At 42.0% G+C, this 144,179-nt stretch overlaps 1 protein-coding gene across 2 annotated transcripts; it reads right to left on the bottom strand.

Annotated features, from left to right (window-relative positions):
- Nucleotides 1–96,566: 96,566 nt before the first annotated feature.
- On the bottom strand, nt 96,567–116,580 carry hdac11 (histone deacetylase 11). 2 transcript variants are annotated; one of them, XM_079157027.1, is made up of 11 exons: nt 116,207–116,580; nt 115,720–115,779; nt 115,445–115,593; nt 113,751–113,851; nt 112,790–112,906; nt 110,962–111,004; nt 109,915–109,991; nt 108,381–108,443; nt 103,841–103,937; nt 101,577–101,755; nt 96,567–98,434 (listed from the first exon to the last, which is right to left on the bottom strand). In XM_079157027.1, exons 2-11 carry the CDS (start codon nt 115,752–115,754, stop codon nt 98,186–98,188), a joined length of 1,110 nt encoding a protein of 369 aa, XP_079013153.1. In that variant the 5' UTR covers nt 115,755–115,779; nt 116,207–116,580; the 3' UTR covers nt 96,567–98,185. The 2 variants fall into 2 exon arrangements, with proteins under 2 accessions (XP_079013153.1, XP_079013154.1); XM_079157028.1 differs by lacking the exon at nt 116,207–116,580 and adding an exon at nt 115,924–115,956.
- Nucleotides 116,581–144,179: the final 27,599 nt, after the last annotated feature.

The raw sequence follows: 144,179 nt of genomic DNA, 5'->3' as shown, positions 1-144,179 counted from the left end.
CAGATAATGGATAAATCACTGAAGAGATTCTCCCACAAGGACAGAAATATAACTGATCTGTGTTGATTTTCTGCCTTCTACTTCAACTCACGAATCAATACATCTGGTCGTAATGAACCAAACAAACAAAATAAAAAGAATGCTGATGAGAAATGAATGCTTGCAGAAAAGCTGCAGCTACAGAATAGTCTGGCAAATGTGCCTACCTGACAATCAACTGGGCTCCAGCAGCTGTCAGTCCAATCATGGCAGGGATTAGTATAATTAACATTTTTCTAGACCCCCAGAGTTTTTCAATCAAGTGTAAAGTTTTAATAATCACAGATTATGCGTCACATTTGTTCAAGCGCTCCTCCGCGGCGCCTTAACCTTCCATCTGGAAACACACTTCATCCGGGTGAAAATGACCTACAGTCTATTCTCTGCTGATTTCAGGCTATAATAAAAATGGAATTCAAACCCCAAAAAAAACAACGAAGTCACACACTCGTGGAGATTTCCCAGTAGCTGCATAGGGAACGGCAAGAATCTTGGATAGCAATGTGGGCAAGAAAGGCACGCTGTAATGAAGTGGCAGGGGGCTGCAGCCAAGCCAATTAAATGATACGAGCCTGACAGTAAGTGGGTTTCATTACATGACCCCAAGAAATCCACTGCAACCAAATTGAATCATCTCACAATGCACTGGTTATAAGAAACCTTCATGCCTTGACACTTAAAAAAAACAAAACTTCAACTTGAAATTCAAAGAGCTGAGGTGTAAGAACTAAAGTGCCATCTCAAATCCTTGTGTGCACAAAGACGGGACTAGGAGGATGCAGTTTTGCTTGGAAAAATGTGAAAAGATGATAAATGCGATTGCTCTCCTATTTCATTGCTGTTAAAGTAATGTTTCTCTCTTCTGTTGCAAGTCACTTTGGGAGCAGTGAAAAGAAGCTTTTACTGGCCACAGTAAGGCAGGTTGTCTTGCAGCCAAGGATTTCATTTTCTTCTCCATTCCTGCGTCAATTACACTTGTAGTTGTCTGACCAAACAGGGTAATGAAATGAACCTTTTTCACATCCTGAGCAATACATTACAGCCAAAGGAGACAAGCACGATTGGGAGGGTCCGCTCTCTGCAGCGGCCATGGACGCCCATAGGCTGCAGACCCACCCCACACATTGTCAATTGATTTCATAAACTTGATTGACATTTTATTTGGAACAGCTGTGCTCTGATAATCAACTTGGCCGAGCTACTGTCTACTGCACCATTCATCATTCACAATACCCAACTGACATTTATCGTTTACAGCAAGCAATATGCGTTACTTCCGCCAAACATGTCAATCAAAAACTATGCCAACTGACGAACTGATGGAGTACTGAATTTACTCGTTCTATATTTCTTACTGGAAGAATCCCTCCTCACATTTATGTTTTAGCCTCAGGTAGGTTCAAACCGGAATCCATAGTTGCTGATTTTCAACTGCAAGCTAGGGGAAGGGTACATTCTTGTACAACCCGGCAATCAACCGTTCGTTGGTTGGTTGTTACACAGCTACAAGGCCATGATCCCTCACTGGCTTCCCACTCACATACAACTACTAATTGTTCTTGATGGAGCACTTGAACAAGCTGGAGGAGCCTGCAAGTAAAGTTTCAGTGGTGCCATCAGTACCGACATACCGCACACACCCCATGGGGAATGTACTAAAGCTACTTATATAGTCTGTGTATGATGCTTCTAAATGTATGGCTAATGATGCATACTCATATAAGCCCTGAACCCGTCCATGTATTTTTCATGGGCCAGGTATTGTGATAATTGGCATTTCTGCATTGTGAATGCAGAACATGAAAGCAAACAAGAAACATCTCTTCTGCTTTTGTCATTTTTCAGGAATAAAAAAAGCACAAACTGATGACCTTTGTTACTGCAAAGAGGAGATCTGAAATGGTGATACGGTAGTGTAGTTATACCAGCACACGCAATACCTGGATACGCACACACATAATTGAATGTCAGTGTTTTTCACAAGATATAAATACAAACCACAGAACTTCTATAGAATGTGAATTCTTCACTGCCTATCATTCAACAACATCTATTCTACAGAGAAGAGACACGGCAGATTCTTAAACACAAACAGAAATCATTTCCAAAATGACACATGAAATGAACCTGAAATTAAATTACTTGTGAAAGACAATGACTGCTGGTGGAGGAAGACTGATAAGGAGCAGAAGTAAATAGTGCATTTAGTGGTGGGCAATGTACAATATTAGTCCCACACTGGCCTCAATTTGCCATGCACATGATGGAATGAAAATGAGCCCTCAGTCTTATTGGAAGATACTATCATTCCCCCTGTGAGCAGACTACCAAACAGCAATATGGGCAGTCTGCCAGCAGGTAGCGTAGGTGTGTGTGTGTGTGTGTGTGTGTGTGTGTGTGTGTGTGTGTGTGTGTGTGTGTGTGTGTGTGTGTGTGTGTGTGTGTGTCAGGGGAGGTGGGGGAATGAAAGCCAGGGTTGAGGAGAAAGTTACGTGAAGAGGTTGCACTCAAGCCGAACTCTGTGGCTTACACACTCTGGACTACTTGAGGTGCACTCCGGCCGGCCCGGTCTCATTCCCAGGGAGTCAGATACAGACGCCCTCTGCGTCTTTATACCAATGCAAAAGGCACCCATCGGCGTCAGTCATTTTTTTATTTGACCTATTTAACCAGAATAAGTCAATTGAGAACCAGTTTTCATTTACAATAACGACCTGGCCAAAAAGGCAGCAACAGTTACTAAACAATATAAAACACAGATACGTCTCAAAGAATCTCCACATCACAATACGTACAATATATAAAAAACAAAGTGTTCCTGGAGAAGCAAATAAGCAGGAGCAGTGATCAGGTCATTTGTAATGAGGGTGTGGACTTTTAGTAGTAAATTATCATTTTAATTGAACTGGATTGAATGCATATTAATTGCAAATAGAAGATCGGCCACAATCCTAACAGCTTCACAGTAACAGTATAATTAATATTAAGCCACACAGTAACAGGGTTCAATGAAAACTAATCACTTTATTTGTATAGGCGATGGTTCTCGCTACTCCTGCTATCTTTGTTTTTATATGACTAAAACTTCTAAAGGTTAATAATAATAGAGCTGAAATACTGAGTAATAACTGAATAATAAATTAGTTTTTTGCTTAAAGTAAATGTCTTATCACTTAATCTTCTTCTCAGAGTTCACCAGAATGCTACATTTTAAAGCTCATATTTAAAATAAAATGCTCCTGATATGTGTGAGCATATGGCTCACACATATCTGCACCCGTGTTGTTTTGTTTTGCACAGGTTGCACTTTATTGTTATTATCTTGAAAAGATATTCACAATAAGCTGTTTTCTATTTAGATAGAACTTTTTGCACAGATAGAACTTTATTTGCATTGTTCTAACAAAGTGATTGGTCTGATGGAGCAATCTGGTTTACTTGAAAGTGATTGCAATTTTCTTTATTCTATTACTTGAAAAAGCACAGATGAGTCACAACATGTTGCTGTTTCAATAATAGTTCAACACGGACCATTTTGTTACCATTTTGTTGGGGCGGTGGGGCATGAACATTTTTCTTCCTCCAAAGCGGGCCGTGACAGAAAAAGTTTGAGAACCGCTGGGGTAGAGTATCCAGCCCAGCTGAAATATGAGGATCCAGTTTGAGCTCCCTGAGCACCTCAATCTCCCGTACTGAGTGGAAGGAGAAGTGGAGGTTACTTGGAGGCAGCGGATCAATGCTTGGCACTGATTCAGCAGGGTTGACGGTCGGAGAAGGCGTAGCAGCTACAAAGGCTTGACCAGCCGCAACAAAAATGTTTGTTGAAATAGTCTACCATTCTGGCTTTATCTGAAGTAATATTGACAAAAGGTAAATGAGGACATATTTTTATTTTCCATGATTTTAACAGTTTTCCAAAACTGTTTAGGGTCAGCTGTTAAAGAATTCTTGTTTATAATAATTCGATTTTGCTTTTCTGACCGATTGGGTGCATTTGTTCCTTATAGTCCTGAAGGATAGCCTGTCCGATGTGCTCTTGGATGCCTTTGCTTTACGCCAGAGAAGTTGTTTTTGGCGGATCAGCTCAGACAGTTCAGTGCTGAACCGAGGGCTGAAGCGGTTCTTGATTCAGATTTTTTTGGAAGGTTTATTCAAAATGGAAATGAATGAGCATTTGAAATATGACCAAGCATCCTCAACAGTAGGGATAAGGCCAATGATGTGCCATTGTAAAATTGCCATGGCATGTAAGGCCTGCTCATTAAAGTTGTGTAGCAGACATTTATAGATGACCAAGGGAGGGTGTTTCGCAATTGCACACTTACGTACACAAGCAATACTACAATGGTCACTAAGGCCTTGGCAAAAAAAACTTGCGGATGTGTAGGCTACTTGGTTGGTCTATTGGTGAGAATAATATCAATTAGTGTTCCATTTTCCATGGACTTAGTGTTGATTCTGGTGGGAGCCTGCGCAATCTGGGAGAGATTTAAAGCATCCAACTGAAGTTGCACAGGAGGGGGAGGATTACGCATTTCCCAATTTAGGTCACCTAGTAACAAATAAATCAGATGAAGTGTGAGGGGCAATTAGTTCACTAAGAGCAGGCAAGGTGGTCCGTAACAGCCAGCATCAGTGAAAGAGAAGTTATTTGATCGATTCATCTTTAGAAGCAGCAACTCAAACTGTTTGACCACATATGTAGATATAATGGCAGAGCATTGCAAGCTGTCCTTACAGTACATTGTTATATATATATATTATATATTATTATATACAAATTATTTTACCATACTTTGTTAAAAGAGTTTGCCGTCTTGATTCATACAATGCACCCTCTGAGTTATTATAGTATTACTTCATAAGAATAGGCACAACTCATAACCCTCGGCTACGGTACCTGATTGTCTCTCCTCTGCTTTGTCGTCGAGACCCGGATTATCGGCAAGAGCACCTGTATTTGCAGTGTACAGAACAGTACAGACAAACGCGCTCACTATGCCTGCAGTGAATGGAAGCAATACAGTTCTTATTGTCGTCCTTAAAGAGAAGTGCTAATATAATGGGGTATTTTACAGTTTTAACGGCAGGGTAAAGGCTTTTCTAGCATTGGTATACCGTGCAACACTAACCGAACCAAGTAGTTTTGTTTACCAAACCTAAGTGACACCAAGAGGTACGCAGTGTGTTAAATAGTGAGGCCAATGGGTTCTGACCAAGCGTTCATATGCGTTCTATGTATAGCTGGAGCTCAGATGGTTCTGACAGTAGCTAAGTTGCATACCGAGGTGCAGGCAGAGGCAGACCGGCAGGGTTAACGAATGTCATCTTGTGGATTTCTATTGGTTCCTTGGCATATGACAAACAGCTGGGAGAAGAAATTCAATCTGCATTTAAACACTACACTAAAAGTCCCACAATGTGTTTGCACACATTCCCACATTTTTTTTAAAACTTTTTCTTTACTTCTTTCTCACTTTTTCTTTTCCTTTGAATTTACTGTTTAAATTCATAATGTTTTTTGGTTTTCCTTGAGATACTGTTCTCATCAGTAACGTGGAACGTGGTGCTCACCTCATTGAAAATGTACAGAAAGTTCACCAGAAATGTCTATTTCTATGTTACTCCTGTAGCGGTTAACAACAACTTTCTACAAAGCTCTATTCACTGCCAATATCTTGCAGCGTTGGCAGAAAACTCAAACCCTGGACAAATAAAACCAAATAATGTGCACCTTTGACCACATAAGTAAAAGAAAACTTATTTTAAGGTCTACTTAGGTCCAGAGCTTTCCATCACATATCATGCTTCAACAAGGAAGACTGTAAGTACGAGTCTAAGCAAACTCAGTCCTCTGAGCAACGACATGAGATGAGCTTAAAAGCTTGGGAAAAATGCAATTTTGTCAAACTACTTGGTAGTGAGGTCCAGAATAAGCTTACATGCTCAAGAAATATCTGCATATCAAAGTGAGAAAGGTTTGCTTTTGGAATAACCATTTTAAATTATTTAATTTCCTTCTCATTCAAGAATAATTTAATAATTTCATTCCATTTTATGTGGTTCTTTTAAATGTACAGTACGTGTAAGCCATACAGCGAGTGCAAGGAGCCATGTCTAATCTGTAGTACACTGGGACATGTATTATGATCGCAGTCACGCTAATACTTGGATAATAACTGCATTATCACTACACACAGTGAGTAGTGTTTTCTCTGGAGGAATATTGGTCCATCATCTCTGTGCTTTGCATTGTGGGTTGTCAGGAGTAGCAGCAGTTCCCAGCTGCACAGCAGTACATCAGGGTAAAACAATACAGTGGCTGACATCAGTTACTCTCCCTTATGGCTTTTTTCAAATCAACTCAAACTTCACACAGAGTCAAAATGGGGAAAGGTGTTGTAGCTAGCTGTGTTTCACCGTCCAGTTTTAAACGTATGTCCTATATCTAGTCTCCTTTTAAATGTAAAACAGAAGGAATATGAATCCATCATAGCTAAACGTCTATTACCATTCCAGGCAAAATGTAGTAAAGGGAAAAAAGAAAGATTTTTATTCTCGCCTGGTGTAAAATTTAATTTTTTGTGGCAATACCACCATTATAATCCAGGTCTGGTAGAAAATAATGGAATTGAATGTCTTCTCCTATTCTTTGACTTCAACTGTAACTATACATTTGATAAAAAATAAACTACAACATTTATGATACAATTTATGAGGATATACTATATTGGGACGGCCGTCAATATGGCAGAGCAGAACAACTTCCGGTTCAAGCGAGGAGATGACAATTAAGAGACTTGGGATGTACCCTCAGATGAATTTCAATGTGCCACTTTCAGGTGTGATCAGACAGTGAAAATATGACTTTCACATCATATCACAAGCCTCTCACAGACAGCTCATAATGTATTGTCTATTATTCATATGCCTGATGGAAAATGAAGATGGTCTGGTTTAGGTGTATTGTCTGCAACTAGTCCACCCTCCACAGCAGCATTTTAAGCAAAATGTTAAATTATAAAACAAGTTATATTTTTATAAAACAACAGATCAACAGAGTAGAATCAGTGAATGGTAGACCTTCACCCTGCAGCAAGAGACATTTCAAGAGAAAGGTAAACAAACAAAGCATATTCAAAATAATAAATTGTCAACATTCGTTCATGTGAGTCATGGAGCAGGAGGGAATGAGCACTCAATTTGTTTCGTATTGAGATAAATCAAATGAAACCTGCTGATATTTCCATAACTGAACTGATTGGGGCATATTTCTTCATAGATGAAAGTATTTTCTGCTGTGTATCTTTTTATTTACAATACTAATGTCTGCATATGTGTGTGTGTGTGTGTGTGGGGGGCGTGTTTTACCTGTCTTCTGGGGACATACATCTGATTAAACAGTCACATGGGGACTCTTTTCGGGGACAAAATGACAAAATGAAGACAGTTGCATGTCCCCATAACATAAATCATTACATTTTAGGGTAAGGACTTGGTTTATGGTTAGGATAAGGTTAGGGTTAGGTTAAGGTTAGGCTAAGGGTTAGGCTAAGGGTTAGCATTAGGCTGGTAGCGTTTATAAATATGGTTAGGGGAATTCTCCAAGAAATGAATCAATATCATTTCTTAAAAATCTGCACATATTCAGTAACAGACTAACCAAGTATGGTGGTTTTATATTTGAATCAACATATGTGGGTTACATTTTGTCCCCATCTTTTGTCATTGACAAATCACTAGGCCTAAAAAGGCCTGACTAAAAAAGCTAAAAAGCTGACTGTTAGCCACCATTAAGACTGCTTTGTGGGTCTCTGACTCGCCTGGTCTCCTAGATATCACATTCCCATACAACTAAACCACATTGTAAATTACGTTTCAAGAAAAACACATTTTCTCCAGGATTACGTTTGTTTTTGACACATCACATACTTCACATATACTTTCACCAAGGTGACTCATTTTAACATTGCGCGAAACGTTTATCGTTACGTACGTAACTGAAGTTACATAACAAACATACTTATTTCCAGCCACACCATGATATTTGACTAAACCTAACACAGTAGTGTTGTTGCATTTTTGTTGACCAAACTGTTTAAAACTGAGACCGTAATCTGGGAGAAAAGCTGATTAGTTGTATGGGAACACAATTTATTAGGAGACAGGGTTGCTGTGACTGACTATTAATTGTAGTTTTTTTTAGTGTCTGGCACCACTGGCAATAAACTCTTGCCAGCATTCGTTCAACCAGACCAGCATGTTGAATGTGAATCGCCATTGGAGACAACCCGTGAGACAGATCTGTCTGGCTGCTCAGCCTCGCAAAATCAGTGATTCCAACCTTTCAGTGCAGCTTTTCTTCATGTTTCACCTTCACATTGCTTTCTTCTCTTCTCCCATAATCAAAGCTAACGCTGACAAAGTCTGTGCAAACCCAAACTTTACAAAACTAGCTGCAACTTTCATCAAACACATTCACACGCATATAACAAGGTTATTCAAAAAGGATAGTTTTGAGGGTTTCTTTTGTTAGAAATACAGAATACAGATAGAGTAGAACACTAGTATACACTGTATATACTACATTACTGAGAATGATCAAGGACAAGCTATGATGTTGTACTCTGAGCACAATGAGAACTGATAAGTCACTTAATAACGTATCAATTGCTTTAGCGTTTTCATTTTCTGTGGTATAATAAAAGCCCGGAGGCAGAATTTCCACAGCTACATTGTGTACATGATTTGAGGTGTGAACACTAATGCCTCGGAGCCCTCAGCAGAGTATTTAATATGTGCCAGCATACTGCACAGATATTATTCCTCATTACATCTGTGACCACGGGGAAGTCAGAACCACATGGAAGAAAAAGAAGAAAAAAGAGAGATGTGCGCCGCTAACGGCTGCTGCATTAAAGAACACGGATTATGAAAGAGGACGGCTGATCTCAATCTATCATCGCTGTAGCCCCACACACACGGATGACGGCATCAAACGCATCAGCATCAGTCTGCCAGCGTAATGGCGGCAGCTTCGCAGAGAGGAATGCGCACGAGACATCCATTATCTTCTGGGTCTATTTTGGGGTGCTTAGTGAAAAGAGGCCAGTGACGTTGCCGTGTTTGCATCGGCTGCATTTTTCGTTGTTGATGTTTGTGTTGTTGTCTTTTTTGCCGTGCGTCACGTTGCCACGCTTCCCCCTTTCACTCCCTCTGAATATGTCAGCGGCAAGATATTCACACCAGAAATGCTCATGCATCTGAGAGAATACTTAGCGGACATTATACACATGCCAGCCTACATTCCTAGCTTTACTTTCTTGAAAGTCTAACACGGCCCCTCACTCACTGCAGGGTGCTTCAAATCAGATGGGCTCATCATGTCTGTGCAATCAGCATTCTTTCCAGCAGAAACAGGAAAGTGAAGTCAATACGAAATTACCATACATCTGGGAATATTCCATTAATTGGACAGCCCAACAGTGGGGTAGTACATTTACCTTGATGCCTGTATATTGCATACTCTTGTTCAACATGGACAAATACACTACTATACATCAGCGGGATGTCCAATGCCAGTATGTTTTTTTTTTTAGATAGAACAATAGTTCAGACAAACTGTTTAAAGAGGGACGTGTGGAGCATTTTGGCATCAATAAATCACTTGGAGAAATTAGTGTAATTAGCAGAAACAAATGACACCACCACTGAGAGAGAGGGGGGGGGGCCTGGCAGCCTCTCTGCATCTCTGCTTTTGTGCACCAGCGCATGGAATTTGGCTAGAAATCTGTTGGATTGCTTTCCAGCACAGAAGCAGGACGTGTGGGTCTGCCGTAGCACCGGTGCAGATGGAGCGAAAGCTGGCAGGTGCAGATGGTGGAAGGAGTGAATGGCAAACGGGGAGAATGACTTCCAACATCTCCAGTGGGAGCAGGAGCAACGGGGTCTCACCCTCATTCTACCAACATGTTTAACATACAAGGACTAAGAATAAACTGCTGTAAGACACAGCCATCATGGCAAATATGTTCAACCTATTCCCTCTCAAAACATTAGTAGTTTTGTAATTTATGTCATTTGGAAGAAAAAGAACCAATATTATTATTTTAGCAACGTTACAGTTCATTTTTCCTTTTGAGTGTAAAACTAAAACACAGTGCACAATGAGGAAATCTGTGTCCGTCCCCTTCAAAAGGCCTCTGGGGGTTTTCTCAAAGTCATAGAAGGGTCCGTCAACGGCTGAATTTCATGCTTCGTCATCAAATCCAATGTCTAGGATCCTTGGAATTCTACCACGGACCCTTTGTTCAGAAGTACGCACCCTAAAACACCCATGATCCTACTAGCATGGTGCACTTCCTGTCCCCAGATTTGGAAACGGGGGAAATAAGTTCGTAAACTTTAAGTTATTTCACCTCAGCAGTTCGCTCAAATCTGTTTCTGAACAAATTTTGAGGTGAGAAATAGGCAATCCAGTTGCTGAATCTGCACACACATTAGATCTACAAGGCCTAACGTTATTTCAACCACGCTAGAGTTTGCATTTGTTGGAAGTGGAGGGATAACCCATGACAGTTTTGATGAGTTTTGTATTGTTTGTTGAGTTTGAATAAATCATGTTTTCACATCTAACTCGTGAATTACTGCTTTAACTCCAACCAGAGTTTGTGATTTTTGGAACAGTGGAAAGAGCGAACCAACACTTGAATGAGTTTCATTTAGTTTCGGTTGAGTTTGAATAAAGTGTCTTTTACAACTGAAGAGGTCAAATTGCTGTGTTGTTCAATGGTGTCTGGTTTTGAGGAGATATTTTATGCTTTGTACGTTAATAAATTATAATAATCGTTGTTGTTCTTATTCGGCCTATATGTTTTGAGTATGCAAAATCAATTTTCCTATTATATATAGGAATATATTGTAATGTATGTGTAGAGTTAACACTTCTTAATTACTTCTGATGTCAATCACCCAGCACTTAACAGTAGAGCAACAGCAGAGCAGCAGTACAGAAGGTCATAAAGTCAGCTAACAATCAGCTATCCATCTAAAGTGTGCTAACATTAGCTTGTCATAGTGGTCATTCCTGACCAAGTAAAGCTATAGCGACAAAACTCTTTCATTCAAAACCCCCCATGGGTATAGAATTGAGCGAGATTACGATTTGTCGCGAAGAAATTAAACTTTTTCCTGAAATGTAATTAAACTCAATCATTTTGTGGCAAATACGTGATGAAACACTGGACCGATAACAGACTCATTAAGTCAGTTACACGGTCGTGGCTATCTAACATTAGCCACTATAAGCTACTGGTCACACTGGCCTCTTCACTACAGACACCAGTGTGTCAAATAAAACATTGGAATGTGATGTTTGGTGATACATTGGGTTGAGTACTCAGATGGATGCATGCGTAGGCATGCGTATCCTGTTTACACACACTGGAGTAACACCTATGTTCATGGATAAAGACGTGGAGAGGTAACACTTCATAATTACTTCCGTTTTCTCTTGCATGTCTAGAAACACAGCACCTGGCAACAGCAGAGCACTGAAAACCCCTCATGAGAAGTTTTTGGCATTCGCCGGCGTCATCACCGAGGTCTGGCTTCCATTTCTTCTGCCACTGCCCATCAAAAGCAGCGCTCGACTGATCCAGGGCTTCTGGGCTCATTCCTCTCATTCTCTGGTCATGTGGGAGCTAATATGAACAACAAAGACATTTTTATATCTGACAGCAACGGATGAAACAAACGATGGGCAGTGTCCTGCTCATTGGTGTTAATTACGGACATGAGGGAGGAGGAGAGTAGAGCTGTGAAGTTCAAACTGATCCAAAAGAGGAGTGACGCCTACACCCCTTCAAGTTCGCCCGTCAGCTCCGGCGTTTTCTGCATTTCAATTCCCACCGCGCGGCTCTCCGTCCAAACAAACGTATTTATTAAAAGTCAGACGCTTGCTGTGCTGCGTATAATGCTTTGTGGTTTCTAGCTGAGCTCACGCAGCACACTCACCTGAGGGAATTTCTAAAACATTTTCCCGTCACAATGCCGGCAGACGGGACAGTACCAAAGAATCAAAGTCGAGGAGAAAGAAGCGGGGACATTTAGAATACTGAAAAGTTGCAAAACTAACACACTTATGTCTCCGAAGTGGATTTGTATTTTTGCAGCTACATCTCTTCAGTATACTGCGAGTGTCCGCAAGTAGTGCAAGTAGCCCAGCGCTGTGAGAGACCGCCGGCAAATATAGTCCTGTTATTAGAAACCAGAGGACTGCTTAATAATGTATGAACGGTCTGATTCCTTTGGAGAATGTCATTCAGAGACCCTCGACTCTCTCTCTCCCCCCCAAGCCTCCCCATGCGAGTCAGAGTTGAGGCAGGGAGTTTTTCAAAGCAGTGTCTTCCTGTTTGCCTTATCTCCGTGTCCTCTCCCTTCCTGTCATTCAGACCCCTTCCAGAGCCACGCTGCCACTCTGACCTCACTTCCTCGGCCATTTCCTGGCCTTCTGCTTGAACCCCAGCTGACTCTGGGCCGGCACAGATGGACTTGTACTACATTATTGTACAAAAAGCTTTTTATTTTTTTTTGCTTCTTTTTTTTTCCAAGTCCTGCGGCTGAGTTACAATGTCCGCCCGACAAAAGCACTCCGACAAATGTGTTCACTGGCTATGTCCATCTGTGTGACATCGTATTAACTTAGTGTTGTATTGAGGTTCTCAAATGTTTTTGTGTCACACTCACAAAATGGGACCTCCACTTAATAGGGTTTTGTCTCGATAAGCTCTTTGTGGGGGGGAGTATTCTGTTACATGTTACAACATAGGACTATAACTTAACACATCATGTGGGAGCATGCCGGCAAATATTGTGATACTATATGGATGTTGATGACTAATTACGCCCACACTGAAAGTGTGCATACATATGAAATATAAAAGAACCTAATTATTGCCTGTGACTGCTCGTTTTGTAAGGCTTAAAGCGTCTGAACTCATAAATCTCTTTCCAAAGCGCCCTTAAAGTGGTTGCTTACGATGTCATATCAATTTGTCTAAATCATCAAAATTGCCCCATTGGCTGTCCTTACTGTATAGTGGCATTTTTTTAGGTTCATACTTGTATGTAAGGCTTTTACTAGAACATGTTTAAAACTGTAATGTAAAAAAACAACTTATTTGTCTCATATTGCCTGTGTGAACATAACTTGATGTACCTCTATCTGAAACACTCTGGTTTTTAGCCTAATATTAGCTTTTTACTTAAATGCTCATTACATTTATGCTTCAAAAATCATAATAGTTGTGTACATTTGTGAAGATCATCTTGCTGAACAAAATGTGTAAGTATCAGGAAGGTTCGATTGCCACAGCGCAATAATCCAAATTCCAACGGCAAAATCCTATTGGCTGTTGGTCGAGGGAACCAGCGCGATGCTTACTCATCATCCCTGCAGCACTCTGTCGTGAATATATAAAACATATCGATCCTTACTGGATAGAAGCAGTCGGGATGAAGGAAATACTAATGCTTACACTTCTCTTATTGGAATCATTCGGAGAAAATCGCAGTGTTTTTAAAGGGAAGTGAATGTGCTTGTGTTGGGAGTGATGCCCGCCTGCCTAAATGCATCTGTGCATGTTAATGTGCCGCCACCAAAGCCAGGGGTTGCGCTCGCAGGCGCTCTGTTGTGTGGCTGGGGGGGGGGGGGGGGGTTTAGACTGTGCACAGTCATTAGCAGGTATTCCAAGCGGACAGACAATCCCAGCTTGAAGCTTTCCCTGGAAGCATCAGATGAAATGGCACAAATAATGAGGTACATTATCAATCACAGTGTACATTTGCTACACACACTCTCTCTCTCTCTGTCTCCATCTCTGACATATGTATGGTATATATATATATACCATACACACACGCACACACAGCTTGCTGCAGTGGAGCAGACGAAAGGCGCAGCAGCTTGAGTGTTGCAACCACACTGTGTTCACCCAGGATTAAATAAAAAAAATAGGAAAAGGTCAATGTCACAATTGACAAAACAAAGCAGGGTCGCAATGTAATGAGGTAAACAAAGAAAACCTAAAATACAAGGTTTCTTTTTCAAGACGCAGTCATTTATTGACACCCATCTATCTATAACCACAGATGAGCAGGACAAAGGATCAAAATGTGCCTCCACATTCCTTAAAGTATGGACCTCCAACAGTCTGAGACGTCCTTCAGCGGCTCCTATAGCCAGTTACAAAGAGTGAAGCAGACGCAGGAGGAGCAGCAGGGATGCTGTTGTTTCTTGAGCTCCTTTCTCCAAGAAGCAGCTTCAAGAGGGGTATACACATCCAAACCGGTGTTGAGACAGAAGTTGCGGTCTTGCTCTTATCTTTAAGTCTACATAAAACAGCCCGACTGTCCGCATTGTTCCAATATTTGAACAGCTGGCTGAAGATTTTCCTCCCCCGAAGAGATCTATATTTTCCGGCTTCCACGCCTGTCAATCACAGCCAGAACTGTCATACTGAGTTACATCATCTCCTCTGTGTTGCACTGGACTTTTGGTTTGAACTTAAATACTTCTGTTGAAGCGTCATTTTTTCCTACAATTTCCTTTTCATATTACCTAAAGCAATTGATCTTTTGTTTCACCTTATAAAGCTATTACGGCGGACATGTTGGCAAAAAAAGATGATGCTTGGTGCTCACAAACAGTCAAAGTTGATGGACAATGTTTTTACCTCATGTTGAACTTTGAATGGGAAGATGTTGGCAATATTATCTGCCCGGAGAATTGTTTTTTGTTGCTACTGTTTACATTCCTTACGATGCAAATTAAAAAAATGCACTACAGAAATGTACTACAGTTTTGTTTTGTCTGTCATGTGTTTGTTGTGTTACAAATTTGCCACAGCTGAATTCCGTTGTGCACCCCTGTGTTGCATAATGACAATGATTCTTGAATCCTTGAAAAAATAGCTGATTCACACATTAAGGGGAGGCAAAACAACATAAGCATTTTGTCTCACCATTTGGAGTTATGTTTCCCTCCACCCAGCAACTGTTGGTCCAATATTCCCCCTCTTTTAGCTCGGATTTGGACTCCACCAACATCTGAGAAAAAAAATCTCTTTAGCTGCTAAATGTTTCACTAGGCTCACAAGCTGACTTCTTTTTTACATTGACAACATCTGCCGAAATGGCGGGAAAACCTTGGGTCGATGAGAGCGGTGAGACTCAACCAAAACAGTAAAGCCAAAACAAAGACCTGAAAGACGATGTCGAGGTGAGGAGAAATGCAGCGTTGGGTGATAATTATCTGTGGGTTCATCACTACAAGCAATACCTTCATTTTCATAAAGTAAATTAATCCATTAATAATATAAAATTATTAATGGGTGCAGCTTTAACTTTGGAATGGACCTGAACATATACTGGTGTGCTATCTCAGTAAACAATGTCCATTTTGCTCAAAACAAAGCATACTGTAACCAAGAAAAAAAATACAAGAGTGATGAAAATTGTAATTTCTGAGCTGGCCTTGGCATTCTAAGAACAACAGCACAGTATTATGCAACTGGAGCCGTAGGTGCTGCCATAATCCCTTCCCTCTGACAGCTAGTGCCTAAATCTAGAGCAGCGGCCTGGAATTATAAGTTCACTCCAGTTCAGAGTGGCCGAAGCAGGCCGCCCGTGGTGTGGCGTGGGAACCTGTGCGGTTGAAGCCGCAGAGATCACACCAGCTACAATGGCCGGGCCACACATCTGTGACCGAAGGTCAACAGAACGGCTGGGGATTAAATAACACGCCTCTTCATGACGTCAGGATGTGCCAACGGATCATAGGAAAATGTCATGTCTTTCATTTCCTCTGCGGTGTATATGATATCCTTTGCAGTCTGGCTGCGGCTGTGATATAAAAGATGTGCAGGCTCTGCACTATGACATTTAGAGTTATACAATTAAATGTATATACTCTATGGGACATAAGTTGTGGCCAGAAAGCAAACTCCAAATGAATGGTTGCTCCATGCCTGCGAGATGTGTAAATAGACAACTGGTCATCAACACATCAAAACGCCTTTTACATTCAGTATGTGTTAACAGCTGTTTACAGCAATGTTCAGAACTACATTCTTGGGTGCAGAGAGTGCATGAGATTGACAGTCACAGATATGACTTATTTTAAACGGTTTATTATTCCCTGTTACAATCATTAAAAAGCAAAAGCAGCACGTGTTTACATTCAGTATACCTTATAGCGTAGCATACAACTGCTAAAGCTAGTTAATGAATACACTCTGCTAATGTTAGCTCCATGGGTTTTTAAAGTAGAAATGTAACGTTTTAGAAATGTATGTCAGATGCTACGCCATGACTGCGTTCAAGGGTGGGACTTGGCAAAGCATCAACCTTGCAACCACCTACCACCTTCCAGTGGAACCTTCTGAAGCGTTCTACTACTATCCTATCTAAACAACACATCTAAAACAGCATACCGGGGCCTTCAGTGTGCTGGTTTTGTGTGGCGTAGCATTGGTAAATGACCGTTTTGCAATAAAACAGAATGTTAAATAATCAATGAGTCAGCGTATTATGCTGTAAGCAGCTTGCTAACATTTTAGTGTCTGATGCTAACTAGCAAGTTAGCCTGAGGTTACAGTACCCATAGAAGAGTTGGAGGCAAATGATTAACAATAGAGCAGAGAACTGACCTGACTCACCTTCAAATAATTGATCAAATTGAAATTAGGTCTTCATGTCATTTTTTCCGCAACAAATTGATAGTGAACAAGCAATATGGGTCGTCAGATCTCCCTTGATAGCCTGAGTCTGACCTGTTACCAAATGAGACTCATTAATCAAAGGCGAATTACACAATGGCACAAACAGCAATGCAGAAAATGTCCAGGATGTTGGGAGGCTAGCCTTTTCACTATTCCACTTGTCCTGGGCTCAGATCCATCATTGGACAGCCTCCAGGGACAAGCTTTGATCGCATGGCTCCTTGACCTTTGGCTTAAAGAGGCTGTCACTGGTGCAGCTCATCCCTGCCAGATAAATTAACCAGCTGAGGTGGGAACAGACAAGTCGCAACATAAGGGGAACTCATTCCATGTAAGTGTAGGTAAGTATTTATTCTTTGTTTAAGCTTTGTTATAACAATGTTGAAGTGAAACGCTCCAATACACTAATGGCTTGCTAAGGGACACATTTCTGAAGCTGCTTTTCAGTCAGGTAGAACTAGGAATCTTCATTACTTTCAACCATTTTCCTGGACAAAGGTCTTCAATTTCACAAGGGCAGTGATGGCCATGGCCTCAGTTTGGCCTTATGACCCCTTAATAAACGATACCACTTTGGCCTTGATGCAACCCCGCACTGACCCAGCTGAGTTTGCCGTTTCCTCCTCTGCCTCTTTCCTGTCAATATAGTTTTTAGACACCAGCGCCTTTTCTTTTGATTCAGAATTCTTATTGGGCTATTTAGGAAATTGAATGGCACTCATCCTGATGTGACAAGGCAGCGAAGCTGTGACTTAGTGAACTCCTCTGAAGAGGTCAACAGAGCTGAGGTAAAAAAGCTTGGTAAATTAGTAAACAAATAAGATAAGGATCTCAGCAAAATGTTACACGTTGCCCGTGTATCGCTAACATTGACTTAGCTGGCTCAGTGGCCTTGTTACGAGCCAGACGAGTATTTATTTATTTTAACGTTTGTAACGTTAATGCTAAAAAACGTGACGTTAGCGAACGTCGAATCAGTGTTATATTTTTGATGTTAGGTAGGCTAACACTGGCAGCTGGCTTTCATTACATAAGTACTGTTACTTTCATCTTTTGGGATGCAGCTTAAAAATTGTAACACAAACCAAATCCCCCCTGATCTTAAAATGAGTCCAGTAAATCTTTTGACTCAGTAATTTGCACAAATAATTGTTAAGTACTAATTATTTTTTCTGTGAAATAATCAGCTTTATTTTTAAAAATGTATTTATTGTCCTGAAAGTTCTTCAATGTATTGAAAATAATATCATCCTTAACTCTAAAGTTAAATGCTTTATTGCAATGGACTTATTTGATGGCCTTGCTGCCCTGGCATTTGGCCCTTTGTGCCCTTAAAAAAAATGATGAAATTCCAGGCCTGCCAGCAAAAGAGAACATCAGCTGTGTGTGAACACGGATCAAAACCACTCATTGCATCGGTAGAGAGGGGATCAAAGGTCATCCACCGAGAGTCCGCAGACCGCTGAGAGAGATCAATGGAAAGAACATTCACATCCAATGACAGAGACCATATTTGAACCAAGGCAAGGGTTACAATATCCCATCTATGTACTACTACCTACTGTACAGGTATTCATGTGAATATTAGGATATGGCGTTGCCCAAGACACATATTCTACCTAACTAACTTCAATTATGGGATATAACATGGAATTTACAGTTGGCTGTTTATACAGTATGTCAAGGTAATCAGCTTGCATCTTTATCATGTGTATATACGTAATTTCCATGTAAATGCGGCTGATTAGAAAGTAAAGTGTGCCCATTATAGTCACAGGTATTAACCGCGGCTCTTTCATCACTGAGATTTAATTAGGAGCGAGGCGGCCGAAAAAAGCAAAAGGGGAGATGAGTCACAGCGATCCGGCAGCCAATGGCGTTCATCTGTTAGCCGGAAAAAAAATGTAAAGAGCCCATCGCCAATAAGCGGTATTCATTATCCTGAGGAACCCACTTCAAGACCTCTTCACCTACAAAGAAGTCGGGGGGGAGGGAAGAAATCCGGGCTCTTCTCTCACTCAGGGAGGTAAGGGTGCAGCTGCAAGAGGCAGGACCCCCAGAAGCGAGCGAAAAGGTTGACGTTCAAGCTGCAGATGTTTGCTATAATAACGCCTCCGTCACTGACTGCTTTAGGAGACGCCAATTATAACTCTTTAGAGAATGAAAACAAGCGTTCTGTCGTCAGTCGCTGTTTAGCATTCGACTGAAGAATTTTTGGAAAGGGCTATAAATGCGGCTCGACTTTGTTAAGCAAAATAGATACTGCTTGATCTATTTCAGATATTTCCGGCAGTCTTGAGAGAGAAGCAGACAATCCAGAGATGGCTGATCAATGAGAGCGTCCTTGGACTCATGCGGAGTGTTCAGCTGGCTGCCTGCATGTTCCACCGGTATAGATGGCTATTACCTTCGTGCAGGGCAAGAGCAGGTCACTATTCTAGCTAATTAGCTTGCAGGGAAGCTTTTCCTATTAGCCTAACTACCACATGCTGCATATTGAGGCCTAGCGGTGACTCATAATGGATGTGGTGCCACACATCCTGGAAGGCTAACATAGTGCTTGGATGACGCACACGTTTGGAGTGCGTGGTCATACAAAGACATGTAGATTGGGTTTAACGGAACAGGAAAAATGCATTAATTACCCACTCATGTGGGTTTGATGTTCGCCTATATTTGATTAGGCACCTGCAGATATTTGCCGAACCAGTTCACATCTCTGATTTGCTTATTATTTAACACTCATCCAGAGAATTAGACAAACATCTACCAAACTTTCTAACATCTTTAGATCACTCCAGGGTTGGCTCCATTTCTGGTTTGGCCGGTCTAAGACCCAAGCCAAGTATCTGGCGTGTCGGCCACCGACTGATTAAAGTTAAAGTGGGTTAGCCTCGATGTTAGCGACACTTTCGGTTCGGTTCAGTTTGCAGTAGGATTTGGCGACATCTAGCGATGAGGTTGCAGATTGCAACCAACTGAAACATCTCCCGTGAGCGAAGTGTGTAGGCGAACTACAGTCTCCGACGCGAAAACACAAAAATGGCCCTATCTAGAGCCAGAGTTAGGTTTTTCCGTTCTGGGCTACTGTAGAAACATGGTGATCCGCTCGGTATGTAGATATAGACAGCTTATTTTAAGGTAACAGATATATAACAATTCTTATTTTTGTGTGTTCAAACACGGAAGAAAACATACTTAGTAATATTATATTCCATTTCTGCCAATAGATCCCCCTAAACGTGACACACTTTTCCTTTAAGGTGGACCAGATATTCTCATCTTGACAAGCCGCTCCTGTCCAGTGTGTGGCTTCACACCAAACTGGTTTTAATAATGTTTACACCAGCTCAACTCGAGTCCAACTCTACCTAGCTTCTCACCTAAGTAAACTACCGAGTATGACTCCAAACTTCCCGAAGCAGCTTCACAGTAACAGCTGGGGTCACTGTCACGTAGGGGAATTTACCGTCGAGCAGCAGCAGGAATGTTGATTTCAACGTGAGACTACCTAACTTTTCATAACAGCGGCAAGAGGAAACACTCGAGCCATAGAACTGTAACCCTCGGGGCGATTGGTTGCCCCGTCGCTCAGAGGTCTCTTCGGCCAATCGACCCGGTCGCGGCTGTTTTCTGTCCTGGCCCCACAATGGTGGAATGAACTCCCCACTGACGTCAGCACAGCAGATTCGCTGCCCATCTTTCGGCGCAGGCTGAAAACTCACCTCTTCAAGAAGGCCTACCCTGAGCCTTTCACTTAGCACTTACTTAGCATTTATTGTATTCATACTAGTTTGTTGCACTTATTGTATTCATATTAGTTTGTGGCACTTATTGCATTCGTTTGTTTCTGCACTGTACTTTGGCCCTGGGTTATGCTCTTAGATGCTTGTTTGAAAAAAGGAGATGCACTTATGACTTCTGGTGACTAGTAGTTCTCTTGAAAACCGATGTTGAATATACTTATTGTAAGTCGCTTTGGATAAAAGCGTCTGCTAAATGACTGTAATGTAATGTAATGTAATGTAATGATAGAATGGACTATAGAACGATACTAATGAACTCTCCATAAAGACAGATAGTGAAGACGGTTTTAACGTTTGCGATCTGATATCGTCACTTTACAAAATAGCATCTCTCTCTTTGGTGAAGAAGGGAGATAATTATAGGAAATCTAACGTCAGAAACACTTCAGAAGATCTTTTTGTACATTGATCAGAAGAAGACTCAACAACTTCAATAATAGATGAAATCACTTGTGTCTCTTAGGACACCAGTTATATACTACTTGACAGAATGAGTGCACTTTGCTGTGGGAGAAAAAAATGTGATTTGGAAGAATCTTATGGATTATCAGGGTATTATCGATTGATAATCCACCCACTCCCTTAAAGTCCAACTTTCTTTCCCCCATGGAGGTCTTCTTACTCAGAGAATCCCAAACTCCTACCAAATTTGAAAACCCAGAATACTGACTCAGCATTGTTTTGCGACTGAAACATATTGTACAAGAAAAGTGATGAAAATTCCACCCACATACATAAAGCAACATTCTATTCAATTTCTGCTCCACCCACAGCACAGAATGACCATAATGCATCTGTTGGGAATTGATATGGTTGCTGATTGATACCGAATCACGAATTAACCCCTGCAACCCACTCACAATCCAAGACATCTACGAAAGCAAAAAACCTATTTTAGATAGTGAGATGATTTGCTTAAAGTCCAAATGAAATGCTAAATGCCTTTAACCCTTTTTAGATCACGTCATATTGTGCACCTATTTAACAATATATACAAAAAACTAAAAAAATCTATTTATTTCTTAAGAAATGTATTTCTTCCAAGATAAAATCCAATCATCTTCTCTTCCTGTGAAATAAAATCTGATGTGTGCTTATGTAAGCTAGTGCGAACCAATTTCAACCAATAATATCATGACATCCGTCCATCAATCAATCTGCAACGTTTAATAAAAATAAACTGTTTCACTGGGGGGGGGGTTACGTCACAGTACAGAACACACTAGAACTTTTGTTTCACAGGAACTTTAAAGATGCCTTGAACGCTTTACAGAGGTGATGTATTGCTTAAAAGCCCTTCATGTGACACAGAATCCCCTTCAGCCGCGTCTTTGTAGCAGAACATTGGACATTCTGGCAGGAGGACAGGTCGGAGCTGAGATCTCAGCCCTCTTCACCTCGCACCTCCCACATGTCTGCGCCTCCTCTGAACCAGCAGTCAGAGACCCAGAGGGGCTCTGTTTACTGACCCACTACAGGCCTGTCAGGCCGGGGGCTGGGCGGGCAGCACCATTCTGTGGCATCTCAGAGACGAGAATGACTCCACACAATCAAAAGTGCCTTGTGGCAAAGATACAAATTGTAATCAATCCTTTTTTTTCACACTGTATGGGATGTTTAAGTGAGGGAGCATACATGTATATGCTTCACTGTAATGTAATTGCAATAATGAGCTTAACAACTGATCATTCATAACTGATTCCCTTTCCTGACAGATCAGAGTGAATGTGAGACCAGTATTCAGTGTTGTGACAGGCTGCATAGTGTTTGATTTCAGGCATGAAATACACTCAGGAGAACAGGGTAAAATAATTAACAAATACATATCAGCATGCAACTTCCTGAGTTGATTATTTTTGGTATTACAAGTTTTCTGAGAATGTATGTTTAAAAATGCAAATAAGGCATCATCTTGTTAAATATGCACTACGTTGTAAACATTCCCAGAACATACATGTGATCATTGGATAGAGCCAGGGTCTAAATTCTTGTTTCATTTTGTTGACACATTAGAGTCAGAGGTTTTTACAGAGCGGGTTTTGGTTATCTCTTTGTATCACTCCATGAATCCGAAAATACTGTTAACAGCCATCAGCCTGCATGTTTTTAGTAATAACATGTTGTATAAAATAGGCTCTTCATGATACATGAACAAACCCCTCTGTAGAAACCTGGAATGAAAGTGTAAAGTTTGGTGTATGTAAGAGCAACTGAAGTAGAGATTTCTGGATTAAAGATATGTTTAGTAATGCCTGCAGTGCTACAGGCATTGAGTTTGAGTGCCCAGAGACTTAAAGGAGCTGGTATCATTTGTACCACCCTTTACCAAATACTCCACCTCTGATAAAGCCTGAGAAATCTCACAGGATCCCACTATAAGCTGAGTGGAAAATCTTTGCCCCCAGAGCAGCTCTAGTTTTGAGTCTGCTAGGTGATGTGGAATTAAATGGAATTCATCTCTCTATGCTGTCAATGCATCCATATTGACTTAATTGCCAGGTGGATGCTTTTGGCCCTAAGCACAAACTGTGTAGATATCACAAATATTTAGAACATTTTAGCTAAGGGCCACTGTCAGGCTCCAAAGAAATAGTTTATTTTCATATCGCCAAAAGAACAACTTTTCAGGGTGTCTTCTTAGAAGAGTGCAGCATTAAAAAGAAACAAGACTTCAGAAGAGGGACCAGAAGTGTGCATTTTAGCTGTGAACAACATTTGGAAAACCTTTACATTTTTTATGATAGGTTTGACAAGGTTTTGCTTGATCACAACAGTAGACCAACAAACTCTACCTATCTACTCTTACCTATCAATGTAAGGTTGGGATATACATTTGTGATAGTCAGAATAAACTGAAATGGAAAGAGTAAGACAAACAAAACCATTTCAAATGTCAGCTTTCAATGCGGCTCCACATCCCTATAGCGACTGACTGATGGTTAATATCTTACTAGAAGTACCACCTCATGGTTGTCTGCCTCCGCTAGCCAGTCAAGTTGCAGTTTACATCCATGATTGTCATAAATGTCATCACTTCATCATTTTATCCTAGTAGACATTTGTGTGAAATTGTCATTCATTTGAATATGAATTCTTGAGTTATGGCCAAAAATGTGGTTTGTGAGGTCAGAGTGACCTATGAACCCCAAATGACAAGATCATCCTTGAGTCCAGGTGGAGGTTTGTGCCAAATTTGAAAAGATTCCTATGAGGCGTTCCGGAGATATCACGTTCACGAGAATGGATTGAACACACTGATGGACAGAAAGTCGCCGGCGCAGAGGCATAATAAAAGACATACCACTGGCAGGACTCAAAGACCATTGACACATGGTGTCTTTCTTCAAGCAGGAAAATCTGAACAGTGTTTGACAAAAGACAAATTGTTTTCAAACCGCCATCAGACCAAGGCCTCCAAAACACACTGATTTAAAATGTCAGGATGAAAGCCTCATGACATCTCAGAGTCAACAACCTGCAGGTATTCTTCAGTCTTCACAGAGCTCGTTTACACTCGCAGCTGACCTGATATTCTGAACTATGGGTTAGATAACAAATATCTGATCACCAGCTACAAAATGCAAATTTTAGTATGTGACAGTCTTGCCACGCCTCCCATTTGTCACACTTTTGTTATTTTTTGGTGGAGACAGTGAAGTCTGGAGCTGTTTTACCAGACAGAAAGCAAGCTGCCGGCTCTTCTTGTTGCAGTGTATTGTCCAATTGTGTGTGTTCACTTGCAGCGTACATAGTATGGTTAGAACATAGTACCTGGCTAATCTAATCAAACAACGGGAAAATGGGGACCTGTAACACACAGTTGACCTATAATCAGGGCCCAAAATATTAATATAATGTCTATTTAATAAGCTAGTAGTGATATACCAATCAAGTTTTTTTCCTGCCCTGATCCAGATCCAAGTTCTTTAATAATGGCTGCTGATATCAAGTGTGGTCCTATGCTTATAGTTAACCGTAGACTATAGCTATATAAGAAGTGGAAGTAGTCAAAGTGACGTTACCCATTGGTTTGTGGACTACTGCTTTGAAACCTTGAGTTTGGCATTTTGTCCGTCGCCATCTTGGTTTTTTGCAACTAGAAGTGACACGAGAGGGTGGAGCTAAGTACAACTGAATGCTGAATAATACATTTATAGACGACCAAAATGTTACAATTAACTTTCATGAACTGGAAACACACTGTGAAAGGGTTAAAGTTCTAAGACGAAAACACGGACAACTCCCAAACCGGACAACGCCAAGTTAGCGACCTGTCATTCACAAGTTAGCCTCGCCTTAAAGCATAACCTACTTTATGGTCTATTTGACCGTAAATGGACCAAAATATAATTTACTAAATGAACATCATGCCATATTGAAGAAGACTTCAAAATTGAGATTGAGAAAATAAAGTCATGTTTACCTTGTTTACTGAGGTAATAAATCAAGAGAGAAGTAGAGTCATTTTCTCATAGACTTCTATAGAATCAGACTTCTTTTTGCAACCGGAGGAGTTGCCCCCTGATGGCCATTAGAGAGAATGCAATTTAACTTTTCGGAACTGGAGGTTGCTTCTTGTATTAACCTAAATGTTAAACTAATTATTCGCAAGGTATGATCCAAAAGACTCTGGTGAAAGTGGCGGCCAGTGCTAACTGAACATGGGAAGCTGCTATCTGGAAGTTTTGTACGCTATTCTTTGATGACAAAGCTAATCCATCTACTTTGCCAATCTAGGTGTCGAACTCGGCGTCGCTCTGGCAGACTGACATCTGAGGACTGGTGGTCCTGTGAGACAGAGTCAACAGAAATGTGCAAAGTGACGATCATTAAACACATCGACTGTTCAAAGATGACAGCAGCGCTGACTCCATTTAGTTGAAGTTCAAAACAAAAAGAGCTTGTTTCTCTCACAGGAGAGGTGAGGAACGGGAAGAAGAGTGGGGGAGAAAGGGGGGGGGCATCGGCATATATCTGTGTTAAAGCCTCAACACGCACTCATCACCCTGTAGAACTGAAAGCGGTTCCCTCATTTGTTGTTTAACATTTTGTGTATACTGTATCACGTCCTCAAATATAAAATACCTCCTGCAGCAGTTATCATGTTAATGACTAAACACACGAACCAGAGGAAAAAAAATCCCTGCCCATGCATTCAGTGGGATGAAAATGGATAAAAAAGTGGATGAATATTTTAATTCCAGGCTGTTCCACAATGAGGTCCACCGTGACATAATTGGATTGGCGGCGGTCGAGCCAGTCCAAAAGACAGGTCCAGTGGGCTGGCAGAGAAATGGCTTCAGCTGAAAGATAGACGGCCTCCATCCACACACCTGGTCAAATCCTGGAAAAGTAATGTTATTGTGTGCTCTCAAATGGACGACGTCTGGGGGAGCACAGTTTGATCTTGTCCATCCAGGGTGAATACCAACACTGGTCTACACAATGAAAAGCAAGTAAATACAGGAGTGCTTAATAAACTATAGTGGCAAAAAAAGAGGGTTTAATGGACATTAAAAGAAATTTAAAAAAGGAATATGCTGATGATGTTCTTGCTTAAACCTTTTGTCCCCCTAGTGATGGCATTTCATTGTTGCTTAGTCTTAGATCTGGTAGATAAGTTACTGCATTAATACCACTTTGGGTGTTTTCCCATTCTCCAACAAGCCTTGCCTTAACTTTCACACACATTGGGCCTCAAGCAAGAATTTGTGTTGTTATTCTGATTCTCTATTTAGGGATGTCCCGGTCAAGTCCTTTTACATTGGTTCTGCTGATACCGTGTTTTTTTCAGATGCTAAAATATTTATATACATATACATTCATACACATACTTATAAAATGTATATGTATCTGACACATTAGGCCCGTTTCCATTCAAGTAGGGTTTTTTCTGCGCATTTTGAAGTATCTCATTCGAAAACTTGATAATACTTCCCGAATTGCACAAAAGCATTTTTACACAGGCTTTTGTGGTTTTTGTCTTCGTCGAAAAAGAGTCGATGCGCCAAGGGAAATGGAAACGTCTTTGCCTACCTTTTGAACTTTTAACTCACATGACTGATCAGCTGTTTCTGCTGTTCGTGTCTCCTCGGTTATATATTTATATTGTCTTCGTCTCTGAATAGCAGGAATCATGGCCAATACGGACATTAACTAAAGCTTTTGGGAACCAATTGGTACATGAGTTAGATGGCCAAGCCTAACTGTTTTGTTCATGGTTCTCAACTTCTACTTCTTCTACTCTGTTTACTGGCAGATTACCGCCATGTGTAGCCTATCAGGCTAACTTCTGACCAAACTACGCTGTAGAGGAGTTTATTCGCTCCAAACCAGTTGATGGAAACGCTTACATTGGCTTGACAATTAAATGGAAAAATGGCTATTGAAAAAACCTTGTTTTTCACAAAAAATGCAAATATAGAAGGACCTGGTTTTACTAACGAGTGATTCAATTATTTATTAAATATGAAGGAAGTTCAATTGGGAGAATGAGACTCGTGAAATTCATGTGACATGATCCACTAGAGAGGAGACCTATCACTCTGCTGGAGATGTTGGGACCTCAAAAGGTCTACTTACGGTTGTACTGTGGTGTTCCCTCACATAAGGTATTTGACAGCAGAGGGAGCAGTTTAACCAGTCAGACCCAGTTTAATTTTGACAGCTGACGACCTACAACTGGCTACGAATCTGTTCATACAAGTGGTTCTTACATGTGGCCAATTGTTCCTTAACAATCGATAATTGGTGAAAATGAACAATTTGAGACTAAGCGGCTCACAAGCTGGAATTGGAGTACAGAATTATTATTTTCAAGAGGTAGAAATGGCTAAGAAAAGAAGTTTGTTCCTTTACTGAAGACACTGTAGTCAGGTTGGAGCAGTTGCAATGCATGCCAATGGTGACCTAGTTTCACAAAGAAAAAAGTATTTAAGCTAGAAATGTACTCTCAGTAGAGTGCAGATCTCTGCCAGGTATGTCTACAACCACCACTGCTGTAATGTTTGCTTGAATTAATACAAACCGCAATTGTCCCTGGTCTAGACCACCAGCGTATCAGACGTGTTTTGTCACTCAGACGTCTGAAGCAGTTATTGATCACTTGAGGCCCCATGCCTAGAGGGGAGTCAGCAGTCAATAGCGGTATTATACGCTAGTAACATGTGTTTTTCAAAAAGTGTTAAATCACTGCAACTGTGAGAAGTCCTTCAGCAAACGGTCATAAATGAGGAAAATAAATACTAGGCTGATGGATCCAGTAGTATGTGAGATAAGCCATGGACAGACAGACGGATTCACATAATTCACACATGACCTAACACATAATCTCTTAAGGCTAAGCCTAGAAGAGATACAAAATACATTGAGGATTCAAAACATTTCTCATGTTCGCTTTTCACCTTGTTGTTGTTTTTGCCAGTATGGCTAAATACACAACTGCATGCTTCCAATTGCCTACACTGTTCTAGTCCCCAGTGACCCATGCAGTCAAGGTAAAGCCTTGACTGCATGGGTTATTAAATTAAAAAAAGATAATACTGACACCCAAAAATCCACATTTCCTGTCACTGTGCGTAGCGCATCTTCAGTTCCATACTCAAATGTCACATTCAGCTGGGAAGATACTGTGCAGTTTTAATAATCTTGTCTGTCACATTACCTCTGACATCATGGTTTAATGCCCCTTCCTGTGCTGCCAAAACTCCGACTGCAACACAGGTGCTCAATGAATGCCATTGCAATGTCCTAATGGAAGTTGACAAAATAATGAAACGCAGTAGAGCTAAGTGTGCTTAGTGAGTTAATTTGACAAATCAGAAAATGAATCAATATATCAATGAATTCTTTGTTTTTTTCAAGCAAACATGTCACCTTTTCTCAAGTTTCAGTTCCTCAAAAGGTGCAACTGTTCTTTGTCATATATTGTCAGAAAGTAAACTGGATATCTTTGGAATGTCACCTTTGGCGTTGGGAAAATGCTGGCATGTTTCACAATTTTCTGACAGGCTATTGACAAAGCGATTTATTAAAAAAAAGAATTCTGCAGATTTATAGAGAATGACGTTAGCCGCAGCCCCCACTTTGTCCAATTCTACTTTAAATGGAAAGCGAGAAGAAGTGTTTTGCAGTACAGTTGTATTTCTATCACAGCACAGTGTCAGTCAAGACGACAGTCGGCCGCATCCTGTCAAATACCACTTAAATAACATTATAACAAGCTCACTGCAGTTTATAGCAGATTGGGAAATCTGACGACTAGAATGCGAAGTAACTGTTTTTGGTCAAAGGCAGCAACACACCAAAATAAAAAAGCCATTGACGCCTTCAGCATGTTTGCTGGGCCTTGAAGGTGCTGAATTCAAAACTCAGAACATACGGTATCTATTGCCTCCACAAGGCTCTTAACATGGCTCTTAACAACCGTGCTAAAAGCAAATTACACAGCAAATAGTTGTTTGCTGCTATATAAATGCACTGAATATTGTATAGAGAACCTTTAAAGATGCACAACATACATATGGTGAGATATGTTTCCTATGAAACCTCTGGGTACCTGCCTCATAGATCAACTACTTCTTGGCAAGCGTTCAAGAACATTAATTCTAATTTGTACTGTTCTACTCCAGTACACAATATCCCATGCTCCCCTCTGCCACAAGATTATCAATAAGCATGACTCAGCGCAGAGCCAGCAGCCGGCTCTCAGGAGGATCTCATGTGATATTTCAAGGCACAATTCAAAACTTATTTAAATCCTACTTTGGATTCTTATAGAATCTGAAAGGGGAAGTTCATTCCTTTATGCACAGGGCAGTTTCACATCAATGTTTCCAAATGTTACAGATATTTTACTTCCTCGACACATTTATTCTATCAGCATTCTACTAACTATCGGAAGAAAGTGACGCGATGTCTGTGCAACTGAAGGACTCATATGTCAAATGCATCTGATTCAGGTGTTGCTTCAGTTGCTCCGACTGTCTAAAGATGATGCAAAAAAGTTGACATTGGAGTTAATTGAAAGCTTGATGCGTCATCAGCTTGCAGGGGGGCTGGATTCTCTGGATGTAAAAAGAGCATGCAAGAATACCGCATGATATTCCATCTCGTCAGGTTTCAAGGAATGAAAATCAAATACTTAACTATACAGTAAATACTATACAGAGATGTGTCTGCACTGCATTGCTGACACATGGTCAAAGTGAATGCTGACCTACGTGGAGGTTCAACAGTTGCTGTAAGAACACGCAACAGGACGCAGCTTGTGGTTATTGTCATTATAGAAGAACATACATTTTTAATTGGAAGTCATATCAGACTGACATTAAAACCCATACAATTATTTTTTGTGCGGAGGATAATTAACTTTCAATCTCACATCATGTTCTCACACCAGGGGGCAAATTCAGATAATAACTCAAAACTAAAAAGAGAAAAGTTTGCTATGTTTAGTGCTAAAATTAAAGCTGCTACGAGGAACTTTCATTTTGCGTCGTTTTTGGCGGTCCCTGTGGACAAATGCGGTAGTGTTCCCGAGCACCAGATTCCATTTGAAAACCTCTAATTTTACTGACAGCCCTGGTTCTGGTTCTGCGCTCCAACGACCTGATTCTCCACCGGAGTCTGAGCTGAAGTAGTTTCTGGTGAACCTGAATAATCCTGTCCGATTCTGTTGGAATCAAACCCGGTGGCACCGATGACAAGCATGAAGAATAACTATATAGAAATAGCCATATATAATAGCTCTCTAATGGTCTCATTTATTGATGGAGGTCATGTGGAGGCATCAGTATTAAACTGAGACTGTCAAAAGTTTATCACGTTAACTTTTTAAGGAGAAGCATATATAGGATCTGTGTTATTCAGCTTTCATTCGATGCAGCCACGGAGTTTGCGTTGTTGTTTATGTCATCACTTTGGATTTGGCCATATATCAAATTCTCATTAGCATCCTGCCTTCCAACGCCTGGCAACGTTGTGTGATAAATCACCAGATTCTTCACCTTCTGATGTGCAGCTTTTAAGTGACTCTCTCGCAAGTTTAACCTCATAAGATATTTAACAACATACAGTATACAGGATGTTACACATCGAGAATAAACACTGACAGAATCAAATAATGTAGCAAATCTCTTCTTTTTTCTTTTTTTTACCTCCAACAGCCGCCATGAATATTTTATTTCGAAATGTGTTCTCCTTTTGAAAGTTTATTTATTCTTCTCATCTTCTGCATTTATAAGGCCTGTCAAGACCACCCTCGGGCTTCAAAACATACAGCGTTCTCTTGTGTGAAATGTATTTCTAGCTTTGGCTTTAAATGCATCACAAACAGTGCATATTTCACAGCTTGCCCACAGCAACTGTGGGGTATGCGCTTGCCTTAAAAAGTCGAAACTTTGTTATATTCCCGACCGATTTTCATACGTCCTCTGGCAGCGTTCACTTTTTTGACTCCTGATTCGCTGAGCGTTCTGAGCTGCTGACCAGCGCGCTGTTATTTCCTGCAGCGCCGCGCACACACACATACACACACGTGAGCAAGCTGAACAGGTCTGAAATAAATATTTTCAGAACAGCAGCTCTTGGTTTGGGTGTGTGACATATGGCGGTTGTGTCTATATGTGATGTTATGGAGAGCGGCCTGAGCGAGACATACACCTTTCAGCTTATTCAGTATAAGTATCAACGTATCCTCATCCTCATGGTTATTTTGTTATTTTTAGCGTGACGTTTTTCAAGCAACACCAGCGATCAGCGCTCCTGCACAAGCCCCTGCAGTGTTAAGGAAACAAGGCTAATGGGGTTAGGTTAAGAAAAAGATTGCGGTTTGGGTTAGAATAAGTGGCGTTACTGAAGTATGGACGTTACACGACAAATACGTCAACGTTTGGGTTAAAATAAGTACGGAAGCTAAGTGACAAATAAGTCAACATTTACAGGCATGATATGCACCTTCTTGCCTCCATAATGTACACAGACTATTCCTTAATAGTGGCCTTTATATAAGCCCAGACACTCAGAAGGAAACCAGTACTCCTGTGCTTGAAGAATGCTAACTAACTCATTTAGGTTAAACTATACATACAACATAAACCATAACAAGTCTCGCTGTACTTGGTATTGTACTTCGACGGTACAAATTCTCACACATTTTGCAATGAACCAAATCAGTCATCATTTGCCCTCCAGATACCTTTGAGCAAAGCACGTAAATGAAGCTTAACGTCAGGGGATTTCCCCACAAATGTCACGCTGTAACTTTTTATGCGGCTTGAAACCAAAAGAAAACTATACAATCAATATTTCAATGTCAATTTGTTCCAATATTGTGCAGTCATAGTCCACACAAACCTTTGTCCTGGGCCCCCCTAAATAGTTAATCCAGCCAGGCCTGAGATTTGATTTCATTGATCTGACCAGTCTTCCTAAAAATAACAGGTTGGTTGTTCAGCGTTACTGCATGCAACTCCGTCATCCTGCAAATGTTCTCACACCAAACTGCCAAGAGGAGTCTTTTACATCCCGCTGCTCCAGGCCTCATATCGCCCAACGCACACATGCAGTGTGACCGCGATAAGAGCCGCGCGAGTTGTGTGAACTTTACCAGCCAAACAAAAAGCACAGAGTAAACACAGAGCGCTGGCCCCACCACAGTGGATTAGCTGGTGAAGCACGCTGCGCTGGGAACGACGTGCTCCCACCTCCATCGAAGCAGAAACACTCTGCTCTGGAATAAAAAATCTCTGACAGGCCTTTCTTTCTCGCTCACTCATTACCTGGAGTAACAGTGTGACCTGTCTTGCTGCGTGGTGGCGATAGACTTGCATTATAATGTGTGTGTGTCAGAAGTCCTGGGAGGAACAAAGCACCCCCATTGGCCCTCCAGTCAAGGCCATGGACTGTGCTGCTGCTGCTGCTGACTGCGGTCAACACGAAAAGAACAGCTGACGTAGCCCAACTGTTGACAGAACACAAGGGACAGGACTCCCTCTCAGCTGTGTGTCTGTGTGTGTGCAGAGGAAGTGCTCTCCGCTAAAGAAAATATATATATAATTTCTACATTTTTAGGCACGGACGTGAACCACGTCGGGGGAAATTCAAACACAAAACCTGTCCGCTCAGGTGTTGAAGGGTCGCTCAAGGGCGGTCACTCCGGAGAGACCAGCTCCCGGCCTCGGCTCCGCATGGATAGCTATTTATAGTTAAAACAATGAGTAAGCAAATATGATAATGATGTCATGAGGTTTTTTAAAAAGGCCTCACAGTGTTGCACTCGGTGCAAAAATAAACAGAACCGGGTTGTAGGTGCAGCTTTGCTTTTGCATTTTGTGAAGGTCGGTTTGAAAAAACGGGTGGGAAAACGCCGGCCGTACTGCATTCGTCAACTTATCCAAGCTGCTTGGGTGGGATTGCGCTACCGATGTGCCTGCCGTTACTAAGCAACCAAAACCTGTGCACTGCGATGGTGACGATGATGAAGTTGCGATAATTTAGCAGTAAGCCTCACTGAATGAACTAAACAAAGACAAATGGGTTTTCAGCACCATAAATCACTCACAGTAGCTTCACTGCTTGATTTGTCTGTGACAGTTCGTCTGACCTTTCACAAAAAATGAAACGTGAACGGCCCCTTACTGCGCCACAACTTGGACGCTTGGATAATCATACAGACGGTGGAGCTAATCGTTCACCGCCTCAGACGTTGCAATTTCATACCCACTCAGCAAAGGAGGCAGAAGGAGGATGGATGGAGGGAAGGAGTGAGGACCCATGCACAGGTATTGCATAGGAATGCGATATAAATTAGTCAAAAGTCAAGAGATCTCGCCATACCTTTTATCCCTCCTAAGGTCTCTGGTCGGATCGGAATAATCAATGTGATGAAGTACTTTCATTTTTAAATGAAATGCGTATTGTTGGGCCATTGTAGGGAAAATTAAATAAATAGAAAATGACAGGCAGAGAGAAATTCTCGGAGTTTACGAGATTAGAGTGGTAAATTTACGAAAAGAAAATATCAATATGCTCAGAGATTAAAGTGGAGTGGTTATGAGGACAGATCACAAACAAATGTCTGGGATCTTTCTCTCTCTGCAGCTTTTAATTGAGCCATTTTTAAGAGGGAAAAGATAAATGCAATACTAAACCTTTGGTTTGAATAAGTTTAATAACTGCACAAAACCAAAATAGCCTGGTTACTTATGAACAGTTTCCTAATTAAGTTTCCAAGAAGTCTACTATATTGAATTTTGAACTGTGACAGCTGTGAATAGCATTATTAATTGCTAACAATTTTGATAATGGATTAATTGTAATAGTTTATGTCAAAAGTAATGAATTGAACATTCTCTGCTTTTCTCAGTTTTCTATCATTGTAAACTAAAGATCTGTGTGCACTATAGTGTTGGTCGGACACAATTAGCAACTTGAGCAAGTCACCCTGGTTTCTGGGAGATTATAAAGGGCATGAGAGTTCTTCTGGGATTAGAGCTTCATGTGTTTAGTCAATAAAATGTCAGGAAATACTGAAAACTCCCCATCGGACCTCTCCAGAGTCCAAGACGAAGTCTTGAAGTTGATAATGTCTTCTGACCAACAGTCAAAAACCCAAAAGAGATTCAACGGAATTAATATAACTCATCTTTTTCGTGGCCAAAAGAATTCACGATAACGATATCATCAAAATAAATAATAAAGCTGATCGTAAAAATGTTCTTGCGATTATTTTGCATGTTGATATATTTTTTTGTAACTGTTGTTTTTGTCATGAATATACTTTCACACTGAACGTGAATACGCAGCAAAAAATATTTTTCTGAGCTTTCTCATTGCGGATAAAGTCATCAACCAATCGCGTTGACTCACAACGTCCATATTTGTGAGTATTGAAATCAACTACTCAGAGGCTCAGTAGTATGAACCAAGCCGGCAAACTTTATTACTTTATTACGCACATCCACTCCTTTCGTTCTTACCTTTCACAATAAAAGCCCTTGACACATAATGTTCGCAGGCGAGTATTTCACCTTTTCTTGTTTTTTAATCGTCCCATTGCCCGCGTGTAAAGGCCTTAACTGTACTATTAAGAGACGCAGGATTAATTATTACTGACATGACATAATTAAACATTATTTTTTCTCTTATACTTGTAAGTATATAATATGTATACTAACACCTGGTTACAACGCATTAGTGATCATAACATCATAACAAAATTAACAAACAAACAAAAAGAAACAAAACATTACAAGTGTTACATCTGTACTGTACCTTTAAGAGGCGCAGAATTAATTACAACTAACATGATATCAATATTACATTTTTTTTAAACATCGGTTGTCGTCAATACCGGCATATCTCGACACAGTCCTGGATCGAGGCTAATCGATACACTGTGATACACACATTGGGATTTCATCGGCATGGCATGACTGCTGCTTAATGATGTGTGACGAACCAAAGTTTAACAAAAAATAAATAAATCACATAAATTGACCACACTCAGAACATGCAATATGTTCAGAAGTACTGCATGTCGAGTGGGTGACCTCAGAATGTGTTGAGCTTGCCTTCAAACGTGTTTATAAAACATTACACAACAATGAGGAACCACGTGATTGAAAAGCTTAGGACTACTCTGTTGACATGCAGTAAAACAGAACTGCGTTTTCTCACGATACAGCCCGCACGGGGACTTCCGGGTTTTTTTCTCACCTCAAACACTTCTGAATCAATAGTGATAGTAGCAACGTCACTTCAAATGAAAATTATTATTATTATTTTTTTTTGAAAGGTCGGGAGGAAAATAAGTCAACACATCTGTCTTCAGAAAAACATCCAGCTGTGCTCGTCGCCTCAGCAACCAGCGGCACCAAAAAGATGCGTAAAGCTGTTTCTTCACAACAAACCACATCTCCTGACACAATACAACAAACAATAACAAAGTCACACCCACCGGTCCGGACTTTACACCGCGGCGGTGTGATATTTACACTTTAAAGAAATCTGACGTTCGTGGTTTTAAAAGACAGCCTTGGGGGATCCATATTACGCAATACGCGTGCAAAGCGTGCGCAGCCCTCTGTGTATGTGTGAGCCTGAAACGATCCCTGGCAATGTATGGGGGTTTACACAGATAAATGAATAGTGTGTGATAAAGTGGCAGAGGTGTGCATTCGACGCGGTTGCGTGGTCGGAGGTGACACAGAACGCACGCGAGGGGCATACACCGTCGGGATCCAGCGCCCCTGCGTTTTGGGCAGAGTAACCCATGTGGACACTGGGGGGTTGGTTCACAACTTACTTTTCCTGCGCAGCGTTCTCCTTGATGGCTACCAGGGCGGAGTGGTTGCCCTGCTGGAGCCTGCAGGTGGCCAGGTGCCGCTGGTGCTGGTCCTTCAGGCACACGTTCTCCTTGCAGAGGTCGGTCACCTGGAGCTCCAGCTCCTCGATCCGGACCCGCTGCTTCTCCAGCAGCCCCTGCTGCGTCTCGATGATCTTGTTCAGCTCTGCGAGGTACTCCGCCGCCTTGCTGGGGTTCTCCGCCGGGTTCTCCATCTCGTAAAAGCTCCGTTGCCCGTCCATCGGGGAGTCGATAACCACACACCAGCCAGAAGAAGAAGAAGAAAAAAAACAGCCCTTTCTCCCTCTTTACTCACGCGCGCACTCGCGCGCTCAGTAGTAGCGAGACTGAGCGCTGTCAAATCCATAGATCCTCCTCCGCTCCGACATGGCTGCTGGGTTGTTTTTGTCGGGTAGTTCTGGCAGCTTTTAACCGTGAAGTTGGCCCGGGTTCGGGAGCGCTGCTGTACGCCGCCCGCCGCCGCGTCCACACTACGCTCCACACTACGCGCTGCACCGCAACAGCCTAACTAACCTCCAGTCAGCCGCTCTGTTCATGGTGATGGGGGGGCGTTTAACTCTTTCGGTGCTGGAGGTTTAGCGCTCCGGCTGCTGCGCGTGCCGAGGAGGTTTGTGTTTTCTCGGGAAAAAGAACAGAGAGACACCGAGTTTGTTCGAAGCATCTACTCAACAGGTTTCCTTTCCAAACCACAGGTGCGCGCGCTCACCTCGACGGCCGTGCGCACTGGCGCGTGGTGTCAGCTGTGTTTGCTCGTGCAAGAGGTAGTAGCAGGCTCATCACTCCCCTCCCCTCCACCGGCGTGCAAAAACGGCAGTTCGATTCGCCTGGAAGGCTGGAAAAAGCATGTTCAGACGGGGTTGACCCTTTAATAATCATTACAGAAAATAGTTTTATGTTAAGAGATCATTTAGAATAATTCACTTTTAAAACTTTTTTGAAACCCTTGTTAAAATGATATATATTATGGTGCTGTCAAGAGCATTCCAAGCATGGTAAAAAATGAGCTGCTGGGTCCCAATAAGCAACAAAAATGAATTTAGCTATATGCTTTATGTAACCTCAGCTAACCCAATCTCGTCACGTTCTCATTACCATAACCAAGGGGGCGTGGCGAGGTGGGTGTGGTGTGAGCAGGCAGCAACCTCTGGTTCTGCAAAGGGAAGCTGATGCGGAAGTGTCATAAAACTTGCATTCTCTCTACTGGCCTCAGGGGGCGACTCCTGCTGTTGCAAAAATAAGTCTGGTTGTATAGAAGTCTATGAGAAAATGACTCTACTTCTCTCTTGATTTATTACCTCAGTAAACATTGTAAACATGAGTTTATGGTCTCAATCTCTAGTTTCAAGTCTTCTTCAATACAGCATGATGTTCATTTAGTAGATGATGGTCCATTTAGAGTCAAACAGACCATAAAGCAGGGGATGCTTTAGGGCGGGCTTACTGTAATTGACAGGTCCACCAGAGACTTTTAAGGCGTTGCTACGTCACTCTTCCGCATTCCAAATATGGTCACTTCCGTTCATCGTTTGCAGAGAAAACAACATGACAGCTATATTCCAAGATGGCGACAGCGAAATTACCAAACTCAAGGCGTTAAAACGACAGTCCACTAACCAATGTTTGGCAGCCTCAAACGCAACACTGACATATTCTCTACGTCAATACGAGGAACATGTTAGCGTACAGCGAGCTTATTTACACACCCAGCAGGCACAGAGCCACATTAGCATTTATTCAGAGTCAGGTGTAGTCCAATGTTAACTCTCCCCTTTAGCTCTGTTTTGTTCTCCACCAACTCCTGAAAGAAAAGACCACAGTCAATCAACTCTTGAGGTAAATATCTGTCTCTTTAGCTGCTGGAAACCCAAACAAGGAGCGGGAGTTTCTATGGAGCCGCAGATTTGGTGGATGATTCTCCATGAGTGTCCCTACGCACATTACACAGTCATTTAACCTGTTAATATAAAAGTATTGTTTGGTGCAATTTTAATACTAGCTGATATAATGAAGGTTAAGAGTTTGACCTACATTTACAGAGACACAGGGACCCTCTTTTCAAGACCAGGAATCAACATCTTTATCATGTCGTTAGATGTTGTCCTGGGGATTTCCAACCTTAAAGTGCCAATCCTTAAGGTTTCAGTTCTGGGTGTTTTAGAATTTCTATGAGAGCAAAAACAAAGGAATTGTGCTTACAGATTATACTTTAGTTGATACATGAGCATTAAGTTTCAGAACTGCATGCATAGCTCCACTTTTTGTGTGTATTCAATGGAGCAGAGGTAATGCAGTTTGTGTTTGTTTTTTTCCCAGGAATGTCGCTACAGTTTGTAATCCTGCTAATGTATGAATATTGCAATATTCATCAGCGGGCCATAGGCTTAATCACCAATGTGTTACATCGTTCGGTGACGTAACAGACATTTATTTCAATGAAAATCTTCCAGATTGCCAGTTGCCACTCTAACCGAGAAACCTCCTGCACCGCTGTTTCATGCTACATTAGACTTTATTAAAAGTAGGCTACAGCCCGCACATTCAGCAGGCATCAGCATTGGAATATCCATTTTTTCCCCCTGCAAATATCTTTGAGGAAGGGACTAAACCATTTATTCCATGTATGCTTTTTATTTTGTCTGGGGTGGAGATTGCGTGCTATATAAGTGCCCATTCAAATCCGGGAACATTTCAAGCACATGGTCATTGTAATAAACCGCTAGGCCACCAGGATGCCCCAAACCCTTACCTCCACACATCCCATCATGGGTGGGATGTAGCTTCATCGTCTGTGTTCAGTTAGTGAACATTTTATCTGAATGTGCGGGGCGACCCCGGGTTATTCTGATATGTGATCTAAATATTTTTTAGATTATGTTCCAATACCCATACTACTGTACTATTTAGTATGCCGGAAAAAGATTCAGTATGTCCTAATACATAGCATGTCAAAAGTACCAGGACGTTCTTCTACATCTACATTGCAGCATGCAGGCCAGCATGCTTTTCTGGCTATTCTGACCCACAATCCTTTGCGCTGCACATATTTGAGCAAAACGGTCAAAGATCAAGGTGCCATTTGGTTGAGGAAGTAATGTGTTTGATTGAATAACTGACATCACCTGTAAAAGGTTGAGTGATGGCGGGAAATGGTGTAAATATGAATGGGACAGCAGACTGCTGGGACATATGTTACCTTGAGAACCTCAAAAACATGTTATGTACAATTGTTGGTATTTATTTTATATTTTTACTCCCTGATTTGAACTTCTTCAAGGCTCTTGCTTTACAAGATGAGAGGTCATTGTCAAATAATCTATTTTCTTATTTTTGTCAAAAACCACTTCAAGAGTTAAAATGAATGGTTAATGAATCAACCAGCTGTGTAATAATAGTCTGTGCTTGCATTCCTCTTATTTCATGTCTTTTTATGTTCCATCTTTAATCTTAAATTATCCCATTTAAATTCAATCTGCCAGACTGAACACCCATTTGCTTTCCTAGTTGTTAACTTTTTTTTTCTCCATCTCCAACTTCCACTGGTAACCCCGTGTTTAACGTCACAGTACTATGAATTGTGGGTAATTCCCTCGGGCAAAGTTGAATGCAGACGTAAAAAAAAACACTTGACGATTCGACGGTGGGACAGTCCTATACCCTCACGGACATTTGCAGGAACTCGCCTCAAAGTCCGTTGAGCGTGGAGATTGGGATTGGATGCAACCCCAGATGTAACCTTTGAACTCCTGGACGTATTGAATAAGCGCACTGCCACTTACTGCAATCTAGCCTCATTTTAGACACTGGAATGCTTCGTCTTTATGTTATCAATGAATTGACCGTGCGATACAGAAAATCTGCTTGTGACGAATGACACAGAGGCAGAAAATCTGTCTCACTGTGCATGAGTTGCTGCTTATGACTTTTCCAGGTGTCTATGCTCTTTCTTTTTTTTCTTGCACACCGGGACGTATTCCCTCGCGGAGAGGGAATAAACAAGCGTCGAGGCAGACCACATACGGAGCCTGTCATTATCCCTCACACTCACACTGCCGGATGGTTCTTTCACACGGCCGTCGCCCTCTAGTGGGGCACACGCAGGCAAACAGGGAAGGTGGATGCTGGTGGTGGATGCTGGTGGTGTTTGACAACCGGGATGTCCATTCTCAAAGCCCAATATCTGACTTGTGAGGCAGCAGATGGGAGGCACTGAGCTATTTTTTCCCGTCCGGTCAATGCAGGGTTCCCCAACAGAAGGCTTGCCGCTCCGCTGACAGACCAAACGCGGCACATCCGTCACCAAGAGCTTGGACACATCGCACCTCGTCTTCCGAGGAGAAGATGTGCGGAAAGATAACGTGCACAATTCACTGGAAAGACCACACAATCATTCTTCCCTTGTAGAAGTCTCCAAAGCATGTAGGGGGGTAGAGCCGGAGTAAATTGTAGAGAATCATTTCAAGGAGTTATATTTAGACTCTCAGGGAATTCTTCTGATGCGCTGTCTTACAGCGGTGTGCACATGTGCATGTGTAGTTTCCAGCTGATCTGAGCTTGATATGAGAATTCCAATTTGATCTCACAAAAGGCCAACGTATGAAAGGTTGCTACAGTAACGGTGACAGCAGCAGCAGCAGCTGCCCCCCTCATCCCCACCCTCTTCCCCCCAAGATGAGTGAGAGACGGACTGAAGTGGCTGAAGTGCGCAGCTCACACACCGCCGCAGATGGAGAAAAAAAGCAAAACCTGGGCCGAGTGGGGGATTGGAAAACACACATGGGAGTGTCTGTTTAATGCCGCCAGCTCATTTGTGATTCAGTTGGACTGCTGTGAGATGCTATCTTTTCTCATGGTTAAGGACGCCGGGATGGCCTTTTTTTTTTTTTTTTTCACAAAACCTCAGCGGGCCGTATCCTCACCAAGTTGCTGCCGGAGAGAAGGCTGTTTTGTTTCTCCAATGGCTGAGCTCTGAAGTTTTTACGGCCCTCAGATACATTTTTTTGGTAGTCATTTGATATCTACTCCATTAGCTGTTGTTTTATCAACTTGTCCCTGAAAACAACATGGAGTTCTGGGCCTTAAACTCCTCCGGAAAGTCCGACACATGTCAGACACATTTTTCTTGTTTTGGAAAATGTCTCCAGCAATGGAAGGATGGGAAAAATATTCCTATGCTAATATCGTCACTATTATCAGTATTTGCCTATCTGCAGTGAGCAAAAAACCGTACCTCCTGAGACCCAGGAAAAAAAGGGGTTTTCATTATATAAATTTAAATAAATTAAGCATTGGGGTGGTAAAAAAACATATTGCAAAGATTTTTTTTTAAATGTAACTTTATTAAAATTGTACAACATGTGCACTGTAGTGTACAACAGGACTTCATTAATGTCGAGTGTCAAACATTAACAAAATTGAAAAATGTAATTTCGCTCCAGTTTGTCAGCATATTTGCACGTTGACATGCCTGTCCCTGGGTTATCAGTTCCTCAGCCAAGAGGAGTTTGAACTCAAGGTAGTGGGAGGTGTTCTTTGCAGGTCATTGCAAGGCCTGGCTGTCTTGTCTATAACTACTAGAACCTCCTCACTGACCTCTACAAGATCTTCAATAACTACTAGAACCTCCTCACTGACCTCTACAAGATCTTCAATAACTACTAGAACCTCTCACTGAACCCAAGAAGCTCTTCAATAACCACTAGAACTTACTCACTGACCTCTACAAGCTCTTCAATAACTACTAGAACCTCCTCACTGACCTCTACAAGATCTTCGATAACTAGAACCTCCTCACTGAACCCAAGAAGCTCTTCAATAACTACTAGAACCTCCTCACTGACCTCTACACTTGCCAACTGTCATGTCACACATCCCCATAATATTTATAGCAGCCTTAGTGTTACAGTTTTTTTCAATTGCTAACAAGCAGTGTTCAATACTGAAACCACGTGTTCAAAACTCTTCATACAGTCTGCATTACCAAGATTCATTTTGGCCAAACGGTTAATCTAACCTCCAAAACTCACTCAGACCAACAAAACACTTCATACAAGTCTCAAAATAAGCTCGTTCCACCGATCACTGGCCACAAATTCTCATTCAGAAAACATGCATGTCACTCAGAACACACTGACCTAAAAAACACTAGCAACAGGGAGCATTACATAAATCATGAACTTTTATTTAGTTAGAATGAATTTTCACATAAACAGTATTTCAATATAGAATCACAGATTTTTAATTTATTGAATGTACTAAAGCATACGTATTTAACAAGAATGAATCAGAAATATATATATATTTTTAATATAGTACTTCATTTGTGAAAATACCGTAAATAGGTGACAAAAGAAAAAAAAAATCCTGAAATTCCAGGGCAAAAAAAAGAAAAAGTCAACAACACGTGTAGTCTAATCACTCATTGTAAAGTTCTGTGATGGTTCTAGTCCTCCCTCTCTCTTGGATTAGGCCACATGTTCTCATCAACATCACATCTGATGTCTTCTCTGGCAATGCATCTTGGAAAGTATCTTTAGGAATGTCTAACCCAACCCTGGCAGTCTTCAGGAGAAATGTCTCCACACTCCGCATTCATTACATCCAGTAAAGTCATCTGGTCATGTGGATGGTGGTCATAAACCTTCCACCTCCATGCAGAGAAAACTCCTCCTATTGTACTGTACTGTAATATGTATCATCTCACCTGTTGTTTTGCCAAAAAATTTGTTGAGCGGGGCAGATTAGGTTGCACCCTTAGACCGGCCTCTCTCAAAGTGAGACCGTGGTTTACAACATGGTCAGTAATTGTGGCCCTTATTTCATCCGATATCACCGCTCTTGGTCTTCCTCTCCTTTGTCCTCCACGCACTCTCCCTCGTACCACTCCTCTTTCCCCACAAACCTGTCTTCTGTGATCTATATTTCTAAACAAAATCAGTTCCAAGCTACCGGTAATTAGACTAAAACAAGACACCTGGGTTGGCTTTGAGCTGAAATTGCAATTAGCTTGGAATGATTATTATTTCATTTTCATTCATTTTCTATATTTCAAAATAATTACTGCAGAAATGTTTGAAATTTGCCATCATTCTGATTTGAATGTGCTTTTATCAGTTTTGAAAGCAGTGTGTTAGCATATGAAAAATGTCCTGCAAATACATAGTTTTTTGCAGTTTGTGGAGTATGAATGACAAAAGTGTTTGTGAATTTTGAAAAATGTGGTGATTGAATGCATTTTGTCTGAAAGCAATGAAAAATGATTCACAGTTTGGTCCGTTGACACTTGTGTGTCGCTGAACGTGTGAAGAGTTTTGAACATGTGGTTTCAGTATTGAACACTGCTTGTTAGCAATTGAAAAAAACTGTATTAATTCAGCAGCAGTGAAATATCAATCATCAATCATCGACAGTCAACAACGTGCTTCACAAAGAGAGAATGAGGACGAGAGAACAGAAAACACCAAAACAAGACTAATCAGAAAGAATCAAATTGAGCGCACTAAAGTAACTAATTAGTTGAAAAATTGGAATTTCATTCATTAAAATTGGTTGTTGTGTGGACTGCAGAAGAAAAAAAACTGTCTCTGTAAAATTGGCTAACAATCGAAAATGAATCCGATTTTTTCCACTATGGTTCCTTTTGAAAATCATGTGTACGCCTGGTCTGAGGAGTGGGCTGGGTTGGGTATGTACATTGTCACTCTGGGTTCTTTAATATAAATGTCTGGTAAAGGGACTATATGCAGCTGCACATTCATTACATGTAGGTGCAGCAGTGCACAGAGTGATGTCAAACAGGCTCAATCTGGTGCGACACATTTAATGAAATTGTTCTGCAAATATAAAAGTATGACTTTAGGTATCCAATTGCGACGCAGCGTTTTCTGCTGCATCGTGTGCACAGAGAATCTCGTTATCTCGCTTTTTCACCAATTCATTGTTTCAAAATACTACAAATGCACAACATTGTCAATTACCCCTCCTCGTAAACTCTTTTGAGGGAAATATCTCTTGCATTTCTCTCATACACATAAATGTTTCTCAGCATAAAACCATATTTAACACTAAATAGTCCCAACGAAACGATAATAAGAGCAAAGGGGGCTCCCTCACATGAGGGCTCATTACCAAGGCTACCGCCCAGCGCTACAATTAGCTGCTAACTAGCTAAACTGACAGTTGCAAATAAACATTTACAAAACAACAAGACCAGTTATAATAAACGTGATATTACTAAGTGTACAAGTGTTGTCTGGTTGGCCACCAGACTGAAAAACTACTTTTTAAAAGTCTATTCTTAATTAGTGTATTATATCTATTAATAATAGATACATTATCTGTAATGTACTAATTGAGAACATTATTAAGTTTCTATTTACCTTTTATTAAAGCTACACACAACAAAAAGAAAAAAGGTGTGTTGTTTCAGTAAGCCAAGTTCTCAAAAATTAAGAAAAAAAACAAGAAAACAAAACTGTAAAATCCCTGTTCATACTATGAATGGACACCAACTCCTGTGTGAAAGTCCGTTTTTCATCCATCCACACTGGCCTTCTCACTATGCTAACTTTATCGCTCTTTATAGCGCATCACCTGACTTCCTCCTTTGCTAACGCCATGACGACGGCCACTCGGAGTGCCATAAGGGCAGCCGACCAAGCTGCCATACTTGGGAGTGAGAACGTGGTGGAAATAGACACAACTGAGACTTGTGTGCATTGAAGGGGTTAATTATGTTGATGACATGACACAGACCAGGATGAGTGAAGCTGAATTAAGTTATATTAAAATATTACAATGACTAGGGCACCAAAACGTTCAAAAATAAGCCCCGTCTGCCCAACAAGTAGCTTCTTTCAGTTATGGCAAAGTACTCAGATCAGCCATATTCTCTATTTATATGTACATTTAAGCAGATCCACCGTGGTGGGGGAATTGCATAATATATATATATATAATGTTCTTATGAGTATGAATACAGACTGAGACTGGATATTTGTCATGCTGTCTTGAACATACACGCCTGTCAGCAGTCAGTTGGCTGTACTCCTTTGTGCTGCGTTCAAATGCAATTGTGGACAGAGGAGGACGTGAGCTGATGCAAAGCGTTTGATCCGTCGGCCTTTGTCACAGTTCTTTGATGCCAGCCTGATGCGGAGAGATCCTTATGTGTTTTTAATAGCAGGGCTTGCAATACCACATGCAATCAGTCGTGTTCTGAAGTGATATCAGGATACAAGAAATGTAGTGGTCGATTACAGGCGGCAACCGTTTCTGAAAAGTGTGGCAGTGCTTTGACTTGCATTCTCTCTACTGACCAGCAGAGGGAGACTCCTCTAGTTGCAGTAAGAAGTCTGGTTGTATAGAAGTCTATGAGAAAATGACTCTACTTCTCTCTTATTTATTACCTCAGTAAACATTGTAAACATGAGTTTATGGTCTCAATCTCTAGTTTAAAGTCTTCTTCAATACAGCATGATGTTCATTTAGTAAATGATGGTCCATTTAGAGTCAAACAGACCATAATGCAGAGTATGTTTTAGGGCGGGGCTACCTTGTGATTGACAGTTTTTCGTCTTACTATGTCGTATTAAGACATGAGCGGCCACTGTGTGTAACGCCAGAGAAAACCTCAGGAATTGCTTTTTTCAAGTTGAAATTCAATGAATTAAAATAAAAAGTGAACCATTACCTTTGTTGTAGCTGTACACCCACCAGGGTACAACAATTGTCCTCGGGTCATTTTGTGTGTGTGTTTGTGAGCGTGTGTGTCGACACACACGCTCACAAACACTCACGGACAAGTTGGAAATATACGTGCTACCTATTGAACCCAGACAAAAGAAAAACCTTCTCGGGCTTGTTCCTTCCACAACGGGACTCAACTTCACAGACACAAAAACATGAATATTTCTTCAAAGCATTGTTGACTAATGGATACAGTCAAAGGCAGCATCATCTGCAATAAAAGTGCTGCAGACAGTACCCCAGTTCTATCAAGATCTTACACAAAAAACACGTGATACACTCTTAAAATACTATGCATTTCTAAAGATTAAACTTTTCCAACAATTTTGGCTTGTGAACTTTTATAAAACCAGTGTTTGGTTGGAGCCCAACTTTCCTCTCCTACATATTTAGTCCATGAGTTTTTCCACTGCCGTTGTTTTTAAACGCTAGGTTTTGTACAATTACACGTGATTCCAAACTGTGTCATAGTAACTTTTTCTGCTGTAATACTCTGTGTGGTTTGCTAATTGTTTGCATAACGCTAACGTCTTGTGTCAATTCTTTGCTAAATTGGGAAAGCAAAATACGTCTGCTGTGCAAACGAAAATGAAGAGATGGTTTGACAAAAATGCAAAAAGTTGAAGTTTCACTGTCTGATGTTGAGCTGGTTGAGAATGTTGCTGCTCCAGTCCAGTGCTATTAAAAAAAGACGAGAGAAAAATTCTGAAATGTTGTCTATATCTGATTCAGTCCGAGTGTGAGGACGTGGTCCGTTAAATCAAATCTTTCGTGTCTCCGTTTTTCCTTCTGCCGACTCATTGACATTGATGTGGAGGGATTCTCCACCAATAAAACAACATGCATGCAGAGTGAATCCTGATAAGAGCCTCCTGTTTGCCAGAACTGGTGGGTTACATGACATCTCTAGTTCCTGGAGTTTGCCGTGCCTTTTAGCTGTTCTGTGGGCTCAGACCAGTTCTGCCCAGATTTCTGTAAGGTGAATGGGGCCACAAAACACCGGTTTTATCCTCTTCCCAGAGTTGAGCACTTCGTGACTCCTGGCGCCTTCTTGCAGTACACAGCGATGCCATCTGGCGTGCGTAATACTCCTGCTACATTCCAGCGTTTAATAAATACAACTCTCTCCGAGCCACTTGGAATAATTGCTGCAGAAAAATCAACACTTGACACTGCAAAATTAGCCGTGTGTACCTAATTTCCTCATGGGAATCATTAAAGTTTCATACTGTCTGAGCTAAAGTAATAATGTATAGAGTCACCTCTCTCTGTGTGTCTGGCATCTATCTATCTATCTATCTATCTATCTATCAATAGTCACCTCTCTCTGTGTGTGTGGCATACTTGTTAAGGTGTCAGATTATGTAGAATTAATGTTTTTAAAAAGAGATTGTTTCTGGGAGTACATTTTGATTTTAGAGGCAGACTCATTGCCACTGAAATGAGGCCAGTTTACTTTTTTTACCGTCAGCTTTGTTAGCATGCAGACATTCTATTGGGGGTGAGACGTTAGCAAATAATGATAACCGACATGATGAAACCATCAACATAATCACTGTACACAGTCTGGATAAAGAGACCTTTTAAGGCTCTGTGCATTAATTGGCCAGAGGTGACCCAAATACAAAAGAGCTTTAATCAAGAGACGTAAACCGATTAAAAACGTATGGACTAAAATTATAATATTAAATTAATTATAATGATTTGAAGGGCTTCCATCACTGTACTAGTAAAAATGTGAGGGAGAGATAGATGAATATATGAGATGATGAATGGATGATGGATGGATGGATGGATGATGAATCGATGGTATTATTAGTACTATTTCATGTACTGTGTCCCACTGTGACCAAAATCATATTTTTGAAATCATCATATGTGAAAATATGCTAATTCTAATGTAGTAATCTGGTTTATCCCTACAGAATTGCACTATTGTGCACATTTGAACCCTTTCACAGCGTGTTTTCAGTACATGGAAGTTAATTGTAACATTTTGATCGCTTTAAAAGTCTTATACAGCGTTCAGTTTAGCTCCACCCTCTCGGTCACTTCTAGTTAAAAAAACAAAACAAGATGGCGACAGCCAGAATGCCGAATTGAGGCTTCAAAACTGTAACCAAGGGCTGACGTCCTCGTGACCATGTCAACTTCTCATATACAGTCTTTGGTCGATGCCAATACCAGTGAAATTCCAAGATTCTTGATACCCAATTGGATACCACGGTAAAAAAACAAAAACAAAACAATGAACACTTGTTAGGAAGTTAAACAGGTCATAAATCCTTCTCTAATATTTGTTTTATTTTTCTGTGAAAAAATCTCCTTCAAACAGCTGTGAATTACTCAGGTTTCTCCTCAAAAAACAAGTTGTACAAGATTGCTTTTGAACACACCATGATAACGTTATAATCTATCTTCGCCTAATAGTCCATTTTACTGAAGAGAGCTTTAACACATCATGATGTAACTCAATGCAACCTTTGTTATTGTAATAAAGTGAATTAGGTGTGTTTCCATCAGCTTGGTAAATAAAGTATCTACCAGAGCACAAGACTCCCAAAGTGCTTCTTGACTCCACTGGATTTGCGTTTAACTTTTCAAAATACAATCAAGCCTCCTTCAACACCAATTCATCGACTTGGATCCAATTTTCGTCACATAAGGGCGGCTTTCACAACATTTTTAGAACAATCTATTTAACATACATCTGTGCGCAGGTTTATTGACACTCCTTTGCCAACGATCACATTATTTTGATGAGCGGCCATTAAAATGAAATGGTCTTAGTTACGAACCCACACACAACACAAGAATGACGTAGCCTAGATCGGAAAACATCAGCTGTAATCACATGCTTGGAAACCTTCACGCAAAGAAAAATGAAGCAGCGGGTCGATGTTGGATTTCTTTTTACTGACGGATTCTGACAGAAAGAATGACAAATTTGACGAATGGTCGAGTAAAAAAAGATACAGTTAAAAATGACAATATTGGTCAATGACTACTACCGTAGAGAATGCTTACTCGTAGGATAAATTAATTGTTCATGTTCTCTTCCATTTGTTAATAAAAAAGAATATGAATATAATATAATATATGGTCCCCTATAACTAAAAGGTACTGTGTCTCATTCCTGCTGTTCTTCGCCTGCATATAGACACATCGTGTGTAGAGGACAGCTGTTAGTATAGAGTCCATTGATACAGTCCGTCAGCTCCCTCCTGCTGGGTTCTTCTGTTGTGTCTCTCGGATTGAAGGTTTGATAGATTGAAGTTTGAGCGAGGCTGACTTCAGAGCACCACTGCTGCACGTTCGATTGTGAATGATTGGGCCGAGCAGCATCCCAGCTTTTGTCCTTGGACAATTACAAGAGGTAACCATTTCTCTTCAGATGACACAACAGACTGCTAGTTTAACTGTTCTATTTTTAGCTCAAAACAGGAACTAAAAAAGCATTTTTGCCACGGCTGTAGGGGGTAGTGAATTTATTTTCATTTGTTTTCTTAGGCTGTGCTCAGTGATATTTTTAAAGCTGAATTTTTTTACACTTTGCAACACATATACATTGCATACCTGACTGCTGTAATGGTGAGAAATAATCCATAGCAGCACTGTATGCGAGCTTAGAATATTTCCTTTTTTTCAATAACTATTTTTAGATATACAATGGATAAACAAGCTTGGTAGAATACAAAGCATATTGGAAATGCATGCATTGTCTGCTTCTTTGTCCGCCTGACAGAGCTCCGTGTCCTCAGCTGAATGCGCTGAATTTCAACAATCTGCCTGAGATCTGTCAATGGGCACCAAATAGCGCGATTTATGTTTCTATGTCCAGTGTGATATCAGCACTCCTCATCGTCTGCCTCTGATAGATGGGCAGCGAGTTGGAGCCAGCGGCGTTAACACTGGCATGCTATCTAGCATCAGGCATCTGTGGTGGGTTTGTCAACACGACAAAGACAGGTGTTGGGGCGCGCTCTGTTCCTTCAGTCAAACAAAGAAGACAAAGCTGTTCTCACCACTGTGTGCCATTTCCCAGATTAATGTTTCTCCCCAAAGTAATATATACTATACAAAAGATATCTCTACGGTGTTTTTGAAGGTCTGTTGAAGTGGAACGTGAGGTAAATTTGAGATGAATTGCCATAGACTATATAAATACATATTTTGGTTTTTGGCCATTGCCATCATGGTTTTTTGTAACCTGAAGCGACACCAGAGAATGGAGCTTAGTACAACCGAATGCTGAGTAAAACCGTGTTCACACCAAACATGGCATAGTAGGTTACATACAAAGTCAATGCACGGGCAGCGCGAATGACGAAAATGATTTTCAAAATGTTTCAACTCGGGCGAAAAATTAGCGGAACGCAATAGCCTATCAGCGTTGAGATGTTCCTCCTGTCATCACAGACGTCCTGCCGTTGTTGAATCAGGAAAATAATATCGTAGTCGTAGGTGGGCTGCCAGAGCTCTACGATACCTCTTATTAGTTTGGACCGGACGAAACTATGTGTGTATAAACCATATGGTACAAACAATGAAAAAGACGCTGCCGTATTTACGGCATAGAAAAGCACCGATTGATCCGAGCTCCATTAAGAAAACAAATATTTTAAAAGTTATTTGCTTGTCGGCTTGTGGAGAGAACTAACAAAACAGGAATTCAAACTCTTTACATATCGGCATCATCATGTCGTTATTTCGGCATCCCATTTTGTCCGTTTATTGCAGTTAAATCACAGCAAAATCTTTTTATTTTGTGTTCATACTGCTGTAGTAAACAGCCGACGTGTGGCTTGTTAGAGACAGTGAATACACCTCGTTGAAATTCACAGAGCTCCTCCAGACTATGTTATGAACCAGACAAGACGGAATTTAGTTTCCTGGGATATCTGGGACTTCCACAACAAGTACTAAGCAGATATAGAGATTATTTCTTCCATGGTTGAATGAAGCGAATAACCACAAATGGTTCCTCGCGAGTAAACTGCCGCGACTAAAATTTGAACGGCGTTTGGTGTGAACCTTATGACATTTATAGAAACTAAAATGTTACAATTAACTTTCATGAACTGAAAACACACTGAAAGGGTTCAAGTTCTGGGACACAAACCCTGACTCCCAGACCAGACAACTCTGTGGTAGCGACCTGTCAATCACAGTAAGCCCGCCTTAAGGCATACTCCTCTTTATGGTCTATTTGACTCTAAATGGACCATCATTTACTAAATGAACATCATGCTGTGTTGAAGAAGACTTGAAACTAGAGATTGAGACCATAAACTCATGTTTACAATGTTTACTGAGGTAATAAATCAAGAGAGAAGTTGAGTCCTTTTCTCATAGACTTCTATAGAACCAGAGGAGTCGCCCCCTGATGGACATTAGAGAGAATGTTGGTTCAAGACACTTCAGCATTACCTTCATTTTTCCGACCGGAGGTTTCCACCTGGGCAGCGCTCATGCATATAAAGTCAAAGCTAAGACGTGAGTGGACATCAACACAAATTTGCTCATGAAGCAAAGCCATGTTTATGCAACCTGAAAATGTTTCAGCTTGATTAAACTGTTTGCACCAATCCAGGACTTGAGTTGAATGTACGGAGATAAGAAGACACACACAGCCGGTGTGTATGTTGCTAGCTACAGCAAACAACTTGTGGAAGTAGGTACATTGGCTGCAAACACACAAAGCTCAAATAACGCAAGGTGAAAAATGTAACACCTTTAAAGGTGATCTTTTGAAAAAAACAAAATACCTTGAATAACAAAAAAAACCTTCAGAGATCATCGCTGGTTTATTCAGAGCTCCTAAAAGTCACGGTGGGAATTATTTTTGCATTCCCTCAGTGCACCCTCAGCAGTGGCTGTATCATTGAAGTTAGATTGATAACTAGCGGAGCTAGTAAACCTAGCTCTCCCACCAACTGCTGCTGAGGCTGATTGTGTCAGACTGTAGCTGTGATCATGACCACAGTCATGAGGTGACGGAGCTTTATTGGCCGCTGCTGTAACTGTGATTGCGGCTGTGCTTTGGTCGTTACTATGCACACTACCTGCATTCAGGGGCTGTGTGTGTGCAGTGAGTTTATATAGAGGTACCGAGTTGTGTGTTGCATTGAAGCTACTGTCATATCTGATAGAAGCACAGAGGGTTCGAACCCTGTGTGGCCCAACGATGCTTTCTCGGCCGTAACAGTAGCAGTAAAGAGTGGTCACAGTGCAGATGTCCATCGCATAATAGCTTGTGTTTGAAATCACATACCTCATACTCAATCAGTATCTGATCACACTGCCTACTAAATATTTAGGTATGCAATCACCGGCAGATTGTTCACACAAGTAGACTCAAGCTATACGTCTTTTCTGCATCACATGACTGTATCGATCACATGACTGATCACATGACTGATCACATGACTGTATCGATCACATGGCTGATCACATGATGTATCAATCACAAATCACTGTATCGATCACGTGACTGACCACATGACCACTGACCAGTCTGAGCTACCGTTCTTCCAAAATGTGTCAACATTACCTTCTCTGCTCAATTTGAACATATCCAGTTCTATTTAAGATATTCTAAAGTAGTTTAGTGAAATATTTTTCTGCAGTACATTATATATGTGAACTCTTGTGTTTAACGCCCTGACTGAATCTTAACGCCATCATTTGCAATTATTAACCTCTTGAACCCTAGGCCTATTTTTAGGCCTCTGCTCAGAAATTGTAACCCATACTAAAATGACTGTAATTCTGTAACTACAAGGTCTATTTTAATAATTTTGATGGTTTAACCTCTTGAGCCCGAGAGCCAATTGGGGGGCCAATTGGGGCGCGCTCGGATCCAGAAGTTGGTTAATTATTTTAAACTGTCTGGCTCACAGTCCGCTCTCGGACAGTCTGAAAAGACGCAATGCATTTTGGGGCGGCTGGGTTTATCCAGTTAGCTCAGGGCTCATACTCTTTGAGAAATTCTTGTTCATATATTAGTGCCATATTGTCCATATTGAATGATACCTCCTCTCTAGATCTCTCATTTCATCAGAAACTTGCACTTTTGTGTTGGTGTCATGCCCTTGGTTGTCAGCCTCTTAAATGATTTCTCCCTGAATCATTGGCTACAGTCTTTCTTGAATATAACATATGTGGAGATATCTGTGGCTAGAATGCATGAACGCCAGACAATCGTCCATCAGTGCATGGGCTACCTTTATTGACAAAATGAAAGTTATTTTGTGCACACGCATTAGGTCCCAGACCTCATATGATGCAAATAATACCATTCAGCTACCTCCCCATATCAATATACGTGTCATGTAATACGTGTGTATATATTTGTTTTTGTGTGTATAATTTCTTTATTTATGTTCTCCATTTTGATCCATCAAGGCCAATTGTGATGTCTATTTGTTTGCCTCCGGGGGTGGGGGTGGGCGGTGGGGGACTTGTTGTTGTGTATATGTTTGCATATGTTTTCTGTTAAAAAGTTGATTCCAAAAAAAAGAAATTCTTGCTAATATTGTATACATCCAGGTTAGTACACAATATCCACATACTATGCAGCAGGAACGCCTGCTACATACTCACATTGAATAGTATGTTAGTATTTTGAACAGAGCCATTGATTCAGCCACAACTGCAACCGAGCAATAACCGTATCAACAGCCAAAGCTTCAAGCAGCTCAGCCAGGAAGAGCGGCCGCAGCTGTGCTCACAGCCAGCGGCTGTATACTGTCTGTGCTCGGCCTTTAGAAAGGAGTAATGAGCAAAAATGCATCATGCGCAGTGTGTCACAGCATCTCTCCTTTCTGGACCAACACGCTCACTGCTCTCATGGATCAGAGGGAATGCAAAAAATATTGCGAGGTAATGCAAGATTATTGCGACGAAACGCAAAAAAGTGATTCACAAAACAAACTCCCACCATGTCCTTTGGGGACTTTGTGTAATTGTATAATATAATGTGTCTAACTAACACCTACACAACATTCCACTCCGAACACATAGTCTGTATCTGTAATAGAAAATATTAAATCCCCACCAATTCATATTTTTATATGACAAACTCACAGAGAATTATCAGTTACAGTGGAACATATTAGTGGAGCGTTTAGCAGCTAAAGAACAAGATATTTTTCATAGGAGTTGGTTTCGACCAAAAAAGAGTTAAAAGGAGTGTGACTGTTGGACTTAAATTCATCAGGTGGCCAGAAGCACGACTCCGAATGAATGATCATGTTGCTGCATGTCCTCTGGCTATCTAAACGGGCAATTGTTTATGAAGTTTGTATTTTCAGCTCGCTCCACTGCCATCTTGCTCCTTACTGCAGCGTTAAAGATGGATGTTCAATTTGGAAAGAACAAGGGGAGACTATTCAAAATGTTTTATGAATATCATTTCCTAAAGACTTCGACAAACTGCAGCAGTTGAATGCCCAGGTCTAGCTTTGCATCCAATGGAAAGCAGTTACACTTTCGTTCTCCCAATGTTACTGTTATCTGTCCCTGTATGGAGCTGATGACTTCATATATAGCAGCTGCTGGACTGAAACAATTGAAGGCTCGTTGCATTCTCTGGGGTTTCCATAAGCCAACCTGAGAAATCAATGAAATTACCCAGTGAAGTGGAATATTAATCACAAACTATGAAGGCTGCATTGTTATAGTTTCCCTCACCTTGCTTTCTTGTATTCTCTGTTCTATCTGCTGCTTTTATTAATGTATTGGCTGACTTGTTGTATGCCTCACAAATCAGTCAAATGTTATTTTTGTTGTGCTTCCATGTTTATTTGACTATTGTTATAGCTGCATACATTACATTTTCTCTTTCTTTCTTTTTGGCAAACGGTAGGCAGCAAAACAATCTGAAAATCTTACATTGATATATTTTCACCTTGAAAAGTTCCTACAGTACCTCCTTAGCTGCTAAATGCCTCACTGTGTTCAGAAGCTAGTCGTGGTCTGCCATTTGGTGACGGGCAGGTACCGTACAGTGAGTTTAAGAAAGTTCCACTTGAAACAGCTTCCTGCTGCTGCTGGCAACCACGCTAATGAGGAATTTATACATTGTGAAAGCAAAACAAAGAACTAAAAGAGGCTTAAAAAGGGAAACAAAGAAGTATACAACACTGCAAGATCGAAAGCTGGCATCGAGGAGACTGGTGAGAGAATGTAACACTAACGACACAGGATATGTGGCAGGCGATCCAGACCATCACAAGCTACAGAAACAGGAGGTCCCCCATCATGTGTGAGTACCTCACGATACCATACTGGAAAGGAAGGAGTGAGAGGAGGGGTGTTCAGTTGGTCACCATTAGATGCCTACAAATTCTGAGGCAAAATTACCATGTCAAGTTCTTGTTTTTGAGCATTCTGACTGGAAACATTACAAACTAGCACGGTTTGTGCACAGCCCAGGACAGCAGGTGACCAAAACCACCCAGAACATCAAAGGTACCCATGTCCGAGCATGGTAAATGGCAAATAGACTTGCAAATGGCGTGTTTCTTTTCTTCTTCCGACCACTCAGAGCGCTTTTTACACTACATGTTATTCATCCACTCACACACTGATGACAGGGGCTACCATCCAAGGTGCCATGCCCATTCATACACCGAAGGCACAGTTTGGGGTTTAGTTTCTTGCCCAAGGACACAGTGATAGCACCAGTGATATCGGTGAGGTGAGGTGCCTGCGCAAAGCCCGAATGATATCAAAAGACAACACTCAACCCCCCAGCCACAGCCTGTTCACCCAGCTTCCGTCTAGCAAGTGAAACAGAAGCATCCGCTGTCGCACCACCTGACTGCAGGGCAGCTTCTTTACCCAGGGTGTGAGATTACTCATCCTCCATAATACTACTACTATAAAAAAAAAAAGTGTAGCATGAATGAATCCTGATTTCAAGTGATCAAGCAACACATTATAATAATAATATATTGTAGATGAAAAGCATACATTATATTGCTTTAATGTGCATGTATGTTATCATATGTATATCAAAATCAGAATCAGAAATTGTTTATTGCCAAGTATAATTGCGCAAAGAAGGAATTTGACTTGGTGAGTGGTGCAAAACAATAACCAGTACAGTAGTACAAAGAAAGAATCAAAAATAATAATAATATACATAATTGAATATGAAAAACAACAAACAAATATATGTACATTTAAATATATTTGTGAAATATATATACTGTATGTTAAAGGGAGAATTAAATTGAGTTTATATATATGAAACTCAATTTAATTCTCCCTTTAATAAAGTGAAGTGAAGTTAAAAGGGAAGCTACTCCTTTAGGGTGATTTGGTCTAATATCAGTATATCTAATTCAGTATATCTCAATATTATAAATATCTCTCTCTCTCTCTCTGTCGCTCTCTGTCTCTCTCTCTCTCTCTATATATATATATATATATTTGTATATATATATATATATAATTTGTCTCTCTTCTGTGGTTTTGGTTGTGCATTTCATGCTCCTTTCATCACCTTGTGTAAGGAGATGAATGTACTTAACATTTTTTCTCTTGTTATCCAACCCTGATGGAAGATAATGTTACTCGGGCTGAAAGCAACATTACCATCCAATGACATGTTTTTGCAAATGCTTCACAATCAGCGGGGCAAAAGTTATATTTTGCTGCTTTCAAACGCCACATTGTGAGCGACAGGAGAAATAAATGCAACGCTTTCAAGTGAGTCACGCATTTCAGCCAAATGGGACTTTGCAATTTTGCAAACATCTCTCTGTGGCACAATATTATAAATGAATGAACAAGTGGCTCCTTCAACAAAATGACACAGAAATGGTGAATGGAGGGTTAGGGTCGGTACAGCCAGATGTTTATTGCAAATGAATCTTCACAGATAAATCAAACGACAAAAATGGTATAGCTCTACGGAGGAACTATAAGGGGCGACAGACACTCTGTATTGTAATGCATATGATAACCGCAGCCCACTCAGAGTGGATTCACCATCGATATATTGGCGTTCCGTCATTTCAGTCCGTGAGGGGCTGACTGTGTGATGCTGAGTCACCAGCTTCAGGTATCTGATTGAAGCCAAGACAATGATTGAGCACAGCTCATCCAGCACGTATGCATTCTCATTATAAGGTGGACTTTAAGAGCTTTAAAGAAAAGCATCACCGCCCTGAAACTGCCGTCGCCTCGCTCCATCCTCACTGTCAGCACAGGTATGTTAGCTATCTCTCACAGCACGGGGGAAATGTGCACCATGCCCATGTGTGCCATAAATCAGCTCTGTCCCCAGGCTGACAGTCGGGCGGCGGACTGATCGGACCAATGGTGACGGTGTGGAGAGGCGGGGGGGGGGAGCCGAATCTGCAGAGTCAATAACGCAGCCTGAGTAAAAAACACCAGGTGATTATAGGGAAGACACGCCTGCTGTGTTCATCTTTACATTTATTCGCCACACCACACCGTAGAGCATTTCTGATGGCCCCAGGGGATTATATTTTCTCAATCATATTCCTCTGCCTGGTGAACTGGTTTAGTTGACATCAGGCTTTGAATTGTTCTACTCTCTACTGTTGAGAAAAGGTTACTGTCATTACATACCCTTGCTATTGTAGTTGTAATGGCCAAAGGTCATTCCTGGCATTTCTTGGCGGCAATATCAGACACACTCTTTGAAGTGGTTTCCAGTCTTTAAGTCCACTGCCGGACTGGAAAAAATGTGTGAAATTATGCCTATTTGAGTGTTAACTGTCCTTAATATAGCCACCAGTACATCTGGGTTCCTTTTTCTTTTATGTGGCCTTGGATTACTGGGCATTGAAGTACCGGCCAATCAATTAATGCCAGAGTATTCTATTTTTCACCACTGGGGCAGCAAAAGAAACAACATTAACATATTATCGTGCTATAAAAGTTGGCAAATGTGTTGGCACACAGTGCAGATCCCCCATTTCCACATCGACACACAGCAGCATTAGCATTGCTTTGGAGCCATGTTTCTGATGTTGGGTGTTCATCAGCAGTAACTTAACACAACTCTTATACAGCCAAAAGTGAACATGACAGTAAATTAAAGCAGATATCTGAAAGTACAAACAGGGACGCAGGAGAGAAACTAAACTTCAAACAACAGAGATTCTGTTAGAAGCTACGAAAGTATTGAGAGACTTTTCAGAAAGTGTCTTTCTCTCTGGTCTCCTGCACAAACATGAGTTAAGTGTATCGTTAAGGAGGTACGTGGAGCCTAAATCCAAAGTTTTTAATGTCAGGTGGATCTCTTTTCCCCTAAATCCCCATGGTAACATATGCTGCACATCTAGAGGTTTGTAAATAAATAAACTTATAATATTACTGTCCATCCAGGGCATTAAATACCTGACCGTAATTAGGCTACATGTTTGCATTTTGTTAAATGAATGTGTCTTTAGATGTATTCTCATGACATGTATGACTAATAAGACTAATAAGACTAATATCATAGTCTTCTTCTTTCAGTTTGGCGGCGTGAAACAGACACAAAGCGATGAACAGGCTTACTTTCATATCTCAGAAGAAGGCTGTGCCACATAGCTTGAATTCTTTATTCATAACGTTAACATTCAAATTTGATAAAGATCTGGCTACATTAGTATTGTTAGTATTATACTATTTGTAGAATTAGATTCCAGTGGTGGCTGCATGGGATTGTTTCAAACTCGTGTTTTTCCAATAATTCCAGTGAAGTCCCAAAATGTATTGAAAAGAGGAAATTTACAACATGTTTTTAATCTAATGATGAAATAATATTCATTATTAATAATCATAATAACGATCCATATTTGTTACCTTTCAAAAACTACATTTTAACTAAAGTAAAAAACAAACCGGTCTCCCTCAAGCAAAGGCCTCACCGGCTGTATTGACGGTCTAGCAGCAATTTAACAGCACCATACATTACGCTTGTATAACCACAATAACACAAAATCACTATATATTCTCTTATCATATATTCAAATCTTATTTTCACTTATGCATGTCAGCTTCTTCTTCTTGCAGTCCCTCAGATGGGATGCATTGCCTGGCGTTACTTTGTTTCCTGTACTTTTCTGTGTGTGCTGTGGGCGATAGTAAGATATCAAAGTAAACCTTCTCACTGCTTCGAGCAGTGAGATTGAGAATATGCCAATGTTCGGTTTGTCCGTTCTGGTAGAACATGTCAGTGCAACATGGTGGACTCTATGAAGATATGAGGGGCTCTTTCAAAGCTAACGGAAGCAGAGCGATTCTTAATTTCAGATGATCATACAATAATGAAAACATAGTAATGAATATTTCATACAATTTCTGCCAGTAGATCCTCCACACTGGACTTTTCATGCACACTCAATGTGTGATCCTGAGTGAGCAGTGGCCCTGACATCATTGAGTCAGAGCATTAGCACAATCAACACACAAAAGAAAAAAAGTCAGTTATAGAAGTGTGGTGGCTCTCCATACAAAGGTGACAGTGACACTGAGAGCTAGTGCGCCGGCTTCTGTTACAGAGCTTCCACACGCTCATCATGTGCTGAATGCAGAGGGTCATTCTATCGCCATGAAAACTGAGAACAGACGCCGGCACAGACCATGTGTCACAGGATGCTGCTACAGTGGTCATGGCGTGTGTGTGTGTGTGTGTGTGCAGTGAGATGAGTGTCTGACAGAGCTGGAGCCTCAAGAAGGCAATTACCATTCTCTGGGATGATTTCAGCCAAGGCCTGGATCGCCCTGTTTGTTCAGAATTGGATGGTGACATAACATCTGAATCCCAGACCAGTGACACACATAAATGTACAACATAAAACATTCAGATATGAGGATCAACAATAGATATTATGAATGTGTCAATACAAATACACAACACAAACATAGTTTTGTCTGTCGGACAGATTTCACAAAAAGACATACTAGAAAAATCATCAGCTGACAGACTTTAAGGGCCACAGAAATGGCTGTGTGCTCAATAAAAAGTAGCAAAGCTTTCCACCACAGGTTGTATCAATCACGTTTCATAAATCAAACCAAGTCTGTCAGCAACAAGCACTTTTTAAATCATTTATTATCATTTCATTCAGTCACAGAGGTTGTAAATTGACAACAGGAAACAAACTACAAAACAACCCTTGGACCATGTGATTTCGGCAAAAACACTTTTTGCTGAGGTAGATGAGAAGACATATGAATATATATATATATATATATATACATATGATATGAATCTTGTTCCTGTGTGTTAAGTATAAAGATAGAGTGGGGAGGTGATTAACTTACCTTAGCTTAGCATGAGTAGGGGGGAAGCGGTTGGTCTTCATGCTAAGCCAATCGCCGGCCAGCTTTAGCTCGATAGTTAACACTCCGGAGTGGTATCAATCTTCACAACTAACTATTGGCAATAATAATAATCCAAAAAATGTCCGTTATTTTAGCAAAAAAAAGAGCTCCATCCGTAATGCTAATGCTGTGACACAAATGGAGCGTGATGGAAGCTTACTATCTGAGAGAAAGTTTAGTGTGACGATACATTAACAGCAACTATTGTCATCGTGGCCTCACAAAACAAGGCCACCATACACTCATTGAATAAAAGCAGCCACCAAACATTGGAGGAACAACCCAGCAACAAAGGACCATGAAGTTCTTCGGTCCCTGCTGCTTTGGACGTCAGCTGTTTGAAGTGAGATTTCAGGAACTTCTCCTCAATCTTCCAACAGAGGAAAGTAAGATGAATGACCTTGAAGTGCAGCCAGCGTTTACCAACTATCAAGTCAATCACTTCTGACAAATTATGACAATCTATCAGATGACATATGCTGTATAGATATCAGAAGTGTCCCAGAAATGTCACCTGCACTCCAATAAATCAATAAATGAATGTCCCTCCCAAACATAGACTTTAAATACACCAATTGTTCTGTGGGCTGCGGTTTTGAAGCCTCCAGTTCTGCATTTTGTCTGTCGCCATCTTGTTTTTTTGCAACTAGAAGTGACACGAGAGGTTGGAGCTAAGTACAACTGAATGCTGAATAAGATATTTATAGACGACCAAAATGTTACAATTAACTTTCATGAACTGGAAACACACTGTAAAGTTCCAAGACGAAAACACGGACAACTCTCAGACCGGACAACGCCATGTTAGCCACCTGTCAATCACAAGGTAGCCCCGCCCTAAAGCATACCCTGCTTTATGGTCTATTTGACTCTAAATGGACCATAATTCACTAAGTGAACATCATGCTGTATTGAAGAAGACTTGAAACTAGAGATTGAGACCATAAACTCATGTTTACAATGTTTACTGAGGTAATAAATCAAGAGAGAAGTAGAGTCACTTTCTCATAGACTTCTATACAATCAGACTTCTTTTTGCTACTAGAGGAGTCGCCCTCTGCTGGCCAGAGAGAATGCATTGGTTTCACTTGTCAGAACCAAAGGTTGCCACATTCCAAAGGACAAAAGACACCCTCTTTAAGCCCTATGGGATATTTCCAATAGATTTTGGATTATTGCACAAAATATGCTCTGTGGTAAACAAAGGTTTATGATACTTTACACCTTTTTTCATCAAGATAATATTCACAAATTTTAGAATTTGTGATTACCACAACTACTACTGTTTGGCTATAAACCAACCACACCAAGAGTGCAAGTATAAATAACGAGGCTGTTAAGGTCGACAAGTGGGTGTGATGAGGTTTAGTAGTCTCATTTAGCCACTTATAGCAACCGCCTTTTTTAAGACACGAGACAGAGTGCAGAGAGGCGTTTCTACTGAGGAAAAAAGAACATTGACTTTGAGACGAGGAAACCAGGAAATGCAAAAATGCTGACTTGTTTCTGGTTTCTAGTTACAGACTCTGTAAGCATGTATACAGCTCCTAATATTAATTCAGATCCAAATTCTTCCTATTCAACAAAAACAAAGGGCAGCGCATTGGTTCATACAGCACCGTGTAAGCCTCCTAAGAAAGCAGTAAGTGCTGAAATTGGTGCTAATTAATCCCATTGTCAAGATTTTCTCAACACCTTGTCAGGCTACGCTAAAGGGGATTAGATACGCTGCAGATAGGAGAGGAAGAGGAAGAAGCAGATAGAGACGGTAAGCTTTCTACTCTTAAGGCCTATATGCGTCATCTCTACGGAATGACTGACGAACTGCTAAACTGGAGCTAATCCTGTGTATGTTCTTTAAGTGTTGTGCATGAAAAGGGCTCCGTTACACCAAGTCAACAGATTCCATGAAGTTCTTTGTGATAAAAAAGAGTTTGAGAACTAAAATGACAGACTACCTTAATGTGTGTGAATCACAGCCTGAGGAAACAGCATGGACACATTACCATATGGAGCCGTCAGCAGAAACAGCTTGTTTGAACACACTCTGTGGTTACCAGATTACTCTCCTTTACAAAGTACTCCCTATGTTTCATACACGATATGTGTCGTACAGCTCGTGGTATAACTATAACAATAAGAGAAGTGATGTCAAAAAGTTTCGTGGTGGAAAACGAACGAGACAAATCACATTGTGACACTCTTGACTCTGTTCACTAAAATGCCTATTTAGAAACCAGAAATAATCTCTAAAAATCCTAGATATTCTGACTTCCCATAATGCAACTTTAAAGCTCCTTTTTCAGTACTTGCTGTTTGGTAAACGCCCACGTCTGTCAAACTACATGTTGGCAGTCTGTAACATTTGTAACCTCTTGGCTGAAAAGTATGACACCATACCCTTCATGAGTACAGTAGAGATGTGAGCTCAACTACTATTAAATCCATCCTCAGCTGTCAAGTCAGAGATCTTCTGAATGGATTTATGCAAATCACTTGGTCACCATGGTAACAGGCAAATGTGAGCCAGCAAGCGAGTGCGGGGAGTTTGACTGATCAGAGAGTGAAAAGGAGTTGTTTGTGTTTTGTCAGTTCCTCTTTGAATAAGTGAAACAAAAAGACAACACAGTACAGTAACTGTCCCCCCTGTACCATTATAGTAAGAGATGCCACTTTTTATTTTTATTTTACCTGGTTTTTAACATTTGAAGAGTGGAGTTGAATTTCAGTTTTGTCTAATAATGCCCCAAATCAGCTATTTCTTCGTGAGCTCTTTGTGGCCATACAAGCAGAGAATTAAACACATAAGGAGGAGTGAAGTGCTGCATAACCTGCTTCCATCGATCCATCCAACCATCCAACCGACCAACAAGCAGGTTTTTCCAGACATCTCTCTCCACCAACAAACATTTACCAGCTCTTCCAATGGAATGGTTCCCAGGCAGGACAAGATATATAATCCCTCCTGCGGGTTTTCGGTCTACACCGGGACCTCCTACCAGTTGGACGTACACAGAAAACCTCTAAAGGGAGGCGTCCTGATCAGATGCCCGAACCATCTCAGCTGGTCCCTACAACGTAAAGGAGCAGCGGCTCTGCCCTGAGCTCCCTCCGTATATCTGAGCTCCTCAACCAATATCCACCCTACGAAGGAAGCTCATTTTGGTCGCTTGTATCTGCGATCTGTTTTCTTTCGGTTACTACCCAAAGCTCATGACCATAGGTTTGAGACGTAGAAGGGCTGGTAAACCGAGAGCTTTGCCCTCACTGCTGACGCCACAACCCAACCGTCTGTCAAAAGACCCCGAGATACTTGAACTCCCTTACTTGGGGCGGGGACTCACTCCCAACCTTGAGAGAGTAATTCATGTCGTGCTGATGATGCAGCATGACAGACCATCCATATGACTTCATGTTTACAGCAGTTGGGTTTGTTTTGTGTTGTGAAACCACAAAGAACAGACCCAAGCGCAGACAGAGAGGTGCAAAAAGTAAAGTCCTTTAACAAAAATGTAATGGAGGGAGAGGGAGTCCGGGGAGCGATTGCGATAAAAGTTAAAAGGTTGGCGTGGGACAGCAGGGAGGTTTGTGTGGCAGGTTGGAATTGATGATCCTCGAGTAGTCGGACACGGAATAAACATGAGAGCTCGAAGTACACGAGGAGGATACGAGTTGTTTACCACAGGAGGGTTGAAAACAATATGGCCAAGACTGGTGGGAGAGTAAATTTACTGCAGCGCTGATCAGATGATTGGTGACCGTTGTGTGCTGAATGCTGATTGAAGCCAGCGGTGTGAGCGTAGTGAAGATGGAAGCCAGGGAGGTGAAGACCGGGGACTACGCCCACCGACAACACGAACACAAGGAGAGACACCGACAGGAACACTACGGGGCTCTTTTCATTTCCCGATGTTGTGCCTCCTCGATTCCTTTCCTCGCTTCCACACCTAACCCATGGGTGATGCGAGCAGAAGAGGCCAGGAAGAGACGAGAGGAGAGAGGAGTCGAGGCAATAGCGCATTTAACAAATGAGACATCCTCACCTCGGACGGTCATTTTAAAGTGATGACAGTGTAATAAACATGGCACAACTGATCAGCTGTCCTTTAGTTACACCGTTGTATTTTATGATCTCGGTCAGATGAGGCTAACAGTGTTCATGATAACTTTTATATTTACAATTGATTCAATACTCAACAGGGCAAAATGTGACAAGAACGATCGGATGTCATGCATTTTTTAATTTAACACACACATATGCTTTTAAAGACTTTACAAATGAAAAGTGACATATATTATATATGACTGAGTGATATATATTATATACACACAAACACAGTCCTGTGTTTCTATGGGATAACATGAAATACAGTTAATTAGTGCTGAATTTAAGAGAATATTCTTGTTAAGTTAATAATTTTCTGTGCTGTTAAGTTGTTTGACAAAAATCATGTCATGCTATAGCAGTTGAATTGGATGAAGCATACATTCAATATAAAAAATGTATCAGGTGAATGTGGCTTACGAGGAGCTACACAACACTGTGAACGGCTAAATGAAATACAATTGAATGAATAGAATAGAACATTTTAGCAAAATCAATATTTATGAGAGTCCGGCTGTGGTTTGAGATCATTACAGATGTGTGTCACGTCTCTTTGATATATTCACATGTGCCGAAAACACTTCCGCAAAGGATGCAGCAGTGTTTCCTCGCTCATAGCTCCGCGGCAAGCGTGCTCGGTCCTCGAGAGATGCATTTAAAGAATTCGGACGTCTGTTAAGATGAAGCGCTAGGATCGAAGCCGGAGCAGTGAGGAGGGAGGAATTCCAGGACGCACAAAATTGGAAAATGAGAAAGACCCTTTGAAAAAACACGAGGAAAGAGTTATGACCATAACAGATTGGAAAAAGTCAATATGAACATGAAATATCCAGAACTAAGGGCAACAATATATTTTTTATAGTTTTTGCTTGGTCTGGACCAAGTCAACTAAACTACAGATGTGAAAGCTGTTGAATTTCAAATTGAACTCTTTTTTTTGTGAAAGGTTTTGTCAAATTTGCTGTTACGTTTAGCCTGTTTTCTCTTGTGTAATTCTAATACAATGTGCTTTTAATTACCAGGGAAAGGACTGCTGAGCCCTCTTGTGCACACTGTAACTCAGACGGTTAAACCCAATCATTCTTGCGGGTCTCCCAGTATAATCAACGCCTTCCACTGCGGACCACTGAGCAGCTCTTATTGACCAACCGGACACCTTGGGGCTTTGATAACAGCTGCTAAGGAGGGGGAAGGTGGTTCTTACTCCTGCTGTCCACATAGATTAAGTGTAAAGAAAATATTCTGTGTTGGTGAGAGGCAATTTGAGTTTCTAAGAGAGACATTAGGGGACACCATTAGGGTCGGTATAATCCAATAAAGTTCAGAACGGGCTTCCAGGGGAGAGCAGGAATGAAAGTTGTTCTGATTTGCCATTACATCCCCAGCTGATAGTAACACACACACACACACACGCACACAGGCTCATTTAATTCATTACTAGAGGCTCGACAGAACAGGGTCTCACTCCGCCTTTGCAAATACTGTGGTGTTGTTTAATGGTGTCGAACTGAACCACGGCACAATGTGCAAACAGCTAATGGCTAAAGCAGCATGTAGTCCTCTAAAATGTGATCACATAAAGAGATTGCATTTGTACCTCATGTTGCATTCTGATTGCAGGATGCTCATTTCCTGTCAGACCTCCATTGGTGATTCATCACCATAAGCGGATGATTATAACTGTTTTTATATATTTTTCGTGCCTATTACCATCTAATCGACACAAGTATATTTATCACATAAAAATAAAGTCATCAAACGGAAATCTTTGCTATTTAATTTCTGCCTTTTCCCTTTGGCTTTGCCGTTGTTCGGCTGGCTGCATTCGCCTACCGTAGATGTCTTTTCACATGTTTCGTGTATTAAAAAGACCCAAATGTAACGCTGCAAGCGGACTACTTTATTACTATAAGCTTATTATTTAAACAACAGGTGCCACTTCCCCATGTTCATTCATGAAGAACTGCACATTAAAGCATATATACTGTGACTAGCTGGTTCCGTACAGAGACACCCTCCAGTCGTGAGAGTTGCATGCGTGTGAAGATGCAGTCAAACTCCCAGCTTGCGTCCCAGTGTTACTGCTGCTGACGGCCTGCTGAGGCTCCTCGCTCCAGCCTGGAACCCCTGCCGCTCTGCCTCTCCCTGCACGTGTACATACAGCACATCAGGCCTCTGATGAGCTGTGAGCCACCGTGTAACAAAGCAATAAAATCAATTAAGAGTGGGGATACATGGCAGGCGGATTTCGCCAACGGTTTCAGGTATGAGCCCCCGTTTCACTCTCTGGCCTATTGATTGTACTCAGCACAGGAGGCATTCCTCCCCTGCTTATCAGACAGCACGAGGTTAACATGATGGTCTAAGAATGACTAAATCCAATACACCATTAGCATTCAACATTCATATCCTCGTCGAAAGTGTTCGCTACTTAGCTGGCTAGCCAGCAAGAGCAATTGACAGATTACACACTAAATTTGTGCCCACATTACCATCACTGGCAACAAATTGGGGCAAAGCCAAGTGATGCTAATTTTATGTAGCATTCAGGGTTACTTAGGATTTCTTGCAGTGGGGTCGTATGAGCTAGTCATAATACCGGCAGTAACTTAGATGGCGGTCACCACGCTCCCAGTTTGGAGAAGCAGACAGGACTACCGGTGCCACAGAAAAGTACCTAAAATGTGTCCAAATGGTCAAAATAAATTGCAGGTTTAGGTACTCTAAAGCGGATATAGATGCAAAAGGGACTTGCATTATTAAAAAAACTGGTACCTCTTTGTTTCCTTTTAACATTGTGTGTGAAGAAGAAAGAGTTTTGTCGTTATGCTAAATACGTCAATGTATTGTGCTGCAGGGTTATCTACCGCCAACCAGTGAGGTTCAGCCCAGAGCGAAGAAAAGGAGCTACACTGAGGGCTCTTCAATAATACATCCATGGCCCGTGTGCAGTTTGTTTATTGGATTGAATCCAAAATGACAGAAAAGAGAAAACGACTCACAACCTCGCCTCGTCCTCTTCGCCGCCAGGAGGCTGTTTTGCTGGGAGTAGAGCGTGCAGCATCTCCAGGAGACATAACCGCAGTTAGCAGTGAGCTTGAATTCAACCAGCGCAAAATCCAGCACTGGGGGTTCTGATCTCGGGGGACTGTGCTGACTTTCCGCCGGATCAGCAAACGTTCTGTTGCTGCTGTTACAGGTTAGCCCCAGCGCTCTTTCGGCTTTGGGGTTTGTGCTGCCTGAATGTGTGTTGCTGCGACCGCTGACTGGGCGTCCATCTCCCAGAGCTGAGGAGTGCTGACGGCTGTCCTTCTCGTGGGTTGGTCTCCTGGCCATTGGGAGGACAAGATGAAGGTCCATCCATTTCTATCCGCTTATCTTGGAGTGGGTCGCGGGGGCAGCAGGTTTCGGAGGTTAATCCAGATATCACTCTACCCAGCTACGCAATCCAGTTCTTCCTTGGGAACCCCAAGGCCCAGGCCCACCGCTCTGGTCTGCCACTCCATGGGTCCAGAACCTTAAGAATCTCATGGTGAATCCCATCCACCCCTGGAGCCTTGCCACCACGGAGCTTTTTGACTACCTCAACAACCTCTGCAAGGAATAAAGATTGGTTTTCCACTCCGAGTCAAAATATGCCTCCTACACAGAGGATGTGTTGGTAAGTTCAGTAGTTCTTCAAAGTGCTCTTTCCACTGCTCGACAATATTCCCAGTCTGCCGTTCTCTTCTCCTGCTGATCACAGCCTGAGCTAAAGGTTTTCTCGTTTCTGACATAGTATTAAATCCAATCAACATACTAAAGCGTACACAGACCATACAGCCCCCGATTAGTAGTGCAAACAAAGAGATGTTTAACGTAAACTAAATGCAGAGTCAACACACCGTCAACGTTTTTTTTTTTTTGGAAGTGACACACAAAGTTACAGGAGAGGATAGAGCTGAATGAAGACATAGGCGAAGAAAATATTTCGATTAACTTTCATGAACTGAAAACACAATATGAAAGGGTTAAATTTGCCCTGCTTTACTGTCTATTTTACTCTAACCATCATTTACCAACTGAACATCATGCTGTATTGAAGAAGACTCAAAACTAGAAATTGAGACCATAAACTCATGTTTACAATGTTTACTGAGGGAATAAATCCCGTGAGGAGAAGAGTCATTTTGTCAAAGAACTCTTCCAATAATTCCGTCAAGACTCTTACAATCAGACATATTTTTGCAACCAGAGAAGGCGCCTCCTGGTGGCAATAGTCAGAATGCAAGATTGCAGCACTTGTGCATTGGCTTCACTTTTCAGACCCGGATGTTGCAACCTGGTGCTGGAGCAGACAGTACTGCTTCTGCCAGGCTTTTTTAATTAAGATGGTGTCTATGTTGTGGATACCAGAAACCTGAAGGCTTCTTCAGCTGACACAGTGTTGTCCAGTATGGTGATGGTGAAGGCAAGATCTCTCCATTTCTAAAAGTATTCAGGTTCATCGAACTACTTCAGCTGTTCAACCTCCTGACGTACATGGACTCATCACTCATCATCCCAGATGAGGGTGATGAGCGCCGTGGCATCAAGTTTAACAACCGGGTCCCCTGAGGTGCAGGAGAGGCAGAAGAGCAGTGGTGTGAGCACACATCCCTGGGGGGCGTCAGTGCTGATTGTCCAGGTGCTGGATGTGATTTTCCCCAGCCTCACCTGCTGCCTACGGTCTATCAGGAAGTTTGTGATTCACTGATCGGTTTGGGCTGGAACAGTGAGCTGGGAGAAGACAGAGTATTTTAATTTCATTTGTGTAAAATATTTATTTGTTTGCCACATGTTCATCAAATGTGCTGTGTTTCATCTTAGTTTACCGTGACTAGCAAAAGAAATATAGAAAGGTTTGACAAAAGAAAATAGCCCAAACAAACAAATAAGCGCCAAACAAATGGACAAGTGTTGAATATATTTGATAAATAAATATAAGTTGTTCACAAAGTTTCAATGCTCTCTGACAACAGGTGTCCGATTTACACAACTTGAGGATTACACAAAATCCGGACTTTCTCGGCCATATTTACCCTGTTGCTTGTTTGTTGGCCCTTGCTCCAGATGACCAGTCAGCCTGAGGTTAACGGCCTGTCAGTCGGGATGGAGGGGGGTGGCTGTGATGAGCAAAGGTGATTAGAGACTATATGAGTGACTGCAGTAGAATGATAAACCAATGAGATGTATTAAAATACAAATACAATATACTCAATCACATCATTGCAAACTGTCAAAATGAATGCAATCAAGAGAACGTATCAGCCTTAATGTTATTTGATGGTACATGTAGAACTAGAGACAATGGCTGTAAGAGACAAAGCATTACTTTACATCATTTCCTGTTTGATCATTTATCTTTCTTCAGTTTTGTAATGGATGGTGATCGCTCCCCTACCACCTCTTCTTTTGTATGATCCTCATTTCAAAGGTCCTACTCAATGCATCAGTTTTTAATCACTGAAGTAGGTCGACAAGTTTTTCATTTCACAAGCTTGAGATGCCAAGACAGCGCTACGACATAAATCTGATATATATATGATCTGGCAGGAATGCTTGGGAATACTACTCACATTCAATCAATCATTACAGATTTCTTGATATAGCACCTTTCAAACAAATCAAATGTAATTCAAAGTGCTTTACAAAGGATTGACACAAACTAACAGGATGTTATAAAAGAAAAACAAGACAAAAATGGAGTGGAGATGAAGACACTTATATGCAACAAATTAAGTTAAGAAAATGATTTAATTTCACCTCTGACATTATCAGAGATTATCACGGAAAAGCACATAAATAGCTCATGATTTTAAGGACATTCAACACGTCATGATGACGCATTTTAGGCTCTCCGTTTATCATTTTACGCCACGTCGTTACCATAAAACGGCCCCGGTTAGGTTTAGACAACGAAAGTACTTAGTTAGGTTTAGGTAAAACATCATGGTTCTGCTTTGAATAAGTACTTAAACAAAGTAAAACATGAAAAACATGAGAACTGAAAACAATTCACAAACACCTCTAACGTGGCTTCACAATGACTCAACAACATTTTCGGACACGAACACCGGTCTCCTGGTTGAAAGTCCTGTGTTTGTTGACCCATTCACCTCACCCGCCATGAGTCTGCCTCACTTTGTACATTACATCACCAGCTCTGAGGGTGGCACATTCACACGTATACATTCACATTGTAGACAGTTCAGACTACATGGCACAATGAAAGCAAGAATTTCGTAGTTATTGCACGCTAAATGACTTGATGGGACTGGGCTGATCTTTCTTTTCTTATAGGCAGTTCCAAGTCTCAAAAATGATACAAACAAATATGCACCATGAGCTGAGCAACACAATCCAACCCATGATGTTTCTGCTTCTGCAGCCCTTCTATAGGGCCTTCCCCAGGGATTTATTATCCATACACGTGGCTTTCTGGGATAAAAGCTAACTCCAAAGGGTCCTGTAAATACAGCGAGTGCGAAAATACTCAGTAGAGACGGAGGCCTCTTGTGGATAATGCAGGGGCACTCTGGATCACACAGAACGCCTCCAGCATTTAATGACATTATTAAGAAGGGTCATTCAGTCGTCATTAGACTGGAAAGAGAGGCTTTTCACTCCCAGGAAATGGCACCAGATGTAACATTTGCTTTGAAATAAAAAAATATATGACAATAAAGTATACGCTGCATGCTACATAGTCAGCACCAAGTGAAGACGATGTAGAATTAACATACGGTCTATTTGTTGTAGCTCACAGTAGGCCCAGACCATTATTTCAAAACAAAATGACGACTTCACTGCAGTATTTTTTCCAGAAAGGCCTATAAAATGAGAATAGTAATAAGACAACAATCTACTTACACACACTGGAACTTCAAAGGAAGACTGACTGCAAAGACTTTGCGCAAATCACATATGCTACATATAGATTGCTCATAATAGGCCCTTTTCACAGCATGTCATTGCAGGGGAAACCCATGTTAAATTGATGACATTAATCTATGGCCCCGTTCCATTTAGGTGGCCCACGTCCCTGGACTTGTCCATGCTGGCTCACTGGAATGGCTGTGACACAATAAATGGAACTGGAACATAAATAATTTGATCTATTACACCTGTATTTACCCTGCTATGAGGCGTCAAAATGGCTCTTGTGAAAAGGTTCCGTTGTATTCAGCCTGATCAATACCTTCACGGTGCCGCCTGTTATGTTTACATCGGGCCCGCTCACCAAGATCCAATGCCAGATCTATATCCACCGCAAAAACAGGTCAGGAGGGAAAGACTTCACCTGTGCTCTGGTTCATTTAGTCCAGAACAACACGGCCTTTTACTTCTTCTTTGGGATCACTTTATGTGAATTACAAATAAACATGTGGCCATTGGGGCAAATACTCTTTGTAAGATGATCAAGTAACTTTTTGAGGCAGAATCACGGGTTAATAAAACCTTTTTCCAAACCTAGAATTAGTTTGTGGTTGAGGATCAAGGCAAGTACCATCAATTGGTTCAAGTTTAAGAGCTACTCTCCAGGTATTTGACATCATAGTGTAAATTATGCTAATTAATCAGGTGGTTTATGTTGCATTTTGATAATTTTCTATTTGTGGCAGCAACAATAACGTTGTTCTACAACATGACAATTTTGTAAAAAAGAAATATCTGCAGAATCCATTTGGGTCTGGGAATCAGTCAGTACTTTATTTATGTTTAAGATTATATTCCTTTTCAGTTTTGGGCAGCACCTGAGCTCCAGAGCAACACGCATTATTTTTAAAGTAGGTAGTAGTTTTTCTCACTGCATGGTTTCAGTGGTTACTGCCTGTACTGACTTAATGTACAAGCTCTGCAGGCTCATATTTCACTCGGTTGGAAGATCACCACAGGTTGGTGCGAAATTACATCACACTACCCTTAACAAAGCTGGACTGCTCACATTTGACCATATTGAAATTGCTTAAGGACACTTTGCATGTCTGTTTTTTAGAGCTCCAGCAACTTTTGTTGCCCACAGACCTGCTCTCCGTCAGCTGACATCTGACTGTCACTTAACAAACTCTCCATGCCTGCTTTGGAGGCCCCAAAATGCTATTTTAGTGTCAGAATGTTCAGCGGATGTGTGGCTTGTGAAAAATTGTTCCAATATTCTGATCGCACCGTTCACACCATAGACTGTATATAAGAAGTAGACGTAGTGGACTGTGAAGCGTCAAATTCAGCATTTTGACCTTTGCTATTTTGTTTTTTGGCTGTCGCCATCTTGTTTTTTTTTGCAACCAGTGAACAGAAGTGACCATATTTGTTCTGCTGAGTAGTGACATAGCAAAGCCGTATACAGCTCTGGTCGAGACCTGTCAATCACAGTAAGCCCGCCCTAAAGCATACCCTGCTTTATGGTCTATTTGACTCTAAATGGAGCATAATTTACTAAATGAACATCATGCTGTATTGAAGAAGACTTTAAACTAGAGATTGAGACCATAAACTCATGTTTACAATGTTTACTGAGGGAATAAATCAAGAGAGAAGTAGAGTCATTATCTCATAGACTTCCATACAATCTGACTTCTTATTGTAAATAGAGGAGTCACCCTCTGTTGGTCAGTAGAGAGAAAGCAAGTTTAAGACACCAGGTTGCCGCCTGTTTCACACAATATGCAGAATTAAAAATTTCTACTTTGCGCTAAAATGACCTGAGTTCACCAACAACTACTTTATACCCATACACATTAGTTTTTAGCTGAAAAACGTAGTTTGGGGTTATGCAGTTGTGAGAAAAATGTATCATATAACTAAACCCAGCATACACAGCGATTCATCCTAGCTAAGCTATGCAAGGAGCTAATTTCCTTTTTTTAACGGCAAATTTAGTTTTTGATGCCAGCTCAATTAACAATGCATTGCTTCCTTTTTCCTTTCCGTGTGTTTACTGGAACGGCCAGTTTGAATTCCTCTAATTGCCCGGCTTAGTGCAGCCCCACCTGCACAGTTCATTTCGCGTGCTGAAAAGAGGACGGCAGCATGCGTATAGCGTGAACGCGACGCCCACCCCACGGAACGTTACACACACACTACACTTCATCAGTCACACAGCGGGCTCAAAACATAAACACAATCAATCACGGGGCACGTCCTCCTGCAAAATGGTCAGTGAGTGATGGGGGGGGGGGGTTTGGTTAGCAGGGAGCTGAGCCACTTTATGGATTATTTGGGACAACACGAACACTCCGGAAGGCTTCAGCCTTGTTGATTATTTTGTTGGTGTGCTTGATTGTCATTGTGAGACATCCCTCAGGTTTATGTCCCACCGAATTCCGTGAATTCTCAATACCATAGATCTCAACACAAATCCTCTCAGATCTAAATCACACACACACACACACACACACGATATAACGTTTTTCATAACCACTTCCCACTGCGCTAACCTCAGACCTGGCAGCATGACTCACAGAGAGCAGGCCGACTTTTCGGCTTTAACAGTTTTCATCTCAATTGTGCTTTGAAAGGATTTGAGAGGATCCAACTTAATCACATTCAGCTTTTTGTGACACAGATTTAATGCTGTAAAAATGAATAAGTGGATATAGAGAGTTAAAACATTTGAGTATAAGCCAATAGTTAAATATATATTTAATCTGAAATCCAAGACATTTAACGTATCTTATACGTATATATATATATATATATATATATATATATATATATATATATATATATATATATATATTTGAATGTATTTAAAATTGAATGAAAAGTAACTCTTCCTACAGGCGTATCTCTTTTAACATATGATAAAAAGAACATGAACATACTGTAGCAGAGGAGGCTGCTCCTCTAGCTTTTAGAAGCAAGACGGAGATGAAAATGTAAAATAGAGTAATTCGTTAAAATAAACACTAAATCCCAGTCTCAAAAGAGGACCTCATCCCTTACCTATCAACAACCAGAATACAATATTGAATTTGCAGTTGGTACATTGGAAATGTCATTTCCAAATGTCATTCTCCACAACTGTATTGGTAGGAACTATTTTTTTTCCCCAACATGAAACTGCTGACAAGTGGATTATTTTGATTTCTGGGATGAAACATTGCTGTTTTTAAATGTGTATCTTTATTTTTGGCCCTTTCGAGCACCATCTGGTTATATTGGAGATATGATCCGATATATCCAAAGCTAGGCAATTTATACCAAAACAATCTTGATTGATTGATAGCTAAAATATGTACTTTAGATTTTTGGTGAACTGTTCCTTCAAGCTAACAGCGAGGACGGATTTGAACAGCGGGGCTCTGCAGCGTGCTCTGCTTTGCTGGCGAAGCTCCTCCAACTACGATAACTACACTGGAGAGCAGCAGCAATGAAGCAATGCTTCAACAAGCATGTACATGGAAACATATAGAAAAGCGATATTTCAGTCCGCAGCCTCTCATCCACCGCAACTACGTTTACACAAAACATTAGCTCGGCCAAGAGCTAATTGTCACAAACAAGCTCAAACAGAGGCTGTCCGTCTGTGGTCCAACTGTTTGCCTCAGTTTGTTCTCGTGAACTTCTCTGCAGGCTGAGACGAAGCAGGAGGACAGAAGGAATGACTGATAATGTCTGATGTCTGCGTTCTTTTATTCTTTATAAACAGGAATATGATTTATTTTATTGACATTTTAGATTTGTTTCCAGTGAGATAATAATGATTTTAAATAGTGACATTACTGCTGCTGCTCTAGCTCTAGCACGACAACATTTATTTATGTATAAATCAATAATGTGACACGCCCTACTATGCCTATTCTTATTCTAAACTTATCTCACTACTCATACTAAACCAACCCAACCAACGAAGGCAACAAGTAATGAGAGGAAGATTAGTGGGTCATGTCTTTGCAAGTAGGAGAATAAACTGGAAAAGGTCAGATGACATCATCCTGCATAATAATTAGCCGCATGCTTTTTTGTTTCAGGGAGTGTTTTTTCTTCGGAGCAATGGGCCTTCAAGCAAGGGGCGTTTTCTCTGCTGTCGGAAAATTTGGAAATTTTTCGGATTATTGGGGTATTGGAATAAAGGACCATGGCCCCCCCCCCCCCCCCCCCCCCCACATTTTGTAATTCTGATTGTTAAAAAAACTGTGGACCACCTTCTCCAAAATAAATTTGAATAAAACATTGAGGGAAATAAAATAGAGAATACATTTAAGAGCTGTAAATATGTGTCATGCCTCTATCGGCTGGAGTGAACAAAATCAATATTTTGCGTACCCTCACTTATCGCTTGTCATTATGAATCCTTATTTGATGTTCATAATCATATTTAGTCATATTTCCTCATCACATGCTTTGGAGCTTTTATTGCAGCAGGGTTGCCTCCAACATCACTTTGTCGTTTCAAAAACCGATCCATGTTCTCTGTATCGGGGGAAATGTTAACTAGCTAACAGAGGCACCTTTGTCTCTACCTGATGATGTGAGGACTGACGAGGTGATATGGAAATGTAGCTGGTCATTGAAATTATGTATTTGAATTTGACATTGAGTACATGTTGACATGAATATAAATCTAGCTTTTTATATTACCAAAAAATGTAATTATTTTATTTAATATAACAGATTGGCAGGACCTCCACTGCCCACGGTACTCTGAGGCCCACCGGGGCTTTTTTTTTTCGCTTTATGTGTTTATCTACTATTTTAAACGGCATTCATTTATATGTGAAACATAGCAGTACATCCACTATGTCTACTGTGGGTCAAAGTATATACATGCATGTCAGGTCTGCAACAACCATGATACACACTTCCCGAGCCGCTCTTCAAATGAAAGGCCACAGAGTGGTGTCTCATTCTATTGTAGTCCACAAACTCCTGTCAAGTGTTTGAGTGTTCTGGTGACGTGGGAGCAGCTGTCAGATGCGTGGCCAGATAAGAGGAGTCGGGTGCACGCTATGACAGCCCATTGATGTCCGTGCTGTGGGCCCACCGCTCCCTGCCAATGGCTCCAGAGCATATTCCCTCAGGGCAATTGTGCTGTGAGTGGCAGTGGTCGAGGCTCCCACGGGAGGCACAGTAGCATGCTGGGAACAAAATTTAATAAACTCCAGGATTTTGACAGTGTGCCAAACTGAACAGCATGTTGCCAGTCTATAATTTTTTTTTCTTTGTAATTACATTGAAATTCAAAGTCAGTGTTTTTTACAGCTGCACTAAGCAAATGACCATATTGGTAGGCTTGAAATGTGTGTGCAATGTGCCAAAAAAAGCCTCTCAAGGCTCACTCAAGGCTTAATATCTCATTTCTCATTTTTAGATTCACGATATAACCATGAGGAATCTCACGGAGCGACAAGGCCAAACAGAGTGAAATTCAAACAGCAATAAGGGAGCGGTCAGTCTGGACTCATTGATGGCTGAAGTCCTCCATCAGCATTTGGCACATTTACATTGAATCCCAGGAGCTCAGTTTATTGGTAACACTGAATTACTGTAAAATCAAGTTCTTCAAACTTCAGTTGGCAATGTGTGTTTTGATGCCATTTTCCAATACAATGTACATTCTACAAGACCTGAAATAATGTTTATTCCTGTTATAGTTAATCTTTACTTTATGATTAGAATAAAATGACAAAATGATTATTCCTTCCTTCCATTTAGACTACAGTTTTTGTATTGTGGCGCTATTGGGTGGCTAAAAAGCCTTTTTTTGATAGAACTGGTGGTGGTGGTTCTGATGTTGATGGTACGGAAGACGATGGTCCTGATGTTGATGGTACTGATGACGGTGGTCCTGATGTTGATGGTACGGATGGCAATGGTCCTGATGTTGATGGCACCAATGGCGGTGGTCCTGATGGTGATGGTACCGATGGCGGTGGTTCTGATGTTGATGGTACAGATGCTGATGGTCCTGATGTTGATGGTATGGATGGCGGTGGTCCTGATGTTGATGGTACCAATGGTGGTGGTCTTGATGTTGATGGTACCGATGGTGGTGGTCTTGATGTTGATGGTAAGGATGGCAATCGTCATGATGTTGATGGCACCGATGTCGGTGGTCCTGATGTTGATGGTACAGGTGGTGGTGGTCCTGATGTTGATGATACCAATGGCGGTGGTCTTGATGTTGATGGTGCTGATGGCGGTTTTCCTGATGTTGATGGTAAGGATGGCGGTGGTCCTGATGTTGAGGGTACTGATGGCAGTTTTCCTGATGTTGATGGTATGGATGGCGGTTGTCCTGATGTTGATGGTAAGGATGGCGGTGGTCCTGATGTTGATGGTAAGGATGGTGGTGGTCCTGATGTTGAAGGTAAGGATGGCAGTGGTCCTGATGTTGATTTAAGGATGTGGTGGTCCTGATGTTGATGGTATGGATGGTGGTGGTCCTGATGTTGATTTAAGGATGCGGAGGTCCTGATGTTGATGGTATGGATGACGGTGGTCCTGATGTTGATGTAAGGATGCGGTGGTCCTGATGTTGATTTAAGGATGGCGGTGGTCCTGATGTTGATTGTACTGATGGCAGTTTTCCTGATGTTGATGGTATGGATGGCAGTGGTCCTGATGTTGATTTAAGGATGCAGTGGTCCTGATGCTGATGGTACCAATGGTGCTGGTTCTGATACAAATGGTCCTGACGGTGGTGATCTTGATGCAAATGATAGTGATGGTTTTGGTCCTGTTGTAAATGGGGCCAGAGCAAGTACTCTACGTTGCGTTGAATTTTTTCTGTATTTAGTATTACAGACCGAAGATATTCCGTATCATAGCAACCAAGGCGTCTCCTGAGAAATTCAGTGGCCAGAAGCTCCACTATATTCACCAGCTGGTAAAGTTGCGGGCCATAAAATGAGAGATGCTAAAACTCTCGGTAGAGCTGGGGGTACTGCAAAGCCAGGTGTTAATTCTTTCTCAATATATGAATATTGATATAAAAACATGTGTTAGTGCTTCTTTAAAAGTTGACATACCATTTCATGGAACCTTTAGAGACACTTTAGGTAGAATTCTGACTTTGGCTCCCCCCAGTGGTAGTGTTGACTGGATAAGCCCCACCAACACTGAGAAAAAAGGGGTTGAAAGCAACTCACTGACAGCACAATTTGACTGCGATCGTCTTGTTCTTCTGCAAACACAAACTTAAAGCATAGGAATGATTTTTATTAGAAACATAAAATCCAAAGGTAGATCTTCAAATCAGAGAGTAAATAAAATCCATTTGTAGTGTTAAAGGCTTTCTGAATTAAACTAGTCTACATCTTTTTTCAACAGTTTCCAATTGCGATCTACAGCCTGAAAAAAGGAGGAGAGTACAAGCACACAGGACACAGGCTCTTATCCTTTATACTGCATGCAGTTGGGTTTGGCACGTAGAGGAAACACAACAAGGCTGGAAGGATGGCCAGGAAAAACAACCATAAAGGCAATGTTTCATGAGATCACTGCCTGGCTTTGAAAATCAGAGGATGTTTACACCAGCCCAAGCAGAGTGAATACTGAGAGGCATTGTTTGAGTGGAAATACATTGTAGTCCAACTGTCCTGGGTCTTCCAGCCAGCAGTCAAAATATCTGAAGCCCTATAGGATTTAGACACACGACTCCATTGTCTGGCAAAAATAATGCAAGCATAGCAAGCACTTAATCTAGTTTGAAATGTGAGTGTGAAATGTTGTACTGCAAGTAAAGTACATTTACTCAATCAACCTACTGTACTACAATTTTGAGGTACTTTTTTTTCTTAGTTGAAACAACATATCCCTTTATCTTGTCATATGGAACTCATTATAACATGACGAGCTGATATGTTGTTGTGGAAAGAAACTTGGCAAACATTTCATATTTGGGTTGAGACTTTGTTGACAGTATCAATTATTCCATCTGTATGTAAAACCTGTATGCTGGGTACATGATACGCTATCTCTGGAGAGTCTTGTGATTGTGCCGGTTAAAGTTTAAACAGGTTGAAAACAAATACATAGACAATACATAAACAACCTGGCACGACTAGATGGTTGGTCAGGTACGGCAGCGTATTGCTGCTATCATGACAAAAGCATATTTCCTGCAGCCTCTAGTTATAACAAGATATTTACCTTGGTTACATAATCTATCATTATTACTCGATACCAAATTATTCAGTTTTTACCCAAAACCATTCACGTTTTAACAACATATAACTCTATCTTAGTATATCCATATACTTTATATTAAAAAAATGAACGTAGTTGTCATTACATTGTTTTGAAGCCTTGAGTTTGGCGTTTTGCCCGTTACCATCTGAAATTTGTTCGAACAATTAAACTAAGGACCATATTTGGCCTGAGGAGGAGTGACACGAAGATGCCGTATATGATTCTGGTAGCGACCTGTCAATCACAAGGTAGCCTCGCCCTAAAGCATACCCTTCTTTATGGTCTATTTGACTCTAAATGGACCATAATTTACTAAATGAACATCATGCTGTATTGAAGACTTGAAACTAGAGATTGAGACCATAAACTCATGTTCACAATGTTTACTGAGGTAATAAATCAAGTGAGAAAAGGGGTCATTTTCCTATAAACTTCTATACAACCAGAGGAGTCGCCCCCTGATGGCCATTAGAAAGAATGCAAGTTGAAGACACTTTAGCATTGGCTTCACTTTTCAGAACCAGAGGTTGCCGCCTGGTTATACAACAAAACTCTGGTCTGAGGGTTGTGGAGGGATGGCGGTGAATATGTGGTACTCAGCAATGGATAAATTTAGTTGAAATAAGAAACCTTTCATGTTTTAACCAGGGACTGGGGAAATATTCTTTGGCAGGAAACAAAGAGGAGAGTTGAGGACACACTGTGGACAGGTGAGGAATAGCAATGATGGAAATGACAAGAGAAGTTGGTCCTGCATTGCACTCAGAACAACAAGAAAATTTAGAGTATGATGAAGATACAATCATGACATAGTCGATCATCTGAAATGAAATCACGACCAAGACGTTCTGCTTTTGAAAGGCATGAATAGATTCAAACGTAGGGGAAACAGAAAGAGCTTCAAATGTGACACTCAAGTCCATGGCTGGACTTTGTGGTTACATGGTATGTCCTACAAACTCACTGGCTTAACAGGACACCCATTTGATCTTTCTATAGATCATGGATATGATGGATGAGCTAAAGAATTAAACCATAAACGTTGCCAAGAACTCATATACAGTATAACTCCTGTCAACTGCCTTCCTGTCCGACATTTCTTTATTAAAAAAACAGTGCCATAAACAAAACTAACGATGTTGTGATTCCTCTCAAACTACATCATTCATTAATACGTTTTGGCCCAAAGAATAAAAGTCACTTTGTATATGATTGAAGTCCAAGAAAAAAAAAAAAGAAAGGCAAGGGAGTAAATTTCACTTAGCACATCCCCTAGATTATATCTTTGCAGATTCCTGCCAAGCTCTATATTTTAAACAGTTACATTGTACATTTTTTTATTTGGTAGGCCTATGTAAAAAAAAAAAAATGGTGTTATATATTTAGGTTTCTTGTTTATGTGTCAAAACACCAAAACAAATTCCTTGATTAGGAAACCTGGCAATGAACCAGATTCTGATTCTGTAATCCTCCATATACTAAATGCCTATTTTATGTTGAGTACATGTTTGCCAATTCACTGTCCACAGTTATTTATGTTGCTTATTATTAATGCTGTGTGTAACAGTTGCCGTTGAATATGAAATCATGGATTAGAAACTTTACAGCAGCTCCTACTTTCACCGTGGCGAGTTCATCCTGAAGTTAACAGTTGTATTCATACCAATAGAAGGGTGCTTAATTCAGATGTGAGTCTGACTAAGAACGGAGTTTACTCCGTCATGGTGTGGGAGTATGGAGGTTTTGGTTCGAGAAAGGCCCTATATCTTCCCTATAATTCGATACAATACCACAAATACGATATGATACCACAAATACGATACGATACAGGTATATTTATCTATAATAGTAATAAATAAAACATCTGTATGGGTCTCTTTTTTACCAGCTTGTTCCTGCCAAGCTTTTTGAACACTTAACAAATGGCATTAATATTAGTATTAGCCTACAGCAAGATATTAATGAAAACTACATGGTGCCATCATAGCATTGATTATACACTGCTATGTAGGCAGAGATGGGCAAAAATACATCAAAATGTATTTTGATACAAAATACCCCCAAATAAATGTATTACAACAAAATACTGGTGCCAGAAAATGTAACAAAATACATGTATTTTGTATTTAAAATATAGGAAATACTTTTTTCTGGATTTTCTGTTTTCTCACAATTTGGTATAGCAGAGCATTCAGGTTTGGGCTATAATGTACACAAAGCTCTGGTGAACCCCACAAAAAGGAAGAACAGTCACAGAATGTCAGTGTGACTAACTAAACTTTGGCTTTGTATCAACAAGAAAATATTCATCACATATGACATACAAGCGCCCAATCTCCCTCTTCCTATAACTAGCTACTCGACTGATAAGTTAACTTGCTAAACACTGGCTATGCACTAGCCTAGACAGCATGCTTGCCTCATTAGCATGTTAGCATCGATCGTTAGCTTGATATTATAACCATCACCATGTATATACAATAGGCTATGTAGCCAGACCCAGACATAAGTTATACATCAAGCTAGTTGACATCTGTCACACTCAGATACAATATTTAACTTGACAGACAATCCGTTGAACTTGAAGATCTGAAGACTGAACTCGTGAACTGTTTTTTGATTCGTGGAGAAAGTATTTTGAGTATTTTAAATACAAAATTACTCCACTCTGAAGTATTTTGTTACAAATTACATTAGATTTTGAATCGGCCCTATCAAATACAAATTACAAAATACTCAAAAGTAATTGAAATACGTATTTCAAATACAAGTAATAGAAATACTGCCCATCTCTGGATGTAGTCCTATTGTCCGTATCTGACCAGATGACTACATAGTTCCTTCCATAAGTATGAGCAATTGTAGAGTTACATAATTTTACAGATGTTTGTTTGAGGTGAACAAAACCTAAAGCTATGTGGGATGGGTACATTAAAGATGGACACATAATTAAAGGGCAATTCCTCCCTTTTATTGAAAAACAACAATGAAAAACATGCCACCACATACTATACACCAATACACACATGCCATTACACTATGGCGAACAATGAGACAGCCAGTCTCAGACTGGCAGAATTGTGAATTGTGAATATTCACACTTGTTGCAACTTGCAACTATTGCACTTGTTTATACACTTATTTCACTTCTGGTATCTTTTTTTCCAACAAGCCAAGGACGGTCGGCAAAAGCTCCTGCAAATGATGCTATGTCTCCCCTGCGATCGCTCGCTGTGAGTGAGCGCTGGGCAGCCCCGCCCCCTTGCAGTCAATGCATGCAGGCAGCATGGCATTTAAGTATCGATACTAAAAATATGCAACATTAACCTGGACATGAATCTTTCATCTGTCAACCAGTACTTGTACTTGCCTGCAAAATTATTTTTGGAAAAAAAATCCTTGAACTGCACCAGTCTTTTCCCTGCTGCCTGCACTTCCAAACGTAATACCTCATCAGTTTTGATAATGTCTGGATGGTACCCTATTATTTGCAAAACCCTCGCATGATGTTTAAGATTAAGCATTGACCTTAAAATGGCAAAGGTTAGACACTGACCTCCAATGGTTGAGGTCAGGCATTGACCTCCAATGGTTGACCTTAGACATTGACCTCCAATGGTTGAGGTCAGGCATTGACCTCCAATGGTTGAGGTTAGACACTGACCTTAAAATGGTTAAGGTTAGACACTGACCTCCAATGGTTGAGGTCAGGCATTGACCTCCAATGGTTGAGGTTAGACACTGACCTTAAAATGGTTGATGTCAGACATTGACCTCCAATGGTTGAGGTCAGACATTGACCTCCGATGGTTGTTGCCCAGCGAGTCAAGTGAAATTTTTCACAATTTATGGGTTACCATCCAGACACAGCCATTAGTTTTGGGCTTTAAGTAAATCATGTAAAAAAGGAAAGTAAAAAAACAAACTAAGATGAATATTACAGCAATCTCTGGATGGCTAAACCTTAATATTCTAAAACTCATTCTAAACAGACTTCAAAGTCCAAGGGAAACAAGAGTCAGAGAGTCTTTAGCCTCTGTACTGAGTATTCCCAAGTGAAACTATATTTGATCAAATCAAATCCTTTACACAATATAGCACAATACAGAGCTGCAGAGCACAGTGACTCCACACACACCTGCCTTCTTGCTAAATGTTGCAGATAGATGGATGGATGTCATGATATTATTGTTTGAAATTGATTGGTACTAGATGACATAAACACACTTCATATTTTGTTTTACAGGAGGTAAAGATGGTTTGATTCTCATATAAAAAAAATAACCTTGACTTAAAGGTAAATTAAACATCTGCTCTAATCCTGCTTGTCTCCTCCAACAAGGTAGAATGTGTTGTCTGAATCCTGAAGTATTATCCATTACACTTGCTTTCAACAATCTCCGTGATCTGACAAATCATCCCATGAATCATGCGTTAAGGAAACTTTCAATCCCTGCATGATATAATTGCCCCTTCTGGCTTTAGCGGTGCAGATGGAAACTGTGTTTTCGATCTCCAAATACCTCCCCGAAGACTTTTGAGAGGCTGCTTTCTCATCCATCTACAATGATAGGATTGTCCAAATGGAGTTATATCAACCTCACTACATGCAGTCCCCTGAAAGAGGATTTATGAAATCAGGTTATAGTTGTATACTTTAGAGCAGGGGTGGCCAACCCGCGGCTCCTGAGCCGCATGCGGCTCTTTGCCCGGTTTCATGCGGCTCTTACGTTCATATCGAAGTTTGTATTTGTGTTTTTTTAATGTGCGTGTTCGCTTCGCTTGAGTTAAATACGGTATTTTCGTCAAACGCGCATGTGCGGCCACAGATTACGTTCCTCGTCGACCCATTTAACGCAGAGACGGACTGTTTGAAAGCCCCGCTAGTCACAGACGAGGATGCGGCTGAGTTGGAGATGATCGATCTTTGTGAGGAGGACCAACTCAAACCTGCTTTAAGGGACGGGACCATTGAGTTCTGGAAAAGTGTGCCAATGAAAAAATACCCCAATGTCAAACGGGCTGCGCTTAAGATACTGTCAATGTTTGGGTCAACATATGTCTGCGAGTCTGTGTTTTCTACCCTGAAACACGTGAAATCAAAGCATCGATCTGTTCTGACTGACACCCATGTGAAAGAATTGCTTCGAGTGGTAACAACGGAATACAAGCCAGATTTGAAGAGGATTGTTCAAGGCAAGGAATGCCAGAAGTCCCACTAAGTAACATGCATAGTAAAAGAAAAACACTATTGTAAATTATTATATTTTTGTTTGTGGACTTGGTTGAACTGCGAGTTTGTCTGTGTGAGACAGTGCACACAATGTTCATTGTTGAAAATGACTGGCCTGTGGTCTTAGGAGTCCATTTCTGTCATTATCATGTTGGTGTGTGACATTTACAATAAATCTGGCTGAGCAAAGGTATGTGTGTGTGTGAGGAAGGGATAGGGTGATGTTCATGTGTGCCCATGTGTATGATGTGGCTCTTTGCAGTAACACAGTAAAAAATGTGGCTCTTGGTCTCTGACTGGTTGGCCACCCCTGCTTTAGAGGTTTCACTAATGGTCTGTTTATACCATCCGCTGAGCTGCTTCAGCAGTAGGATCTTAATGTTGTTTGTTCTGGATCATATCGGTGAGAATGGCTGTCATATCTACTTTGACAGTCGCTATGGCAACGGATACTCAGTGTTGTTGGCGAGGCGTTTATTGTCCGAACCGACCATCTAATTCATGTCAGATGTGGACCTTGTGCTGCCAATCACTTCTACTGAGGTAGAAAAACTAAATTACAAACTGGCAGGCCAAAGGAAATATGTATCTGCATGTCTCTGAGAGCATGTCTCTGAGATTAGCTTATTTTCTCATTGCACAGCTACTGTCTTCCTCAGTTGCTCTGCTTCCAGTGCAGCTTGTTTTAAGTAGAGCTTTCATCCAATCAGATTTCGCCCCTATGCTGTCTCTAAGTAAAGAAATTGCCTGAAGGCCTTCACACTCATAAGTGAATCCCTTTGCTGTTTAAGTAAATGGGGACGTTATTGTTGATTGTCATAGTCTTCAACCAATCAGATTTTAGTTTGACATGTTGGGCGTATTCTTTGACATGAGCCTTCTAGCTGGCCTACAAGGACGTCAGCAATAACGTGCGGCTTGATTGGTCGGTGGGCCAATTCACTGTTGTGAAACTAGCTAGCAAAACTTAGTAGTAGTAAGAGCTAAAGTTGAAAGATATGTAAGAAGTTACATTTTTTGCGTTTTGGCGGTGACAATCTCAATATCTACTGCCTCTGTCGAGCGGACGTTTTCAGCCCTCAAACGCATTAAAACTGAACCGCACCGATGTTCTGTACAACCTCAAAGAAAGGAGGATGGACTTTGTCTTTAAATAGTGAACAGCAGCTTTGGTAAGTGAACTGCTTTTGTGTTTTTACATCTGCAGTAGCGTTACTACTGAGTTAATTTGTCTACGGTGTTGTTTTTATGATGTGGTTAATATTGTTCCCTCTGATGTGAATAATATTTGAATGGTGCTCTTGAGTGTGTGGCGGAATGCGAGTTTTAGCGCTGCATTTTTGCTGGAACGTGCAGAGGCCTGTTGAATCGTGTTATTTGGGTTTTATGTTATTTTACCTGCTTTGTTGACATATAAATATATGTGACTGGTTCTTGTGAGTTTGTTCTTTTCATTGTGTTAATTACATTGATTTTGACTATATGCATTGCCCGTTAATGACGGAGCATCCTGTCATGCTGGCGTCATAATGAGGTTATTAGGAGGTGGTTCAACTGTAGTAGGACAGCACTGAAGGCCCAGGTATGAAACACACGGCTCGCCACTGGTTGGGAGTGAGTTACTGGCCCAAGCTTGGGTTCAAGTATCGCGGGGTGTGAGGGTAAAATGGAGCTTGAGATGGACAGGCAGTTCGGTGCGGCGTCAGCAGTGCTGCGGGCGTTGTACCGCGGACTCTTGTGGCAAAGAGGCAGCTGAGCCATAGGGCGAAGCTCTCGATATACCAGTCCATCTACGTTCTGACCCTCACCTATAGTCATGAGCTTTGGGTAGTGACCGGAAGAATGAGATCGCAGATACAAGCGGCCAAAATGAGCTTCATTCGTTGGGTAGCTGTGCTCAGCCTTAAAGATAGGCTGAGGAGCTCAGACATCCGGAGGGAGCTCGGAGTAGAGCCGCTGCTCCTTTACGTCGAAAAAGGGCCAGCTGAGATGGTTCGGGCATCTAATCAGGATGCCTCCTGAACGTATAGGTTTTCTAGGTATGTCCAACTGGTGAGAGGCCCCGGGGAAGACCCAGAACACGACAGAAATTACATATCTCGTCAGGAGGAGCTCGAAAGCGTTGTTGGGACGTTGTTGAACACCCTTCTAAGCCTGCTGTCCCCGCGCCGGATAAGCCGCAGCTAATGGATGGATGGATATATATATATATTCTGTGTGCTACGACAACGACACCTCAAATACCAGATTCTTCTACTTACATTTGAAACAACTCTGTCCCACCAGCCTACACTCTTAAAGATGCATGTTGCAGAGGGGAAATACTGCAAACTTCCAGTTATTACATGAACTGCAATATGTATAGTATGAGCGTAGTTGTGCAACACTTGACCACCGCTTCACTTCATGCTTAGATTCCTTATGCCTGGTTTTTGATTCAGGATCTATGCAGGTATGTTGCAGTGATATGTATGTATGTCGTGATATATATATATATATATTTGGGAGGCGGAGCTTCAGGGCTCTGTGGATTTGAGCATGTCGTCTGCAGCAGAGGTCTTTACGAGCCACAGCTCATTGACTGAGGTTCACTTTAGCTGCTGGATGCTGGATGTACCATTGTTACCACCAGCACGTCCAGGTACAGGGACCAAAACCATCATCCAAAGGGCTATGAGCAACAAATTTATTTAACCTAATTTCATGCAGCTAAAGCTCACTGAAGTAGGCCTAACCATGTATATAATTATACAGATGTATCATTCTCTTTAGGGCACAGAGAACACATTTACATACAGGCCACTAATCTGAATTAAATAAGCAATCACAGAGCTCATAATATTTGTCCCTAATCAATTTACTTTCCCACATATTTCCCGCTCATTCATATTTGTCACGTTCTATGAAAAAAGAATGTTTCTCCAGTTGGATCACTTTGTGGATCAGCAAGGATTTAGCCTGGGAAGAAAATACAACCCTTTTTACTTTTACTTCAGCAACACACCAAATACTCACAGAAGGATCAATAAAGTTGAATCTCATCTAATCTCAGCATGTGCAATAATGTGCTCATAACACTGCTCTGAATGCTGTCTCTTTTGTAATAGAGCAATATGAATTCACACACCGCCGGCACTGACAGGCAAAGTGGTACCTGTAGTTCCTGAGGGTTGGGTGGCTCTGTAATCCTGCCTATATTGGCGTATGAAGAGGGAGTCGTCTATAAATAGCTCGATATGTTAATGCCGGTGTTCTCTGATAGAGATGGTCTGCCTCTGAAGTGAGGAGAGGCTGGGCTGGAAGTCTGGAGAGAACTTTAGAGAAACGAGTTATATTTCTGTCTGTAGCACCTCTCAGTGAAAGGAGCTGAAGTTGGTATATTTTTAGCTCATGTTTATTCCCCATACTGTGTCTGAAGAATACTACATATAGTTTATTGCTGTGATGTTACTGTCTTAATAAGACACATGTGTTTTCATGGGCACATCTTTCCGTAATCACAGAGGTCAAAACTGACAAGTTATATATAATAAGGAACAATTAATCTATAAGGACTACATTTCAGGGCTGTAACTGGAAGTTACTTGACAAATAAATCAACGTTTACTTATTGTTTCACATGGGGAATGAACAGAGGTCTTCCTGATCAAAGATCACTGTTTGTTGGACCGAAACACCAACCCTCCCTCCCACTCTGTGATGGGTTTCCCAGTAGCAGTAGGTGTGTTTCCCCCAACCTGAACCTGAACTGGCCCTTGTTCCAGAGTCTCACTCTACTCGACCATAACATATGCAGCTTGTGCAAAGAACTGGCATCCACTTGCAGTGAATGCAAGTGAACAGGGGAGAAGGAGTGGTTCAACCTAGTGGTTGAATGTCATTGACAGCACCTTTAACTTAGGTGAAGTCACTTGTGTGGATCTAGACGACATTTTTGAAGTCGGAGAAAATAACCCAAGACATAACTCAGCTGTTTTTACATGCAGAGAGATACGATTCATTTAATTGTCATAGTACTTTAATAAAATACTTGAGTAAAAAGGTGCATAGTTACTTTATACCACTGTATTTATCCAGGCTGGTCTTATCCAACATTCGTAGCAAAAGCTTCCAAAAATAATGTGCCATAATTCATAGATATACAACGAAATAATTTAGTAAGTTATCCACGAAATGATGCATGAGGAAGTTTAAAGACCGCTAAATCAAACGCAGGAGCGGAGGTGGATGTGTCCAACAAACAGCGAACATTTAAGCCAAGAGGCCGCTGTTCATTCCCCAAGTGAAACCAGAAGTCAATGCTGATGGCCCTTCCGTGGTTATTTTTACGACAATCCTTTCCTAAATCTAACTAAGTGGTTTTGTTGCCTAAACCTAACTGAGTTTCCTGTGAAGACGGAAGTTTATTTTGAAAAGACCTTATGCATGTCACCAGGCAGCAACCTTCGGTTCTGCCGAGTGAAGCCGATGAAGAAGTGTCTTGAAACGTGCATTCTCCCTACTGACCAGCAGGGGGCGACTTCTCTGGTTGCAAAAAGAAGTCCGATTGTATGAAAGTCTAAGAGAAAATGTTGACTTTAAAGTAACCAACCAGATTCTGCACAGTTTCAAACATTAAACATCAAACTTTAAAAACTCCTCTCTGCTGCTGTCAGTTTCATCATTTCAGCTCAAAGCAGATGCGACCCTCCTCCACCCCAGTCACCTCCAGTCAGCATCACAGTCATGCTCCTCATTCATCATCAGATTGCAGCTACTCCCTACATCACCACCAGTGTCTGGACTCCAGGGGGATTAGGCCTTATCTGACCTCAGCATCACTACCTCTCGGTTATCCTACTTCAGGATGGAGTCCAATCACCAAAGACTTTGCACTATTCAAATTGTATGCATGTATAATAAATTATTGTTAAATTCTACTGAAGTCTCTCCTGATTGAACTGGCTGCTGCCGCTACCAGAGCCGTATACGGCGTCTCTACGTCACTCCTCTGCCATCTAAATATGGTAACTTCTGTTCATTGGATGCAAAAAAAAAACACATGGCAACGGCAGTAATCCAAGGTGGCGACAGCGAAATCACGGAGGCTTCAAAAAGGCAGTGCACAAACCAATGGGTGACGTCACGATGACTACGTCCACTTCTTATACACAGTCTACGGTTGGAACGATAATATTGACACGTGTTGCTGGCTTTTTTAGGAAAACGCATGAAAAATGAGGAGTAACTTTTTGTAGGATATCATACAAATGGTTGTATGAGGACACGTTGGTTTATCGCCATGTATTGACAGGGAAAATATGCAGTATATATATATACACTCACCGGTCACTTTATTAGGCACACCTTGCTAGTACCGGGTTGGACCCCTTTTGCCTTCAGAACTGCCTTAATTCTTCGTAGCAGAGATTCAACAAGGTGTTGGAGACATTCCTCACAGATTTTGGTCCATATTGACATGATAGCATCACGCTGTTGCTGCAGATTTGTCAGCTGCACATCCATGATGCGAATCTCCCATTCCACCACACCCCAAAGGTGCTCTATTGGATTGAGATGTGGTGACTGTGGAGGCCATTGGAGTACAGTGAACTCATTGTCATGTTCAAGAAAGCAGTTTGAGATGATTTGAGCTTTGTGACATGCTGCATCATCCTGCTGGAAGTAGCCATCAGAAGATGGGTACACTGTGGTCATAAAGGGATGGACATGGTCAGCAACAATACTCAGGTAGGCCGTGGTGTTTAAACGATGCTCAATTGGTACTAAGGGGCCCAAAGTGTGCCAAGAAAATATCCCCCCCACCATCACACCACCACCAGCAGCCTGAACTGTTGATACAAGGCAGGATGGGTCCATGCTTTCATGTTGTTTACGCCAAATTCTGACCCGACCATTTGAATGTCGCAGCTGAAATCGAGACTCAACAGACCAGGCAATGTTTTTCCAATCTTCTATTGTCCAATGTTGGAGAGCCTGTGTGAATTGTAGCCTCAGTTTCGTGTTGTTAGCTGACAGGAGTGGCACCCAGTGTGGTCTCTGCTGCTGTAGCCCGTCTGCTTCAAGGCTCCACGTGTTGTGCGTTCAGAGATGGTGTTCTGCAGACCTTGGTTGTAACGAGTGGTTATTGTTGGAATGCTTTTAAGCATTCCAAGTATTGTTATCCTGTGTTTTCATATTTCTAATATTTAAACTTTTTGAATTATTAAGCTTTTTGCAAATTTGTTTTTGAATGGGTTTCTATGGAGAATATTTTCAAATACTTCAAATAATTCTTCAACTTTCAAATCCATCTACTTCCTCATACTTTCAGCTACAGACACCATTTCAACTTTAAAATACTGAGAAAATCTTAAGCTATTATTGTATGTTATAATCTTTTTTATATCTTTTATACTTTTTGAACTGTCCCATTTTAATTTTTATAATTTTTTCAGTCCTTTTCTGCCTTTATAATGTGTGTGATATCCATATTTTATTGATTAGTCTCATGCTTTTGGTATAAAGGGCATGTGTTCAACAGGTAGTTTTGTTGAAAATCGCTGTTCACTCAAATCTCTCACACAGGTGCTGCAATCACCAACCAGTGCACCCAAGCACACAGGTGTTTCTATGAGCTCATTAGTGATGTTTATAAACATACAGAGGCACTGAGACACACACGCACACACAATTTGGAGATATCCGTGATGCTGCTCAGCCAATCAAATATGGGTATTCTGACAAGTTTCCTGATTCCAGTGAGATGTACACACACCATGACACAAGTGGGCGAGACGAGGAAAGACCTGGCAGAGCAGGACAATAGTTACTTTAGCTGTAAATGTTAAATCATAGGACAATCTCATAATGAGAAGGATTTCCAGAGAGATCAGTGTGTCTGTCTGTCTCTCTCTGTCTGGTTATCTCTCTCAGTCTGTCACTCTCTCCCTCTGTCTGTCTGTGTCTAACTCTCTCTCTGTCTGTCTCTCTACACACACGACATGGAGGGAATGTTAGACCTCCTGCCTGCCTGCCTGTCTCTCTCTCACACTCACTCAGTCCATCTAACTGTCTGTCTGCCTGCCTGCCTGTCTCTCTCACACACTCACTCAGTCCATCGAACTGTCTGTCTGCCTGCCTGCCTGTCTCTCTCTCACACTCACTCAGTCCATCGAACTGTCTGTCTGCCTGCCTGTCTCTCTCTCACACTCACTCAGTCCATCTAACTGTCTGTCTGCCTGCCTGTCTCTCTCTCACACTCATTCAGTCCATCTAACTGTCTGTCTGCCTGCCTGTCTCTCTCTCACACTCACTCAGTCAATCTAACTGTCTGTCTGCCTGCCTGCCTGCCTGTCTCTCTCTCTCACACTCACTCAGTCCATCTAACTGTCTCTCTGCCTGTCTTTTTCTCACTCTCTCACACTCATTCACTCAGTCTCTCTCTCTCTCTCTCTTTTCTGTGTCTCTCTCTCATACAGTCATTCAGGGCTTAGAGATTTTGAGAGGACTTTTCCCTTTTTTAAGCTACAGAAACCGTTCGACTATCAAAATGTTCAGCTCTTTCAGGAGAGGGCTGATAGGACTTTTCTCATTTTTTTGAATGGGATATCTATGGAGAAAGTCTTCAAATCCTGTTAAACTTCTTCAACTTTCAAAGCCTTCTTCTTCCTCATACTTTCAGCTACAGACACCATAGTTCAACATTTCAACTAGAAGGGTTTTCAGCAGTTTAAATGCTTTCGGACTTCAACATTTTTCAGACAGGTAGTCTCCCATGTCTGTATTTTCAGCAATTTTTAATCTTTAAACTTTTTGAATTATTTAAGCTTTTTGCAATTTTTTTTTTAATTGGATATATATTTTCAGCAATGTTTTCGCAATTAATTTCAGCTTTCAGCATTCCAACGCATTTTCAGCAGGAAATGCATTTTCTAGTATTAATATTAATATTCCATCAGCTGTGTCTTTACCTCACCAGAAAGATGAATGTTGGATCAATTTATACACAGCTTATTCATATTTACAACTATTGGAAAATAAAGACTTGACATGTCTCCGATCATCATTGTGAATTTGTATTTGGTCTCACACTTCACTCACAGCTGTCAAATACTGTTCATAAGTCCTTATTAGTGTGTTATAGTAGCTTTCATACAATAGCTAATAACTTACAGTGCTGTCACTTCACTTAAAACTCATAAAGTTATGCTATAACGTGTTATTGATGTTTGTAACACATTATCTCATTTCAGAAACGTAGAAATTACAATCTGTTCTGACACGTTGTTCTCACTTTGTGCTGAATAAAAACTAGACTTTTCTATATTTTGTATATATATTATATATTTTAAAGATATATATCAACAGTGCATGACTTGGAAGATTAATGTAAAAAAATGTGTGATATGAAGTTAAACCTACAACTATTTAGTTCAGCTTTAGTATCAATAATTATTTCTCACTTTGTACTGAATCAAAACGAGACGTTTTATATTATGAATGATCACTGTCGGTGAAGTATGAGGACTGGCTTGGTTTGTTGCTACAACTGAAGGTTTTACTTTGAATGATGACAATTGATATTTCTAAGTTTGAAGAAGTTGTGATCTTTATGTTAAACCTTTAGCATTCCTCATTTAAACTAATAATAACAGAAAGCTGCTGGCAAACTGCAAAACAAATAATAAAAATGAGAAAAGTGTCTGATGAGAAAATTGTGTTAAAAATCCCACAAATCCACTGAGATCTCAAATATGAAGGAATCTGTTTGATGCTAATTGTTGTGGACTCAAATGATCTGATCTGATGACGGCAGAGATTGATGGACTTTATTTAACTTTGAGAAGAGCAGGATTGGTGGTCAACGTGGAGGATGAGGAGGAGGAAGAGGCATCTCTGATGCTCAGATCTTGCAGAAGGAATTCATCCATTGGGTCTTGAGGTGAGGCGTAGGTGTAGATGGAAGCTGCTGGTCGCTGGCGAAGGCTGCAGGATGGAACTGGAAGAGGATGAAGGTGGAGCAGGAGTCTGGAGATGTTTACCAGAATCGACAGGTGGAGGCCAGGGCTGTAGACTGCTGGAGGAGGCTGTAGGTGGAGGTTCTAGCTGCAGCTGTCTGCCAGAATTTAGGATACAGTTGACTGCCAGCAACCTGCAGGTGGAGGCGGCAAATGTAGGTTGCTGGCAGAGGCTTTAGATGGAGATTTAGGTTACAACTGTCTGCCAGAATGTGCAGGTGGCGGAGGCTGTGGATTCTGGCAGAAAAAGCTGCAACCTGATCCTTAGGTGGAGGCGGAGGTTTTGGTTGCTGGAGGAGGCTAGAGATGGATGTTAAGGTTACAACTGTCTGCCAGAATCTGCAGGTGGAGAAGGCAAATGCAGGTTGCTGGCAGAGGCTGAAGGTGGAGGTTTGACGTCAGCTGGCGGCCAGAATCTGCAGGCAGAAGCTGCACCTTCAGGTTGCTGGCAGAGGCTGTAGGTGGAGGTTTGACCTCAGCTGTTGACCAGAATCTGCAGGCGGAGAAGGCAAATGCAGGTTGCTGGCAGAGGCTGTCGGTGGAGGTTTGACTTCAGCTGCCGACCAGAATCTGCAGGCGGAGGCGGCAAGTGCAGGTTGCTGAAAGAGGCTGAAGGTGGAGGTTTAGGTTACAACTGTCTGCCAGAATCTGCAGGTGGAGAAGTCAAATGCAGGTTGCTGGCAGAGGCTGAAGGTGGAGGTTTGACCTCAGCTGTCTGCCAGAATCTGCAGGTGGAGGGGGCAACTGCAGGTTGCTAGCAGAGGCTGGAGGTGGAGGTTTAGGTTACAACTGTATGCCAGAATGTGCAGTTGGAGGAGGCTGCAGATTCTGGAAGGCTGCAACATGAACTTTAGGTGGAGGCGGTAGGCAGAGATTTAGGATACAGTTGACTGCCAGCAACCTGCAGGTGGAGGCGGCAAATGTAGGTTGCTGGCAGAGGCTTTAGATGGAGATTTAGGATACAACTGTTTGCCAGAATGTGCAGGTGGAGGAGGCTGTAGATTCTGGCAGTAAAAGCTGCAACCTGATCCTCAGGTGGAGGCGGAGGCTTTGGTTGCTGGAGGAGGCTAGAGATGGAAGTTAAGGTTACAACTGTCTGCCAGAATCTGCAGGTGGAGAAGGCAAATGGTTTTCCCCAATCTCCTCTCCTCATTTGGCTGTCATTTCCCTGTTTGTTGTGTTGTGCCATGTGCTCTGGGATTTTTCCTCTGCCTCCAGTCACTCCCATAGCCACACCCCTGACTGGTGCACAGCTGCAGCCACTCAGCCAATTACCTCTCACAGGCTGACACACCAGACGCTAGTTACACTAATCCTTTCCCCTGCCACTATAAGAACCCTGGTCCTGCAGTCTGGGGTTGTCAGTTCGTCCCGTCTTCCACCCGCTTCAACCCTGCATCGCCTGCTGTCTCGAGCGTCCGCCCTCCGGTGTCCTACGGTCCGGGAGTCCCCCGTTCCACTGTTGTGTTCCAACAGTTCGTCTCGCCCCTACGGTCCGGGAGTCCCCCGTTCCTCTGTTGTGTTCCAACAGTTCGTCTCGCCGACGCTCTGCCTGCCTCCGGTGTCGTGCCACGGGACACACACCGTCAGTCTGCCTGCCCTCCGGTGTCGGACCACGGGTACCACACCGTCGATCCGGCCTGCACGCTGTGTCGGACCACGGGCTCCACACAGTCCTTCCTGTCGGTAATCAGCTGTGATCAATAAAGACTGTTTTCCTGACTCTATCTCCTGTGGTCTTGCTATTGAGTCCTAGTCCTTGCATTCCCGTGACAGTTTTTGAAATACTCAGACCAGCCCGTCTGGCACCAACAACCATGCCACGTTCAAAGTCACTTAAATCCCCTTTCTACTCCATTCTGATGCTCGGTTTGAACTTCAGCAAGTCGTCTTCACCACGTCTAGATGCCTAAATGCATTGAGTTGCTGCCATGTGATTGGCTGATTAGCTATTTGTGTAATTGAACAGGTGTGCCTAATAAAGTGGCCGCTGAGTGTATATAATAGTCAGCTGCTAGATTATAAGATTGTCTTATAAATGAAGCTAGCGTAAATTCATGCAGGACACGGAAGTTATACGCCCCAGCTGTAACCAGCTGACAGCCAGCCGATTGAATCATAGCTTCCGATCGGCCACGCACCAATCACAGCCCACTCTCACTTCACGGAGGTTTATTTAAATATGGCTTCCTTCTCACTGATTCATTCTACATCTACGCTGCTACAGACCACACTGCTGGCGAAGCTTCGCCTCCTCCACCACAGCCTCCACCTCTTTGTTAGTTCATCTCTGGCAAATGTTTGAAATGTATTTTAAAAAAATGTACCACTGTCCTGTAAACCCAGGGGGGTTATTGCTCGTGCTCCCGGTCTTAGCTCAGTAGCTGCTGGCTAATCCGGGGAGCATTCAAAGAGCGGAGCCATTATCGCCAAGTTTAACTGTATTCCATTTGTTGCAATAAATGGTTAAAATCTATAACGAGAGTGTTCCTGACTGTGTGTAAAAAAGAAAAAATATATAGTGCATGGTCGTTAATAGCAAATGACTGACCTTTGGTTCTCATTGGTACATGGAGTTTGATGATTTAATTCCAAGCATGACGCTGCCCAACTTCAATGTGAGCAGAGGTCTAACCAGACCAAATGAAAGGGCCTTTTACAATTTCACCTATCCAATGAACAAACTACTCATAGGCTAGCTAAGAAAATGACCTGAAACGGGAGGCATCAGAGACTCTAAATGACATAAGGGGCTTTACTTAGATGTTTTCTTACTGATTGTGGGATGATGACACTATATGGGGCGGGGTTTTAGCAACACCCCTATGGGACAAGCAGCACTAAATGGGAAAAGTCAGAGAAAGTGTGATCTACATAGCAGCAGCCTTAACCAACATACCATACTTTTAGCCCAGGCAGTACAACAAATTCAAAGAAAAAAAAAAGGCAAAACAGACACTTTAGGTTTAGGTTGTCATGGATTTATTCAATGTCAGTATGGATGCATAGAAGTAGCTTTTGATGTCAGCACAAACACACCCTTAAAAGAAGTACAGTACAGCTTCTGAAGACTTCAGTGTTGTTTTTGGCACGCAGCGTTCAACTGAAAACGCTGGCACGACACAGAAAGGAGCTGATGAGCTGGAATCTGGGATGGCATTAAGGGCAGGCCCCGCATACAATAAGTGATATATTCAGAGTCCTAATTAAAAAGGTAGACATTTTTCAGCCGCATTCAAAAGCAGTGCGCCAGATCAAAGGCTAATTAGCACCGACACCTAATGTGCCCCCCCCCCTCACAGTTTCATTATGAACATGTCCAACATGAGAACCCGAACACTGCTTTTCATGCTCTTCAAAGAAGGGGCCTTTTAACCCTTTGAGTGACACTCCTGCTCTTAAACCTTTGCTCAACCAGAGCGGTGGAAGATAATTTGTCTGAAAGTACATTGGAAACTCACTACAGCGGCACCTGCCAGCTGCAAAACACATCTAATGCAATGTAAGACGGAGACCACAGAGGATTTCATTATTAAAACATTCACAGCGACATTAACGTCTCTTCTAATTTGGTGAACAGCTTCGTCTCGTCTGTTCTCCCTGAGCTTTTCCGACGCTTACTCAGCACTGCATGAGGAATCCGATGTCTGCATTTCTCTTTGCATTCCACAACTTTGCAGCGGCTGAGCAGTGCATGTCTTGTTGTACTGTGCAAGGTGTGCAACCAAAGTGTTCTCATTCCCGACTCGACAAACACACGGCAGCTTGGTCAGTGGCCCTCGGCGTCTGATGTACGCACCGAGGGACTTTTTTTTTTTTTGCGAGATGCCGCCAGATCCTACACACTGGCCCTTTAAGAGACAAAATGCTTTAGTAACTTTGGGGGGAAAAAAATCACATCGGGCACCCTTTAAGCATAAACTCTAAAGATTGAGTGGCTTTAAACACAAAAAGTCATTAGCTGAACTGATTAATGAAACTTTGTCAACTCTTATGATTACAATATCTAGAAGAAAAACACTTTACACTTGAAGTAATAAAACAAAACGGCAATGAGGAATGAAGAAGACATTATCTTCAGTAAGCACGTTAAATATCCCCATCACATTAGTTTTCATGTGCAATCCTCTCGTGTCTCACCTAATAATTAACCCATGTATATGTAAGAATGTCAAACCTCTTTACAATTTCATGGACTAGTAATGTATCGCATCATTCACAAATGACATTATTACATTTCCTGAGATGACAGAATACTTCTCTAAAGCGCTGCCCGAACATCCATTAAACATAAAACCCATCTTTGTCCAACTGATGAAAATGTAACCAACTCTTTTTGTGGCAGAGGAGAACTTGACTGTGATCAGGAGAGTGCTATTGTTTCAGTAGGATCTTTTGTCTCTGAAGGATTATTCCCTTTGAGTGATTCCCAACTTATACATCAACATTTAAAACAATTAATTACCAAAACTAATGTTAGTTAGTTCACAACTCTCAAATAAACACATAGAACTGTTCAATATAAAGTTACTTGAGTGCCGTTAAACGTCACAGCTGTGGATGACGCACATGTGAGTGTTAATGCCAGGATGACAGCGTCTCAGACAGCAGTGAATTTCGATCCAACGGATCCAGAGCTAAACGTCATGCTGGTCACCAGCGATGATGATGATGAGCCCTCCCCCTCCAGGGCCTCTGCTCCAATCAGGCCCTGAAGGTGCAAGTTGAGGATGGAGTCGGCGATGATGCGAGCGGTTTTCTTCTGATACCCCCCAGACGTCACCATGAGTATGGGGAGGGCCCGTCTCCTGGCGGCTCTGAACACGATCTCGTCTCTCTTTATGATGCCCTGGCAGAGAGGGACGAGAAGAGATCTGGTCGGTGAGTACGGGGCCTTAGGTGGTACAGTTGGGTCCATTTTTCCCCTGTCGTTTGATTTTATGCAAACTGGCTGAACCTGCATTTGTCATCGTTATGTGTGCTGGCAACTTCAAAAAGTAGACCACATCAGCAACCTGTGCCGATGTCATGGCTGTGCCGTCATGGTGCTAAAGCCAGCTTGTTTTGTATTAGCAATAACGTCACCATGCAATAACGTCACCATGCAATAAGCAATTTGACAATGTCTTTAACATAATATCATGTTTGTTTATAGGAGGACTAATGGAGCCACTGGTGTCTGGCGCAGTTAATGCCGAGACAAGGCCCGCAAAGTCAAGGAGATCAAATTTCAGTAGAGGTTGGCGGGGGGGAGACGGCACACGTTGTGTTGGTTTACCGGAAGGTTCATGTCTTTATTTTGGGGTGACGACAACGACGGGTTTCCACCAGCCATTGCATTGCAAGCCCAGCGGCCCGTAACCTAAATTACAAATCCTGCTATGGCGAAGGCATGACCCACCCTACTCTGCCTCCGATTGGCTAGTACGTCCTTGGTTAGATTGGTTAGGTCCATTTGACTCTAAATGGACCTTCATTTACTAAATGAACATCATACTGTATTGAAGAAGACTTGAAACTAGAGATTGAGACCATAAACTCATGTTTACAATGTTTACTGAGGTAATAAATCAAGAGAGAAGTAGAGTCATTTTCTCATAGACTTCTATACAACCAGAGGAGTCGCCCCCTGGTGGCCAGTAGAGAGAATGCAGGTTTAAGGCACTTCAGCATTGGCTTCACTTTTCAGAACTGGTTGGTTAGATTAAGGCATTAGGGTTGGTTCGGGTTAGGTAGTCACAATAGAGGGATTCGGAATATTGCGGCCCGTAACATTAGTCAACTTGCGTGTCTTGCTTGCCACCTGCTGATTAAAGTGAACGGGGTTAGACTCGATGTAAGCGACAGCTTCACAACATGGGCTGACCTTTAAGGTGGACCAGCCAGTCTCGTTTTTTTGACAAGCTGCTGCACCTAGTGGTACAATATGGTTTACCTGTCCTGTGTTTGGCTTAATATCAAATCGTTATTAAAATGTTGACACCGGCCCAACCCTGTTGAATAGCACCAGTAACTTATCTGAATTGTGTCAGGCTGCTGTCAAATGCTTCTACCCACGCTCCCCTCCTCACCTGAGGAGAGAGGGGAGGCCTGTTCATACATCTCACCGCTCCACTGTGGAGCAGCAAACCTCTCAGGAAAGAAACACACATTCTTGTTTGTCTCGGGATTGAAAGTGGGAACAGCTTGTGTCCAAAATCCCATTGATTAGGGAGCAATTTGTAGCACAATGACGGATTTTGAACATTATTCAGCATGACAGAAACACATGTTCAACCACAACTTTAAATAACAGTTACTTAACTGCAACAAGACGTTTTTTTTAAATTCTATTTCAGGCCATATACAAGCCCAAAATTCTCTGCAACACACATCAGCAAACCATCCCCACTAATGCATTCTGCAGATCCGCCTTATTTGCTCCAATTATTCTCTGGAATTTGCGGGATCACTAGCAGGGTATGTCTACACACAGGAACTAATAAATCCACATTTGGCTCATGCGGATCTGCTCCCAGTATGCTTTCAGATTTCCTGACAAATCAGCTGCACAAAGTGCTCACGTGACCCGACACAGCTGAGCCTGCCACCTCCACATTCAGACGTTTCTCCTACCACCGCAGCACTGCAGATAAAGAACTGTTTAGTCAACAGTAATCTGTATGTAATGACATCTAAATGCAACCAAATGTAATGGCAACCAAAATGAACACAAATCACAAAGATTGGTAGTTGTGTTTGGAATCATTTTGAGGGAGTTTTGAAGTATAGTTGCCTAATATTGACAGTTGTTCTCTCTCTCTCTCATCACTGCCAGTGTAACCACTGTTAAGAGTTGATAGTTGATTTCGGAAAGATACAACGAGACCAAGAGCGAAAGTAATGCAACAAAAGTTTAAAGCTGAAATACAGAAGATACGCTCACTTATTTTGTGACAGTTGTGAAAGTGGAATAGTTATTTCGGGCGTGCAGGGTTTACAGTCTCCTTCATTGTTTTTACAAACAATGTTATAGTAGGCGAGAAGTGAACTGCAACTCCCAAAGAGCATGTTGGTGAAGAACATCCCATCTCCAGAAGAACGTTGTGAAGAAACTAGGGATGTCAATGATTAATGGATTATCGGTTAGTTGCTGTTAATTATTTAACAGATTCAAAACAGATGACCCTATAATGCAGAAGATGACCAGCTGTAAAACAAACACACCACCCTGCCATCCGGGGAAGAAAGAAGTCGTGGCGTGCCTCGCTCTGCTCGCTGAGGCCGTCTTGTTGACCAACTCCGAAGCATCAAGTTGTTGTTTGGTGGCTTTATGGTTCAGCTATCTGAGGCTCATGCTAACGCCAAACTGAGCGTTATCCACACAAACGTGGTGAACGCTCCCCGGCTCAGAGTGCAAAGTGTGAAGTCCATTTCAGACCAGCTGAGCAACTTTTTCCAGGAGCTGGGCTAACGTTAGCTAGGGTGAACTACACATCAGTCCATCATGTCGATCAGGTGTGCAGATTATTTTATATAACACAGGTCAGACTGAAGTCTGTTGTCGGGAAGATTGAAGTAACCTGTTTTGCACTCAATAACAATACAGGTTATTTATTGTTGTAGGATAGAGCCATTTTGATTAAAAGTGAATTCAATGTCTGACTCATGGTGTCCTCTAAGGAGGCTGGAAGTTGTGCAGCTGTTTGCTGCGTGTAACACTGCAGGACACAACTGTCATACTGTTGTTGAATAGCGACAGACGGGAGCTCCGCGGCTTTAAATTAAGTCATTCATTTGTGTTATTTAGTTTGCCATTCAAGTAACTTGTTGTTTACTTGATCTGTCTCAACTCCTAAAGCTGCTTACTCTGATGTTGCGCCCAACATGGGTCATTTCAGTGGTTCAAACTGTTTTCTAATGGTAATACATACAAAACAAATGTCTTTAGACTATCGGTGAAAGAAATTGCTCAACTTTAACATTCTGGGTGAAGTGTACTGATGCAGCACCTGTGGTGATATGGAGAGTCCTCCGAGGGGGTCCCCATCCAAGACGTCCGTCCCCGCGTTGTAGACGATGATGTCGGGGCGGACCTCGTTCAGCGCCCCTTCGGTGTGGAGCTCTACCTTCTGGAGGTACTCCGAGTCCTCTGTGCCCCAGTCCAGCTCCACCTTCCTCTTTATGGCTCCTGGAGGAACGGAGACATCACGAACACCCTCATAGGTACGAAAGGCTAATAATATCTGCAAGATTTCATGCATCAGGCAGAGTAAAGGCTTAAAAAGCGAATTTCTGCTTGGTGAATTCTTATGTAATGTTCAGGTAGGTAATTGTGTTTCTCTATCTATAGAACGCACAGCTGTGTAAATCTGAAGCAAAGCTTTACTGAATGAATATGTGTATTTCAAATAATTAATGGCAAATGATGAAAAAGGGTAATTAGGAGACCAAATGTTTTAAAATTCAAACAGTATTAAGCTGCCAAACCAGGAAAGAGCAATGCAATATCATGTGAAAGAGATTTCTGGGTAATTTTTCCAAGAAGACTTGAAAGAGGAAAAAAAAAAAAATGTCCAAAAAGTATAAGTTTTGGTCTTTGAAAGCACAAGGAAATAACGGTGTCTTGGATAAAAAATATGGAGAATGGAGTTTTTTTTTTATCTTAAACAAGCCAGGATGTACATTTTATGTCACTTTATTGAGGGGTAGAGACGATTACAAAATTCAATTAGTTGCAGAGCGAAAGATAGCCGACGGACAGGGGAGAATTGTCTTAACTGTGACGTTTCGTCCCCCAGTTGTTAGAATTGTGGCGCAATCATAACATGTGGTTACTGTCGGATCAGCTTTAATGTAGTGACAGATTAGTGTGCATAAAAGCCATGATTATAGTGTTGTGTGGACTCCTGTGTGACAGATTTCCTGCTAAGTGCTAATAGAGCTAGGGGTAGTGCAGAGGTAAATCTGAGTGACATCTAGGGACCAGAACTGGATGAGGGGGCCCCCTCCACTCCAACCAGACATCAGGAGCAGTGTGGAGCAGAATACACATGACACATTAAGTACCCCAGAATGAAAAATACACATTTTTCCTCTTACCTGTAGTGCTATTCATCAGTCTAGATTGTGTTGGTGTGAGATATCTGCCGTAGAGATGTCTGCCTGCTCTCTTAATGTATGAGAACAAGATTGCTTTCGGCTTGTAGTGCTCAAAGCAATGTCTCTTTCAAGAAATCATGACCCGGTTCTTTAAAATAATCCACAGATCTTTCTGTGAGCAGTTTCATGTACTGTAGGAACTATTCTCTTTCTACCGAACTACAGAAGGAAGCGTGCATCTACTCGTGGAGGAAAGTCTTAAACCTGCATTCTTGCTAAAGAAGTCAGGTTGTATAGAAGTCTATGAGAAAATGACTCTACTTCTCTCTTGATTTATTACCTCAGTAAACATTGTAAACATAAGTTTATGGTCTCAATCTCTAGTTTCAAGTCTTCTTCAATACAGCATGATGTTCATTTAGTAAATGATGGTCCATTTAGAGTCAAACAGACCATAAAGCAGGGTGTTTGCTATTTGACAGGTCGCTGCCACTACCGGAGCCGTATACGGTGTCTCTACGTCACTCCTCCGCAGTCATAATATGGGAAATTTCGTTCATTGGTTCCAAAAAGCCAAGATGGCGACGGACAAACTTGAGGCTTCAAAACTGCAGTCCACAAACCAATGGGTGACGTCGCTATGACTACGTCCACCTCTTGTACAGTCCATGCTTGTGACAGAGCGAGATGTATACATTGATGGCATCCTCCTAGGTCTAACTGTAATGTTAGCTAGCTCGCTTGGTATCGAGTACAGATACACACTTCCTTCTGTGGAGTGATACCGTTGCCAGGTGTAGTAGTGTTGAAAGAAAATAGTAACACGGTCTGTGGATTATCTTGAGTAAACGGGTCGTAATTTCTGGAAAGAGCTGTTGCTGTTGAGTTTTTAAAAGGCCTTTATTGGCACTTCGAGCACCACAAGCCATGTGTTCCTTTATATTGAGAAGGCAGAGATCTCTACAGCAGATAGCTCAAACACTCGGCCACTCACACCAAAACTCTAGATTGATGAATAACACGACAGGTAAGAGGAAAAATATGTATTTTTGATATGGGGTGAACTTTCCTTTCAATCATATCAAATTTCTAGGAATACAAAAGGGTTCTCTTTTTAGGAACACAGAGGTTAAAAAGCGACTATGAGAAAACACCTGATGGTGCAACCACTCACTTTTGGCATACCCGTCCCCAGGATATATGTAGCGATTATATACATCCATGATGTACACTCGCCCATCGTCCAAGAAATCGCGCTCGTGTCCGTTTCCCTGCGACAGAGTGTAAACACAAAACTCGTTAAAAAACAAAACAAAACAAAAGCACTTTGTGTACAAAGTAGGTGACATTATAAAATACTGCCATTGTGAAGGATTGGGCAATTAATTAAAAAGTATTCGAAACTCTAGCAGACCTAAGTTGGATTAATCAGTTTTTTTCCATTGCCCCTGCAATGTACCTAAAAGCACAACAACAAATCTATACAAAGCTGTAGGCATTAGACCACAACCAGACCCAGTTTGCAGTGTGAGATCATTTCAGAAGTTCAGTGAGCATGGTTGCACCTGACATTTTTGCTTAAAGGCCTCTTTTCTGCTCACGGGCAATCCTGACCAGGCGGCATCCTGCGGTTCTGAAAAGTGAAGCCAATGGGGAAAGTGCCTTAAACTTGCATTCTCTCTAATGGCCATCAGGGGGCGACTCCTCTGGTTGCAAAAATAAGAAAATTACCCTTTTTCCTCACTTGATCTATTACCTAGGTAAACATAGTAAACATGAGTTTATGGTCTCAATCTCTAGTTTGAAGTCTTCTTCAATACAGCATGATGTTCATTTAGTAAATGATGGTCCATTTAGAGTCAAATGGACCATAAAGCAGGGGACGCTTTAGTGCGGGGCTACCTTGCTACCTTGGCATCATTGTGATTGACAGTTTGCTACCACAGCGTTTTTCGGTCTGGGAGTTGTCCACATTTTCAACTTAGAACTTTAACCCTTTCACAGTGTGTTTTCACTTCATGAAAGTTAATTGTAACATTTTGGTTGCCTAAAAATGTCTTATTCAGCATTCTGTTCCGACAGGTTGCTTACAGAGCCATATGCAGCGTCTCTATGTTACTCATTCGCAGTCATAATATGGTAACTTCCGTTCCCTTGTAACAACAAAAAAAAGAGGGAGGCGGCCAAAGTCCAAGATACACTGCCACTTAATTTATTTAAAGAGGAATTTGACTGAATTTTATATTCTATAGATATCACAATAATTTCATTATTGTGAAAATCTGATATTGTGACAGGCTTAGTTTCCCAACCTATATTGTTTCATGTCGTATATTCCACCCCAACCTCGTGTCAATTAATGTGCTTGGACATTATGTGTAAATACATGTGTTTACACTATATGCTCCTCTACATGCTAACACGTTACCTCGGACTCTCTTCACAGCCAATGCTTTCTTCTTCTTTCAGGGCTCCAAACTAACTTTTTCACTTGTTGCAATGGAGCTCCAAACTTGATGATTTGGTTGCACCCTTTTTTTTGGTACAGCATGTTATTGGCCCTCTCCGTCTGCACCATCATCATCAGTAGCGTCCCGAGTTGGAACCCCTCGTTGTCTCTCCATCCCCACCAGCCTCCTCATCTCTCTCTTCATAATGCTTTTTTGTAATAATCAGCTATTGATTAGTTTCAAACCCCTGCAAACAAGGCGTACGCACCTTATCCTAGCGCACAGAATAGTGTCCATCACTAGTGAAGTGATCTTACTTTCTTTCCCACTGTGTCCATTTCCCTCGCTGCCTCATTCTAACTGCCTTCCCTGGTCTTCCCTCCTCGACCATGTGTTGGATTTCTGACTGCATCAACTCCCTCCTCTCCCTTGATTTGGCCTTTTCCTCAGCTTGGCTGCTGAATGCATCCGACTTCCAATTGTCCAGTCGTTACAGCCACCACAATGTCCTTGTGGTGCAACCTGGACTCTCAAATTGCTGTCTTAGCTGAACATTTCCATCCTGTGCAGACCTCTATGCCAGCAGTGTTGACCTTGACGTCCATGCAGTAGCACTTGTCTCACTGTGGTTACCTTAAATTCCTCGACTGACCCCCCCCCCCCCCCCCCCGATCAGGAGTTAGAGCTTGGTTCATGAGCTATATGACAATGCCATTGAAGGTTTTTGGGACCCATTGCCCATCTTCTCAGGTACCCACTGATGTTCCCCTCCATTGCCTCCACTGTTGTCATGGGAGACTCTTGGCAAAAAAACCTGTTGGTATACCCAGGTTTTGCATTTCCCTGTTCACCATTTTCATTCAGTCTTGCATTCCAATCTCTACCAGTTCCAGTCGTCAAACTTCACTGGTTCATCCGACAATGTTGGGCTATCCTCTCCTCCTTATTTATATCCTTGACAGTCCTCCTTATTTATATCCTTGACAGAGGGCTCTCTCTCTGTGTTGGCAAACTGGTGTTCACTCAAAGCGCACTGAGGTTATTTCCTCGCCGGTGTTGTTTTGGTATCATGGTAACTCTTCAACCAGCTGACATTCGATCACACAGTAAAAGATTGTATTCTCATGATGGCATTAATGCCAGTGCAATAGAAAAAAAATTATGTTTGATCATGATTTTTTTACCAGCCCTGTCATCAGGGCTGTAATTAGGATTTTACTGCATATCCCCAATATTTCTCTCGTTCCCAATTATCTGCTGAGAGGGGCACTTCAGGCCCATCTCCATGCAGATTTGCTCTTCAGTGAGTAGAATACACTGAATGACTTTCTTTAAAAAGGAAATTTAGCACCTTTTATGTCAACGTCCAATCAGTGCTGGTGGTAAATGTAGTCAATTGAAGCATTCATTTCTCACTGCATGCTATATTGACAGAGAAAGCAAAGTAATCTATTTGCGATTAAGGTAAGGTGTGAGTGCAAGTTATGATTCTCCACTGATTATTCATCCATACATCAACTGGACAGAATTTTAGAGACACTTTTTGATATCTACCACCCTAGAATGTGCCACAGAAGTGAGTCCGTACAGTTCAATTATTGGTATCGGTATGTGTGTTGTTCACCCAGTGTCGATGGAAAGGTCAACTATCACTGTTTGCCTTTATTATGGTGAAGAGTAACATTTTCTGTCACGGTGGAGGTAAAAATGTATTTGACTCATAAAATCATCCTCTGGGTGCCTTATCACACTCACTGTATACACTGCTCACAATAGACAGACAGAGATATGCCTTCACAGCAGGGATCCAGCCTAGCTTGTCAGAAATTGAACCAAAAATGTATCATTATTGTTTTGTTGCTGACTCGGTAAAAAAGCAACACAGCTGTCTAGGCCTTAATCTTAATTCACATGAGGGCAAGAGAACTTTAAGTGTTATGTTTCGGGGCTGTAATTAGGATTTTACTGCATATCCCCAATATTTCTCTCGTTCCCAATTATCTGCTGAGAGGGGCACTTCAGGCCCATCTCCATGCAGATTTGCTCTTCATGAATTATTTACTCCGCATCTGTATTGATCCCCTGCTTGTGTCAATAGGTAACGGTGCATCATTACCAACGAGTCATAGCCCCAGATGAATACAGCTGTATACCTGGAATACAGACATTGACCTCGGGAAACTTGAGACTTCATCAATGGGTGTGTTAACATGGACACGAGTATCCCGGTTATGAAGCTTATCCCAGTTTAGCTGTGCTGCAGTACCACAGGGCTTCTGCTAATGCAACCCATTTATAATGTACAGTTGCCGTTGGGACAAAATTTACGTTTCATCTTTATTCCAGGCCGCGAAAAAAATACAAATTATTGGCTTGAATGGCAATACATTTACAAAACCTGAGAATTGATTCTCAAATGAACAGACAACTGTAACTAAAACAGAAGTTACAACCCTCAGCATAGCTCTAAGTAAATCATCTGAGTTGTTGAGAAAGTCATAGAGTACAGTTTCCCCAGTCAATACAGCACGGAAAATGGCCCAAATGACTTCATTCTAGCCAATGAAAGGACAAAGATGACATTTTAAGATCCTCAACCGGTAGCAAAATGGGTGATATGCTTTTTTTGTATTTATAGTTCAGAAAGAAACAAACACAGCTCAGATTTCTTTTGATAAAGATTTTCGTCTTTGTGAAACGTTTTCATTTATTTCAGGAGTTTCTTTTGGCTTTGCTGGATTAAAAAAATCAATTAAAAAAAAAATCAATTATCATTGGTACAACGGGGAATTTATCAACACATCTTTTCTTAATTAAAGTCAATGGGAGACAATCACATTGGTCAATAGGACTGTGTCCAACTATACATCCCTGCACACCGAATGATGATGAAATGTGATGGGTCTACAGGCCATATCGAACAATGAATTAAATAGCAAAAGTGGTACTGCAGCCCTTTTTTCAAAAACACATCACAGTGTAAACAAGCCCAAACATACAAGTAGGTGACATTACTGCAGATATCCCAGTGATAGTCCAATATTACCCAGACCTGGCCTGCACTCAGCTGTTTGCCAGTGGAGATATTTTTCAGATACATTCCACTGAATATGACAGTAAGGGCCAATTTGGCCCGCGGGGGAGCCTCATTGATTGGCGTTGCGGTAAAAAGGGGTGGGATTGGGGGTATTTTATCATCAATGTCAGCTCCTAAGCAGCGATGCACATTGACACAGCGAGAGAGAGGTGATGGTATCGGCTCACCTGATGGGCATCCAGATCGATGATGGTAGCCCTGGAGATGCCTTCCACTCTCTCGAACAGAAACTGAAAGACAGACGGAAAAATGTCTGCTTTCTCTCTGAAGATGACACACTCACAGTTTGGATTCTTTCAAAGGGATTCCAGAGTAAACCCCACTTTAGATATTAAATTACATTTGAGTAGAAGTGCAGAAATGTCCACAATAACCTGGTTAAGCTCATATCAATCCTCTGGTTAGTGGTCTTACTCTGACTTTTATTGAACGGAACCTCTTCAATAGGTGCATTTAAACACATGACTCCTTTCTGTTTTGTCTGCTAACTCGAACGTGCAAAGCATGATGTCCATCAGCTGCAGGATTTTGAATATTAATACAAAAAGAAGAAAGCCAAATTGTGTAACGTTGGCTGAACAGCAGCCACTGTGGCAATTCTAGGATAAGTGAGACCAAGCCCCCAGGAACAGTGCTGGGCTGTGTGGCAATTTTGACCAAAGTCACAATCATGTCACACCCACGATCCCAAAAATATTTATATACCATCATTAAGGATACAGCTGTTAAATGTATTTTTTCCTTTTACCTACTTAGATGTATTTTGCCATGCATAAAATATAGACTATAACCACTTTTAAGTCTCACATTTGTATGAGTCAATTATGTTTGTGCCATTCATGTGTGTGGGGACTTTGCTTAGTTAATCTTGTCTGTAATGCCCAAAATCATGGAAGGTTAAGCGAACCTGTAAGCTTTTTTTGCCGCATGCACCCGTTGACCAACTTTCAGGAGTGAATGTGACATCATCTTGGAACAGTATTATTAATACTCCCATTGGATGTTTTTTTGCAGTTTGCTGCCTTTTAATAGTCATTGTTGCTAGGCAACCAATGAATGAGTTTTAACGACGTTAGTTTCACACAAACCATGAACCGTACGTTTCCTAGTAGTTAACGGCTCAGTTTTAATGAATGAAAACAACTTACCCAAAATCTACCGAAAGTACCGCACTAATTTACCTCCTGGCTGTCTGCTGTTCAGATCATGTTAACTACGGTTGATAAAGTCATGTTGCTCCGGGTATCTAGCCAAAGTTACCGCCTTGAGGAAAAATAAAAAACGCTAATGACGTCGGGCGGGCGCTTTCCTACTCTGAGTGTAACTCGAGGCGTTCAGGTCGCTCCTGTGAAAAATGTGAGGTGAAAAAAAATGCGCAAAACTCTCATTAAAAATGTTTACAAAAAGCGTGCTCTGCCTGATCAGATGCCGATTAGTATAATGTGAAGCTATCCTTTAAGTTTGCTAACATTAGCTACCATTACCTGCCATAAGCTACGGGTCATACCAGACCAATTAAGGCTGTAGCAGCAAAACTATTGAATGATTCGTAAGAGGAAGACTGTTATTTCTTCTTTCAACAGTAACGTGGTCTCGCTTTAATCAAAAAAGACCTCTAATCAAACGCTTAGCCACTAGCCGGTGTTTGAGTGAATATTTCCAATGAGAAAAACATCATGCCCGGTCGGGCTTCAGCCTTACCTTGATGGCCAGAGTGATGTCGGCGTAGGCACAAAAGCCCCCTCCTTGGTCGCTGGAGCAGTGGTGGAAGCCTCCTCCTGGGAAACAGGAAATCCACCGGCTCAATATCAGGGGCATTAGACGAGCCGAGCAGGTCACTGCACATCTAAAAGCGGTCTATCATTCCAAAACGGACGTAATTGGTCCCAGGGCTGTTATTGAGTTTATTGCAGCTTATGAAAATTGCCGCTGTTCCCCTGTGGTATCACAATGGGTGTATTCACACCAGAACGTGACCGCTCAAACGCGACTAAAATGCTTGAAGAGCGGAGATGTTCAGAGCAGGGATGAAAAAAAAAGAGACTTTTTTAAATTGGGATGATAACCATTCATTCAGGTTAAGAGTTATACTCCCCTCTGCCCTGCTGTGCTCGTGTTCATTAAACCGGAGAAAAGAGAAGAATATTAATAAAAGCCAGGAAGGTGACGGGTGAAGTATGATTACCATTCATTGGCTGGCCTCCATGAACAGCCTCAACCTCCACATCCTCGTAGTGTTGAGGCACACAATATGCAGATGTCAGACACATTTGAATAGCCTTTATATATCTTCATAGTTTACTCCCCCATTCATCAACATAAGGTGCAAAGAAGCTGAGTAAGCAGGAGGTGCAAAGTAAAAGTCTGATGCAGCTTTTCTTTCTGTTCCCCTTCTTGGCACAAATAATAAAAGGATGGCCCTCGCTTTTTTTTTTTTTTAAAAGACCTCCTGCGTGATCAACCCGGCCTCTAATGACAGGGGAAATGTGTTGGAACTGTTCTCAAACTCTAAAAAGAAGTTCAGTGACGTAGTAGGATCTGGATGAAAAAGGTTGCAGCCTGGCCTCAGACTTTTAAAATACAAGTTGGACTTAATTTAAAATAATTCAGGCAGCAATGACATTCCATCACAAACGTATTTGGCAAAGAAGTTGTAGGATACAAATGTACTCTGACAGAAACATATTGGACGTGTATCGGTTGAGTCCAGTTTATATATTAAGTGTATCTGTACAGAAACTCACTTACCTACATTTATAGCCCATCCTCGATCGACAGCCAGTTTTGCTGCCTGTGGAAGACAAAATATTTCAGTTCAATTCTCAAAATCAACATAGACAGATGGATAAAGATGACTATTTCTGAGTGAAACAGAATATAAATGTATCAAATAAAATGACCTTTTCCCAAATAACCACAAAATTCAGCGACAATCATTAAGTGGCTTTTGCGCTCACAAGAAATAAATCGTGTTTACTGAACGACAACCAAAAAAAACCTCTCTCTTTATGAAATTATAAGCATGTCTCAAGGTGATGCATTGAAAATGCTGCTTTTCAGTGCAGGGCAACGATCCCGATAAAACACTTCTAATTCTGTTTGTGTTTACCACAGCGTCTGTTTCTCTGCCCTCCAACCATGAAGGTACAGAGCTTCTACATCTGCATACAGAGAACCGGAGACGTATGAGTGCTTGTATCCCAGTTATCTGATTAGAAGGCATCGTTAATATCATGAGTAACATTAAAGCTGCTGTTTGATGTGTCCTGATGGGAGAGGACCAAATGGCCTACATGAAAAAGCATGATTTTAAACTGAGAGTTTAGCTGTCAAATTAGCCAATCAGTCAGTTTGTTCCATTTCTGCCCTACGACCACTCAATCACTTGTTGCTATGGTGATTTGCTCACTTCTCAATAACCCAAAGACTGTGACTCCTATGGCAGGAGTACGCATTGACCGTGAGATCCACGCAATTTCACAACACACATTTACAACTGATAACCTCGTGTCAGGAAAACACTGATAGTATGTGACACAATGAAAATGTCCTCATTTTCAAACTCATTAATTCTTCTTCTGAGGTTAGTTGAGATTTGATTGCATACAGGGAAGCGACAGTTTCAAGGGCCCTTCAAATCGATCATAAAGTCAAATAATATCCATTGCTCTGCCAGTGCTATGTTCTTATGCGAGTGCTCTGGTAACAGTAGCCTAATGTCTAAGAAGGGTTTTTCATGAGAGATAAAGCAGTGTTTGGTGGGCAACAGCCTATGGAGCTCAACACAACACCAGCAGAGTGAACCATGTGCTGGACTGATGTAACGCGGGTAGACAGCTTGGTGAGTTTGATTTGGCTAGTTTGTATAAAGTGTATCATACAACGACTTCTAGGCGATTGCTTGCATACGTTGCCTTTAGTTTTTTAATTAGAATTAAGTGTTTTTAAGAAGCTTTAGAACACGTTGGTTGCGTACATCACCGGCTGTAGGATGGCTCACTTTTTTTGTTTTGGAAGGTGTGTTTGGCTAACAGCTAACAGCTAACGTAATCAGTACACACACTGCTGTAACTATCTGCAACTCAGCTGCTGCGAAGCGGGTACACAGCTTTATTTGTTTTTTTTGGCAAGATTGCATAAAATGTCTTATAGTCCGACAAATACCTTCATTCATTAACGCTTTTACAATTTTAGGTTGTATTCCATCACACAAAACAGCAGTGATTGATTACAACAAGGAAGTTAAAGAATATGATGAGATACTGATTCATAGTTCTTCTTAAGAATTAAGAAATTAAAAGCTGTAGAAATGCCTACAAAATCTGTATTTAACTGTAAATGATCTCATTTTATGATGCTGTTTGTGTGCTGGAAGCTGCATTTGTGATCTGTGATGCACCTGCAGAAGCTTGTATTTTGTGATGGAGGTAACAGATACTCTACCTTTATTTGATAGCAGTATACTACGGAACATGTGTTCTTATGACAAATGAGGGCAATTAAAAGGAAGATGGGTTAAAATATGTTAATATTACAAGCTACAGACATGAAGAGAATGGGGCTCTCAGAAACCTACCATTATTGTTCCTCCAGTCTGTGTCCGCAAAGGCCTCAACACTTTCCGCTGCACCAGGAAATTAGGCAGAAACATCAGAGGTGGGATTTCTGTGATCGTTGCCACCTTCAGAGACCACTGAAGAAGAACACAATAAACACAGTATATACATAGACCTTTTATCTGGGCTATGACTCTATCCATTGTCAGGAAAACAAAACCACACATGGACCTCGTTGACGGGAAAGTGCAGAAAGCCCAACAGAGGGTTTCAATGTGAGCCCACCAGGGTTTGGATATAAAAGCTGTACCCGAGCTGACTAAAGGAATGCACCGGAATATACCGGAATGCTGCCGGTGGGCTTAGTCTTGAGCCTCGACTCTCACATGAAAACAGGATAGCACAGAGGAATGCTAATTCACAACACAGTACACAACAGGTCCCTCTCTTGAGCCCTCCATGATGTACCAAGATACCTTCACGAGATGTTTACAACACTGACTGTATGGCGATTACGCGCCTAGGAAAACATACTAAGTAGTATTATATTTCATTTCTAACAATAGATGCCCCTAAATGCTACATACGGTTCCTTTAAAAGTGGGAAGGTTCTTGTTGACTCAAATGACCCAGAGAGGTACTGGTCGGAATATGCTTGACATGATTGATCTGAATGAGGACGAACTCCCTTTTGGGAGAATCCAGTGCATTTCAATGAGAACTCTCTGCTTTGTTATGCGTTGCAACATGAGAGGAGAAAAAGTGAAATAGAGAAAATCCCAGACAACAAACTCTTTGAATCACATTGATGCCAGTATTACATGGGAGCATACAGTAAGATTTCATCGTAATAACTAATGAAGCTCTTCAGTACTACTGAGCGATGCATGTAATACAGGAGATGAACTGTAGTGAACACGCCATGCTGTCGTAGTGAGAGGTGCACTAAAGGTTGGCGGTGTGAGGGGGAAACAAAGCTACCTTTAAACTGTTGAGGTAGCGTTTGGTGTGAACCACCAGCAGATCCTCTTCAGTCGCTTCGCGCGCTTCCACGATGTTCCCGTCGGTGACCAGCTGCTCCTCTGAGACAAAAGGCATCGTTTGATTAGGAGTCAAATAGATCGAGCAGGAGTTTCTTTACAACTTTTGCGCAAAACTATTTTCACAAGGCTAATGTTGCAATTTGAAAGAGGATGGAAGACTGTGGGAGGAAGCCGAGGGACCCGGAGAAAACCCACGGCAACCCGGGGAGAACATGCACACCGCACACAGAGGCTACGTTCACACTGCAGGCAAAAAGTAGCACAAATTACAGTTGATTTTTGCACATATGTGACAGATTCTTTACCATTACAGTGTGAACAGCACAAATCACATGGAATCTGATCTTTTTTTTGACTTTTCGAATTGCAAAATAGGTCCGATTGTTCTCAATGCGATCTCTGAAGTCATTTTAGAATTGATGGGACTTTTACGTCACTCTAGCTCGACTTTTGTTACAACACTGTAACGATGGCGCCACAAAGCACCAGCATTAAAAATGTGTCTCTCTTGTTGTCATCTGCTCAAGAATTCGCTGGCTTCCACTGCACATCAACTTATAAATGAACGAACGGGACCGGTTCACACTGGGATCTGGTATTTGCCACATTCACAAAATAATGGAGAAAATCTGATCGGAGAATTAAATCTGAATTAAAACATGCAGCCAAGGATATGTTTCAGGTAATTTGGTCAGTCATTTACTTATTTTCTTTACTATAACTGCTTTTATATTTTTCTGTATTATTTCTATTATTTATCCAAGTAGTTATTGAACTTACTCACCAACATTATCATTTTTTATTTCTCTCTCCTCCTCGAACATCCCTCTGTTCACAGTTTTTCATATATACATGTATGATAGATGAACTGTACTTACACTAACTGTACGTAAGGTGCCACCTGCCCATCAGGACTATCTAACATTCACACGCTGTAGGCACAGCTACGGTGTACTTACATGTACAATACTCCCACAATCAGAAATCAGATCCATATTCAATTCATAACGTTGGTTTCACAGTTTCTCGTGTCGATGTCTGTATATTTTATTTTGTCACACGTTTTTTCTTTCTAATAACCTGTACGTCACAATGACAATCGTATTTCCATTACATAGTCTCTCCACCAGGGGGCACTGAAACATATAACTGAAATGTCCTGCCAAGACATTCAGGAATCCTTAGAAAATACATTTAAAAAAACATAAATGGGCCAATATATCAAACGCGTCGGATTGTTTTTATTAGTCGAGCAACAACCATATCTGAAAGCAGACCCAGTACTGACTATACATTAGTCTTAGAAATAGGGCTGGGTGACAGATCAACATGATTACATATCCACTATTTACATATTTGTGTAATATCAAAGTGCATTACTTCAGAGTATTTTCCTTTTGATTTTTTCTGTCGATTAAAATACAAACCAGTCGGATCAAAGTGATGAACATGGATTGAGAGTTTTGATAATGGTGTTTAATGTACTTCGGTAATAATTGCAACATATTGATATCGAGATAATGGTGCAATAACTTAACAACTACACTGACAACTCACTGCAGTAACATTGAGTTTTACAAGATGCAGATAGAACGCTCCTCCCATCTGCCGCTCTGTCTCTCGTTTTCTTACCTTTCAAAAAGTGAATGACTTTCCCCCACTTCCCTGCATCAAATGGATGGAGCTTCTCAAGGCCCATGAAGGTGATGTTGTAGTCTGGGTGGTACACGATGGGCAGACATGTTCGAGGGATGCTGGCGTACAATTCAGTGTGGTGGGAGCTGAAAACACAATGTCAAAATAAAGAAATAAAAAAAAGCACTGCTGCATTACATTCTACATGGAGCTATTTCCCCTGTGGCTTGATAAGCATTCTTGGAACGGTCATGTTTGCGTTTGCTTCTCACCTCCCTGTCCCTTCATTATCTGCTTTGTGAGCCATGTTGTTCAGGCATTGCTACTTTCATCTGGAGGGGAAAGTAAGAAGATTACAAACGAATAATTAAATTCATTCACATAAAACTACTGTACATTTTTACCGCAGCTCTCAAGACATTCATGATTCTGTTTGAAAATAAGATTTCATTTAGCAACTAGTTTGTAGAAATTACCATTATATTAACGTCACTGCGCAAGCAAGAATAGGGGACAGTACACTATTGTGAATCAAGAGTCCAATTCTTCGCGCATGCGCAATGGTATGTGTACGTTTTCACAGACGCAACTGCACAAGGAAGCGTGAGAACCGACAAACACACACACACAGACACAGCCTCCAAACGTGTTTGTTTTGACATTTCAGTGTCAAAGATAAAAGCGTCACCACGGCTAATGTATAAAACGGGCCGGAACTGTTTTAGAGGACAGAAACTAGCCACAACCGATGTGTCTCACCTGTCACTGTGTGCGGAATATCGCAGGTCACCGAGCAGCTGCAGGAGATTAATGAAATGAATAGAGACGGTCAATGTTTGTCCTCCCCGACAGGCTAAAAGCTCGGCTTGTTTTGTCGTTAGCAAGCTAACAGAAAGAAAACGTTTTTTCTCTACTGTTTTCAGTATCTCTCAGCTGCTCCGCTGCGTACGTAGAATGCGCGCGAGCTCGGTCCCTTTACGCCGCTACCGCACACGCGCATTTAAAGCAGAAGACACAATGCTGCGGTCGAAAAGTTATCTCCTAACGTCTATTCCTAACCACTTTCCCTTGACCTCGATGGAAAACGTCATGGAATCAAGGAAAGATATGAAGGAGAATGCATGAGGAGTTAGGAAAAGACAACCTCACTTTCACTAAACTACGTAATTATGAAGTGACGGCGGTTGTCACTGACGTAGATCTGCCAATGAAACTACAACTAAGAAGGACTACAAAAAGCGCAACTAATACATGCACCTGTTAAATCTATTGTGCTACAGCATGCAGGCTTTATAAAACGCTCCTTCTGCTTCACTCGTGGTGTGAAGGAGAGAAACCGGAGCTCCTTCTTCCTGCTGCTGTCACACTGAACAATCAACATGCTTCAGCAGAAACTGATGATTCACTCGTGCAATATCAATGAAGCTGTTCAATAACAATATTTACTTTGTGCAACAATGTAGATTAAACGCTTCAGTTAAGTAGCTTTTGAACAGGTTAATTATAGGCCGATTGTTTTTATAATGATGCTTCTCTGTTATTGTCATTCTTTGCTGTTTAAGAGATATTTCATCGTGACTCGTCTTGAAGAGGATTGATTAACCTTGGTACCGGTCTCATTACCCTAATTGGGTACCTATTGGCTGTATTAAAGATTAGATTGAAGATCAGATTATTGAGAACGAGAATTGTTGTTTTTGGTAGTTTGATCGATTTTTTTGACACCACTCGCATTACTGTGAAGCCCCCTCTTCTGCATCTGATTGGCTAATCCTTGTAATATATATTTGTTATGTTGCTGATGAACAAGATTGGTGGATGATAGGTATAAGGTTAATGACTTCAAGCAGCCTTCTTGTATCGTGCTCTCATATATAAAGAAAATGTCCGGATTATGATAGATTTTCTTCTTATTGATGGAATAAAATTACCAATCCGTAGGAAATTGAACTTTTGACGTGTTGTCATAACTTAATGTTAACATGAATGTTGCTTTGGCACACCGATTAACAAGAAAATTACATTCATGAATGTCATGAATTTTGCTTCAGACTTATTGTAAATGTCCCCCTCCGGTTCAATGAAATCATTGTGGTGAACCCCTGAGTTGCTTTGTGGGCTAACTTTCACTAGACATTCAGACAATACCGAATGGAACGTGGACACGTCCAACGAGAGAGTCGGTAAGATGTCAGTCATCACTGTACCTGCGCGAGCCCACACCGTCCTGACAAGAGCTGACGGTAATCAACGGAAATATGGAACACCTGTGTGGCAGGATAATGTGTGCGAAGGCTTCAACTTTTCTACGCATTTGTGTTTTCATTTCTCGAACTGATAAGCGAGTTATACTTTATGAACCAAGCATGCAGCTCTGTAGCAGAGTTCAGCTTCTGATTGAAACAAACACACAAAAAAATCTGTCACAGCGAACAGCTGTGCGGATAAAATATGGTGGCTCCTACTTGCAACACGATGAGCAGCTTTCACTTTTCGGTCAGTGTCACTGGTTGATTATGCATGTGTGCTCAAATGGAATTACAATTGCTAAACACAAGAATGAATGGTCTCTAACACATGCTTAAAATAAGCCACTTTAGCCACTAACGCTCTCCCATAATCATCATGATAAATGACTCAATAACAATTATGCTAACACACTCTTCAGTAATGCTACTCAGTGGATTAATTAGTGCATATTTGAGTAACGTCGTACTTCACACATAACACATGGGTGGCATTAATAGGAACTTTGGAGGTTATTAAGTAGGAGCTCCAAAAAAGTAGTCAGGGGTGAAGAATGTGTGGAGTCATCTTGGATTGTTATTCTATTCCAAGAATGTTTCCACCCACAGGCACAAAGAACCCGTCATGACAACATAACCGGCTCCGCTAGTCCATGTCAATGTGTCCTTGGGCAAGACACTTAACCCCAAATTGCTCCCTCAGGCTGTTCCTGTGGTGTATGAAGAGGTATGAATGTCAGTTAGAGTCCTGATGGGCAGGTGGCACCTTTCATGACACCATCAGCGTATGACTGGGTGTGAATGGCTGAATAATGGAATGTAGTGTCAAAGCGATTTGACTGGTCGGAAGACTAGAAAAGCGTGATAGAAGTCAGTTTACCATTTCTGCCATTGTATTTCATGCATACCATGTGCTGTGATGGTGGGACAAAGACACTTTGCTGTTAGCTTCATTGAACATGATGCCCCGGGCTGTGTGCCGTACCCTAATAATATCTCAGCTATTAGCTATAGCTCTCCTTTGGTGGCAATGTCGCTCTCAATATCTATCTGATGAATTGCCATAGAATCTTTTGGCGGCATTCATGGTCCCCAGAGGATGTTTCCTGCTGACTTGGTTGATATTTGTGTTTTGGTGGATTGTCTCAACAAGTATCTCCATGAGATTTGTTACCAGTCGTTGACTTTATATAAACAGTGGTAGTCGTCATGACGTCACTCATTGGTTTGTGGACTGAGGTTGTCGCCATCTTGGTTTTTGCAACCAGTGAATGGAAATGACCATATTTGGACTCCGAAGAAGTGACGTAGAGATGATGTATACAGCTGATGTATGTAGCCCCGCCCTAAAGCATACTCTGCTTTATGGACAAATCCACAGACAACTCCTAGGCTGGACAACACTGTGGCAGAGACCTGTCAATCACAAGGTAGCCCCGCCCTAAAGCATACCCTGCTTTATGGTCTGTTTGACTCTAAATGGACCATCATTTACTAAATGAACATCGTGTTGTATTGAAGAAGACTTGAAACTAGAGATTGAGACCATAAACTCATGTTTACAAGGTTTACTGTGTATCTTTTACCTGTGTAATGTTTACTGTATCAAGTGAGAAGTCGGGTCATTTTCTTCCATTTTTTAACGGCATCTTGCAATGCGATCACTCTGGCCGCGACACCAAATTGGACCAGTAACGTGAAGTGTGTGTGGGGGGGGGGCACTGTCCCCTTTTCCACTTCCTACCAACCTTGCTCGGACCACACCTCTCTTTGCACCCAGCCTTCTGACACCAACTACCTGTAAGGTTTCAGGACTCCAAATCGTCCGGTCATGGGCCTAGTGCAGGTCTAAAGTTGGGGACCAATGGCTTTCTTGGACTCCTTTGCTGGGACCACGGCCATCTTCGAACTCAACCTTCATTTTGATCTGAGCTACACATTTTGTGTCTGCATCTGACTCGGTTGGGACAAAATCAGTCCACAGAAAGACAGAAATGTAAACAGCTAACATTTGCTGTTCAAGTCACGGCCAGATCCCTAAAAGTTTCCTCGGGCTCTTTTCATTTCTCGATTTTTTTTCTGCCTCCTTTGCGAAAGTCTTAGCGGCACTGGTGACATTTGAAAGAGACCTGACACACAGCTGCAATAATCTCAAACCATGGCAGGACTCTAAAATGTGACAGTTCCTTTTGTATACACAAGTTGTAGTGATTTAAAATGATCAAACTTTCTGCCCTTTGCTGCCGTTAGCGTAGGTTCTTTTCTAACCGCATTCCTCACTAATTTGTCGTATTTCATGTTTTCAAAAAGAGGACAAGAGTGCATTTCATATATATCAAATCAATCATATACATGTCACTCTTTAGTGCTGCACACATATAAATTCATTCTTGTCACATCATGCCACTTTGTGAATTGAGTTGAAAGTATTTACTGTCAAGCTCATGTGACAGAGATGATGAAATACAGCGGAATAACAGCTGGTGCAGCTGTGCCGCACGTCATATTGGACAGACATAGATTTAATATGACGGCTCTGAGGCAAGGATGTCTCATTTGGTTAAATGCTTGTTGTGTCCTCCTCGCCTCCTCCACTTGCATCTCAGGTGGGAGGGACTAAGACGCGAGGAGAGGAGGCAAAGGAAAGGAATCAAGGACGTGCAAACTGGGAACTGGGAAATGGGAAAGGCCCCTCGTGCCCCCCGTTTCCCAGTGCTCCCTGTCTCTCTCTCTCTCTCTCTCTGTTTGTGTTTAGTGGGTGCTTTTCAATCTGCTAACATGTGTCCTCAATTCCTTTCCTCGCCTCCTCTCCTTCTCTCCTTGTGTCTTAGTCCCGTCCCACGAGAGATGCTATCAGACGTCAAAGGCAATTGAATATGACGAGTGGCACAGCTGCATCAGCTGTCCATTGTGTTATAATACAGCTGTATTTGATGATCTCTGTCAGATGAGCATTACAGTGTTCATGACCACTTACATATTTAAGATGAATTCAATTCAATTGCAGCGGTCTCCCTTTCTCGTTCTCCCGACTGTGCTAATCACACGCACCTGTCTGCAATCAGCTCATCACCTCTTCCAGTCAGCTCACCTGCCGCTCACCAGCTCATCAGCTTGCAGCATATCTAACCTTCGGCTCTTCAACCATTCCTCGCCAGATTGCTGTCTCAAACCCACCGGTAGTACTTCAAGGCCAACTCAGGATTTATGTATTCCTCGTGTTTTTTTGTGTCTTTGTGTTTCATATTACTTATCTGTTTTCCTGTGTGTACCAGGACCATCACTCGCCTGTCTGTCATCTCCCTGCAGGCCTGCCAGCAATCTACTAGCTTCAGAGCTACCACTGCTAGCCACGCTCCTCCCTCGTTCCCCACCCCCGCCAGCCCCACTCTCCATCATATCCACACACACACATACCCCTCGTGACCATAAGTTTTCCCATTCATCGGCCTTACATGTTGATGCTATACTGTTACGATAAAAACTCTCTTCTTACCTAAGCGGCAACCTCTGGTTTTGACGAGTGAAGCCAAACCGTGAAGGTTCTTAAAGACTCCTCTGGTAGCAAAAAGAAGTCTGATTGTATGGAATGGTATTGAAGCCTGGTTCCAGATCTGTGAATTGCTGCTCATCTTCTTCAGTCGTCAAAGGGTTTCACATTCACGGCCGTCTGCTGAATTAGACTAATGCAGCTGGATAGTTTATCAAAAGTCACCTTTCAGAAATAACATCTCTCACATTGGTGAAGTTTCTTTGATTGTAGTGGAAATGGTTCAGCAGCATTACTTTTCTTCTCTTTTTTTGTGATATGGCTAATGTGTTAGAAAACAGCAGAAAGAAAGCAACGTTAGCATTCATTTGTCATCATGTTTCTGGCCACCTTCATGAATATACAATAGACCGTAAGAAGTCAACGAAGTCACCGTGACGTCACCCAGTGGTTTGTGGACTAGAAGTGACACCAGACGGTGGAGCTATGGACACCCAAATGCTTAGTTAGGACAATTTTAGGTGACCAAAATGTTACTATTTACTTTCACTAAACTGAAAACATTGTGAAAGTGTTAAAGTTCTAAGACAAATCCACAGACAACTCCTAGGCTGGACAACACTGTGGCAGAGACCTGTCAATCACAAGGTAGCCCCGCCCTAAAGCATACCCTGCTTTATGGTCTGTTTGACTCTAAATGGACCATCATTTACAAAATGAACATCATGCTGTATTGGAGAAGACTTCAAACTAGAGATTGAGACCATAAACTCATGTTTACAATGTTTACTGAGGTCATAAATCAAGAGAGAAGTAGAGTCATTTTCTCATAGACTTCTATACAACCAGAGGAGTCGCCCCCTGGTGGACATTAGAGATAATGCAGGTTAAAGCACTTCCCCAATGGCTTCTGTTTTTAGACCAGGAGCTTGCCGCCTGGTGCTACCATGAATTTTGGCCAACAGAGACAACAGCTAATTAAACTATACACACAGCGTCATTGACAGTTTCTGTTCAGAGGAAGCGATACACAGTGAGTTAAAGGATGTGGATTGCTGTCCTACATGAACACTTTATATTCTGACAGAGTTTTAACAGTTTGGGGAATTTCACACGAGAGATTCCCGTCTTTCTCACTTGTTTGAAGTGGACGGGGCTTGTTTTTGAGGATTAACATTATAACATTATAACATTATAAAGTGCTACTTCTTGCCACAGCAAACTTTGAACATATTTAATCTAGAAGTATGTGTAATACATGTATTTGTTTTTAGTGTAAATTCTCCTAATTTATGGCAACGATAGATTTGTTCTGTTTTACAAACTACTAATTTATAAACTGTATGACCAATTTGTCCTTGTCCCCTGTTAATCCGAACTCAGAACTTTATCCTAGTTTAAAGTTGTCTTGATTAATTCAGTCGAGTACACTTCCACAGCAATAACAGAGTCATGCCACGTTTTAGAATCCCTGTCAAGCAAGCATGAATACATCTATAAGCAATAAGATGAATAACGTTTTGAGTGAAAAAGAGTCAGGACAGCACCTTAACAACAGCAACTGAAGTGGAAAGAGTGACTGAAAAGAGCACTTCTATTAAACAGAAGAAACTAGGAATATGAAAGTGGTGAGAGTATTGTGACGTTCCATCCATCCATCCATTTTCCTCCGCTTATCCGGGGTCGGGTCGCGGTGGCAGCAGGCCAAGCAGGCTGACCCAGACTTCCCTCTCGCCCGCAACATTTTCCAGCTCATACTGGGGGATCCCGAGGCGTTCCCAGGCCAGCTGGGAGATATAATCCCTCCAGCGTGTTCTGGGTCTTCCCCGGGGTCTCCTCCCAGTTGGACGTGCCCGGAAAACCTCCAGTGGGAGGCGTCCAGGAGGCATCCTAATCAGATGCCCGAACCACCTCAGCTGACTCCTTTCGATGCGAAGGAGTAGCGGCTCGACTCCAAGTTCCCTCCTGATGTCCGAGCTCCTTACCCTATCTCTAAGGCTGAGCCCGGCCACCCTACGGAGGAAACTCATTTCGGCCGCTTGTACCCGCGACCTTGTCCTTTCGGTCACGACCCAGAGTTCGTGACCATAGGTGAGGGCAGGAACGTAGACCGACCAGTAAATTGAGAGCTTTGCCTTCCGGCTCAGCTCTCTCTTCACCAAGACGGTCCGGTGCAGCGCCTGTTTTACTGCTGCAGCCGCACCGATCCGCCTGTCGATCTCCCGCTCCATCTTACCCTCACTCGTGAACAAGACCCCGAGATACTTAAACTCCTTCACTTGAGGTAGGCACTCCGTCCCCACCTGGAGGGAGCAATCCACCGGTTTCCGGCAGAGCACCATGGCCTCGGATTTGGAGGTGCTGACTCTCATCCCCGCCGCTTCACACTCAGCTGCAAACCGCCCCAATGAATGCTGGAGGTCACGATCCGAGGAGGCCAACAGGACCACATCGTCTGCATATAGTAGAGAGGTGATCCCGAGACCCCCGAACCTGACGTTCTCCACCGCCCGGCTGCGCCTAGAAATCCTGTCCATGAAAGTCACGAACAGGACCGGTGACAAAGGGCAGCCCTGGCGGAGGCCAACACCCACCGGGAACGTGTCTGACTTATTGCCGAGAATGCGGACACAGCTCCTACTGCAGTCGTACAGAGACCGGATCGCCCGTTGTAACGGGTCCGGCACCCCATACTCCCGCAGCACCCCCCACAAGAACCCCCGAGGGACCCGGTCGAAAGCCTTCTCCAAGTCCACAAAACACATGTAGACTGGTTGGGCAAACTCCCAGAACCCCTCCAGTAGTCTTGCGAGGGTAAAGAGCTGGTCCACTGTTCCACGGCCGGGACGGAATCCGCACTGCTCCTCTTGAATCCGAGGTTCGACAAACGGTCGGAGCCTCCTTTCCAGCACCCTGGCATAAGCTTTCCCCGGAAGGCTGAGTAGTGTGATACCCCGATAATTCGAGCACACTCTCCGGTCCCCCTTTTTGAAAATGGGAACCACCACCCCGGTCTGCCAGTCCATGGGCACTGATCCCGACCCCCATGCGACACTGAAGAGGCGTGTCAGCCAAGACAGCCCAACAGTGTCCAGCGCCTTCAGCATCTCAGGGCGGATCTCATCCACCCCCGGCGCCTTGCCGCCAAGGAGCTTTTTGACTACCTTAGCGACCTCTGCCAGGGATATGGGTGAGCCCCCCAGGTCTTCAGGCGCTGCCTCCTCTGCAGAGGACATGTTGGTCGGGTTTAGGAGTTCCTCAAAGTGTTCTTTCCACCGCCCGACAATATCCCCCGTCCGGGTCAACAGTTCCCCCCCCCTGCTGAGAACAGCCTGGGGTAGGCCCTGCTTTCCCTTCCTGAGGCGTCGGATGGTTTGCCAGAACCTCTTTGAGGCCAACCGAAAGTCCTTCTCCATGGCCTCCCCGAACTCCTCCCATGCCCGAGTTTTAGCACCCGCGACCACCGCAGCTGCAGTCCTTCTGGCCTGCCGGTACCTCTCAGCTGCTTCAGGAGACCCCTGGGCCAAACAGGCCCTGAAGGCCTCCTTCTTCAGCTTGACGGCTTCCCTCACCTCCGGTGTCCACCACCGGGTTCTCGGGTTGCCGCCACGACAGGCACCGATGACCTTCCGGCCACAGCTCCTAGCGGCCGCGTCCACAATAGAGGCTTTGAACATGGTCCATTCGGATTCCATGTTCCCAGCCTCCCTCGGGATGTGTGAGAAGTTCTTCCGGAGGTGGGAGTTAAAGACCTCCCGGACAGGGTCCTCTGCCAGACGTTCCCAGTTCACCCTCACTATACGTTTGGGCTTGCCGGGTCTTTCCAACCGGTTCCCCTGCCATCTGATCCAACTCACCACCAGGTGGTGATCAGTTGACAGCTCTGCTCCTCTCTTCACCCGAGTGTCCAAGACATACGGCCGCAGATCAGATGATACGATTACAAAGTCGATCATTGATCTCCGGCCTAAGGTGTTCTGGTACCAGGTACACTTATGAGCCACCTTATGTTCGAACATGGTGTTCGTTATGGCCAAACCGTGGCTAGCACAGAAGTCCAATAACAAGACACCACTCGGGTTCAGATCGGGCAAGCCGTTCCTCCCAATCACCCCACGCCAGGTTTCTCCGTCATTGCCCACGTGAGCGTTGAAGTCCCCCAGGAGAACTATGGAGTCGGCAGGCGGCGCCCTTTCCAGGACCCCTCCCACCGACTCCAAGAAGGCCGGATACTCCGAACTGCTGTTTGGTGCATAAGCACAAACCACAGTCAGAGCCTTGCTCCCCGCAACCCGTAGGCGCATGGAGGCGACCCTCTCGTTCTCCGGGGAGAACTCCAACACAGCGGCGCTCAGCCGGGGGCTCGTGAGTATCCCCACTCCCGCCCGGCGCCTCTCACCTTGGGCAACTCCGGAAAAGGACAAAGTCCAACCCCTCTCCAGGAGCTTGGTTCCAGAGCCAGTGCTGTGTGTGGAGGTGAGTCCAACTATATCTAGCTGGTATCGCTCCACCTCCTGCACCAGCTCCGGCTCTTTCCCCGCTAGCGAGGTGACGTTCCACGTCCCTAGAGCTAGTCTATGCTGCCGGCGATCGGCTCGCCCAGGCCTCCGGCCTGACCTGCCGCCCGGTCTGCATTGCACCCGACCCCGATGCTTGTCCCTGCGGGTGGTGGGTCCACAGGGTGGCTGCTCCATGTTGTTTCTTCGGGCTGAGCCCGACCGGGCCCCATGGGCGAAGGCCCGGCCACCAGACGCTCGCCGACGAGCTCCCCTCCTGGGTCTGGCTCCGGGAGGGTGCCCCGGTTTCCCTGGTCCGGGCGAGGTGGCTGAAGTCCGTGGGCTGCTTATCATCAGGGTCGTTTTGAACCGCTCTTAGTCTGGGCTCTCCCCTGAGACCTGTTTGCCTTGGGAGACCCTACCAGGGGCTACTGCCCCGGACAACATAGCTCCCAGGATCACTGAGCCACTCAAACTCCTCCACCACGGTAAGGTGGCGATTCACGGAGGAGCTTCCTGTGTCACTGTCACACAGTGAGGTAGTAAAGGGGCTTCCATGGTTGATGTTGGCTGCGAGGGAGGGCGTACATGAGGGTACAGGCGTCAGCCCAAAGGTGTTGATCTTTGGACATTCTGTGTGGGGTCTCTTGGCAGGGCTGAAAGGTGGTTGTGTTGGTACTGAGTTGCCAGTGAGTCTCACAGTTGACTACGTGAATGGTTTTGGACGTATTTTGTTGGTGGCTGGAAGTATGGCACGGGGGGGGGTCGTCTGTGTCTCGGAGTGAGATGGAGAAGTTGTGTGACCAACGTGCAGAGCCTGATCGTGGTCTCTAAGGTGGGCGTTTGGGGTAATTTGGAAGCACGTTGTAAATTGGGCAAATTGCTTGGTCTCTCACCTATATATTGGCTAGTCACCAGTGTGACATTCCAACTTCATGTTGTATTGTTCTATTCGAGGTTGCAGATGATTGGGTGGGGAGCTAGAGGAAGGGTAGTGTGTACAATGGCCGTAGGTTGTGCTGTTTTTTTTTTTTGTTGGGTTTAGTTCTGCTCTGTGGGCTGGCTGGCATGCCGGTGATCCCCTGGGGACACCGACTTTAAGGGGGGGGGTGTGACGACCCCGCCTCTAACATCGTGGCTGATTGCCTGATGCAGAGCACCTGGTTCTGGAGCATAAAAGCCCTGCTCCAGTGTTGCTCTGCCCTGGTCGTGCTCTGACATACTTGGAGTGATCTCTGCCAGTGGCTGCCGATTATACTTTGGTTTGGTCTTCTTTGGTTTTGCTGACAACACCCCACACTTCATCCCACACACGTATTGTGACGTTGTTGAACTCAATCAGTCCTGTGGAGATGGACAATATGCTGAATTTACTAAATCAGCCATTATAGTACAGGTAAGTGCACCCCTAACACAGTGTGGTGTCTATGCTGAAAAATGAGACTGGTTTGAGTTTGCTTACAGACAGGGATGGATGGATGATGCTGTTAGTGCCATTATGCAAACATCTTGAGGACAGTAGAAGTTATGCTCGGCTTCTTTTTAGACACACTCGAACACTCTTCAGACAAACATTTTAATTCAGTGACCTAGACAACTGGATGTCAACCCTAAAGTTCATCAAGTGGTATCCCTCATTTTAACAAACAGAACTCAAAGGGTTAAGGTCAATAGTATTCCGTCTCAGCTAAAAGCTAATGTACAGGAGCGCCACAAGGCTGTGTCAGCTCTATAGAACTATAGAGCCCTTTTACAACCGACGTCATCAGAAATATGCGCGTTCATGTTGCCAACAGACGTGGCAGGAGTTAGCACGCTTTAAACATTCAATTAGCTGCTACCAGCGTCAACACTTTTGGTTGTTGTCCTGGGCTACACCGAGCACCCATTTAATTGATTTTAATGATGTCTTGTTTGCTGTTGTGCCTCTATCATCTATTCATCCATCCATCCATAATCCATACATCTATTCTCTATCCATCTATCCTTACATCATCTATCCATTATCTATACATCCATCCATTCATCTATCCATCCATCTATCCACAAAGGTTTCTTACAACTGCTGTAGGACTCTCCTGGAGTTTGGTTACATGAAGCATACTAAACTCCCCTCTGATAGACCGATAGACTCTCTAAGCTTTAATAGAAACAAATGATCCACCCAATGTCTTCTAAGGATGCTGCTATGTCCCTCTGATCCTCGTATCCAAACCCACTGGGAGAAACAAATGAAACGATACCCAGCAGTGTGCAGGCAGCCTTCTTGCAACATGAATCTAACAAGGTGAGTGAAACAACTTAATATTCCAGCGGCATTGCAGGGGAGAAATTGCATAATCTATCATACATTAGGCTGTAAACAATTCCACTGTGAGGCATTCGCTGAATTGGAGGAAAACAATAAAGAAATAAATCCCCATTGGTCACCCCAGGAGGTCTGTCTGCATGCATAGGTATATCTCACTGTCACCGGGCTCAACGTTCATAGTCATCAGAATCTCACAACGCTAATTAGCATGGAGGGCAGGGGGGAGTTATGGAAAACTATTTGTCTCGATTTTGCTGTCGGAGGTGTTATTTCCGAGCTGTGGGAACATGAAACTAGCCTGTCACAATGTCACACTGACAACAAATATGTTTCACTCAATAGCCAAATCCATCTGTTCAGGGTCTGAATCCAGTTTGTATAGATGCAGTCGTGGTGTTAACTTAAAGCGGCAGTCGTTTGAATTTTTACATTACCTTTGGATCAGACGACTGTGTGTAATGTGAAAGGAGTCACTTGTAGTGACTAACCCACACAGAATTATCACCAGAATCTGCAGTTCCCCTCAGCTCTACGGAGCACTTCTCTCGCCTATAGTTTTGGTTCTACGGCCCTCAGCATCTCTGTATTTGGTTCAGTGTCACCGGCTTATAAACCAGATATGTGTTTCAGTTTGTAGAGACCTAGAGGAGAGTGACTACTGGACATATTCCAGGCAGCAACCACCTGTTCTGAAAAGTGAAGTCGATGTGGAAGTGCCTAAAACAAAAAGAAAGAAGTCAGATTGTATAGAAGTCTATGAGAAAATGACTACTTCTCTCTTGATTTATTACCTCAGTAAACATTGTAAACATGAGTTTATGGTCTCAATCTCTAGTTTCAAGTCTTCTTCAATACAGCATGATGTTCATTTAGTAAATGATGGTCCATTTAGAGTCAAACAGACCATAAAGCAGGGTATGCTTTAGGGCGGGGCTACACAGTGATTGACAGGTCGCTGCCACGGCGTTGTCCTGTCTGGAGGATCTAAAACAGAAGGACAACTCCCAAACTGAAGCAGTTGTTGATCATTTGCTACTCCTCTCGATTGGTTAAGAGCAGTGAAGAGTCAGCAGGAAGGTTTAAAACGAACAAAATATCTTTAGTGGGAATCACTGCAACGATGTGAGGTCATAAATGAGCACAAAAAATATTAGCCTGATGGGTCCAAAAGTATGCGAGATTAGCCTTGGACCAACAGACAGAGATGCGCGCACACACACACACACACACACACACACACACACACACACACACACACACACACACACACACACACACTCACTCAACTGCATACATATTCTGCTGGCAGAAATTAAATTAAAATAACTCCAAAAGGTAATACTATTACTCAAGTGGGACTATCTTCCTGTTCTTGTGGACGAGGCTGTGAAACAGCATTTAGGCCGTCATGTTGGGACAGAAAATGCATTGAAAATATAACATTTAAAGGAAAAAAGGGGAGTGGGATGGTGCTTGGGGATTTCAGTTTTAGCATATGGCTCTTGTGTGCAAAGATTTTAGTACAGACATTTGCTGCCAGTATCCATAGTGTGATTCATGGTGCTGGGCCAAAAGAGTGGAGCCGGGGCTGGTTGTGATTAGTTGACATTTTGAATTTACAGATGACTGAATTATTCATTTCTTTAAGTTGTAATTCCACTCCCCAACCAGCAGGTGGCCCAATCAAGAGGGTAAGTACTGTATATGTATAGCTGCACAGAACAGGCTTCTCATTATGTCAAATATTTTGGAGGAGACTCATGAAAATGAGACTTTCTAACTTTTTAGATATGTAAAGCGTTCTGACCTACAGAAAGCAACAATAACACAGGCAGGACATATGAATAATGGATTCACACTCTCACAACACAAACGTCACATAGCAATGAATCTTCCTCACTTCTGCTCACTGTTGAAACATTCATTAACAGTGATCATTGAACACACTTTTCTCTGAGAAAGCTCCCGTTACGTCTGTGGCGGAACCGTGAGAAAGATTCTTTCCAAACGAGACAACAAAATCACAGAAATGAGAAAGCATGGGAGCTCGGAGGGAAACGCTGCTGTCTTTGGCTCTCTGGATGCTGTCATGCTGTCATGACCAGCTCATCTTGTAGATGAATGTGCCACGAGGCTGAGGGGGATTTAAGACTGCTCTCGGCAGTTCTCCTTGAACTGTCTTGAAATAGAGCAACCGTGAAGACATACAAGAAAGCAGGCTGCCACTGTCACGGACAGTACGACACCGGCATGGGATTTATTATTTAAATGATGACTAACATGATAGCCCATCTTCACAAATACATGAGCTGAACAGCCTTTACATTGTACAGCACATCTTCCCTGCACCATGATGTCATGAAGACAAGCGACATGTCTGAAAAACAGCCGAGTTAACTGTTGTACTCTCTGACAAGTTACCGCTCATAACAGCTGAACACTTTATGTTTATTTACAGGATTACGCTGTCACGCTTGTTTGTAACGTTACTCCGTTATTATCTCCGTTATTATCGAGACACAAACTAGTAACATGTACAAGTACAAGCCATATATTAAACATCCTTCGTAAAGTAACCTGTTTGAGTATTAGTTACTCATTTCACACATCGTCCTTCATACGGTTACGTGTCCTCATTAAACATCTTCCTTCATACAGTAACCTGTGCTAATACTACTCATTCATTTCATACATTGTCCTTCATACAGGTACTAGTACTACTCATCCATTTAATCTTTTTGATAAGTCTGACTTCACCTTTGCTGAAATGGTATGGGGGGGTTTTTTCCCCATGAATCAGGCTGACATCAGCATTTGTAGAACCAGCATTAGGAAAAGCCTCTCTTTGAAAATGCTTGGGATTCACCAAAGTCTTCTGTCACAGGCTCGATTTCAACAGAGCCAAGAGGAGGGAGATAAATTACAATATGCTGAAAGGTTATTATGGAATTTTTTGCCCAATGATGCTGTAAAAAAGCTGCCTACCAGCGTCAAGGGATCATTGAAGATGAATTACAATTAATCACTGGGACATGAATGGCAATACCAGATTTCATGACAATCCTGATAATAGTTGGTTGACTGACCCACGTTGCATCCCCAGAAACATACCAACATGCCAACATGCCTTAAAGAAAAGATCTAGTTGTTGATAAGGCTATACTGATGACAGTAACAGTATGATCCAAACAGACTCCTGAAAGAGAGTGAAAAGAGACAGCTGCTCATGGGATGATGTTTTTTCTTGAGTCCAGTTCACTGGAGCATAAGTTTTCCTTCGGGCTCAGATGATCGCACTGTAAAAATCCGGAGTTATATCCAAACATTCCTGGATCCACTACTGTGATTATTGGCGCTGATGGACAGTGAGTGGCCTGCTTTCCAAAGCTACAAATTAAGGAGAGATTAACGTACTGCAAAAAGATTCCTGTAAGTGAACTGTAAATATCCTTGTGCACGGTTACTGTTATGTGTGGTGTGAAAATAAAGGGTGGGCTTCAGGAAGATGTACAGTATGTAGGTGTGTCCGAGGAGCACTCTGAAGTCTCAGGACCACACAGGGAACCAGACTGAGCTTTCATCCTTCAATCCGCCAACAGCTGCAGAGACATGGCTCTCTGCCTGGATGCAAACCGAATGATAATCAATCAAGCAGTTGACTTAACGTGCCAAGACACACTGCAGTCTTTCAGTGGCTAGAGATATTCTAATATCCTGTGTATTTACTGCACCGATGTTATCAGTGAATCTGTTTTGTCTGAGAGTTTTTTAAGGTGTAAGAGTATGCCTCCGAACAACGGGCAGTACCCAGAAATCCTGCAATTGAGACACTGTTGGATCCAGTTTTCTTTGGCCGGAGCACTAACTGCTTTTCAGGAAACAGTTTATATTTTACTGTTAGGAATGTGCCAACATTTTGGGAAATTTGCCGACATGCTGTTTTACCGAGAAGTGAAAGAGAAGCTCAATGTCGACTCCATGTATGTGGGTTAAACGAGATGGCTCTTTGAATTGTTTAGCCTTTGAGGGGCGACTGTGGCTCAGTGGTGGAGCAGGTTCGTCCTTCAATCAGAGGATTGGCGGTTCGAACCCGGGCTCTGCTAGTCCACGTTGATGTGTCCTTGGGCGAGACACTTAACCCCAAATTGCAAATTGCTCCAGTAGCTGTGCCTATGGTGTATGAATGTGTGAATATTGTATGAATGTTAGATAGTCCTGATGGGCAGGTGGCAGATGGTAACCCCTGCAATCAGAGTATGAATGGGTGAATGATGACATGTAGTGTTAAAGAGCTTTGAGTGGTCGGAAGACTAGAAAAGAGATGTACAGTCCATTTACCTTATCCTCAGCACGACTAGAAGCAGGGGTAAACAGCTAGCTTGCATCAGGTCAAAAAAAAAAACATTTGTGGTTAATGCCTAACCTTTACCGTCTGTGGTTAATGCCTAACCTTTACCGTCTGTGGTTAATGCCTAACCTTTACCATCTGTGGTTAATGCCTAACCTTTACCGTCTGTGGTTAATGCCTAACCTTTACCGTCTGTGGTTAATGCCTAACCTTTACCGTCTGTGGTTAATGCCTAACCTTTACCGTCTGTGGTTAATGCCTAACCTTTACCGTCTGTGGTTAATGCCTAACCTTTACCGTCTGTGGTTCATGCCTCAACCTAACCATAACTATTCAAGGTAAATTCCTTCCCTTAACCACTCACATTAACCATCTTGTGAGATTTTTGCAAATTGTGGGGTACCACATGACCAATTTTGGCTAGTTGTGCATATTTGTATTAACTTTACTCAGGACATTTTTACATTTCATGTTTTTATTTCTTGAAAAATCAAGACATTGCTTCATAGTCAGAGACTTTGTTTTATATGCAAATCTGAATGTCTAGAACTTAAAAAAAACTGCTGAAAAGAAGAAAGAATGTAGCAAAGTGAGAATGGCATTGTTCATGGTTCTGGGAAACCGGTGGCTGTTGCTGCACATTCAAGCTGCCACAGTCAATTAGGACCAAATACTTCAGAAAACAAAAGGTATTTCATCACAAGACAAAGTTTATGAAGTCTTCTGAATTTTTTATGGGATCCAAATACTCTGTTACTGTTGGACTGCATAAATCACCAGCTTGGATGCCAGTGCTGTACCGTCACAATGTCCTTTAGCTGAAGGTACGTTGTAAGTAATGATTTTGTAGACAAATGGCAACCATCACTTTTGTCCAATGAAATAGCTAAATCTGTATCAATGCATCACTTCAGAGTGTGGAGCGAAGTGGAGTTCATTTCATATTCGTACACTGTAATCTTCCAGAGTGGATTTTCATTGAATGTTCTATCTGAAACAGTCCCTGATTGATGAATAATCCAACCCCATCTTTTCTCTGAAGTTCTTCTACAAGGCAAACGCTGTGTTCCATTTTTATCGTTGTCTGCATTCAGAACAGCTGAGCATCTGCTCTAACTCTTCTAGGACATTAGTTTGATTGATTCACATATTGGCATGAAAGAAAAAAGAATGGGATGTTATTCTTACAGTTACAGTTTTTGGATACAGTGATGGCACGAGCCAAACACATCCAGATGGTGCTGCCTGGGGTCCCATCGACACTCCTGCCGCTCACGACTCATCTCACAACACAAATCTCAGGAATTTTTGGCAAGACAAAAGAGAAACATCCGAGTGAGAAAACCCTATAATGAATCCAAGCTACACAATGTCAAGACTTTCAAATGCAGGTTCAGGGTTTAATGTAGTTCTACGTTCACAGTTGAATACATACTGACGATTAGGGGATTATTTCAATTTCTTTTAATGAAATTAATGAAGGATTTGAATCAAAGGTGGGCATGCATTAAACTGAGTCAAAATGTTAATGTGCTTACTAGAGTTTGATGACTGGGATCACGGTTAGCTAGTATTCCAAGTCGGAACGTCTAAAAGTCCATCTGAAATCGTTAAGGAGGGTCTGCATTTCCCTCACAGAGGATGTTTAACAGAGCGCTGCAGGGATGAGGTGTTTTTGTAGACCATTCCCAGAAGTTAACATTACCTTGGTACCCTTGTCAAAAAGGCAATGGGATTTTGGATTATTGCAACCAATATGCCCTGTGGCAAACACAACTTTAAGATACTAACACATTAATTTTTTTAGCAAGATTCACAAATCTTCACAAATGAACACAGAAGTAAAAAGCTAAAGTCAGGCTATGTTAGAAGTGCAAAAATGCAGCCTCATTTCTTGTTTTTTTGCGATTTACTCCTCCAGCACTCTATTGTTCTCCTTGTAATGCGAGGATAATCTGACACACTGTAGGGAGGCTAGAACTGTCAACACAATTCTCAAGTCCTCCAAATTAAAGGAGCCTTTACAAAATAAAACAATTTTCTGATCTCACCGTTATGGTTTGGTTGAGATACAAAAGTGATTTTGGGGAAAGATTTAAAATAACTACTTGGTTAAGGTTTGGGGACGGTTGTGGTCACGCTTATTAAAAGAAACCAACATCTGGACGCCATGGTGACATCCCGGGGCCAGTCGGCATGTTATACCCATCTCTTTTTCCCCTCATTTCATTCATGGCTCCATTGTCTACCGTCGAATACATTTGTGAATGTCCCAAGAAAGCTCTGAGTAACACTTATTTCCTTCTTTTCTCCCGATGTACAAGAGTATTTCATTACCGTGGCGGTTAGAGGTCTTGAGCGTAACTATGTTCTTGGGCGTATGCTGAAGCTGAAACTGAACTTATCGTCATTTTCATTCGTCTAGATGATGAATGCCAGTCTGACCACCGATTACCTTGATGTGTACCGATGAGTGAAATGCAAAGCTACTGTCTGTTTATGTTTATGTCACAAAGACCTACCGGAAGATTACTCAAAATGATCAGTGCACTAACAAAGTAACGCAAACCATTGCTTGTCCACATGCGTTGACAAGTGCATGAAATAGGACAATGACACTTATCAAACTTCGTGATTATATTGTTGAAATTATTAAATTAAAGTAGTCCTCAATTATTTGAATCAGATGTTGCTTAACCATTTCATATGACATGAACAAATATAACAGAAAATTGCAAAAGAAAATCTAATATCCAGGAATTCACATTACAGACACAATTGAGACACGGTCCAGCCACAGTCTCGGTTCTCGGTCTTGTTAATATTTCTACTGGAATGTGTCAGTTACTTAATGATGAACAAAATACTGTGTGGCATTTCTAAGTAAAGGAGTTCTCTGCCGTTCCTGTAGTTATGGAAATATATAAATCTTCCTTTATCTACCTTCCATATGATACTGAGGACAGGATTAAACAACAGACGCGATGTGCTCCTGACTCAGCTGCCACACTGTCCCTCTCGAGAAAACCATTAAAGCAGCATATGCACCCTGCTGTTCCTGCCATCTTTGAAAAATCCCTTATATTGGCTGGAATAAAGGGGTAGTCAGGGACTTTAACAAGGGTTATCAAAGTCAGTGCTGATGCCGGAATACCTAAGAGGACGAGATCAAGAACATGAATGCTTAAAGCACTTTTTTCCCTCTCTTGAGTGTTTGAACGTCCCTTTGTGCATCACTTCTTCCCTGACGCAGTTTTTTCCTAGAAAGAGGAGAGGTTAAAGATCTATAAAGTTTTAGTTGAATAAAGGGTTGCAGATGGCCTGTGTGTTGAAGCAGATGTAATCCGGGAGGAAAAAAAGGCATTTCAGTAGGGATGATAGCGCGGTAAGAAGAAAAAGGCCTCAACAGACTTCCTGCATGTCTCTTCTTTCAACTAAAAACAGTGGAAAGGAAAGCACTCGGTCTATAGAGAGTGCAGGAAGTTGTGGGACGCTGATTAGCTGCTGCGACAGATGGAGTTAGCTTGTGTTTCCAGTGAAATCCTGCAGACTGCCCACAACCTGAGGTCCCAGAGGCCCTGGATCACATGCGATGCACCCTGAGAACATGCAACAAGGTTCCCTCACTTACACAACAGTTCCTGGACACCTTTAGGGCCCATACGAACATATCTCTCCTATTCCATACTTTGGAAGTTGAGAGAATGTATTTCACTCAATCAAAATGTTTTATCCATAGCTTCTTGTTTTTTAGTCTTTGTTTGTTTTTAGTCCTGGACCAAATTGAATCTAACACACACTGTACCATCTCATACTGGATTCCTTCTACGTATGTTTTGACACCGTCAACCCATCCGATGTGTGCACAGAACCTTATCCATTGTGGAATCAGCCCTGTACAGAGGAAAATATTTTTTGGCAACCGAGCAGGTGCAGATGCGGAAAGGTCCCACGCCCAGATGGCATCCAGGCATGGATGCGTAAGCTCTGCGCCATGGAGCTCAATTAGGACTGCCTCAGTAAGAAAAGGCATTGAGGAATCACCAGGTACTTGCATCATAATCCTCAAGAGGATGAGATTCACCCTGATGGGATTACGTATTCAAACTGGTCTGGGAGAAGAACATCTGGGCTACCTTGGTAAGCCTGCTTCCACTGTGACCGAGACGCGCTGTAAGCATAGAAGATGGATGGATGGTTAGATAGAGTCTTCATATGTGTGCGGCAACAGTTTTGAATTCACATTTATCGTTAAATGTACTTGTGATAGGATGGCCTATGGGATCGGTCAGGCAGACCTGTAGACTGTATGTAAGCAGTGGACGTAGTCATCTTGACGTCACACTGTGGTTTATGGACTGCGGTTTTGAAGCCTTGTGTTCGGCATTTCGGCAGTAGCCATTTTGTTTTTTGTGCAACCAGTGAACGGGAGTAAAGCCGCATACGGCTCTGATAGCAACCTGTCAATCACAAGGTAGCCCCGCCCTAAAGCATACCCTGCTTTATGGTCTGTTTGACTCTAAATGGACCATCATTTACTAAATGAACATCATGCTGTATTGAAGAAGACTTGAAACTAGAGATTGAGACCATAAACTCATGTTTACAATGTTTACTGAGGTAATAAATCAAGAGAGAAGTAGAGTCATTTTCCCATAGACTTCTATACCATCTGACTGCTTTTTGCAACTTCATAATTTGCCCACTGATGGCCAGTTGAGAGAATGCAAGTTTTAGGCACTTCCTCATTGGCTTCTCTTTTCAGAACCTGAGGTTGCTGCATGGGCAGAACCAATCTGGGCCCACATGAGTTTCCTCTTCAGACTCCAATCTTTACACCATCCATTCCAAAACAGATTGAAAGAACGACAAGTACATACTTCTTTGGGGGCTTGATGTTGTGCAGCCTGAATAAAAAGTAATGCAACATGATCACCACATGCTGACTTTTGCCAGCAACAGCAGCAGCTTTTAGGAGATATGTTATAGTTCCTCCCTGTAGTTCTTGCTGGATGCTGTCTGCAGACAGAGGTGAAATGCTCCAGGCTGGCTCACGTGGATCTGCTGGCCATATGGGTAGAGATCCTTAATCCCATTTCAAACACAATCACTGTCGTTTTTCAGCTGGTCTTCGGGGCTGCATAAAACAATGGCGCATTGTCGACATACAGCGCGCGACTGCTGATTGGGTTGACATTTGCTGAGTTCAAGGGCTACTCATTTGAATAACTGTTATAATGAAATGATTTGAGAGAAAAACTCAGGCAAAAGCATATTTTTTTTTTTTGTTAAACAAATGAGCCCAAATGGCACAGCTTGATGGGTTTTTTCCCCAGTGGAAGGTTGTAACAGTTTTTTAGCAAATAAATATCACTACTCAATGTTTGATGTTTATTACCTGTATCATTTATACAGTATTTAAAGGGGTCATGTCTTGCTCATTTTCAGGTTCATACTTATATACTGTATATTATATATACACTTATATGTGTACATGCTTTAACATTTGAAAAACACATTATTTTTCTCATGTCTGTGTGAATATGCCTGTATTCACCCTCTGTCTGAAAAGCTCTGTTTTAGCACCCGTCTCTTTAAGACCTCCTAATTCTAAGAACTCTGAATAAATCTGAATAGATCGGAATGGCTTGTTGAATCACATGCTTTCTGATCCAGGCAGCAGACAGAAACTGGTTTGTCTTATTTCATAGCTTCATATGTGCACAAGCACCGATAAAAGAGTTTTCTCCCATATGTCCCCCTTTAAATAATTGGATAAAGGATTTTGAAAACTGTGGGGATGAATTTTACAAAGTTACCGGGATAATATCTGACATTTACAGAGCTTTCCCGACAGCAATCATTTTTTATTGATCTTTTCAGAGTATTGTGACATGTCAAACTGTTGCACACACTGCAGTAGTGTTGTTTTTCTGAAGCCAGACACCTCAGAGAAGGAACAGCTGACTACCTCTACTACCAATCTAGCTGTTGTTTTTATTTTTTCCTTTCATTTAAAGGCTGGCTTTGTCCACTGGGCTTGGTGTTGGCTTCCATCAACACAAAGGGAGATGACAACAGAGGCCGTGGATGTTCACTTTACTTGAAGGTCTATTCATCAGCTCACGGCAGGATTGCATCTTACTGTCACCAAAGGGGTTTGAATCGGCGCAGCTGCAGCCGGAGGGTTCAAAGGGCGAAGGAGCATTTGAGGTGATGCGTGGGTTGTGATTTAAGAGTTTCACAGTCTGAAACTTTCGAGCTGTAATGCCACAACAGAGTTTTTTTGCTGCAGCGTAGAGGGTTGTAGACACAGGGAGCCAATTTGGAGCAATGCATAATTTGGATGCCTCCGCTGTATCGAGCAACATCCCCTGGAAACCAAAAGCTCCCTGCCGAGCGCCTGCTGGTAGCCCATGCATATTTCATGAAATCAGAAGCTGATTGGCTGAATGGGTGCGAATAGTTGCATTCAACAAAACAATCACCATTATAAAGATCATTTATAAAAAAATAATATTTCAAATCCAGGTGAAAGTTCTACAGGAACATAAGACATGACCCCACACCTCAACATATATTATAATATAATGCAGAGATTCATCTTGATCGAGACTTGTCAGCTTCAACAATTCAAAATGAAAGCCCCTCTATTAGATTGCATCATGTAGAAATGATATCGGTGATAGAAGCTAGTACTTTACTGAATTTTTTAAATGCAAATGTTCATGTAAGAAATGTATTGTTGCATATGATACAAAGAGATGTAAATAAAATGTAATATGTAAAAACTACACACGTAGAATACATCTAAACTTATCCAAAGACTTCACCTTCCTCTTACACATTTAAAGGGCCAGTGTGCAGCATTTAGGGGAATCTATTCGCAGAAATGGAATATAACATTCATAACCATGTTGAAGTTAGTATATAATCACTTGAACCTAAGAATCTTTGTGTTCTTGTTAGCTTAGAACGACTCATTTATATCTTCATAAGGAGCCACTGTCATGGAGTCCGCCATGTTTCTACAGTAGCACAGAAAGGACAAACCAAATGCTCAAGGCACTCTGGAGAGGGCATATTTACGTTACCTGAAGGCCATCGTAGTTCTCCGACACGCTTGGAAAAGGAGGAGTGAGCAGAGGGGTGTTAGTTCATTGCAATCTGCAACCTCACCACCAGATGCCACCTGATTCCGCACACTGCTCCTTTAAAGCTGCACTAAACATCATTTTCATCATACTTACAATGGGTCCACTTTCTATCAAGTCCAGTCCAGTTTTAATTGCGGCCTCAAATGCTGAATTTCCCCTCTCACTTGTTTATTCCTCGGAAGTCAAAAGCAAGCCGTTAATCTCAATCAGAGCACGGAGGGTAAAAGTGTCCAGCATCCTGTTGGCTGGCACAGGCAGCAGTGAGGGCACACGTCTGTCAACGCTCCGCTCTTTGTTCACTCTGCTCCGTCCAAACACACTGTGCAGCCAAACAGGACGGGTCTGCCAGTAACTACAACAAGCTGACACACACTGACAAACACAGAAGAGGCTTTATGAGCCTCGTTAACCCAATTTGTTTCATTCAAGCTGAAATAGGTCCGGATTTTGTTTGCGATTCACTGTTTTACTACGAGTAACTGTGAGTAACTTTTAACTGGTTGTGAAACTGTTTAAAATGAATACTGAAGCTTCTGTATGACCTACATATGTAAGTGAACGAGACCATGAGCGAGAAGATTTCTATTTGGTTATTCTTAAAGCTTGTCACTGGAGCCATTGGGTCGGATTCAGCGCAAAATCAGATGAAGTCATGCGGGTTCACCAGAAACTCCTTCAACTCAGACTCCAGCGGGGCCTCCGGCAGAGACCAGTCCACCGTGGACAGACCCAGATTCGGCTTGGCTGCAGCCTTGGACCTGCAGTTGGGAGGCACGGGAGAACCAGAACCAGGATTGAGTTTATGAAGACTGTCGGATCCCTGCAGCGGTAAAACGACAGGTTTTCTAAAGGAACTCTGGTGCTCGGAAACACTACCACTTTAGTCCACGTAATGCTTTGCATTTGACGTGGGCCTTAATGCTGGTGCATGTGGAGCCCGTTGTCAGACATAGATGAAATATGTCAGGCAAATACAGATGAAACACAGCATGGTTCGGACCATGTTGAGTCGGCCAGAGTCTTGTAAAGTCTGGATTCCACCACATATTATTCTTATAAAAGAGTCCGCTGACTGAGAACCAGTGACGCGGGGCGGGGCCGCTTTGTCCCCTACAGTGCCTTGCTAATGGAGATTCCAGAGTACAACACCACCCATTGCCCTCTCGCTCCAGAGTTCACTTTTGTCCTACAAATCACTGCTCTGTGTTTCTGTGCTGTTGGCAGAAAAGGATTCAGTGATGGTGCATTGGTGCTTCGACCAGGTATTCGCATCTCCTGTATATCATTAATTACAGACCTCGGCGTCCTGCGTTCTGCAGGGAATAAGAATTTGCAGTTGAGCTGGTGCCAGAAGTTAACTGCAACATGCTGCACGTATCATCGTCGTTCATTGAGAGGCAGATATTTCTAAACCTTTTTAGTCTCCCAGGCAGCGAGGGGGAAAAAAACAATACCCAAGTATTCTAATTATACTTTCAATGCACATTGCTGTCTGAATATAGTTAGCCTGGAAGTAATTTCATGCATTTCTTCCCCAAAAAGTTTTAGCCAGCAAAACACACTGAATGAATCAAGAACATACCAGGAATTAAAAATCTCCATTGTGTTTCCCTGTAGTTTAACCCGCATACTTAAATAGTGCCATTCAAGGACAGCCCAAAGGATGACACATCAGCCGAGTTGTGCATTGCGTTATGATTCCGTTGCCTAACACAGAGCATTATAAAAAGTTTCTCTATTTTTAAAAGCCCCAACAATTACTTATTTGCTATATAACTACTGTACCTGAGCGTCACTTTTGTAGTTATTTTAACCCAAATGTTGACTTATTTGTTCAGTAATTTCCATGCTTTGGTAAAGCCACTTCCATAGTTATTCCAACCCGAAAATGTACTTATTTGTTTCATAACTTCCGTACATAAGTAACGTCACTTCCGTAGTTATTATAACCCAAACCATGATCTTTTCCTAAACACAACCAAGTAGTTTTGTTGCCTGCAAAGTAACAAAACAAGTAAGTATGTCTTTGCCCTCTCCTGTGTTTTGTGTGTTCTTTTGTTGCAAAAGTTCTGCATTTACAGTGGAGAAAACAAATCATAGGAGGCCCACAGACACGAGTTACATGACTGGTCAAATAGATCCTATTCCTAATGTGTTAAAAATGTATATTTACAATCAAGCATTTTAGACCGTATCAGAGGCATTTCCGATACTGGTATTAGAGCAACTCTACATGCAACATGAAATGGACATAAAAAACGTCCTGGCTCTGAAAGATCTTCGTCCAAAGCTATACAGCTCGTGTACTTCACGAATGTTCTGGGAGATAACATTCATTGCAGCTGCTCGAATGACATTAAGTAATAATCTTCAAGTACATCTAGCACATATATAACATGATCTCACTTTCCTCAAGCGCCATCTGTTTTGGAGAAGACGGTGATAGCAATCTAAATACCCTGCCAAACTGGAAACAATAGTTATCTCAATATCGTTCAATTTTCTTTCAGACTTGAATTTTCCTATTAATGTATTGAACTGGTACCGCAATTTGAGGCATAACTCACAGCCAACAGCGAAGTGGAACTTGTTTGTTTGAGGCCCCTGCCAAGCCTCTCTTCAAAAGACAATGCAAGCGGGACACCAGTGAGTCTTGGACCAGATGCTCCCTGGTGACCCCACACATGAAGCCTGACTCCCTGAGGCCTTCCCCGGCTATTTCAAAGCCTCGTCTGCGTCTGGCAGCTCTCCCTGGAGATCACACTGGGATTCAACAATTCTCACCCATGCGTTGTCGAGTCCCACTCTGTGTTTTACAGAAGGGCTGAGCCTGATCCTGTTATGCGCACGCAAAAATCCAAGTTTGTTCACTCTGCTATGGCAACCTCTCTGTGATCTTGTCATCCTACACTGTGTCATCTGTGCGACTTCAGACAAAAAAACGCATTAACCCCAGGGAGCCGTTCTGTCGGAGCCAAGTCTATTCTTACGTGTGAAAAATAAGGCAGTTGGCCCCGTAGTTGAATAAAAAATGTCAGCCTAAAAGCAAGTTTGGACGTGTCCTTCCACTGCCCCGTCCCTTAACACTCTGAATGCGAGTGCGCTCTATTGTTTTACCTCATCTCTCATCTCTAGTTGAAAGCCGGCCCACTCCCCTGGCAGTGTGGTCTTATCTGCGATCAGAGCCGATCTGTTTATCACAGCAGCGACCACCACTTCACCCCGGGCCCTGACAGCTCCTCATTAAGAGCCTTCTACGAGCTGCTGGGAGGGGTCCAGACTGCTGATCGGGTCGACACGAAGAGCGTCTAGCATGCCGCATTTCATCCCAAAACAACCGCTCACACTCCCTACACTCTTTGAACTCAGACGTCATCTGGAGGTGCCGAATTTACGACGCCCCTCCAAAAGGGGCCGCCTCAAATAAAGCAGGGAGTGTCGTGAGGCGCAAGATCGGTAAAACACCCTCCTGGTGTTTGCCGTTACGGGGTCACGCTCCCTCCAATGCAGGTGATAGGATGAATTATTTATTTGCCAGGTGTGAATTCAGGGACATGCTCAGTTGAATGACATGCTTCCTTACCCCCTCAAGGGAGTAGGGCTCAACGGGAAATTAAAAACAGGCCGGTTTTTGAAGGAGATTTGTTCTTTTGTGGGTGGTTGAGATAGCCTATGGCCTTGCATCACACATGAACTGCAACTGACAGGAGACAGACAGTAGCATGAGTGACGGCGTGAGTGCGCGGCTCTTGTTTAGCCAAGGTTACGGCCTTCCTTTTAAGAGGTACATGTAAGATCCTTGAAAACGCAGCGGTGGGCAGCACTTGAATTTCACCCCGGGGGCCAACAACATGGCTCTAAAGAAAATATAAGAGAGTGCAGCAGCACAGTAATTCTGGCCATGCAGTATGACTTTATGCTATAAGATAAATATGAGAGGACAAATAGAGTGGAGTAATAGCTTTAACCAGCTTATTTTATATTTTTGGGCTGATCACTTATGTGATAATAGTACTGTAGTTGGCCACAATGGTGTATGTGGAATTTAAGAAGAAAAACGCAGATTTATACACACAAAGGTCGAGCATTCAGCTCGCCTATTTCTTTAAATGTTTGTTGTTGCTCGTTTGTTCTACACAAACAGAAATGTAACAATGGTTTACGGAGTTACATGCTGTAGCTCGTTACCTTGTAACACAACCTTGAATTTTTTTGTATTTCTTTGTGAAAGAACAAAACAGCTGTGATAGTGTGTCAATTAGTGAGCTTTTAAGGTGCTCAATTTGAAAATGAGGAGCGTAGGCCTATCTATGATAGAAGATTGACTCTACACTGCTCCCAACATGGCGACGGCTGAAGCGGAGGCTAGCAGCTAATGGTGCTAAGGGGAGACACCGGTGGGTGGCTGCTACGCTATTCGACAACGCTGTGGGTCGGGATGGCGTTATCAGCTGTAACCGCTATACGAGACCAGAGCAGCGGCCATGAGCTAGCAAAAATAAACCAAAAGTTAAATCACGCACAAACCAAACTGTGGATTTAAACTTAAACTGTTGTATTAAATCCAGGCCTGCTCATTATTTGATGAGGTGCCAGAGATTATAGAAGGCAATTATCTGAACATAAGACTACTTGACCATTAACTGTTTCATGTGTAAAATCAGTGTTATGGCTATATAGAAAT

Source organism: Pholis gunnellus (assembly GCF_910591455.1).
Source record: "Pholis gunnellus genome assembly, chromosome: 3".
In the NCBI taxonomy this organism is placed as follows: Eukaryota; Metazoa; Chordata; class Actinopteri; order Perciformes; family Pholidae; genus Pholis; species Pholis gunnellus.
Note: the sequence above shows the minus strand (reverse complement) of the source record. Positions and strands in the feature narration are given on the sequence as shown.

Bases quoted from the DNA above. Each gene is read 5' to 3' on its own strand.
- hdac11 (XM_079157027.1), bottom strand. From the start codon at position 115,754: ATGGCTCACAAAGCAGATAATGAAGGGACAGGGAG. The intron at 112,907-113,750 runs GTAGCTTTGTTT...GTTCTTCTTCAG, and splicing joins GCTACCTCAACAGTTTAAAG to TGGTCTCTGAAGGTGGCAAC. The intron at 101,756-103,840 runs GTGAGTGGTTGC...CCGTTCCTCCAG, and splicing joins TGGGGACGGGTATGCCAAAA to GAGCCATAAAGAGGAAGGTG.